The sequence below is a fragment of the Phyllobates terribilis genome, unplaced genomic scaffold (genome assembly GCF_046119375.1).
Source record: "Phyllobates terribilis strain yellow unplaced genomic scaffold, ASM4611937v1 Scaffold_5__5_contigs__length_657084704, whole genome shotgun sequence".
In the NCBI taxonomy this organism is placed as follows: domain Eukaryota; kingdom Metazoa; phylum Chordata; class Amphibia; order Anura; family Dendrobatidae; genus Phyllobates; species Phyllobates terribilis.
The window spans coordinates 146,288,029-146,432,207 of NW_027362765.1; the positions used below are offsets into that span (position 1 = coordinate 146,288,029).

Below are 144,179 nucleotides of genomic sequence, written 5' to 3' on the forward strand. Positions count from 1 at the left end.
GGACAGAGTAATCATCAGCTGACAATGGAGACGGAGCTGCTGCCGTGCTACGAATCGCCTCTGAGTAAATCAATCTGCTGCTGCTGTTGTCGACTTGTTGCTGGTACTGTTGGAGCTGCTGGTGCTGCAGCCGCTGCATAAGCAGCTTACTAGTCTCCTGTTGTGTCAGCTGTTGCAGCTGCTCCTGATGCTTCTGCAGTTGTTACTGTTGGAACTGCTGCAGATGCTGCTGCTGGTGTTGGGTTTGGACCAGGTGCTTGATCAGCTTCTCCATTTTGTCTGACCGCTGTTCCATGCTCACCGCCACCTTCACCCAGGACATGCAGTCTGTCCACAGCCATCACACTTGCTTCCTAGGGATCTTGCCCGCACTTCTAACACCAATTGTGGTAGATCAACACACTTAGTTGCACATAGTGGTACACAAGAACACTGTCTCTTTAAATATTCTGCTGTCAGCAGGATTGTGCGCAGTAAACTACATACACTGTCAGGTGGGCGAAACTACACTAATTAAAATGATATCTTGGTTGATTAAATCCGTCCTGTGGTTTTTGTATAATCTTTACTTTCAGTTACGAGTTAATGATATGCTCGTGCTTCGGGGCGGCGTGTGAGGGGGGGGGGGGCTCTATCTGGTGCTCTGCTTACATATTCACCTAAATCAAACCTAAGGTGTTAGATCTAATAGTTAGATCATTGACCACACCACTACAGCAAAATTACAAGTGAACATATCTCTTTTATTGAACATACAAGTGCATCTCACTAAATTAGAATATCATCAAAAAGTTACCGTATTTTTCGGACTATAAGACGCACTGGACCATAGGATGCACCTAGGTTTTAGAGGAGGAAAATATAAAAAAAAATGTAAGCAAAAAATGTGGTCACGATGCACTGTTAAGGGGGAGGTGGTCTGCTGCTGATACTGGTATAGGGGTACTGTCCCCCCAATTCTGTTAATATTCCCCATCCTTGTATATATGCCCCCCTTCATATTATACGTGGCCCCCATCCTCATCCTGGTATGCATTGCACCCCTCATCCCTATCCTGGTATGCATGGCACCCCTCATCCCTATCCTGGTATGCATGACCCCCCTAATCCCCATCACACTGCACATAAAAAAAAATAAACACTCCTACTCACCTTCCTTCTCTCTCCTCCAGGGCTGTCTGCCAGCACTGATCTCGCCATGTGAGCAGCGCATGGCGTCATTGCCATGCGCGGCTCACAAGGTGAGATTAGCTGCTGGAAAAGTCACCGCTCCCCACGCTGGGACTGTGTGCGTGGGGAGCAGTGACTTCATGGCGTGGAGAGGCGGTGAATATCGATGCCCTTTAATAGCGGGCACACGCGATCGCCCGACAGCTGCAGGAGCCGCGCTGCGGCTACACTGTGTGCTGGCTATTAAGGAGAATGAACAGTCAGTGCTCCCCACGCAAATGGGCGTGGGGAGCAGTGAATATTCATTTTCTTTAGGAGCGGGGACAGTGTAGACTGCAGCAGGCAGCTGTTGCCTCCTGTGCCCCGCTCCTCCGCTGCTAACGTTCCCCCACACCCTACACAATATATATATATATATATATATATATACCCCCCCAACATTCGGACATTTGAACTTTGGGACCTTGTGCAGTGTGTCAATGACTGCCTGCTGGACATCTATCACGTTAGCAGTCTTCTCCATGATTGTGGAGCCTACTGAAACAGACTAAGGAACCTTTTTAAATGCATAGGAAGCCTTTGCAGGTGTTTTATGTTATTTTCATTTACTGAGATAATGACTTTTGTGTTTTCATTGGCTGTAAGCCATAATCATCAACATTAACAGAAATAAACACTTGAAATAGATCATTCTGTTTGTAATGACTCTATATAATATATGAGTTTCACTTTTTGTATTGAAGAACTGAAATAAATTAACTTTTTGATGATATTCTAATTTAGTGAGATGCACCTGTATGTTCTAGGACTACAAATTTTCCCTATTGATTATAATTACATATTCATTTGCATGCTCTTATGACAGCTTACTATGCCTTCACTGACCTGCCTATTTTACATAATGCATCTAATAAAATATGCATTTATATGAGCAAAACAGCTCAGTGCTTTCACCTCCAGGCCCTCCCCACTACAAATGCTCAGCTTTCATCCTCTGAGTTCCTCCCTTTCTACAGGTGTTTAATCACCCTAGCACTAAGATGGCGGATTAACCCACTCGTGTGCTGCAACCTTTTCCTATGTATAACTACTGCAGCTATAAATCTCAGTGCTACATATCCCCCCTCCAGCACTTTACCAGTGACTTTGTCACACTGTATATGTTTTTACAACATTGGACACCAATGCAAAGGTCATCTAATATGGTAGACAGGCTGCTGGACCCCACAGGCACCAGAGTCCAGATGTGACTGCTACTTCTGCTCATACTTCCCAACGTTCCACTGACTGCTGCTAGAAGATGGGACAGGGTCAATTATGCCACCTTAAAGGAGGAAGCCTCATAATAGCAGTGCTGGATGGCAGGGCTTAGGTGAGAGATTAGCCAACTCTTCTCCACCTACATGACTAACCCTCTGTGGAAGCCCCTGTAGAAGCCCTCAGAACACCGCTTTCCTTGTTTCCTGAACAATCCAGTGGAGAGCTAAGTAAATACACTTATATAAACTAGACTAAATCCCAGCCACAGTTACATCTATAGGCATCACTGCTGTGTACATCACTAGACGTGAGAAGGCCTCACGACAACCAGAAATATGTCCTCCTAGGTCCTTTACGTCGCCACCATGAGGCAATCGACACTTCCGGGTGTGCGCTCTTACGTCTTGCGTTCTTGACAGCAGTCATGTGACCTGACAGGCCCCTCCTCTTCTGGAGAATCTTTGAGCTCTTGTGCTGAGCTGGTTCTGCTCCCTGTGTAGCCGGGGGCTCTCGGTGCGAGGGGACAGCAGCGGCGCCAGCAGCAATGGCGGGGCGGGTAAGTGACACTTGTCCTGGGCACGTCCTCCACGCCGAGGTAATGAGCAGGTACTTCCCTCCTCCGGGATGTCAAGGTTAATACGCGTCCGGGTACCTGTGCTCTCAGCCTGAATGGACGCCGCAGCCGGATCCTTCTTGTGTCACTGCCCCTGGCCGCAGTGACTGGAGGATGCGCCGGGCTGCAGGGACAGTGGGTGTTACATGTGACTCCATGTTATATACGTGGGTACAGGGCACGTACAGCATGTATACACGGGATATAGAGTATATACAATACAGACATATGTACTTGGTATGTACACGGTATATACCTGTGTACGGTGCATGTACAGCAGATCTACACGGTATATAGAATATATACAGACATGTGCATGATATACATAATATATATGGTATACATAAGACATATATACGTGTGCACAGGGTACATACAGCATGTATACACGGTATATAGAATATATGCATGTGTACAGAATATATACATGGTATACGTGATGTGTATATATAATATATACGGTCTAAACATGGTATATCTAATGCAGACATATATACATAATATACACTGTACATACATGGTATATATAATACGGTATATTCATGGTACACAGTATATACTTGGTGTACAGAATATATACACTGTACATACATGGTATATATAATATATACATTATATACAGTATATAATGCAGACATATACATAATATACACTGTACATACATGGTATATATATAATGTATATTCATGGTATACATAATATATGCATGGTGTACAAAATATATACACGGTATGTACGGTAGTATACATTGTATTATATATGTGTGTGTATATATATATATATATATATATATATATATATATATATATATATATATTATTTATTTTACTCACTTACATAGCGCCATTAATTCCACAGCGCTTTACAGACATTATCATCACTGTCCCCATTGGAGCTCACAATCTAGATTCCCTATCAGTATGTCTTTGGAGTGTGGGAGGAAACCGGAGAACCCGGAGGAAACCCACACAAACACTGGGAGAACATACAAACTCCTTGCAGATGTTGTCCTTGGTGGGATTTGAACCCAGGACCCCAGCGATGTAAGGCTATATACATAGTTAATATAATATACAGTATATATTGTACATTGGTAAACATAATATATACACGGTACATACATGGTATATATAATGTGTACAGTATATACGTAATGCATTCATATTGTATCCATGGTATACATTATATACAGTACATAATATATACATGGTTTGTACATGGTATACATTATATATACAGACGTATCAGATACATGATGTATACACAGTAGTCAGGGCTGTGGAGTTGGTAAGCAAAGACTCCGACTCCTCAATTTCCCTGACTTCCGACTCCACAGCCCTGGTAGGAGGAGCTTCACTACTGAGCGTGTACATAAAGTGCAGCACAGATTCATCTCAACTAAAAGCCGAGATCCTTAGATCAGGAATAGGACAGACATGTATAGGACATTTCATAACTTTCCAAAATTCTTATGAAAAAATGTACAGCACATACTGCATTGAACTACTGCACCCAATTTATTATATATTTTAGGAGTCAGTCCATTTTATGTAGACTTCACCAAAATGGGCACCGACTCCACAGCCCTGACAGTAGATACATGGTATAAATAGAATATACCTGTATAGACAATATACAGACATATATACATGTGTACATAATATATATAGATGGTATACATAGATATATGTTTACATAGTATATACTTGTACACAGATATACATGGTATATAGACAGTATGCATACTGTATACAATGTCCTGTTGTAGCATCACCTAAATGTTGTGCTCTTAAAGTGGTTGTCCACTGACAACTCCTTCTGAATCTGAATGTTTTCCCCTGTTAAAATAAAAACACTTATACTCACCTCTCATGCCGATGCCGTTCCAGCGATGTCAGTGTTCACGTGAGGTTGTTACATCACATGACCCCTGAGGCCATTTTCTGCTGAGGCATGGCATCCCGCTCTTCTTGAAGGGTGGCCCTCAGATCATTGAGGTTCTGGGGTACAGAGTTACGAGCTTCTACACGATGACCCAGCTGATCCCATAGGTTTCTATGGGATTCAGGTCTGGAGAAAGTGGAGGCCGCTCCATTTGAGGTACCCTAGTCTCCAGCAGCCATTCCCTAATGATTTGACCTCGATGAGCTGAAGCATTGTCGTCCATGAAGATGAAATTAGGCCTGTGTAGTAGGGGCTTGTCACTGTACCACTCACAAAGTGTTTGGTAGCTCTGTACTGACTAGACACCTGCCCACACTGTAACGCCACCACCAAAGGCTTGTCTCGTGACAACAGTGACTGATGCATACTCTCTCCTTGACGTCTCCAACATCGTTGGCAGCCATCATTTCTGCTCAGCGTGAATCGACTTTCATCAGTGAACAGCACTGAGGCCCACTGGTCCCTCTTCCAGCGTAGATGCTCCGTGGCCCATACAAGATGATGATTCCTGTTCCTGGTAGTGTGGTCAAATACCCATGCAGGTCGTCTAGCACGCAGACCACGTTGCGAATGGTCTGACGTGACCCTTCGGTGCTTCTCACCTCCCATAAATGTCTTGGAGTTGTGTGGCATTCACCATCTGGTTCTGAAGGGCATTGTTCACAATGAAGTGGTCAAGTTGACATCAGCAAGGGATGTGGCCATAAGACGTCCACTTATCTGCCTTTCTGTGAGTCTTCCAATCTCTCTGTGTCTCTGTTGCAACCTGCTGATGACACTCTAAGCTCGGTGACCATTTCCGTCTGAGAACATCCTGCTTGAAGCCTCGCAATGGCGAGGTACTGGGTTTCAAATGTTAGGTGTCGTCTTGGTCTCATGATGTCAAAATGTGAACAGCGTGATGTGGAGGACTGTTCAATTCTAATTGAACCCTGAAATTTATTGGGCGATTCATGGATCTGAAACATTGAACAGTTGGACATGTGCAGAAAAGGCTAGAGTGCATTTTAGGTTCATCCTGAAATTTCACACGAAAGCCAAATATCCCTAACTTTTTGTAAATAGTATGTGTCTTATGCAGTATATAGGTATATACAAGTGCTTCATTATATTTATATATATTGTAATGCAGCGACTTGCTGGCATTACGGTAATGGTCCAGGATGTGTTTTTACCTGACCATGTACCTTCCCCCTCAGGTGACTGGTCACATGACTGTGACATAGCACAGGTCCTGCGCGCACAGAATGTCTATCTGATCACATGACTGTGACATCAGCAAGGTCCTGTGTGTGTGTGTGTGTGTGTGTGTGTGCGCGCACACGGGATGGATATATAAACCCTGCTTGATGGGAGACAGGTGTGTTCGGTGTGTTGGGCGTGAGGCCTGTTCCCCGTGTGTGTGGGACACCGTGATACAGTGAAGCCTGGCAGCCTGAAAGGTCGAGGCTGGATCTTGTGTAGATGCCAGTGGCCTTGGAAGGCTTGGTGAAGAGTCCGGAAAGGCATAGACTGGATGTGTGTGAGTGAAACATTCCAGTAGCCTTAGACGGGACGATGGCTAGAGACCGCCACCTGGGAAAGCCTTAAAGCCACAGTGGTGGCGGATTAAATGGACTGCAGCAGCTAAAACCCGGCAAAGGTAATAAACTTTGTTATATGGACACTTGTATGGAGATTGCTAAAGTATTACCTTGCTGAAGGCTGTAACCTGGGCCAAGTGGGCCTGTCTGCCACTTGGGCTCGTGGACATTTTATGTGTGAACTGTGGTTTATGAAGTGCAATAAACTGCAGCATTGTGAAATACCGGAAAGACATTGCTGGTGTGCATTAATTGACCCGGTGCAGCGAGTATCCCCCATTATGATGACTAGTGCTGCCTTACTATATATATATATATTACAACAATCTTACACTTGTGTTGGTTTTTATCTTTCCTAATAAATTGTGGTATGTGACCTGTCCTGGGGAGAGTGCTGGACAATCCTTCCTTTGCTCGTTATATATCACATCCAGTGTAAGTGACATATAGTATATACATGTGTAATAAACAGTGCTAGGATCCCCTCACTATGGCTGTGTTCATGGATTGTACATGGTGTGGGTACGACGCTCTGTATACAGGCATGTTTCTGTCTGTGTGTCTGTGTGTGTGTGTGTGTGTGTGTGTGTGTGTATATATATATATAATATATATATATATATATTACACACACACTCAGACTAGGAGGATGTAATATGATATCAGCTTGTATGAACTGTCTCTTCGCTCCTCTGTATGACTTTGTGTTGGGGGAGGGGTGGCAGCGTTTATGATTAGTCGCTCTCCAGCTACGATGCGCCTGTATACTGTACAGTCACCTGCAATGATACAGCCCTGCCTTTTAGTCTGGTATCTGTCTCCTGCGATGCCCGGATTTTGCAGTGGGCGTCTGTGATTTGCAGGGCAACTTGTCAGGGCACAGACGGTGGCTGCTGCCGCCATGATTTACATTCCGTTATCATTTGTTCCCATGTTTCTGCTTTCCCTGTGGGATTTGTAGGCGTCTCAATGAGATCCTTTATTTTTCCTTTCCCTGACTGCATGGTGGAAACACAGAGGCTGGAGACGGGCAAGGTTGTGGGTTGTGTTACCATTTGCCTTGGTCTTTGCAGAGTGCCCGCTGTGCCATAGACGCCTATACTACCTGGTTATTTATTGCTGACTGTTTTGCCAGTTGTATCAATGTCAATAGTGCAGGTGGCTGCAGAATAGATTGCTGGCCATAAAACATATCCCTGCTATGGGCGCCATCTACTGGGTATGATCGCTTTATAAATATTGGTATGGAGTTAAAAAACAGGGCTACCCTTAATACCAGGGCTATATGACCATGCCAGTTCCCCTATGGACATCAATATGAATCTTTTATTCCTTGCCCTTTTTTAAGATCACTTCTTCTTGTCAGTTATGTAAACATTTCCTTTTACATTCAGAGGCTGCAAACTTTCTCATGGGTTGATGCAACGTATTGACAATCCGCTTTGTTGTGGATACTTTCTTATCCTCTTGCAGGTTAGTGGTGTCCAGGAGCAACTCTCTGGCATCCTGGAAATTGAGTTTACAGCAGTAGATCGTGTACAGAATGTATTATTAACTTACTGGTAAATAGTTATTATAGAGAACGGCATATGTTGCTGATTAGTCCGCGCAGGCTCTGGGCTGCTAGTGTTCTCTACTGTCCAGGCCATGCAGATAAGCATTGCCCGTATACAGTAACGCACCACCACGTAATAATCAGTATACACATGATAACCAGAGGCCACCCCTCCAAAGACCCTCTGTAAACAACTTGATTTTCCAATGACAAATGAGTCATCTGGTCATTAACACTTCAAAGGCCATTGCAGGGGAAGGGATTTCTGGACGGACCCAAGCTGAATAGCGTCATAGGCATATATGAGGTTTTATGTCAGGAGACCCATGTTCAGTCCGGAAATCACAATCCATACTCTGACCATGATATACGAAAATCTAAATGAGACCTATACTGCCGCTTTCTAACTACCCCTCTAATGCGATTTTCCTCTCTTTCCAACTCCTTTTATTATAAGGGTCTCTTGATGATGCCCTAATTCCATCTTGTCTTTCTGCAGGGATCCCTAGCGATTGCATGAAATCCCTTGAGGAGCCTGGCAGCAAGTGTTCAATTCCCCTGTAGTGCCCCCAAGGGAGGAAGGAAACATGACACAGTTCTTATTGAAATCAATGTGCCTCCAGAATGGCTAGTAGATGATGGCCCTGAATAATTTAAAAAAAAAAATGGACTTGTAGCAGAAAAGTAATAAAGTTGCTTACCTGTTAAATCCGTCAGCCCCTGCTCCTGTGCCCCAGCATGCACACCCCTAGACCAGGGCTGTGGAGTCCGTAATCTAAACGTCTGACTCCCAAGCACTGCCTCAGTACTGAGCGGGTACATAAAGTGCAGCACAGATTCATCTCCACTAAAAGTCTAGACCTTTAGATCAGGAACAGAACAGACATTTATAGGACATTTCATAACTTTCCCAAATTCCTATGAAATCTTTTACAGCACATCCTGCATTGTACTACTGAACCCAATTTACTATATATTTTAGGAGTCAGAGTCGGTCCATTTTATACCGACTCCATCAAAATGGACACAGACTCCAACTCCACAGCCCTGCTCCAGGCGCTGATTATTTTTCTGCTGCCAGTCATGGATCTCAGCAGTCCTGAGGCCAGTGATTGGCTGCAGCGGTCATGTACATGTATGTGACTTTTTTGAGGCTGTAGGGAAGTAAACACAGACCTACAGGGATTTCAGTAGCAGCTGCCCCTGAGTGGAGGGTATTCATCTGATCTGATTAAGTATTGTTATACAAGTGAGTATTTTTTAGTATTTTTTTTTTCTATTTTTCTGCTAAACCTTTTTTTTTTTTAAATCCTTGTAAAGGGTTTATCTCCTTTTTTCATGCACTTCGGCCTCCTGGTTTCCTGTGCTCCTGAAGATTAATAGCTTGGTCCAGTGGTATGGCTGAGCCGCTGACCCGACCTGTGTGCTGTAAGTAGAGGTAGCATAAGAGGAGCGCGGGGGCATTGAGGCGGCCAAGTCCAGCAATCCAGACATCCTCAAAGAAGCTCTTTCAGGCTGTAAAGCAAAGAGCTTACAAGCCCGCGCTCCTTACCTAGAAAACCGGCCACCTCTGATGGAGTGCAGTGGTAACCTTGGCACTGAGCAGCTTACAATAAAATTAAAAATCCCTCTGGTCATGACAACGAAGAGTAATTTAAATAAAAGGTACTTTGCAAAGTAGTTTAATGCACACACTTAGCAATTTTACTTATTTAACAAGATGAAGCAACCCCTTTAACTAAGGATCTCCTAATTGGGTTTATGAGAATTTTATTGTTTACAAAAAAAAACAAGGAAACTCCTTAAGTTGCATTGTACTTTTATGGAGCCAATTACAATATTGATTATTAAAGGGTTAGTTATTTCTTGTGATAGGGACCCCCACAGATCCTTTAGTACGTTGTTCTGAAGTGCCCCATTGGTTTTGAGCAGTGACCACCCATGCACGCCACCTCCTCATTAATTTTCTATAGGACTACAGGAGAAAGCCGGGCACTGTACTTGGCTATAACTGGCACTCCCATAGAGAAAGAGTGGAGCGCTGGTGTGTATGAGACTAGGTATTTCAGAGCCCCTTTCTCAGGATCAGGGGGTGTCCAAGCTGTCGGACCACCATGAATCAGAAACCTATCACTTATACTGTGGAAAGTTGATAACGTTCAATGTTTGACATGAAGCATAATGGCCGCTCTGGTCCTACTAGCTGTACATGTGCCACAGCTCTGCCATGCACCCTCTTCTTGCTATGTGTGGCTGAGGTGTACGCTATCCTTATCCTTTCTCCTCCTGTTACACCTTTTCTTTTCCAGCATTGGTGTCTGAATATGTATCACGTACATGTAAAAAGACACCAGAGAATGGGAGAAGTGATTGCTGCAGGAATCCATATGGATGAGGCGGAGGAGCGCCGTGTGGTGCTGATGTGGGCAGAGCCCTTCCCAGGAGGGTGTGAATCTGCAGTGATTCCTGCAGGCTGAGTCCAGATTTAGCATAAGGCACCGATTCCACAGATACCCATTAAAATCTCCTGATGTGACAGAGAAGCCCTGTCTGACCTGGATTCTGTGCGGCTGCAGGGATGGAGGCGGGAGGGAGCTCGGGATCGGCACTGAATTATTTCTGTTACAGGAGAAGGAACATTCTGGGTGTAGAAGCAGTTTGCATTATTTATCTCTTGCTCTTCTGGTGAAATCTCAAGAAAGAGCCCTAACACAGTGCTTCTTGTAGTGTTAAAGGGACAGTGCCACCAGTTATTGGAGATATTGCAATATTCTTCTTAAAGGGTTTTTTTTTACATTGACTGCTTACCACCACCAAGACCCCTTTGATCAGTTGTGCTAACTTCACTACTATGTGTTGCTAGGTTTAGTACTGAGGCTCAGCCCCATGTATTTGAATGGACTGTGCTGCAACTTTGGCCTGGTGATTGATGGGAGGTGAAGGTGATCGGACCCCTACTGATCACTGACTAGGGTCACCCCAGCGTACTTTGTCTCATCCGAGAGAATCAGACCGATTGTGCAAATGTCACTCTGATCAGAATGTGATGATAGTGTTATCTGAATCTCTCGGATGAACAGAAAATGGAGAAAAAAATGTCTCCACCTTCTCCATTGGGTCAGTGTGCGTAAATCGGACTTCACTCAGATGTCATCCGAGTGCAGTCCTATGTTTTCCATGCACTCATTGACTTGCATGGCCGTGTACGATTTGATGTTTTGTCAGATCACATTCGGACTGAAAATAAGGTCGTCTCCAGGAGCTGTTAGGATATCACATGACAGATGTACACACTATGTTATATGCTGTGTGAGCCTGATTGTGGAGACGCTCCTCACCAGTGTATGCGCCTGATCCCTGCTTTCTGCTGCAGCACGCAGAGAATTGACCCCTGCAGCCAATCAGTGAGCTCAGTGGCTCTGAGTTTCTCATGCCATCAACAGACTTCAGTTACTGGCTGCAGTGCCGTTGACATGACATCGGTGCTGTGGACAATAGCAGAGACTAGGAGCAGTGGCAGAAATTTAGCGCTGGACCTGGGGATGGTGTATCAAGCACAGTTTGATAAATATATATATATTTTTTAACACCCCTGCTTTAGTGTTGTAAATGGAGGAAAAAAATGTCTCCATCTTCTTAATCGTGTCAGTGCATACAGGAGACAGGTTTTCTGATACCAGAAGACCCCTTTAGTTGCCCACCTCTGCTGTAGTGTTGTAAAGCTGGCCACACACCCTCAGTAGCTGTTGACTTCTCAGTTCCAGGGGTTGTTACAGAGAACCACTGCTTGGCCATGCTCTTCTTCAAGGAAGTCTAGCTGCTATCTTCCCCTTTAAGATTAAGTCTGAATTTCCTTAGTGAAAAATCTGTTCACACATTAGTGCCAAATCAGCAATTCCCCTCAGAGACAGAAAATGCAGGATTACGTCTCTGCACAGAGGCATTCTGGGAAGACATGCAAATAATTCTTCATGCAGCAATTGTATTGCGCTATTAAATACACATGGGGATTTTTCCCCCCTTTTTTACATATAGAGATCACTGTAGACATACATTGTAAAACACCAGGAGGATTGCACAGCTTGAAATGGCTGATAACAGGCAGCAATAGATCAGATTCTACTGCACAATTCATAGATGGAGATGTTAACCCTCTCTCCAATCCTCCTGGAACACCTAGACATCAGGTCTTGTGGAGGCCACTGCAGAAAAGCATAATACATGCTGACTGTGTCTGAAATGTAAAATATGGACAGGCCAATTCCCCCAGAGAGGGCGCTGTTCTTATTTACAGTCTTTTTGTGTGGCTTATAAAGGGGGTGCCGAGCCCAGGACCCTTCTCTATAAGGTCATATACAAAGGAGTTGTCTCCATGATATGACCCATTTAAGCTGGATCATTTCTTTCTCGTACACTGAATGGGGAGAGGGGTGTGATGACTGCTTATCTCTCCTGTGTACAAAAGGATAGAACATGTTGAAATCCACCAGCCCAATCTTTCTCTGTCCCCAGAATCTGCTGCTAATGTAATGTGTATGGCCACCTTTACCATTTGGAATTTGCCGACAGATATTGTCATTAGTCCAAGAAGGCAACTACTGACAGAGACATCTGAGGAGGACTTCATCTGCCATGATGGATGTGATAACTGATCGGACTTTGATTTTGTTACTCATTCAAAAAATCTGGTCTGTATGTCCAGACATGTTTCTAGGACAGAGCTAAATTTGTAGACCTGAACATCAGAATCTCTAGTCCAAAATCTGACCTACACAGATGTATAATTTTGGAACAAATCTGGAGGCTGTAAGGAGGTACACCGAGCCCACGCTGAATTACTCTGCAGATCTGCGTTGCGCCATGTAGTACTCTATCTTATAGTACATATTGCAAGGATTTTCTCCCCTAGAATCAGTGGTACTGTCAACATATCCACTCATATAAAGCATAAATGGGTTACGGGGGTTGTCCGTTCTTCAGATAAAAGTCTGCAGACACTCCATGTGACTGCAGACTTCTGAATTCTTACGTGCGCGCACTCCATGCTGTCAAGGTTTTCCGATGTCGCTGCCAAAACGCAGCAATTTGCATACTTCCTGTCACATTCCGACTAGACGTGCTTAGCCTCATTCAATACACTTGATCACGTCTAGTCGGGTTGTGACCGCGTGTATGCAAATTGCATACTTGTGGTCACGTGACTGCCCAGTCTCTGCAGCGACACCAGAGAATCCTGACAGTGTGTATTATGTATGCTGTTAGGAATCAGAAGTCTGCAGTCACACAGTGTTTGATTGTTTCTCATCTGTTATTTGCACTAAAGGGAATAACATTTCCTGAGTTTGCTTATAAGGTCTCTTCATATCTGTCAAGCTGAGAACACTGTTGAAAGGGAGTCTGTCAGCACAGAATGACTGTTCAAACCAAGCACATGCACTCGGTGCACAAAGGCAAAGCCATGAGTGTACCTTCCCACCTACTTGTTTTCAGTCTATCTCCCCCATTCTTTGGCTCTATAAAGTCAAAGCTGTCGAAGTGAAGGGGTGGTGTAAATCAAAGGAAAACAAGTAGCTGGTAAAGTGCACTCAAATGTTTGGCCACGCCGAGGGAGCATTGGGTGCCTGTACTTGGTTTGAACATTAGTTCTGACAGTCTTTGTTTGTGGAGCTATTATCAAATGATGACTTATTGTTTACATCAGGTTTTTTGTGACATTTTTTTTTTTTTTTCAATGTCATGATCTTTATTAAAAAACAAAAATGGTAATCTTGCAATTTTCACACTGGCCACTGGGGCTTTTTTCAGACTCGTACTTCCTGTCTTTTAAAGAAGAGTTTCATTAGACTCCTTATTATTACCGTGAGGATTACAATGGAGCACCTCCACACAGCTGATAACACAGGACACCTCAATCGCAATAGGCAATGTCACTGCTCCTCTTTCTTTCACAATGACCTTTTCACACGCTCATTTGATGCTTCGATATAAAAGATAGGGGGGTCGGAGTCTGACCATTGTGGCTAATGTACATGTGTTGTTTCCTGAAACAGCAGAAAGGTAGAGTCTAAGCCCCAGTAACCTGTGTGAAAATGGCAAGATCTTTATTTTTAATAATCTGTAATAAAAAGAAATGGCAAAAATGTTGTTAAAAATACGTTTAACACAATCACCTGCCACAAGTGACTAGGATAAAGTACTAGAAATAATACCGCAATATAGTGACTACATAATAGTGATACATATCGGTGTTAAAACACAAGTATTTGATACTGTTGTAAAAAAAAAAAAAAAAAAAAAGATGAAAAAAAAAAGCTTGGCCTGGGCAGTGTATCAGGGGGGGGGGGGGGGGGGCTTGGGGACGGGACGACATCTACTCTTAGCTTTGCGCTCATAAATCTGAGCAGCCTCCTGCTGATTCAGGGTCTACTGAGTAAGTCCTTCTGATTCGGAGGTATTACGTACCGCTGGCACTCTATAGCACTCCTGGATCAGACAGTATACAGCTGAAAAATGAGCCTGGGACATGGAAATCTCTCCTGTGAGAGCCGCATCAGATTGTGATTTGCTTTCAGGCTCTTTATTACATTTTTGATCTTTCAGCAACAACAACTGTTCAGGCCGAGTAAAATGAAGAAAAATAATTGGTGTCCAGTTTGACGAGCTTATGGTTTTAATCGGTTAGCCGATTACAGAAATGTATCTAAAGCCTCAGGGATTTTCTCATGTGTGGGGCAGGCGGATGATCTGACCTGTGGTACTGCATATAACCTTAAACCAACCCTTTAAGTCCCAAAAGTGGCTTCTTACAAGAAACAGTTGTCACTGGTCTCCACATTATCATCAGTACTTTACCCCAATGTTGTCATTTACTGTCAAGTTTTTAAAGGTTATGGACACCTTTTCATGGTCTCTTTAACTTAATTGCATGCATTTTTTATTAAATATCATTTTGCAAAACGGTTTAATTTAACATTTCTAACTGTTTAGTTTCTGCAGCCACTGTGTATGTATCACTGTGCATAGCAGACTGCAGAATACGTTAGTAGTCAAATGCATCAGTGAGTTCATTGTGATGACAAAGTTTGCAAGCCTTTATCTTTTGACCTTTCATCAAAGCTAATTTTTGATATTTGTAGTAGAGTTTCATTAAGAATTTTAGACAGTTTGGCTTCGGCTGCCTTTGTGTCACAGCCTATAGCAATATGTGGAATGAGTTTTCAGCCATTCTGTCAGTGAGGACTGTAACCCCTTATCTCTATTCACCTGAACATCTTCTAAGCTTATTTTTAACTAGTTGAAAGCTGAGCTTTGATTAGGTTATAGAGATGACACAAAAAATAAAAAATAACAATCTTTTATTTCATTAAATTAAAATACAATTATTGAGATTCTCAAACTTATCACTGGTGAAACAGTGATGACAGGGGCTGCATAAAATCACATGATATTAAGTGGTTTCACCTAGTAACATCTACAACCACATAAGAGGTGCAAGCCTGTCTATATACATATAGAGTTATACTGTTTGTAATAGTACCCACAAATGCACATCTAATGCGGAGTTGTAGTGTATCAGAGCAGGTAATTACCCATAGCAAAGTCCAACACGACACTGTTTTACTACCCCAACTTAGGTTTCGCATCACTCGCTTCATCAGTGACACCCCCCCTTTAGACAGAAAAGGAGAGGTAAGGTTTGCATACTGAGCCGTCAGAATGAGCTCCCTTATGGATACACAGTTAATTCATTCTGCAGTCTGCTGTGTAGCTCAAAGGAAAACTCATTCCGGTAATACTTCTTTTTGGGGGGAATTTTTGGATCAGTTTTATTTTTCTGAAAAGGTTTTGAGAAGTTGGAAGAGTTTCTATTATTTTTATTTTTATTTCCTTGAAGCTTTTTTTTCTGCAGTTTTTTAAGAGCGGTTTCGATAAGGATTTGCTTCAAAGAAGTGACATAAACCATTTTTTTTTACCCACTAGGTGTGGGGAAAAAAAACCTCTTCTGGAAGATTAAAGCACAGGTCTTTGTTAAAGCCATTTTTGAGGACATTGCACTCCAAAAAATCTCAGTGTGAACATAGCCTGGCTAACTACAAATTTAGTAGCCATTAGCTTTCCCAAACGGATGGCACTCAGTTTCCTTAGGACCCTAATTGGCAACCTTGGTACGTCTTTCATTTAGGGAGCAGTGAAAATTTGGTTGTGGCCCCTGAGGTAGCCTTAATGGCATCCATATTGGCTGTCACCTAGCTTTCCTGGAAGTGAAACAATCAAAATTACTTTTGGTGACGTGCAAATAACAGGATGAGATGGGATGTTGAGCTTTTCTTCAGGTAGCGCTAGGCTGATGGGATGCTTATAATCTCCTGTGGATGAATTTCTTCTGAATGCTTCCTCCATGGCACATATTCCCAGCCGTCTGTCAGATATTCAATAGAGCAATGAGCTTGTTGTTGAAAAATAAGAGAAAAATTTTGCCATGATCGTCCCCGGCAGAGAGGTGATGACAGCTGAGCACCATTGTTCATATGTCAAGCGGGTTAACTTGATTTATGTTCTGCTCACTGATCTATAGACGGTTTGGTGCAAAGCATCGGATCATGGTGTAAGCTTCTTCACCTTTCAGCTCAGCAGACACAGACAGAAGAAGGCCTCTGTGGCTCGAAATATTATTATTTTTTATTTTTTTTTATTGAAGATTTTAGTTCTGACCCACAGAAGCCTGAAATATGGCACCAATATACAGTGTGGAAAATAAGTATTTAGTCAGCCACTAATTGTGCAAGTTCACCCACTTAAAAAGATGAGAGAGGCCTGTAATTGACATCATAGGTAGACCTCAACTATGAGAGACAAAATGAGAAAACAAATCCTGAAAATCACATTGTCAGATTTGGAAAGAATTTTTTTTCAAATTTTGGTGGAAAATAAGTATTTGGTCAATTACAAAAGTTAATCTCAATACTTTTATATATCCTTTGTTGGCAATGACAGAGGTCAAACGTTTTCTGTAATTCTTCACAAGGTTGGCACACACTGTTGCTGGTATGTTGGCCCATTCCTCCATGCAGATCTCCTCTAGAGCAGTGATGTTTTGGGGCTGTCACTGGGCAACACAGACTTTCAACTCCCTCCAAAGGTTTTCTATAGGGTTTAGATCTGGAGACTGGCTAGGCCACTCCAGGACCTTGAAATGCTTCTTACGAAGCCACTCCTTCATTACCCTGGCGGTGTGCTTGGGATCATCGTCATGCTGAAAGACCCAGCCACGTTTCATCTTCAATGCCCTTGCTGATGGAAGGAGGTTTGCACTCAAAATCTCACGATACATGGCCCCATTCATTCTTTCATGTACACGGGTCAGTCGTCCTGGTCCCTTGGCAGAGAAACAGCCCCAAAGCATGATCTTGCCACCCCCATGCTTCACAGTAGGTATAGTGTTCTTTGGATGCAACTCAACATACTTTCTCCTCCAAACACGACGAGTTGTGTTTCTACCAAACAGTTCTACTTTGGTTTCTTCTGACCATATGACATTCTCCCAATACTCTTCTGGATCATCCAAATGCTCTCTAGTAAACTTCAGACTGGCCCGGACATGTAATGGCTTAAGCAGGGGGACACGTCTGGAACTGCAGGATCTGAGTACCTGGCAGTGTAGTGTGTTACTGATGGTAGTCTGTGTAACGTTGGTCCCAGGTCTCTGCAGGTCATTCACTAGGTCCTCCCGTGTGGTTCTGGGACTTTTGCTCACCGTTCTTGAGATCATTTTGACTGCACGGGGTGAGATCTTGTGTGGAGTCCCAGATCGAGGGAGATTATCAGTGGTCTTGTATGTCTTCCATTTTCTAATTATTGCTCCCACAGTTGATTTCTTCACACCAAGCTGCTTGCCTATTGCTGATTCAGTCTTCCCAGCCTGGTGCAGGGCTACAATTTTGTTTCTGGTGTCCTTCGATAGCTCTTTGGTCTTCGCCATAGTGGAGTTTGGAGTGTGACTGTTTGAGGTTGCGGACAGGTGTCTTTTATACTGATAACAAGTTCAAACAGGTGCCAGTACTACAGGTAATGAGTGGAGGACAGAGGAGCCTCTTAAAGAAGAAGTTACAGGTTTGTGAGAGCCAGAAATCTTGCTAGTTTGTAATTGACCAAATACTTATTTTCCACCAAAATTGAAAAAAAAATTCTTTCCAAATCAGACAATGTGATTTTCACGATTTGTTTTCTCATTTTGTCTCTCATAGTTGAGGTCTACTTATGATGTCAATTACAGGCTTCTCTCATCTTTTTAAGTGGTAGAACTTGCACAATTGGTGGCTGACTAAATACGTTTTTCCCCACTGTAAATAAAGACCTGATCATTCAAAGTGCCTGGTATCAGCAGTTTGTGCTGCCACATCAATAATGAAAGTGTGAAGGGACGTTAGGAGCATGCTGTGGAAAGGAAGTCTGTCAGTTGCCTCGGTACATTCATCGTTTCTGAACATCTGAGATTTAGTTAGTAGGATTGGGAGGATGGTACCATGTTGTTGGTTCCCATTTTTAAGTTCGCCATATCCTAGACCTTGAGATTGAAAGCGTTAAAGGTTAGGTTTACAATGGTAAATTGAACAAACTTTCCCACCCCAGATGAAGCTATTGCGAAACGTGCATTGGGTGTTTGGTGGGGGAGCCATTTCTATACTCTTAGCCTTGCTGATTCTGTACATGCTATGATATGTTCACATGTCCAGTAATCATCAGTTAGAACGGATCCAGCAGCAATCCGTTGACAAAAAAAGTTGTACAGACACAACATTTTTGTCCAGCTAAAAAGAACTGATGTCAACTGGATCCGTGTTTTTTTTTTTTTTTTTACATTGAAATCTTTGGAAAACTGATCAGTTAAATAGCTATCAGTTTTGTTCTATTTGAAACTGATCCAGTAAGCAAAAAACAGATCCTTTTCAAATGACAGAAAAATGGATGGCTGATTAGCAGATCAGTTTTCCATAGACTTCAATGTTATAAAAACAGATCCAGCTGAAATCAGTTATTTTTAAACAAAAACGTTCTGTATGCACAACTTTTTTGCCAACGGATTGCTGCTGGATCCGTTTCTAACTGATGATTACTGGACATGTGAATATAGCCTTACTGATCAGTGTGATGTTTGGTTTACTATGACCTTACAGTCAGTATTTATGATGTTCCTTATTGTTTTGTTTGACTTTCCCATTTGAATTGATTCTTTTTTTTTTTTTAGTGCATTTTGCTATTTGCTATCTTTATTGGCTCACCCACCGTTTCTTCATTTGTCTGTGTATATTGCCCCTTTTTTACGTGTTTTTTTATATTTTCTAATAATAAGTTATATGTACTTTTATTAAATATATGATTATTTATATCCTGTACATTTATTCTTGTTGGACCATTTGTATGTTGTTTTAATTAAAAGTACCTTAGTGTATTATGACTACATCTCCTGTGCATATCTAAAGTAACAAACCCTTTGCAGTCATCCCCTTTCCATCTTTCCCAACATATTGTAGAGGAGTGAAGGATAGATATCGTTGCAGAATCAGACTACAAAGTTTGATTATAGGCTGTGTCTATGGGGACCTATAGCGCTGAGCTGGAGCTTTATACACAAAACTAAAGGTGGTTTGCAATGCTGGCTATTTTTTTTTATTTTCATACATATGGTTGGGAGGTGGCCCATCAACAACAATATTCCTTGTATTTACAGCCTTTTTTTCTTCTCCCCCCGACTCTTAGATAATCATTATCATCATCTTGTTGCTGGGTTATAATTACATATATCTGTTTTTTTTTTCTGCAGACTATGATAGCAGCGCGATGTCCCACAGATGAGCTTTCCCTCACAAACTGCGCTGTGGTGAATGAGAAGGATTTCCAGTCTGGACAGTAAGTATAGATATGTTGGTTTTTATTTCCTTTGGGGAAAGTTTAATGGTTTTCTATGTAGCAAATGGCGAGCAAACGATGCAGAAGACCTGCAATGAAATAGCGTGGCCTGGGAGTCATTATTTTGTGTTTTTTCTTAATTGCGGGATATCTGGGACCCTGCTTCCTAAGGGATCCAATTCTGCTTCTGGATACTTCCAAAAAATCAGACCCCGCTTAGTAGAAGTAAACTGAACTCTTCTTTCCTGTAGTATAAATGCTCAGCACAGAAACCATATGATTGACCATTTAATCATCACTTTTAGTAGAGACTTTTTTTTTTTTTTTACTATTTCAGGTGTTTCAACACCTCCTGTCCTATTGAAAATGACTCTGGTCCAACAAAAAGTCTTTAAAGGGGTTTGTCTTTTTAAAGGGGTCTCCTTCAGCTGCAGTATGTATGTATGTGTGTATATATATATATATATATATATATATATATATATATATATATATATATATATATATATATATACATATACACACATACATATATACACACACACACTGCTCAAAAAAATAAAGGGATCACTTAAACAACAGAATATAACTCCAAGTAAATCAAACTTCTGTGAAACCAAACTGTCCACTTAGGAAGCAGCACTGATTGACAATCAATTTCACATGCTGTTGTGCAAATGGAATAGACAATAGATGGAAATTATTGACAATTATCAAGACACCCTCAATAAAGGAGTGGTTCTGCAGGTGGGGACCACAGACCACATCTCAGTACCAATGCTTTCTGGCTGATGTTTTGGTCACTTTTGAATGTTGGTTGTGCTTTCACACTCGTGGTAGCATGAGACGGACTCTACAACCCACAGAAGTTGCTCAGGTAGTGCAGCTCATCCAGGATGGCACATCAATGCGAGCTGTGGCAAGAAGGTTTGCTGTGTCTGTCAGCGTAGTGTCCAGAGGCTGGAGGCGCTACCAGGAGACAGGCCAGTACACCAGGAGACGTGGAGGGGGCCGTAGGAGGGAAACAACCCAGCAGCAGGAATGCTACCTCCGCCTTTGTGCAAGGAGGAAGAGGAGGAGCACTGCCAGAGCCCTGCAAAATGACCTCCAGCAGGCCACAAATGTACCTGTGCCTGCACATGGGGACCAGGGGAGGATGAGTAAAGCACAATTTTTCTTGAAAAAAAAAACCAAAAACCTGCAGTCGAGGTACAGATGTTTTTCGAAGGGTGTGTTCTAATTCACATCAGTAGCGAGTGACTTGACACATGGACACATGCCAACAGCTTGTAAAGGGCTTGTGCAGCGCCACTCCTTTCCACAGCAAACATGGAGGGACATGCGTTTTTACCCTATTTATTCATTTCAAATTCTATAATATGGGGACGAGGAGGTATTTTTTTGATTTTACAAGCTGCCAGCTTGTAACCACTGAGGCCACTTATTGTAGAATTTGCATGAATGGACCATCCCTCTATTGTGATTCCTAATGATCAGTTCTGGTAGGAAGTGTTTAATTTCAGTTTAGCGCCACCACTGGGCATGTAAAGCATTACATACTGACCTTGTAATACAACGACAAGACAGGTCCCCCAGATGAAGGTATTTTTAGCCCATCTATTCATTCCAAATTCTACAATATGGGGACGAGGAGGTATTGAGATATAGTTGGCCTTGAATATTTCTAGCAGACAAAAATAAATCCCATTGCTTTGGAAACAATTATTAACTTTGACAAGTGCACTTGCTAAGTTTTAGCAGAAAAGGTGATGCCATTTTGGAATTAAGAAAAGTTAACCCCGTCAGGTGAGGATTGGGACTTCGGCAAAAACTTTCCAAAGGTGAGCCCACCAACAAGTCTCGCATTGCCCTGCAAATAAATCAATGAAATTGGCTTTGAAAGCCTCGATCATCGAACTGCCATACTCGGCTGATGTGGACCCATCTGATTATTATTTCTTTCGGAAAGTCAAAAGTTTATGACAAACGAGATGGTTAATGATGCTGTGGAGTTTTGGTTAATTGAAGATCATTATAGAGGATTCCTGACTGTAGAAAAGCCCTCCCCCGCTCATTAACGGCTTAACAGCAATTACAACTTCTCATCTTGACGAGAACACGTGCAAAAAAAAAAAACCCTACACTTCATCCTAAAAAATAGAAAACTGTTAAAATTTTGAAGAATAAAATTTCCAACTCTTTGTTTATTTTTTTATTTCATCATGTTCTGGTTGCTTGAAACTTCCGGAGCTCTTATGGGTTTCAGTAGATCAAGTCGATGCAGACACCTCCATCCTAGTGCTACCTCTCCTTGTGGCCCATATGTCCTTCACCCACTGTAGAGTTGGGCAGGAGCAGGTGACCAAGGAATGTATCTGAGGCCTGGTCACCACATGTGCTGTACCATCTCTTATATTTATATACAGTACCTTATTACAAGATTGGCTTATTATCTAGTTAAACAACCACATGGCGTACAAATGCGGCAATCTTGATTTTCAAACACACCCATCATCTTTTTCTAGACATGTTGTTATAAGGACGTCACCAAACCATCGATATATCTTCACCGTGAAGACCCACCACACTGTCCTGCCAGGCAATATCGCTTTCAGCCTCCCTCAGGTAAGACACTGGAGCGTCTTGATCATTACTCTTCTTCTTAGGTGTTGCCGACTTAGACTAAACAGCCTTAAACTGTGCATTAAAAAAAATGTGTTGCAAACATCAGGGCATCTTAATCTTAGCCTAAGACTAAGAATGCTCTGGCGTTTGAGACATTTTTTTTTTTTTACTGTGCACTATTTCTTTGTTTTAATTGAACAGATAAACTATTGATTTTAAGTGCTGTAGTTTGTACTTCTGAAGCTGGATCATTTTGCAGCATTTTCTCTATCCTTTGTACACACGGGACCACAGTGTCATTCCTTGTTTCACCTTGATACACACTTAGAATAGGTGAGCTGGTGTTTCCATATTGCTGTCCTAAAATGTGCCAGTTTATCTTGGTGGCTCGTGCTGATTAAGCTGTTGCATTTTCAGTCTGTCCAGTCTAAGTTTACACCACCTATTAGTAGACTTACTTTTTGCCAGAAATGTGCTCAACAATTTTTTTTGGTGCCCTGTGTAGCACTTCAGGCCATGTCCTTTTTCAGATAAGCCACGCCTTATTTCAGCAATGTCACACCCACTTGTTGGACAAAACAAGTAAGAAATATAGTGCAAGTCATAAAAGACAGAATTCTGGTACCTTTAATTTGATAAATCTCATCCACTCAGGATTTCTATTTTATGTCCCTCCATGTTTGGGGAGGAGACGCCTCTTGCGGTACCAGTTGCTGTGCTTCTGTCTTACTGTACTGATTAATGTCCTATTAGACCAGCAGTCAGAATAATACTTGAGAGATTTTGAAGTGTTGTTCTCATATTACATTTTCAGGAGTGCACCACTCCCCTGCCTCTCAGCTTCCTGTTCGCCTGGGGCAGTGCGCTCCAGAAGATTCACATTTCAGACCAGCAGTCAGTGTTATAGCGCCGCTGTCCTAAACTGTGTGCTCTTGATGCTGCGAGCATCATTCTAGAAGTGCAAATCCATTACAGTTTGTTGGTCCATGCGCTGCAACCATCCAACCGGCTTTAGATCAGTGCTTAGAAGACTCCATTGAAACAAGCAAGTGAGCACTGTGCATGCTTGACTGTTCTGCTGGACTGCAGCGATGGTCGGTAACCTAGGCAGCGAGCATTAAACAGTAAACTTGAAAAATCCCTCCATTCTTGAGAGCCTAGAGGTTTCACTTTGCAATGTTAACCATTATTGATGTTGAGACGACCCCTTAAAGTAATATCCCATGCTGCGGACAGTTTTAGTGAAGGGGGTATCATCTAATGAAACGTGAACGTTGTGGTCTGACTGCTGAACTATTTACCCCATCATTGGCTGCTATTATTGAGGATGTTGTTGATGCTATATTATATGGCAGCCGTAGAAATGCAATACATGGACGAACAGACTCCACCAAGCAAGGGACTTTCATAGGGACTAATGGAGTTTACGAAAAATGATCAGATTATTTTAAAAAAAATCTTTAATCTACATATGACAGTATAGAAAGATGACTAGCTTTTTTAAGCATTGCTGTGTTCTTCTAAGGGTCTCTTAACAACCCTCTCCCTGTACTCTTTTTGATCAACCCTGCATGTGTTCTCTATGAAGAGAGAAAGACATGACCAGACTTTTTTTATTTTTATTTTATATAGCGCCAACATATTCTTCAGCGCTTTACAATTCAGACAATTTTACAGACATTATGGGCACTGTCCCCATTGGGGCTCACAATCTAGATTCCCTATCAGTATGTCTTTGAAATGTGGGAGGAAACCAGAGAACCCGGGTGAAACCCCCGCAAACACGGGGAGAGCAAACAGACTCCTTGCAGATGTTGTCCTTGGTGGGATTTGATTCCAGGACCCCAGTGCTGCTAGGCTGCAGTGCTAACCACTGAGCCACCGTGCTGCCCAGACACCCCTAGTGACAAGGTAACTCCACTGAAAACAAGCGAGTCGACCTATTTAAGTTCCTGAACCTTCTCTCCTCGGATGTCTTCTGTTGCGGTAGAGTTGGTAGGCCCTTGTACCTAAGGGATTAGGGTTAGGTTGAGTTTTCTCTTAGTGTATCACCAATTTAGGAAATTTTTTAAAGTTCTAAAATACTAGTATTCATCACCATTTATGTTGTTACTGTAGTTTATGACTCATAATGCTGACGTATTGCTTTTGCTTCTTTTTTTTTTGCTTCTATAGAGAAAATGGGCTGGTCTCTCCATCGGGCAAGAGGTGGAAGGTAAGAAAGTTCTCACATGTCTCCTCACAGTACATGAGGGCTGCGAACCTGGGGACGTAACGTGTGGATAATTATGGTGTTCAGTAATGTGGCACATAGAGTTGGTGTGAATCAATTTGCGGGACCGGGTCCATTGCCAGTAATCTGCTGATAATCGCAAGTTCTGAGAACCCTCTCCTACCTGACTGCATCCACAGCTCTTCTTTTGAGGAAGAGACCTGGACGTGACCTCACATATGCATCATGCCACAATGATGAAGTCGTGCTAGGCCGGCTAATCAAGAGGAGCCGCGGATACTGTCCGGTAGGGGATGGTTCTCATGGCTCCCATTCAGCGGTCACAGACTACTGAAGTGTCGGAAGGGTAATCCCACTATCTCTAATGAGGATGTACAGGAAGATGGTCACTTTAATACAAGGGTTTCACTTGTATTTTTCTGATATACCGGCTCATTGGCAGCATGCGATGTCGAAAGAGACCGTCAATCAGCTAAATGAATGTTACATATCAGTCTGCAGCTGTGATATGAAGTGAGAATTCGGAAGTGGATTTGGAGTATGTTAAAGGGGTATTATGATCTCCAAAATCCTATCCCAATATGTAGTAGGTGTAAAAATATTGATATTAGCAAATACCTCCAATTACAAATGTAGTATAGTTCTTCTGATTTGCTATGTCTCTTTCCTCATGTGCATGCATTGCAGGACCTTAGGTATCCATGATTGCGACCACTGATATAGTGACAGTTAATTGTTAGTGGTCATTACCATGGATGCCTAAGGTCCTGCAATGCCCTGCACATGGGGTAAGCGACATAGCTTATCAGAAACACTATACTACATTTGTAATTGGAGGTATTTGCTAATAATAATATTTTTACACATACTACATATTGGGATAGGATCTTGGAGATGGGAATACCCCTTTAAGTTCTTCATGTCTTCTGAATATGAGTGTGATTGGTGGAGGTCTCTTGCTTAGACCCCTCTGAACAAGGAAGAGGAGGGCGTTTGGCTGTGCTGTTGCTTTCCATTGAAATTAATGGTAACTATAGAAACTGCAGAATCTTCTTGGATGTTTCCATAGCTCATTCACATCAAAAGTGTGATGTGGACACAGGCATGCACCTCTTAAAAGGGGTGTGCATTGCTTCTTGTTTCCGCATTGGACATGTAGTGACGGTGCTGCAGGGCGAGCTTCACCGTTATTAAGGAAACTATTGGACTCTCAGCAAGTAATATGCACGCGTCTTATTAGGTAAGAATAGGACATATTCACAATACTTGGTACGTAACCAAGAGTAGACTCGGCAACTGTCCCAGCGGCATACAGCAGCATCTCTCATTGACTTATGTGGAAATAAGAAAAACTGAACAAACCCTTTAAGAATGGATAGTCAATCTTTAGAGAGATTCTGTCAACACATTTTTATATGCAAAAATATTATAGCCGTTTATGTGCTTGGCCACCAGTAGAAATTACACTTTTTCTCTTCTTTTTTTTTTTTTTTTTTTTTTTAGAGATCTGATGTACCAGTCATGAGTAGTCTTATCGCTTGCATATGTAAATAAGAATGGAAGTGCAATGGGGGCGTGTTCATATGCTAGAATCCATTTAAGGACCTGGACACTCCCCCAGTGCGCTTGCAGCCTAATTTGCATATGGCTTCTATACTGCCTTTGTTATGACTGGTACATCAGATCTCTACAAAAAAACATCATTTTTATTGGGGGTGCAAATGCCTAAACAGCCAAACCACTACTTCCTTATGCAAAAAAAAGTGCTGACCTGTTTCCTTTAAGCATACATGATATTTACAGCAATGTAAGTTGTATCCCATACAGAAAATAAAATGATGCCTCCTCATGGGGTATTCCCTCCTTGGACATTTTAAAGCCTATCTGGACAATTTGGTGGTCCTATACCATATCAAAAGATCTGGACTGCACATCCAAAAATCATGCGTTGATCTAATGCCGCTAGGCATAAATTTACAAAACTGAACATGAGGTTCTTAGTTTAGCATTCTCATCAGACTGTATGAAGTTCAATGTCACGTCACTGTAAGCCTCTTAGTGGTTCCCTAACTTTTTATAGCCTTAAAGGTGCGGCACCATGCGTCAACCACCGCCGCGGTGACAGTGCACCAGCATGGGGGGTGAACTGGTGCCCCCACAGCACCCATGACTCCAGGCCACACCACCTCACAGATACAAAACCGCACCAACAACACTTAGTTTAACATTATGATCAGACTGTATGAAGCCCACTACCATGTCAGAGTGAACCCCTCAGTGGGTTGCCCGTCCTGCTGGTGCACAGCGCTGCACTGTTAAGGCTAGGAAAAAGTTAGGGTTCCACTGAGAAGTTCACCGGGACGTGGCCGTGTGTTTCATAAATCTGATCAGAATGTTAAACTAAGATAACCATGTTCTGTTTTGTGAATTTTTGCATAGGAGTATTAGATTAATGTATGATTTTTAGATGTGCGGACCATGTCTTTCTCTACAGCTATGGTACAATTTGGTGGTCCTACCTCTGTGACTCCCGCCTATTGGATAAAGCCCTTCTAGGCGAGTTATTTACTGGTGGCGGATGGTCATGTTTTGGTAAGTTCCTTCAGTATTGAAAGGGAAGAATAGTGACATGTGGCGCCTAGATGTGATCAGGGGCCCTGATTTGCTTAGTTTTCCAGAGATATGAAATATATGAAAACTTTGGTCTTACCTATAATCTGATTGTTGTAAGGTTTGTATACTCTTTTATAGTTAATGGTGTTGGTGCATACCCCAGCAGGGAGTGGTGTACAGCTATTTTCATGTCATACGTGAGCTTACTATGGCTTTAATAGCGCAGAGAATTATGCCAGTCATTTGATAGCTCCCTTGCATTAATCCTGCGTTTTTTGCCTTACTGAACCAGAAGGCAGTTTCCGGCCGTGCGCTGAATAATTGAGGCGCTGAGGAATTAACGATGTCTCTGCATACTATAAATAATCCCTCTCTGATGCCCGGGCTCCCTTAGCTTAATGCTGATATTTTATTAGCCTGTTAACCAGTGGTTGGGGGGAGTGTGATCTTTATTTATGAATTAAATAGATCCTCTCCAGAGTATTGTACAGTAGCTGTATGCTCAGCTTTGTGCGCACCATATGGCGGCACAATAACACGTTTCTAGACCGAAGACTACCATAACGTTGTGTCCTAGGAGCAGTTTTCTGGTTAGAATAAATTATAAGAGGTTTAATCACATCAGCAAAATTTATCACTGGGGTCCTGTGTCTTCATTAAAATGGAACGGTGTTGTACAGGCGTAAAAAAGGGGTTTTCTCACGAACAAAAAAACATATATTTTAATCAATAGATATTGTAATAATAATAAGTTCCACAACTGAATGTGTTAAAAATAAATGTCCCTGTGCTGAGATAATCTTATAAATGTGCCTCTGCTGTGTACTGTGTAATGGCTGTGTCTGACCGTGCAGGAACATGGTCTGATCATACCACAGCTCCTGGACAGGGAAGAAACAAAAGAGTATACAGACAGGACAGCAGGGGATCACAGATGAAGGAGGAGGAGCTAGAGGCAGAGCCCCTCCCTCTTCTATCTAGATAGGAGATGACAGCTGCTACTGATAAGATTCTATATCAGTAATGGGAAAGTCTTGTCTTCACTGAACATAGAATTTTGGTAATGACTGATCAATTTTGGCAGGGAAAGTAGCAGATTTTTCTGATAACATATATTACAAAGTTGCTTATTTTTATGTGTATTATTGGTTTATGAAATAAAAATTAAAATCTATCATTGGGAATATTCGTTACGAGACCTATATAATGTTTCCCTTTCACGAGAACTGCAGTACTCTGAGAGATTATAACCTGTAATCTGAAGATCTGCTTGCTGATGAGGTGAAAGTGGGTGTAACACTGCGGCAGATCTGACGTGGTGCCCAGATCTGTAACCCACTAATGCCTTCAGTCACCGCCATATGGCAGTGCCCATGTGGAGCTTGTGTTGGGCGGTTTGTGGGCAGCAGATGGCTCTGCAAAACTTGTCAAATTCAGGAGAGGCTGAACAAGGTGATCTCATCTCCAGTTCTTGTTCCTGGATCTGTAGATTAGCTGATGTTTTTAAGCAAATAAATCCGGTTTTGACATTTTTCTTTGTATTTGCTGCTCTAAATCTGCTTGGTGCAGCCGCATTTATTCATGTGATCTGAGCTGTCACCGTCATTTGGAGATATTTTGCTTTTTTTAACTAAAGAGGAGATATCATCTGTCATGACGTCTGCTCATAAATCCTTGTATTCCCCATGAAACAACTATCCTTCAATGTGGCGTTGCTCTGTTATTCCCCCATATACAGTACAGACCAAAAGTTTGGACACACCTTCTCATTTAAAGATTTTTCTGTATTTTCATGACTATGAAAATTGTACATTCACACTGAAGGCATCAAAACTATGAATTAACACATGTGGAATTATATACTTAACAAAAAAGTGTGAAACAACTGAAAATATGTCTTATATTCTTGGTTCGTCAAAGTAGCCACCTTTTGCTTTGATGACTGCTTTGCACACTCTTGGCATTCTCTTGATGAGCTTCAAGAGGTAGTCACCGGAAATGGTTTTCACTTCACAGGTGTGCCCTGTCAGGTTTAATTAGTGGGATTTCTTGCCTTATAAATGGGGTTGGGACCATCAGTTGTGTTGTGCCGAAGTCAGGTGGATACACAGCTGATAGTCCTACTGAATAGACTCTTAGAATTTGTATTTTGGCAAGAAAAAAGCAGCTAAGTAAAGAAAAACAAGTGGCCATCATTACTTTAAGAAATGAAGGTCAGTCAGTCCAAAAAATTGGGCAAACTTTGAAACTGTCTCCAAGTGCAGTTGCAAAAACCATCAAGCGCTACAAAGAAACTGGCTCACATGAGGACCGGCCCAGGAAAGGAAGACCAAGAGTCACCTCTGCTTCTGAGGATAAGTTTATCCGAGTCACCAGACTCAGAAATCGCAGGTTAACAGCAGCTCAGATTAGAGACCAGGTCAATGCCACACACCGTTCTAGCAGCAGACACATCTCTTCAACAACTGTTAAGAGGAGACTTTGTGCAGCAGGCCTTCATGGTAAAATAGCTGCTAGGAAACCACTGCTAAGGACAGGCAACAAGCAGAAGAGACTTGTTTGGGCTAAAGAACACAAGGAATGGACATTAGACCAGTGGAAATCTGTGCTTTGGTCTGATGAGTCCAAATTTGAGATCTTTGGTTCCAACCACCGTGTCTTTGTGCGACGCAGAAAAGGTGAACGGATGGATTCTACATGCCTGGTTCCCACCGTGAAGCATGGAGGAGGAGGTGTGATGGTGTGGGGGTGCTTTGCTGGTGACACTGTTGGGGATTTATTCAAAATTGAAGGCATACTGAACCAGCATGGCTACCACAGCATCTTGCAGCGGCATGCTATTCCATCCGGTTTGCATTTAATTGGACCATCATTTATTTTTCAACAGGACAATGACCCCAAACACACCTCCAGGCTGTATAAGGGCTAGTTGACCAAGAAGGAGAGTGATGGGGTGCTACGCCAGATGACCTGGCCTCCACAGTCACCAGACCTGAACCCAATTGAGATGGTTTGGCGTGAGCTGGACCGCAGAGTGAAGGCAAAAGGGCCAACAAGTGCTAAGCATCTCTGGGAACTCCTTCAAGATTGTTGGAAGACCATTTCCGGTGACTACCTCTTGAAGCTCATCAAGAGAATGCCAAGAGTATGCAAAGCTGTCATCCAAGCAAAAGGTGGCTACTTTGAAGAACCTAGAATATAAGACATATTTTCAGTTGTTTCACACTTTTTTGTTAAGTATATAATTCCACATGTGTTAATTCATAGTTTTGATGCCCTCAGTGTGAATGTACAATTTTCATAGTCATGAAAATACAGAAAAATCTTTAAATGAGAAGGTGTGTCCAAACTTTTGGTCTGTACTGTGTAATATATATATATATCAATAAAATGACTAAAGTGCGTGGTCATTCCTTTTTTTTTTTTCAAAGGAGTGTGGTCCTTCATTTAGCAAGTCCACAGGCACAATTTATGTATACACCCTATCATCTGTGCTTGCATAGCACAACACATGTACCAAAAAAAGAGACAAGGAGCAATTAATAATGTCAATGCACACTAGTGGGTGTCATGTAAAATGCGATTTTAGTCTGGGATTACCCCTTTAATATTTTATTTTCCTATTGAGTTTAAAACGGTCAGGCTGATAGTTGCTAAATACTTGCCTGTTCTACCCAGCGCCGCCTCAGCGATTTTGCTGCTTCACATCAACAAAGCAGCTCTTTGTCTCCTGCTCTGCTCCGCTGACGTCATGCTGATTGACCACTGGCTCCCCGCAGTTAGGCAGTAGGGACATGGGACAATCAGTATGACATGGGTAGTCACGCCCCATCAGCAGAGCAGAGCTGAAGAGAGTCAGCTGCTCTGTCAACGTGATATCATCACAAGCCACACAATCAACGGCAGGAGCGGTCCATGAGCCCCTTGATCGTACCAGGCACAACAGTATTGAATAGTCCCAGATAACCCCTTTAAAGATTTATTGCGAAACCCAAAGAAACAGCAAATGGTTAAAAACATTTAATACCTAAGTGACTAAACCCAGATTTTCAAATCTGACCTGTCACTTTGTGTCATAATAATTCTACCAGCAATTCTGAAATTATTTTGTGACACTTTGTACTTTGTTAGTGGTAGATTTAGTTTAAAAAGTTTTGCATTTTATTTGTGAAAATATTGGAAATGTGACATTTCTAGATGCTGTTTTTGATACTGACATCCGCAATTAGTGGTTCAAATGTCCCCCGATCGGTATACTGCTGACACCCACTGCATTTTCAACTGTCGAGTGATGCTATTTTCTTATTCATTTCATCAGTAAAAAGGTGTATTTGCTATCATTAAGGTGTTAAAAAATCACCACAAAAGTCAAAATCATCTCACCATGATAAGTGGCCAAAAATACACCCATCCTCTGTAAACCTAGGTCCCTGGCAACGCAAGAAAATGTAAGGACCAATGGGCAACGGCATAAAGTGCAATTATGTACTGTAACAAAGGGGATCTGCAACCAGGTTTTTGCCACCAAATCTGAGAGCAGCATAATGTAGGGACAGACCCTGATTCCAGCGATGTGTCTCTTATTGGGCTGCTTGCTGTAGTCTTGATAAAATCACTGTTTCATCAGCATGTGCACCTCCGCTCCATTCAGTATGGGACTCTGCAGATCATCGTTCTCCTAGAGCCCTGATCTCGGGATTTGACCCCCAGCAATCGACAAGTTATCCCCTATCCTATATACTTGTTTAAAGGATATTCCCAAAGTAATAAGTGTTTCATTCCCATACAGTATTGTTGGCCCGTGTGAATGGAGTCATAAATCAGCCCTGATCGGCTTGTTTATAGTCTTTCAGCGCAGAATTCGGCCTGTATAAATGGACCTTCAGACTGTGCACTCGCCTACCATAGCCTTTGTGTTACTCATCTGTTGTTCCTTCTGGCCTTGTATGAACAGGCTCTAAGAAAAGTTGCTCCATTTAATGGGTGTGCGTTCATTTACTAAGAGAAATGTCAGGAGAGGTGATGGGTCCTCTTTAAGAGCACAGATGTTGTAAGTCCTCTATTGACTACTTGTTTTTCCATGGATATCTCTCAGCCATTTCCTCCTGTGACCTTCAGCATCTCTAATCAACGCTCAGATTCATTTTGGTGTTTGCTCATTAGGATGGTGTATCTGTGAGTTAGACAAGTCTGACCTATCCCGCAGTACCTGAGTATCGCAATGTCACGGCCGGCCATTTCTAGGAAAACGCCTAGGACAGCAGGAATTGAGCCGCAGGATGATGCTGCAATGACTGCTGAGCTGTCCGTGGTCCTGAACCTTCAGATCAAGACTGTGCTGTGCATTATGTGGCCCCTCTGGTCACACAACTGCTCATAGAGCTGTAGATGCTAAGCATGCCCCTTATATCAGCCCGGGTGCAGAACTGCTGGCCCTTGCTCTGGGGGGGCTTGCCCTCTATACAGATTGGGGGTTAAAAAGTTATGTAGGCAGGGATGGCTTATTGTCAGCAGCTACAGCCTGCAAAGGCTGATAACAGGGAATAATAGATCATATCCAACAGAACTGCAAATAAAAATATGGTAATGTGAGCTTTCTGTGCCTTCACATCTGATAAAACTGGAGGCAGTGACAGCTTCTCACTTAACCCCTGCATCTCTGGAATCTCTGACATGAAGAACAGATAATTGTCACATGACAATATAATGGTATATGAGATAATAAGACATTAATGGCCACTTTCTGACGGGGTTTCCTCCCAGCTGCTGATGCAGTGTGGAATAAATGTTGTCTTCTTGTGAGGAGGGAGACACAGGGAGGCATTTGCATGGTGCGGCCATATGCCGCTGTATCCGGGCGCCAGGGACATTCCTTATCCCTTGTGAATCATTCAGCAGCTATTCATGTTACCTCCTTGCTGATCAATAGTCTTGGGCTCCTGCCTGAATCGTCAGTATCTTGGATGCAATAACTACTATGTCTCCAAGGAGTCTTTTGTCATGTCTTATTATTAACCCTGTGCATACTGCTTAGCATTCGGCACTCTTATGACCAGCCTCTTGCTCACATTGCATTTTATCTTTTGCTGCTGTCCAAACCCCCTTCATCTTGTTGTTATCCAAACTCCCTTCATCTTGTTGTTATCCAAACTCCCTTCATCTTGTTGTTATCCAAACTCCCTTCATCTTGGATCTTGTCTCATTCCATCCTGATATGATCTGTGTGTCAATGTGCAATCTGAGTTATATCCTCCCCCATCATTACTAACTTTCTTCAGTGACCGCAAAAATCATGTTTTGGTCAATGATAGATAGCTGTGAATCATAATATCTATATCTACCTATCCCTTTATCTATCCATCCCTCATCTATCCCTTTATCTATCCATCCCTCATCTATCCCTTTATCTATCTATCCCTTTATCTATCTATCCCTTTATCTATCTATCCCTTTATCTATCTATCCCTTTATCTATCTATCCCTTTATCTATCTAATCCTTAATCTATCTATCCCTTAATCTATCTATCCCTTAATCTATCTATCCCTTATCCATCTATCCCTTATCCATCACATATTTCATGCTCCTATCTCTATTATAACGCTCCCATATCACTCTATCCCATCTCAAATCTTTCTGTCCCTCTCTCTCATCTTTTTTTTCTCTCCCTCTCATATTAATTCTCTTTTTTCAGTGACCATGTAAACTCCCTTTTGCCCTCCATCTCTCTCCCCCCCTCCCATCTCTCTCCCTCTCGTATATCTCGCTTCCACTCTGTTCTCTTTCTCTCGTATCACTGTCATATGTCTCCTAAATATATATCTTTCTCATCCCTTGCTATCTATGGATCTGTCTTTCTCCATCTACCTATGCCCCGACTATCTCGTGTGATTAGTCTTCCCAGTTTTTGGTATATTTCCTAGATTGGGTTGCTGTAGCCTTCACTAGTTTTTGATTTTTTTTTCTCCATGTCTGAAATAACCCGGGGGAGTTTCTGCTTTGTAGCCATCATCTCGTTGTACGGAGATGAGAAAATTCCAGTTACTATGGTGATGAAATAACTATAGAAGCATCATCCAGTGATCAGCCCAGGCGCTAGATTGACAGCATCGTCCTACACAGCACGGGTTCTGTATCTTGCATGTACCTGCTGCGTCTGATCTCTGACTCCTTCTTCTATAAAAATCACATTTACCTCCTTGTATTTCATGCACGATTGTTGTAAATCAGGATTAGTAATTATTTTGAGTTGTCAGCGGTCCTGTACCTGTAGAGAACAGCGTAAAATAGGAAACTGCCAACAGGGCAGATTTAAAATGTATTACTAGACCTTAGTCTTCATCTTCTGGTCTTGTAAGACTCCAGATTATATCTACATTCTCATCTAGTAAGAACTGAATCTATCAGCATTTGTAGGATGCCAGAGTGTAATGAAATTGTAGCCCAGCATATTCATTAAAAGTATCTTTGGGAAATCACCATCTGTAAGACGAATCAGAGATGTATCGCTTTCCATTCACTGACAGCAAGCGTTTAAAGCTGAGTAATGTATCCGTCATTTGCACACTGCCCCTTGAATTGTTGCTTGTGGATGTAATGGCATTAGGGGCCAAATATTTTAAAGGGAATCTGTCACCAGGTTTTGCTACCCCATGTAAGAGCAGCATAATATAATGGCAGAGACCCTGATTCCAACGATGTGTCACTTACTGGGCTCCCTGTTGTAGTTTTGATAAAATCACTGTTTTATCTGCTGCAGATCTACCAGCTCTCTGAATGATGAGCTCTGTATAATCCCACCCACATCACTGATTGGCTGCTTTCTGTGTACACTTTGTATAGGTCGAAAGCTGCCAATCAGTGGTGGGGGCGGGGTTATGCAGAGCTCATGAATATGGAGGACTACATGGCAGCAGGTTTAAGAGTCCTCTAGTGATAATCCCCTGCTAATAAAACAGAGATTTTATCAAAACTACACTAAGTAGTCCAGTAAGTGATATATCGCTGGAATCAGGGTCTCTGTCTCTACATTATGCTGCCATCTGGTCAAGTGCCAAAAACCTGGTTACAGATTCCGTTTTAAGGGGATTTCTCCACATGGTAAAAAGTGCAAAGTTCTTCAAAACAGTCCTCTCTGCTCTCAAGCTTTTTATTTGTTTGTTTTTTTATTCTGTAGTCTACTGCTTGTTGCTTTCATTACCGGCCACCTCTGCTGCTGTGGCTGATCTCCTAAACGAGGAGCACAGCACTTACGAGCCCTTTCCAATAGAGGTTGTAATCACTGTTCAGAGATTGACCAGATTGTTGGATCTGACCAGCATCGGATCATCCGTGCCCCTGCTCTCCTCACATACTGCAGAGGAAAAGCTGCCTCTGCTTGCAGCGTCAGAAAGTAGACCATTCTGGCCATCTGGGCAGTCATGGTACCGACCCAAACTGTCAAACAATTAGGATCACTTGCCTCCCTTTGTTCCCTAGGTTAGCATGAAGCTTTCAGACTTGGGAGCAGACTGCTCCTGAAAACCGATCTGAAGACAATCCATTTGAAAAAAATATATAAAGTGAAAGTGTAAAATGGCGTTTAAAGACTATTTCACTGCATGTATTATACATGGAGAGGGAAGTACCAGTTCTCCTTAAAAGACAAACTGACTGGAGTCTAACAGGCAATGCTCCATGGGAGAAAAGTGTGCAAATTATTCTTCTCCGACAAAGAAAGAAACTTACAACAACCTCCTGCGAGAAGAAGCTTCCGCAAGTGTCAGTGTCCGACCCTTTAACGAGTTTTACAACATGACCAGGAATAAATGCAATGCTAGACGCTCATCTGCTGACAGTTAATTTGGGGGCGTTTTGCACCTCTTCAGTGTAGAGCGAAAGTCTGGCTGGTTGAGTGCAACGGCCTTGAGGCAAAGTGGAGCTTGACATTCATCGCTGGTCATATTGCAAGGCTGATAAAAACCGCCAGACATTGACTTATAGGATGGCTACCTCTCCTAGATGGTACTTTAAAGATAAGTTACTTTCATTCTACGAGAGCTAATTTTTATAATGTTTTACACACAGAAAATCAAGGCATTCTTTAAATACATTACTCATCTTGTTCCAGCCCTGGGATACAACATATATTATACTCCAGAGCTGAATTTGTAATTCTGCTGGTTGTTGAGAGAAGCAGTCGGCTCTCGTAATGTAGTGATACAGTTAAGTTGGCCGTACACGTTAGAATTAGATGGCTCGTTCGCCAACTGCTATTCTTCCCAACCCCCCATCTACTTAGCTCTGCACATGCTGTGAGTGGAGAAATTGGTGTAAGCCACTTAACTCCTTTCTGAAGTTTGTGTCCCTTGAGTACAGAAGGATAGGGCATATTGAAATCATAGTGCCTAATCCTTCTTGGGAGTCAGAGCTGCACACATCTTCCCAAAATGCAGATGACCACAGCTAGCTCAGTGCAGGCACTGGCGAAGCAGTAAATGCTGGGACATCTAAAGCCAGCTGAATTCTGAATGAAGCTCTGGAGATAATATATACTGTAACTTTCGAATCAGGACAAGATAAGTAATTCAAAGGCTCTCAACATTATGTAAATTGTGAAGGGTTGTCACCTTCATTAACACCTCATTGAACCTCTCCTACTGTGAAGAACCTGTTGTTGGGTCTTTATTCAGGCTAGAACATTACTGTTCTCCTCACTGCAACGTGAACACCACATAATGACCAGAAGTGCCCAATTATTCCCATCAAGGATTGTTCTCAACATTCTATATTATCGCCTGTCCACCAGATAAGAATTGAGCAGTGCCCACAAATACTTGTCGCTGCTCCATACATTGTCTATGGGACTGTCAAAGATGGCTCTCTCAGTCCTGTAAATGATAAATGGAGCGGTGGTGAACATGAACGACTTCCAAAGGGATAGTTCAGGGTTGTCCCTGCAGTCAGACTCCCACTGATCAGAAACTTTCAGAATACCCTTTAAATATGATAGTTCTCATAGACTTTGACATAGAGGGTCACACTTGAGTTGCTCCCCCCAAGGTTGTATGCTTAATTTGCCATTGATTTAAAGTTGCATCACAAACGGATTCATCGCTCAGCACAGGGCAGAAGTGTGATGTGCACGCACTATGTGTGAGGCCCCGTGAGAAACCATTGCACTGTTAAACCTATTTTGTTAATTGACTTAATGATTCTTAGGTTTTATGGAGCATCAATAAAGAGTCCTCAGCGAGAGCGCTCGTCCTGCCACAGACCAGATGAGTCCTACATAATAAGTTATGTTGTATGGAGTCGTCAATAGAGAACCATACCTTACTTGGGACTCTGAGGCCCTGATTCATCACTCTTTCTGCACTTTTTTTTTAGCGTAAAAATCATTTTTTTTTGTCGTCTTCTTTTTTTTTTTGCGCCAAATTTATTATTTTTTTATGCTAGTCATTTCAATCCTTATCATTTTTTGGGTTTGCTTGACAGTGTGGATGTGATTTTCTATTATCCAGTTATTTTGGGATAATACATCATTTTGCTTTTTTTTTTCTATTTGTAATAAATGTTGCAACATTTTAGCACAATGGGACTACAGTCCCGTAATGGAGTGCGAAATCTGCTTTTGTGCACATGACTAACATGTGACATGTTATATCTTAATGAAAGTATTGTGGCACATTTTAGTCTAGAGAGGTGCAAAAAACCCACTCAATTTGCACCAAATTCATCAGTCGTTTTGTGTCCTTATGATTGATCTGACATCAAGCCCACTAGCAAAAAAAAAACAGAAAAAATACTGTTAAGAAAAGCAATTGATGAATTATGGCCAAAAAGTGTGCCTCACTTTGGTGGACCCACAGTTTTCATAAACCCATGGCCAACCTGTTAATTTCATTGGAATCTGTCAGCAGGATTTCACCCCAAAGCTATTTATATGTGCATGCAGCTCTTTCAAAGACAAGTCCTGCAATACCTTTACATGGACAGTCCTCTCCTCCTTTACTGAGAAATCAGCGTTTTAATTGATATGCAAAGGAGGCTAAAGCACTATGGTAGATCTGAACCATTTGTCACTTGAGCTCTATTTCCTGCCCAACGCTGCCGCCTCCTGCTTGACTGATGCCTCCTTTACCTGAGAAGCAGTCAGTCAAGCAGGAGGAGTTGGCAATGGGTGTGGAATAGAGCTGGAGTGACAGAGGCTTCAGATTTACCATAATCCTTCAGCCTCATTTGCATATGAATTCATACACTAATTTGTCAGTAACTAGAAAGAAGGGACTGACCATTTAAAGGTATTGCTGGACTTGTCTTTTATATAGCACCATGCGCATATAAATAGTTTGGGGGTGAAATCCTGTTTCCCTACCCAACCCCCTGTACCTCCCAAGCTGAAGCAGCTTTTAGCACTGTGACCCCCACATTGCTTACACAGGCATTGCAGCTTATCCTTATGTGCAGATCTGCTTTGTACTGCAGATCCGCCCCATTGACTTAGACTCTGAAGGTCTGCTGATGTTTTCTTCTGTTGATCTGTAGGGGTCCTGGAGGTTGGTCAGCTACTGATGACCCATCCTTAGAATAGCACATCAATAATTTTCTAATGGCCTTTAACCATTTCAGTTCATCTTTTAAATGTTAAGCTGCAAATGGATACTGTGCCACAAGGTGGCGTTGTTTTCTTTGTTTTCGAGAACTATGTAATTGTTTCTATCATGGGCAGCAGACTGTTACCCATTGCTTCATTTCTTGCCCCTTTTATATAGTGATGTGTAAGGCACATGATTAATTCTATGTATGGAAGCAATCCACATATGCAGAACAAGTATTTTGTTTTTTTCTTAGTTGCAGTGTACAGCTTCGACAAGACCAAGCAGTGCATTGGAGTCATGACCATCGAGATCGACTTCTTGCAGAAGAAAAGTGTCGACTCCAACCCTTATGACACTGACCGGATGGCTGGAGAGTACATCCAGCAGTTCAATAACCAGGCTTTCTCTGTGGGGCAGCAGGTAAGTCATATCCCTTGAGGAACCTCCCCAAATTGTTAAAATGAATCCGCATCTCCCCAAAGAAGTGATGGCAGAAGAGAGCAGGTGGTCCTATTGCCTATCGCAAGGAGGAGCCCCATTAAGGCCTTGTATTTCCTCTACAGCAGACACTGCTGGCTGAATGTATTACATACTGGCCACTAAGCTGCATGGGTTGTTAGCGGCCCTCCTCTGGCTAATGGGGGGATCCTGAATGGGGAAATCCCAATTTTCATTTCCTTTTCCTTTCTTTCCTGTTCTTTTATTTCTCTCTTTTTCTTTCTTTTTTTGGGTGGGTTTGTGTAGGAAATGAAACATGCTGCTTTTTTTCTCCCAGAAACATCACCGCACTTGTCTATAGTTTGTATCCAGTATTGCAGCTTAGCTTCACTATAGTGGATAGGCCTGAGCAGCAATACTTGTGTGTGGAAGAAAGTAACCCTGTTTTTCTAATCCTGTACAACCCCTTTATTCCTCTTTTATTCTTTTCTACAGCTGGTGTTCACCTTCAATGAAAAGCTTTTTGGACTGGTTGTGAAAGACATTGAGGCAATGGACCCCAGCATCTTGAAGGGGGAGCAGTCCAGTGGGAAGAAGCAAAAGGTGTGGCTAATGTCTCTATCTCCTATGTAATATATATAATCATTAAGACCCCGCTAAGAGCTCCGCCATATGGTACTGCTTTTTATAATAATTTATGCTCTTGGCACTACAGTTTTGCGCTGAGCTCGCTAATAATATAACGGGTTCGAGCATTAGCTTTTGTCCTGATGCCCAGTGGTGCGCGTGTCCACCACTAGAGGGAGCTAACTGGATAAGTCTTGAGACCACTGATGGAGAATCCCAATATCTCTTTGCAGCAATGCAAAATAATGGTGTGAATGGGGTCTCTCAGGAATCCAGCAAATGTCAGGTCACTTAACGACCCCCATTCACATTCGTTACTTATGATATGACTGCACGACATTGCAATATTGTACACCCACAATTTACTGTGAAACCCAAGCTGTAATTGGTGCAGTTAGTACCCCCTAGTGGCAGTAGTCACAGTGACAAGCAGGGGAAGCGGTGCAGCCCCCTACCATGACTGTGTCCTATAATAATAATCTTTATTTTTTTATATAGCGCTAACATATTCCGCAGCTCTTTACATACATTATTGTCGCTGTCCCCATAGGGGCTCACAATCTAGATTCCCTATCAGTATGTCTTTGGAGTGTGGGAGGAAACCGGAGAACCCGGAGGAAACCCACACAAACACAGGGAGAACATACAAACTCCTTGCAGATGTTGTCCTTGGTGGGATCCTATGTTGGGTTCACCACCAATCACTGTTACCAGGCTAAATTTGCATTTAGTATGTGGTTCAAGTTGGATTTTGAGAACTTAAGAATCTTGTTTCCCCCACAATAAGCAGTGCCAGTGCTTTCTGGTTGCCGCTTATCTTCATTACCTTCTTTGATACAATTTCTCTTTCTGAAGTCCGATCCTGAGCCAAGATATAATTCTTCTATTGCCATCTTTTGCCCTATGGACGACCCTTCATAGCTCACTGCACATGTTCCTTTCTGCAGATCGAGGCCGGTCTGGTGGTGGGGAACAGTCAGGTGGTGTTTGAGAAGGCCGACAACTCCTCACTAAACCTCACTGGTGAGTGATACTTGTACTAACTGTGTTCCTAAAAGCTTACAAATAGACTGTGGGGAAGATGGAGACCGATCACCAAGTCAGGATGACAGCCGAATATTATCGAGGGATCCTATTGTGGCTTAGCAGGTGCAACGTAATAATCAGTTTATAACAAGTAGCCTTACTATCAGGACCTCAGGATTTTACCAACCCTACTTACCTCGTGGCGTCCTCTTGTGGACTTCAAAATGACAGCAAAAAAGGAGGGTCACTTTTTATAAAACCTGCATAGCCAGTACTGGCCGAGGAGAGTGGCATATTGGGGTTGACTAGTCATCGGATTGGAAGTCAGCATGACTTTTTCTATTTTGCTTCTGTTGACCAGTAGGTGGCAGTGTGACCACATACTTCTCAGATATGGCAGTACACACAACTGACAGAGGGGGCAGTGTTTATAATATGACCTGCAAATAATGGGATGTTTATCTTGAACTGTGAAATAATTTTTACGGTCATGTATAAAGAGATCCAATACGCAAAAGGAGAAATTAATTTTATTTTTTTTTATAATGTGGAGTGGGGTAATAATATATTACCCCATTTAAGATGTGTGTGTGTAATAAAAATATACATACACGGACGCACTGTTTTTTCGTGTGTATGTATATATGTCTATCCTGTTTTTACCTTAGTAGATATTTTGGATTATTAGGTTCTAGGTTATCAGTCCTCTATCTATAGGAGCTGCTGAATTTTCCCTCATTATTAATATTATTAATACGACTATTTACTTTTAATTGTATTTTCTGATCATTAACAAGTCCTGCTAGCAATGAGTCATTGGTGGGTGTGTGGTGATCCTGGACAAAAAATGCTTATTGAAACCTGGGTTAAAGAAATAAAGTTTAGTTTTGTCTCAATTTTCTGTGTATTTTAAGACAGGTAAGGACCTGAACTGTGCTGGCATCATATGTAACAATGAGGGTTTCTAGCAAGTCCTGGTCTTGTAGGCCAACAACATAATTATTCCTTTCCAGATCTCTGTGTGGATGATTTTTACTGATTTATGTCCCCAATTTTCTACATATAGGCAAAGCAAAGACCAAGCAAGACCGCCAATCCATCATCAACCCAGACTGGAACTTTGAGAAGATGGGGATCGGTGGTCTGGACAAGGAGTTCTCTGACATCTTTAGACGAGCCTTCGCTTCAAGGGTCTTCCCACCAGAGATTGTGGAACAGATGGGTGAGGTTTTTTTTTTATTATGGTGAAATCAACCGGTCAAGGTCACCATAACGGAATCAGCAGACACATTTTCTATATCCACGCTGAAGGGGTTCGTAGGGCGTAATATATCAAGACTGGTGTTCTTCATGCCAATTTTGATTCCGTGTCTGTTACAGAAAGTTGCTCTAAATTCATTACTACTCTTTTTGTGCCTCTTTCAGCTGCCAGTGCGTCGCAGTGATAAAATATACACCAGTCACGGACCGGAATACATTTTTGCTATAATTTACACCTCTTGTGATGTAAACTATAGTGAATCTGTCTGTGATAAGCTGTATAAGCTATGACCACCTTTCAAAAATTTGTGGGAGCAGGCGTAGGACACCAACTACGTGATTGATATGCCAGTGTTCAGCTTGATAAATTCCCTCCTTACAGTGATTACTTATAACAGATAGCAAAGATATTAGACAGTGACTGGATGAAATGATCAGGGCATGAAGGGGTTATTTCTGACTGGAACAAGGTATATGAATAGTCGAAATGGTTTCATGTACAACGAAAATATTGTTTTACTACATGCTTACATTCCCTATAAAATGGCAAAGCTGGAAGATATTTTTTCTTCAAAATATGTATTGTGCCATTCCTCTGTTATTCCTCCTGGTAATTTTTGGCGAGATATCAGCGAGTTGGGTCCTCTAACACTGTTTTGTCACTTTGTAGTGATAAGTGCTATTGACAAGGTGAATGGTGACACCTAGTTGTCGATTTATCCTCTTAGTGACCATCATTACGACTTAAAACTGACCTCAGATGTAAGAGACTAGCATCCCCCGACACGTGAAAATGCGGCAGTACACTATAGCTCGCACCCTGCTACATCAGTCACCATCGGTGTTGGCATAGCCGTTTAACCCCTTAGATGCTGCTATCAATAGTGACTACTGCATCTAGATGGTTAACAGTGTTGGGGGCTCCATTGTTAACCCCATCGGCACCCTGAGATTATGATTGTGTAGTCCTGATGGTTTCCATGGCAATTCATGGCCAAATAGCGGCCTTAGCCCAAGTTCACACGTTCAGTATTTGGTCAGTATTTTACATCAGTATTTATACGCTAAAACCAGGAGTGGGTGATACATGCAGAATTGATGACTTGTTTCTATTATACTTTTCCTCTGATTGTTCCTCTCCTGATTTTGGCTTATGAATATAGAGGTAGAAAACTCACCAAATACTCAATGTGTGAACGTGGCCTAAGAGTCTGCCAGCTATATTAACTTGTTCAGTAGTTAGGAACATTTAGGTAGTAAAAATAACATTATTCAATTCTGTCATGCCACTTTGCATTAATTCCTGAAAAGCACCTGAAGGGTCAATAACCTATCTGAAAGCCGTTTTGAATACGTTGAGGGGTGCAGTTTTTAATATGGTATCACTTTTGGGGTTTTAAGTTTTGTACATTTCCTTGAAAGAATGAAAAATTGATGCTACAGTTTTAAAGCTTCTAATATCCTAACAAAATAAAAGAACATTTTACATATGGTGCTGATGTGAAGCAGACAGGAGGGAAATGTTATTTATTAATGTTTTTGTGTGCCATGACGATCTGGATTAAAGGGATCATTCAAAGTTTGAAATTTGCTAATTTTTAGATTTTTTTTTTTTTTAAATTTCTTATGTCTTTCTAAATAAATGCAATCCATTTCAACCTAAATTTACCATTAACATAAAGTATAATCTGTCACAAAAAAAACATTCTGAAAATGACTGAATTCCGTTGATGCGTTCCAGAGTTATTGCCACATAGCGACACATCAGATTTGAAAAAATTTGCCTGGTCACTAAGGGGTTATTGGTATTTTCCAGGAGGAATTATAGAGGACAGGCAATAATGTAGGGTATGTAGTAGAACAGCCATGTGAGGAGAGCTGAGTGATCGTCTTTTCCAGGACAATACAAGCTTTTGAACTGGTTAGGAGTAGCAGCATACACTGCCATGCCATCATGCTGGCAGTCAGGTGCTGTGCCCAGCAGCCCACACTCGGTTAATTATGTCTATTTTGCAAGTGGACTGGGCTGCGCTGCACCTGCTCTTTCTGATGGTGAACTCTGAGAAGTTTATAAAGTCGTAAATGTCAGAAGTTTTCCAGTAAAAGCTGCTCCTTCCATCTCCCTGCTCTTCTGTCACCTCCACGAGCCTTGTCTTGTATCTCCCTATAACTGTGTGTTTCTTGTACATTCTCACCTGCATCCCAGGAAAAGGTCATATTGTTAGAGGATTAGGCCGGGATGACAGGTGCCCTCTTCTACCCAAACATGGCTGTCATCACTGGCAGGTAATAGACTGGGAGGCAGCGGCTGGAATCTGCTGACACTGCGGACATCAGGGTTGATCAGTGGATCACTCCTCCAAATTTACACATCAGATATTACTTTTAGGCCAAGGAGTAAAGAACATGAGGGGACATGGGTATATTATTACTACCATCTCCCATACCGCCATGTTCAGGAGCTTCAGACTTGTACATATTAGTGTCTGCTTACGTGGATAGGTGCAGGTGTAGCTTATAGCCACTGGTCCATTTACACTGCACGATTATCCGGAACGACTGTTTCTATGAACGCTCATATCATGATAATTTTGCAGTCTAAACAGGCTGCCGATGGCCCAACGAATGAGCAAAGCGCTAATTCGTCAGGTGAATTGACCTTTTATGCTGCATAAAAGATAACTGTTCTCTGCAGCATATTGTGCTGTCTAAGCAGGACTCACACTGCCGAGAACAATGGCTGCCTATGCACACTGAGCAATTACAGAGGGTTCAGTGTGGATCTTTAAAGGGGTATTCCCATCTCCAAGATCCTATCCTAATATGTGTTAGGTGTAATAATAATATTATTAGCAAATACCTCCAATTAGAAATGTAGTATAGTTCTTCTGATTAGCCATGTCACTTATCCTATGTGCAGGGCATAGCAGTAGCTTATATATCCCTGGTTACAACCACTCATATAGTGAGAGTTAGTTAGTTGTCGTAACCACTGCAATACCCTGCACATGGGGTAAGCAACATAGCTAGTCAGAAGAACTATACTAGATTTCTAATTGGAGGTATTTGCTAACTTTATTATTACACCTGCTACATATTGGGATAGGATCTTGGAGATGGGCATTCCCCTTTTAAGCGTGGTCTGCTATTATGAGAATGCCAACCACCAAACAAGCTGCTGATCAGCAGTAGTTTAGTGCCACCCGTCAGCCCTTAACCCTAAGCTCAATGCTTATAAGTGGAAATGAAAGAAAGTCATTGGTGACTTAACCCTTTGGTGATTACAATTCATTTATGTGGAAAATTATCTGTTCCCCTATTGTCCGAAAAGAGGTGATCCTGTGTATGTGATTACTATATTTTAGAATTCCTTATCTGCTCAGCTCACAGCAACCCCTGCTGATTCACGGTGTTCCCAGAGCTTGTTTTGCATACTGGGAAATGTCAGCAAAAAGTGATGCACTTTATATACTAAATGCCAGTGTGCATTGTGCTGAAGGACTGTACCTTAATCAAACCTCTCGCTTCAACCTGCAGGGTGCAAGCACGTGAAGGGTATTCTTCTTTTTGGCCCCCCTGGATGTGGTAAGACACTTATGGCCAGGCAAATCGGTAAGATGCTGAATGCCCGGGAACCCAAAGTTGTCAATGGACCCGAAATTCTAAACAAGTATGTTGGAGAGTCTGAGGCCAACATCCGAAAGCTGTTTGCAGATGCAGAAGAGGAACAAAGGAGGGTGAGTCAATGAGTCTAAGTCTAACTCAGTACATACTCCATGAACATATGGTTGCTGTGGGGTTCTTTAAGCTATTTAATCAATAATAAAAATCATTAATAATCTTGTACCGTTTTGTGTCTGCAGCTCCTGTGCAGATCTATGTATCTCCATGGTAACTGCCTGCATGCAAACTGCCTAGTCCTATTCCTTAATGCTAACGTGCATTTTTAGATTCACACGGAGCAATATGAATGCAGGACCAGACTTCACAGGGTTTGTTTGTAGTCTGTTACCATGGAAACACATGGATCTGCATAAAAGCTGCAGGCATAAAGTGGGAAAATCTTTTATGTTTTCATTAGAGATTTATTGCAGAAATTACTAAATGGTGGAATTGGGTGTCTTGTCTTTTTAAGTGAAATCAGTCTATGCTCATGATCACTTCTGCCATCTTTTTTTATATCCAGCTTGGAGCCAACAGTGGCCTCCACATCATCATCTTTGATGAAATAGATGCCATTTGTAAGCAGAGAGGAAGCATGGCAGGAAGCACAGGCGTCCATGACACCGTGGTGAACCAACTGCTTTCCAAGATAGATGGTGTGGAGCAGCTCAATAACATCCTGGTCATAGGTGAGGTGGCCTGGGTGCCATTCACGCTCCTGATGGGAGTATAGGTTGATCCTCACAATTTCCTAACTTCTTCTGTCTAGGTATGACCAACAGACCAGATCTGATTGATGAGGCGCTATTGAGACCTGGGAGGCTGGAAGTGAAGATGGAGATAGGTGCGTATGACATACACAAAACATACATGTAATTTACATTCTTTGCTTCCTTTCAAGCCTCATACTCCTCTCCTAAATAATGTAGGTCTGCCTGATGAAAAAGGTCGTGTTCAAATCCTCCATATCCACACTGCCCGGATGAGGGAGCACAGTCTGCTGGCGGTGGATGTAGAAATACCAGAATTGGCTCAGGAGACCAAAAACTTCAGTGGAGCTGAGCTGGAGGGGCTCGTGAGGGCAGCGCAGTCCACCGCCATGAACCGACACATCAAGGTAAGTGGTACCACAGTGAGGTCAAAATGTGACCTGATCTTATACATCATTACAAAACTCCAAAGACTTCTGATATACTTATAAATTACATCAGTGAGAGTATCGTTCCTTATAGTACACATCAGCTGCTGCAAAATCTCTTTTTTTGTTGTAGCAGTGGAATATATTTGTCTACCATTGATGTTACATGCCGTTATCAAGAAGATATCTACAGGTGTGTTTTATGATGTTCCGCAGCAGCCAAGCCCCGGTGCTGAATAATACACATTGCAGCCAATAATGACAGCCTGCTTCTGCAGGAAGAGATGAGTTACACCTATCTCGGAATATGATACATACTGCTCAAAAAAATAAAGGGAACACTTAAACAACAGAATATAACTCCAAGTAAATCAAACTTCTGTGAAATCAAACTGTCCACTTAGGAAGCAACACTGATTGACAATCAATTTCACATGCTGTTGTGCAAATGGAATAGACAATAGATGGAAATTATTGGCAATTATCAAGACACCCTCAATAAAGGAGTGGTTCTGCAGGTAGGGACCACAGACCACATCTCAGTACCAATGCTTTCTGGCTGATGTTTTGGTCACTTTTGAATGTTGGTTGTGCTTTCACACTCTTGGTAGCATGAGACAGACTCTTCAACCCACAGAAGTTGCTCAGGTAGTGCAGCTCATCCAGGATGGCACATCAATGCGAGCTGTGGCAAGAAGGTTTGCTGTGTCTGTCAGCGTAGTGTCCAGTGGCTGGAGGCGCTACCAGGAGACAGGCCAGTACACCAGGAGACGTGGAGGGGGCCGTAGGAGGGTAACAACTTAGCAGCAGGACCGCTACCTCCACCTTTGTGCAAGGAGGAACAGGAGGAGCACTGCCAGAGCCCTGCAAAATGACCTCCAGCAGGCCACAAATGTGCATGTGTCTGCACAAACGGTTAGAAACCGACTCCATGAGGGTGGTATGAGGGCCCAACGTCCACAGATAGGGGTTGTGCTCACAGCCCAACACCGTGCAGGACGCTTGGCATTTGCTACAGAACAACATGATTGGCAAATTCGCCACTGGCGCCCTGTGCTCTTTACAGATGAAAGCAGGTTCACACTGAGCACATGTGACAGACGTGACAGAGTCTGGAGACGCCATGGAGAGCGATCTGCTGCCTACAACATCCTTCAGCATGACCGGTTTGGCAGTGGGTCAGTAATGGTGTGGGGTGGCATTTCTTTGGAGGGCCGCACAGCCCTCCATGTGCTCGCCAGTGGTAGCCTGACTGCTATTAGGTACTGAGATGAGATAATCAGGCCGCTTGTGAGACCATATTCTGGTGCGGTTGGTTCCTCCTAATGCAGGACAATGCCAGACCTCATGTGGCTGGAGTGTGTCAGCAGTTCCTGCAAGATGAAGGCATTGAAGCTATGGACTGGCCCGACCGTTCCCCAGACCTGAATCCAATTGAGCATATCTGGGACATCATGTCTCCCTCCATCCACCAACATCACGTTGCACCACAGACTGTCCAGGAGTTGGCGGATGCTTTAGTCCAGGTCTGGGAGGAGATCCCGCAGGAGACCATCCGCAACCTCATCAGGAGCATGCCCAGGCGTTGTAGGGAGGTCATACAGGCACGTGGAGTCCACACACAATACTGAGCCTCATTTTGACTTGTTTTAAGGACATTACATCAAAGTTGGATCAGCATGTAGTGTGTTTTTCCACTTTAATTTTGGGGGTGACTCCAAATCCAGGCCTCCATTGGTTAATAAATTTGATTTCCATTGATGATTTTTGTGTGATTTTGCTGTCAGCACATTCAACTTTGTAGAGAACAAAGTATTCAATGAGAATATTTCATTCATTCAGATCTAGGATGTGTTATTTGAGTGTTCCCTTTATTTTTTGAGCAATGTATATTATATGGCACCCTTGAATTGTTCCAGAAAATGAAGTATTTCTCCCCGAAAATTATTGCAGTTAGACATGTTTCCAGACAAAATTGTGGGTAAACAACTTTGTTTCAAGCGTGTGATGTTCATTCAAACTCACCTGTGGCAAGTAACAGGTGTGGGCAATATGAAAATCACACCTGAAACCTTTATATTTGGATAGTAGCACCCTACCTGATACTCAGACATGTGAATGGGTGCCTTAAAGAGGACCTTTCACCAGGTTATAAGTGACCAGTTGTTGCTCTTATTTCATTCCCCCTGATCCCTTGAGGTTTTTTTTTCTTTTCTTTTTTTTTTTTTTTTTTTTTATTTAAATCCTTTTTTTTTTTTTAGTGCTAATTTTTATGGTCTTTACTAAGGGGGCATGGCTCACTGGATTCTATATGGGGATCTCGGCAGGCTGCATGGCATTATTAACCTGTGAGCATTGACTCCTTGCTAAAGACCATAGAAATTAGCACAAAATATAAAGGCCTATATCTCTGGACCCGCACGGCAGATTTAAAAGCAGGTGAAAAAAAAAAACAGAATACTCAATGTTGCAGAAAGAATTTAAATAGAACCAAAACTGGCCACATTAAATTCGCTGACAGGTCTTCTTTAGGGGATAAAGTGAACTAGACTGCTATCCAATATAGTGGACTGGCTTGGACTATTCCTTCCCTGCTCCGCACTAGTGTCATAATCCCTTTTCTTTCAGCACCTTACAATATTTCATCTGCATCATAGTCCTGTCACTGTTCCCTCTCACTTTATTACCTGGAAGGGGCAAATGACAGGTCCCCTTACATTACTTCTGGTTTTCTCAGCCTGGTGCATCTCGCTCAGGACTGTAACATTCCTTGGATCCATCTGGAATGAGAGTCCCTTATCTAGAGCTCTGCCCTGGTGAAGATCATTATTCTGTCTGACGTTTGCTGTAAACTCTCCCAATATGGAATTCACAATGTATATTTCTATTCTGGAATATATTGTATATAATTTAATTGATTGCCAGCACATATGAAACAAAGGCCTTGATTCATTATTTGCTGTTATTATTTATTTATTTATTTTTTTAAGTCACTTTCCTTTTTTGTCTTTTGGTGTTAGTTGAAGTTTTTGGCGCCCAAATATTCAAAATGGCACACGTGATTCATGAATTGGTGGCAAAGTCAAAAATGGTCTTTCTTTCTTTCTATTTTAGACTGTTTTTTTTTTTCTTGCAACTTTTTGGCACCAGGGGACTCTGCAGTGGAGTTGCGCCAAATACACTGCAGGTTAACTCCAACTGTTGTAGAGTTGGGAAGAGATGGCAAAAAATCTGTATCAATATATGTTTAGACAGTCGGACTCTTTGTGCCGTACCCAATTTCTAAAAATATGTTAAAGGGGTTGTCCACCTTTTGGTGATACTTTTTTTTTTTTCTTACTTAAATGCATATAATTGCGGCAAAAAATACCGGCAAACTTTGCAATTAAAAATTTGTCACTGTTTGCCTTCTATAGCCTTTGTGTTCTTTTTATTGTTGACTGCAAAAAGTGTTAACTGAAAATTAGGGATGAGCAGATCCGTGTAAGTTCGAGTTCTGGTGCCCAACCCAAATTTTATTCCAAGGTTCAGTTTGGGTACCAGAACTGTACCCAAACTTGAACCAGAACCCGAAGCCCATTGAAAACAATGAAGACGCAGACTTTTGAGCCAAAATTTTTTCTCTCTCCTTCTCCCTCTCTCCCCTCGTGCAACGGATTGCCCTGGAACTCCAAACATTGCTACGGACTTCCGGGGAAAGTCCATGTTTGGTGTTTAGCACCGGACAGTGACTGTCTAATACGAATGCCGAACTTGTAAGTTCGAGTTCGCTCATCTCTACTGAGAATCTGTCAGTGAGCCCGTTATTATGGTCTGATGGGAAGTTTGGAACTCTTTAAACATTTTAAGTAAAAACCAAGTACAAAATTGATTTTAGTCCCAAATACATGCAAGTAAGTAAAGAAGAAAAAAAGTCCTCAAAGGTGGACAGCCCCTTTAATATATGGAATACAACATAAATTCTAGGAGATTGGAAAGGAAAGTGAGATTATAAATTATCTGTTAATTATTTCTTCCCCTTGGTAGAAATGGAATTGTACACCAGCTTTATGATGTCCAATATGATGGACAGAGACCCTGGCTTTAATGTTGGCTCAATTACTGGGTTTTCCGCGGTAGTTTTGATAACTGTTTTATCTGCTGCAGTTCTGCTAGTCCTCTCACTAATGATTTTGCACTGTGTAGACCTCGGTATTCATGAGCTCCTGATTGACAGCGGTCTATGCACATTGAAAGCAGAAAGCTGACAATCCGCATCCAGGGTGAGGCTAGGCAGAACACACTTTCAGTTGTCACCCAGCAAGAAGTGGTACTGTCACGATTCCTCCGCTCAGTGTATCTTGAACGCTGAGTGACAGATCAGTTGTCCAATCTAGTGCAGGGTCGTGCTGAGCTGTCGGTATTTTGATAGAGCACTCAGCCATCCAATCTGAGACTGAGAGGTGCTTAGCTTCCTTCAGGTGTTCCCTGTTCTAAGTGATTACCCAGCTACTTAGCTAAGCTGTCAGTCTCAGATCTCTGCCAATCATAGCATTTGCTCAGTGGTGCTTCTTTGCCTTGTATTCCTGTGCTTTTGTTAATCTATTGATGCCTGACCTTGGACCTCGATTAGACCATCCATTTGTCTTGCCCCTTTGCTATGATCCGCTATCTTTCTGGTATTCTGACCTGGGACCGTGAGCTGACTTTGACTTTTGTCTTTCCCCTTCAGTTTACTACGTGCTCTCTTGGTATCTAACCCTAGAACATTTGACTACCCTGCCTCATTGCTTGTCCATGAGTAGTGACTAGCGGCACAGGCAGTATACCTATAGTTGTCAGCCAATGAGAGTGCTCCCTAATGATGTATGTAAATGAGCTGGGGACAAAAGGATCACAATGCCTTATATGGGAGAATCTCTGCCTTTCCACCTATTATTTTCTTTCCTAGGGTCTTTATGCCTGAGAGGCTAGTGCGCCTGGCTTGAGGGTTTAGATCCCACCTTGGTCACATCTGCACAATGTTAAGGGCCTGTCCTTTTTGCTTGTGCTGCATTTTTTCCTCATCTTCTAAATATAAACTGATAGGATAGAAAAAAAATCCGGCATTTAAAGAACATGAAGGGTCCAGACCCATAACATAGGACCATCAGGTGCAGAAAACACATGGTCAAACAGAAAAAAAACCCTGTTATTCTGGCCAGCTGAAATCTCTAGTTCTCTACTTGAAGCTCTGTGACAATGGGAATAGATGAAGATTTTTGCTCATAACCATGACTGATATTTGCTCTCTCTTTTTAGGCCACCACCAAAGTAGAGGTTGATATGGAGAAGGCTGAACGGCTCCAAGTGACAAGAGGAGACTTTCTCACTTCTCTGGAAAACGACATAAAGCCTGTAAGTTGTTGTCCTGCTGTCTACATAGTCACTTCTTATAATCTGAGTTCTTCTTTAAACTTTTTAGTAGGCATGAAGCTTCGTGCACAATGCGGAGCCACGTACAAAGGCTGTACAGAAGCACATAGAGTCCTGGATACTCTCCGTTTTGGATGTATAGGCAATCTGCCATCATATGTCTCTAGGCAGCATTTGCATGAAGCAGAATATTGAACTTGGCCATTCTCCATAGATTAGCGACAGAAGCCTTTATTCATGGCCTTCATTTGGCAAGTCCCAGCTGTGATTCTTGATATGTCTTGTTTTTAGGCCTTTGGAACCAATCAAGAGGACTATGCAAGTTATATTATGAACGGTATCATCAAATGGGGCGACCCAGTTACTCGTGTCCTGGATGATGGGGAACTACTTGTTCAACAAACCAAGAACAGTGATCGCACACCCCTGGTCAGCGTCTTACTGGAAGGTGAGTTCTTTTATCTGTTTTCTGATAGGAAAATTGATTAAGAAGTGAGGGGGGTTTTTTTGTTGTTGTTTTTTTAAATTGTGATGTCCTATGATTTTCTTTTAGGTCCACCACATAGTGGCAAAACTGCTCTAGCCGCCAAGATCTCAGAGGAATCCAATTTCCCCTTTATCAAGATCTGCTCACCAGAGAAAATGATTGGATTCTCTGAGACTGCCAAATGCCAGGCCATTAAAAAGGTAGGTCTTATTTTTTCCACTTGTTTTTGGGCTTCAGTATACAGGTGGAGATTATAGATGATCATGTGAGATATTGCCTCAAATATTAGAGGTATAACTTCTATGCAGAATAGACCTGAAGCCTAACCAAAATAAGTTTTTTATCTTTTAATCTCAGAAATGTAAAAATTATTGGCCACCTGTAAGCACATCATTTTTTTTGTTTGTATTTAAATCAAATAATTGGTAAAAATACAAAGTCATTTCTTATGACATCTTTATTGTGGTGCCTGATTTTTTTGAAGCATGAATTCCCTGCATGAACAAAACTATGTAACACAATTCTTGCTGCTCACAGCCACCACTAGAGGGAGCTGTTAGTTTATAAATTGAACTTTATAATAGCACAGTATACACCAAGCTTCGGAGCTCCCCATAGAGGAGGCTACAGGTACTGTAACTAGAATTGTCATTTAAATCTGGGGTTGGAGCTCTGTATTGGTACAATAGCTTCAAGCCTTGCTAAGAAATACCAAAAAGATAATCAACTTAAAAAGTTCAACCTAAAAATTATATGGTGTTAATAGGAGAAGGATATCAAACTGACTGCCACTTCAAACAGAAAGTCAAATGTGAACTGGTGCAAGCTGAGAGCCACTCCATATGTAACTGTCAAATGAAAGCTCCACTCTATTAAACGCTATAGTATGCAGACATTGAATATATGAAATGAAATTGCATTACTGCCATAGAAAATAAGTAAAAATGAAGGTATTTAGCACATAAATTGGCTAATCCTGCCTGCCCATGCGATTGTGAGGGTGAGGCATCATATTGGGTTTAGGGTCCCAGCAGAGAGAGTCGCCTTGTGGTTGGCTCTTGGGCTGACATGAACTGGTCAATTTATGCGCTTAGTACCTTCATTCTTACTTATTTTCTATAGCCGTAATGCAATTCCTATTTCATATATTCAATGTTTGCATACTATAGCATTATAGAGTGCAGCTTTAATTTGATAATGAAAAGAAGAAGATTCACTTTATCTGCTTAAGCATGCAGCCTAGTTTGGGTCCTATGTACACAGGAAACAAAAACAACAATTACTTGTATTGATACAGAAGGTTTTTTGGGGGAAAAAAATCTATATAAAACATACACTACTAGTCACACACAAAAAATGGTAGGCTAAAATCACTTCATATTCCAATATTACTAATGGCTATGTAATTTGTAAATTCAATACTTCATATTTTACAGTAAATAAAGTGACCAATAATTTGATGACATGGAGGGAACCTGCGTCCTTAAAGGGAATCTGTCAGCAGGATTTGAACCCCCCTGCTCACCCACTAATAAGAGCATATTGTTCACACTTCCTCTCATCCTTAATAAAAGGGGTTGTCTGGTGAAAACAAGTTGTCCCCTAATCCCAATATGGATAATGTGTTGCCTAATAGGGGCCTGACTGCTGGGACTTCACTGATCATCAGCACTTTATCCTCATTAGTCTGCAACCGCAGTGATATGGCAGTCTTTCTTTTGGTTAACCATACATAATATCCTCACCAATTGCTGATCATTACCATTCCATTGTCTGTGTACCCCTCATATTAACCTCCTTACCGCCCCTCCCCATCCCGTCTCCCTCCTTTTTTTCTTTTTTTTTTGTGTGTTAACTACTATATGATTTTTTAACATATTGAAGTGATATATTTAACTTTATTTTTTGATCTATTGTTAAAACAAAATTCAATAAATATATTTGAATGAAACGGCAGAGCGGCTCGACTGCCCCATTCATTCCCTGCTGAGCGGACGAGCACAGAGTCCTGCTTTTTCTGGCAGCCTCATAGAACATAGAGAATGAATGGAGTGGCGGCCAGGCGTCTGACTTGCTGCTCCATGTTCTAAAGGTAATAACTTGTTTTCACTATACAACCCCTTTAAGGACGCAAGTGACTTCTATATAGTAGACAACTGGTCACTTTATATAGAATCGAAATTGAATTGAATCTTTCAAGTGACTTTTCCTTTACCTCTCTGAATCATTCATTGTTCTGGCTTTTTGCAGATCTTTGATGATGCCTACAAGTCCCAGCTGAGTTGTGTTGTGGTGGATGATATTGAAAGACTTCTAGGTGAGACCACAGATCCGTCCAAATCGGTGCATGTATGAATCCTATGGGATTATAATCTGTTTTTCTTTTGCAGATTATGTTCCCATTGGTCCTCGCTTCTCCAATCTGGTGCTCCAGGCTTTACTTGTTCTTTTCAAGAAAGCTCCACCACAGGTAAGAGACATGTTTAGTGGGATGTTCACCTAACGGCTACTATTTTCAGGAGATGCTGCTTCCTGGAAGAAAACTCAACTGATCATATATTGTGAAGAATTGAACGACTTCTGATATATTGTGCAGAACAGGTCTCTGATTTTGCCATTTCTATCCAGGGTCGTAAACTGCTGATCATTGGCACCACCAGTCGTAAGGACGTCCTCCAAGAGATGGAGATGCTGGATGCCTTCAGCACTACAATACAGGTTCCAAATATCTGTACAGGAGAGCAGCTGATGGAGGCGCTGGAGGTGAGCTCATCACATGGACGGGTTGTATTGTGTATCGTTTCACTTGGAATTTATTTCCATTTTATGTATTTTATTTCTTCTGCAGCTTTTGGGTAGTTTCAAGGACAATGAACGTGGTATTATTGCTCAGCATGTGAAGGGCAAGAAGGTTTACATAGGCATCAAGAAGCTGCTGATGTTAATTGAGATGTCCATGCAGGTGAGGACACACACAGAAGGGTAAATCACCAATAGGGCAGGGAGTACACTCTTAGGAAATATTGTAAATTATATAGGGTCCTTTGGAGCCAACCACTGAGCTCCTGTAAAACTGTAGCAGATGGGAAGAAGGAACTGCACAACAAAAGGCACGTAGAGATGATTTATGAGTATCTTGTATCCACTGATCACACCGCAGTAGGTACAGAAATGAGTGGAACAATGTTACTGATATAACACCCTTCATCAGGTGTGCAGGCAAGGGGTCTCTGTACATAAGTTAGACAGATCCAGGCTACAGGGTAAGCTTCCCCAAAAAGCAAGCCAGGACACAATCTAATATCCCATTTGCCGTTCTTTCCTCCTGTCTGCTACACACAATAGGATGGGATGTTCTTGCTTTAAAGTTTTCTGAAGACATTTATGAAATAGATGTCAGGTTTCAAGTATAAAGTGTTGTCTGCCAATATTCCTTCTGGAGTGGTGATCCTTGTCGTGCGTTCAGCATCTATTCTAATGAATGTGCAGCACAAAAATAGCTGTGTGAAAACACTTCTCTATTTCCATATCTGCTAAAGGAGCGTGATCACACCAGTGCCGTTCCCTCTTTGCGAGGAGTTATGGTACCAGGCACCACCATTGATAAGGAGGATTTTTCAGACCGCAGATAAGGAGCCAGCCCATCTTACTGGTGTAGATCCATCAACCAATTTGCAAAAGACAGATATATGTGTACCAACCTTTTATTAAATGCATATAAAATCAATAATTCATCATTGAACAGAAATTTAGATACCAGGGAAATAAATACACGGGTGAGTGGACATTAGATAGTGATGTACATGGGAAATGTAATGTACAGGATCAAAAATGTTTACATACATGATTAGGGCCAGAAAAGGATTGGTAAATATATAATAAATAATGGATACAAATACTGATATTAAAGTGCATAAAGCATCATCTAAACCAAATGTATAAATAAATACCAAGCATCCTATAAGTGGATACATAATCATGAGACCGTAGTCACCAACATTATAAATAATAGTTACACCAAAGATTCACATGCAATGTCCTCGCCCCAACGCGCGCTTTACTCCGCTTTCTCACGGGTACGGTGTAGATCTCTGTGTATCTTATGTTCTTCATTGTGTAGACAGTAGCTTACTCTGCAGTTTCTGAGTCCAGCATACATATTAAAAATACTGAGCTACGTTGAGGGATTTTGAAATTCCAAAATTTCCTGACTCCCTCATACTAGGCACAACCAATTGGTCTTTCTGGCCCCAGTGCCAATTACTGATAATATATCATCCTCACTGACCCCAAAAGCTTTCTTCGAATATACTGATTTATGCCTAATTTCCAGTGATTTTCTATTTTTATATTTAAGATGGATCCAGAGTATCGTGTCAGGAAGTTCTTGGCTTTGCTGAAAGAAGAAGCTTCGTAAGTTTATAGTATGGAAGTTGTTTAGGACGTGGGGCAGCGGAAGTACTATCTTATCATTTTTCTTTGAACAATATGCTTAGTCCAGGACCTGAGAGGTAAGGCACAGGGAGTATGGCACAAAGATGAATGTTCTGCTCCACTCCCTCAGGCTGAGCACTAGACATAACGTATTGGGGAATATTTACTAATGCTTAGTCCAGGCTGTCTGAAGATTCTCCAAGATGGACTTATCGCTTCCTACCTTGTACTAGGATTAGGATAGGAAGAAAACCCTTAGAACAGGATGCCTACTCCTCCCTCTCTGAATTCCAGACATTGCCAATTGTTAAGATTTCTTTTCTAACAATCTCCAACCAAAGTCTCTCTTCTCTTGTAGAGATCCAGTGCATCGCGCCTATGATTAACTGGCAGGGCAGGGGCACTGGGGGAAAGTGTCATCATCATCATTCGAACAAGTAACATTCCACCCACCACTGGCTGTTTCTGGGAAGGTCGGATTCTAGAAGCACACCACGGACTCCCTTATTTCTGTATCACTAGGGATGTGCATGTAATTCTATACTATGCTTTGTCTAAGCCATTCAGATCTCTTCTCCGTTCACCCAGCTTCTGAATAGTGTGAATGCACAGGATACGGTGCCATGCTGCATTCATGATGTACCCACAATGTAACAACACTGTAATATCCTCATCAATGCATGTCTTATTGCCACCATTGATTTTCTGGTGGAATGATTGCACAAGACAGACAGGTCGTAACCGTACATTACTGAGCTGTCGCATCTACCCAACATCAATGCAAATCAGAGCTGTGGTGATTTAGCCATATTCCAGTAGCCATGTTGATTTATCTTCCCATTGGGTTGATGTCAAGTGTACAGCTTGTAGAGTGCAGACCTCTTTGAATGTCTTCCCCGTACAGTCTACTGGTAAGTAATGTTCGGGGTTATGTTTAGTTATGACTAGTGCTGTTTGTGGGGAAGACAGGTTGTGAATAAACATCTCTCATGTCCCTATGGCTTGAATATGCTCACAGTGGATGTGAACACTGTGTGGGTTTCTTTTTCCCCCTCTCTCGGCGTCCCCCACCCTTCAGTGTCTTTCCCGTAGGTGACATGTGCTGTGGTTCTGTGGCTGCTTTACCTCTACTTAAACCCCCAATCTTCAGACACATGTCATATCCTCCGTCCCACAGTATGTGTATATTTTTATTGTGGATTTTATGTTGTAATAAATGATCTGTTGGTTATTGCAGCTGGACAACTATTGCAATAAAGAAATTATTTATCGGATATGGTTTTTCATTATTTTTTTTATTTTTTATTAGGAAAGTAATCTCTATGAATAAAAGGCAGCGTTTCTTCTGAGTGGAGAACTAGCTGCTGACTAGTGATCAGATTGTGCTGGGATTTTCTGCTGTGAGAGAGGCTGAAGCAGCTGATTTATTTAGCCTCTGTCCACAGAGCTGCTATAGAGAAGTTATGGGAAACAGGAGATTTATGAAAGCTAGTGCAAGGGAAATGTGATTGTTCATTATAGTAACTATTCTGGTATTTTGGGAGAACTTTTATTACCCAATATCCGCAGTAAACTTTTGCTATAGACAATTGATTTGACTCCTCTTGTGCACTAGTTTTGATAAATATGCCACTATGAGTTACCACAGGGGTCCCCAACCTGTAGCTCGAGAGCCTCATGTGGCTCGCTGCCATGTGATATGTGGCTCGCGGCTGTCTGCCAGCTTGTAGTATTAGCACCAGATGTAGCAAACAGCTATAAAGAGTAGATCTCGAGATGGTGACTTTTGTGTGTAGCCCTGCACAGAAGAGAGCTGAATGGGGGTAAGATAGGAAACCCTGGAGCTCGGCATACTGCCCCGGTGTGATTTCTGTGAAAAAAGCTTTGGCTGTCATTACACCGGTAATGGGGGACTCTGGATGTCACTACTGTGAGCGGGGCTGAAACAGGATGTGGCTCACGACCCTCTCTGAGCCGACTGTGGCTCTCAAGCAGGGCTGTGGAGTCGGTATAAAATGGACCAACTCCTAAAATATATAATAAATTGGGTACAGTAGTTCAATGCAGTTTGTGGGGAATATTTTTTCATAAGAATTTGGGAAAGTTATGAAATGTCCTATTCCTGATCTAAGGGTCTAGACTTTTAGCTGAGATGAATCTGTGCTACAGTAAATTTATCACTTACACATGAGCCATGTATGAGGGAGTCAGAGTTGTGGAGTTGGAGTCTGTGTCATGGAAATTGAGGAGTCTCCGGTTTGGCTTACCGACTCCACAGCCCTTCTTTCAAGGTAAGAAAGGTTGGAGACCTCTGAGTTACCATATGTTAGAACGAGCATGGCTATCGTTGAATCGTTGACTGCTGATGGATTCGGATGCACTAATGCTGTGCTTCCATGTCCTTTCACTAAAAAACTTGAAATACATCACTTCCCGCTTGGCATGTGGAACAAGAAGCACCAAAAGCACTTACCACCGCTAACTATGCCACCTCTACAATAAATCCCAAGGTCCATTATCTGATCATCAACACCACTATTTTGGAGCACTATGTGGACAAGATATACCTGCTACAGTTAGTACCAGCATAGAGACAGCAGAAGTGATCGCTGCAGCCTCACCCCAATAGGAAGAGCATTTACAGACACCTCTTCAGACCGATCTCAACAGCCCAGAGAGAACAAACGTCTGAGCACAGCTCCTCGTCTAGTACAGTTTCCTGCACCTCAGCGCCCTCCACAAAATCAAAATTTTTTCATCCATATCAATTGTATTCTTGAATGGTTGCCTCAATATCCTAGCATGAACATCGGTTGGAGAGGCTTCATTAACCACTTTACCCACCCAAGCCTGTTTTCACCTTCATGACCATGACCATTCTGACCAGTGTCATTTTATGTGGTAATAACTCCTGAAACGCTTCAATAGACCCCACTGATTCTCAGATAGCTTTTTTCGTGACATATTGTACTTCATGATAGTGTTAACATTTCTTCGATATCACTTGCGTTTATTTGTTTAAAAAAAAAAAAAAAAACGGAAATTTGGTAAAAATTTAGCAATTTTCAAACTTTTAATTTTCATCCCCTTAAATCAGAAAGTTATGCCACACAACATAGTTAATAAATAACATTTCCCACATGTCTACTTTACATCAGCACAATTTTTGAAACATAATTTTTTTTTGTTAGGGTTAAAAATTGACCAGCGATTTCTAATTTTTCCAACAAAATTTGCAACCATTTTTTTAGGGACCACATCATAATTGAAGTGACTTTGAGGGGCTTACGTGACAGAAAATACCCAAAAGTTACACAATTCTAAAAACTGCACCCCTCAAGGTGTTCAAAACCACATTCAGGATGTTTATTAACCCTTCAATTGCTTCACAGGAATTAATGGAATATTGAAGTAACATATGAACATTTAACTTTTTTCACAAAATATTTACTTTACACCCAATTTTTTTTTATTTTTGCAAGGGTAACAGCAAAAAATGGACCCCAAAACTTGTGCAATTTCTCCTGAGTACACCGATACCCCATATGTGGAGAAAAAACACTGTTTGGGTGCACGGCCGGGTTCGGAAGGGAAGGAGTGCCATTTGACTTTTTGAATGTAAAATTTGCTGGAATAATTAGCAGATGCCATGTCGGTTTGGAGTGATGTGCCTAAACAGTGGAAACCCCGCACAAGTGACACCATTTTGGAAACTAGACCCCTCAGGGAACTTATCTAGATGTGAGGTGAGCACCTTGAACCCTCAAGTGCTTCACAAAAGTTTATAATGTTGAGTTACATAGGAGCACTAAATATTCTTCCTATGAGTTCATTCCTTCTGATATAGTTGTTGCACGATTGATACATTATACTGCTCTCATTGTAGCTCCAAAGACCCTCAGATACATTTTGTTGCCACCTGTTACTAAGCTGCATATACTACTGTATGATCTCATTCAATGTGGTATGTTCCCTGCTACACTACAGGGGGGCTCTCTGTCACCCCTATTTCAATTATATTCATGCTGAGACATACAGAATTCTTGATTACTGAACTCCCTATGTTATTACACATCTACGCGTTTCACCCATTACTCTGGCACATCATGAGGTTTATATTAGGTAACGAGTTTGTGCTGTACAGTATTCATTTAACACATGAGCTCATACTCTCTTTCAGGAATGGGTGCCGCGCAGACGCCAAACATTAAAAGACAAAGCCCCGCCCCCCTCTGTCGGAAGTGCACTCACACTCAACCAGTCGCCGATACCCTCTCTCCGGGGCTAATCGTGCATGGCCACGTTAGCCGCGACTGCCATCGTATCAGCCGGGTTGTGGTGGTTGTCAAGATACATCGCTACACAGCAGCGTCGGAGGAAATTAACCGCTCATAGTCTGGTTTGTATGATAAAACCATTTTCAATTTTATATTCCACTATCTAAATTACAATCATCGCTTTTCCGCCGATTTATGGCTAACCAATATTATGTTTAAAGTCTATCCTATGGATACGAATGGGCATAGTACAAGACATGATGAATAAATATATATTTAAACGAGACCCACTTATATGTTCCGACATTTATGCACGCCTAAAAAGATGGACACTGCCGGATCACAGGTCAGACAGCGTCCACAGTGCCTCCATCTGCCCCATTATAGAGAACCTTCTGCCGGGGGTTCTGTCTGAATCACGTAAATCAGAGATTTACACAGAAACCCCAGTGTAAGTACTCAGCAGAGTGCAGGATAAATGTGAGTCGAGCCTTACTGCGATCTTTGGGAGGTAGAATGAACAAATCAACAGCATGTGAAGAATTGGTTTTATTTTTTACGCCGTTACTTGTGTGGTATAAGTGATTAGGCGGCTTTATTTTTCGGGTCGTTGCAGTTACAGCAATACCAGATTTATATAGGGATTTTATGTTTGGCAACTCTCACACACTAAAAACCGCTTTTTTAAAAAAAAAAATAGTTTTTGCATCCCCATATTTTGAGAGCTATAATTTTTCCATATTTCGTCCGACAATGTCATGTGACGGCTTGTTTTTTGGGGGACGAGTTCACATTTTTATTGGTACCATTTTCAGACACATGACAGTTTTTGACTGCTTTCTATTCCGATCGATACTCGATGCATACTCGAGCACCTGATAAAAAACTCAAGTAGAGAACAACACTAATGACAACGTATTCAATATGACGAACTAATGTCAAATTCTGAGTCGTGCCTATGAGTTCAAAATTCTCGCTATACCCCTTGATAAAATTCACGGGGGTTTTAGTTTCCAAAATGAGGTCACATGTGGAGGGTTTCCACTGTTTATGCACATCAGGGGCTCTCTAAACGCGACATGGTGTCTTTTCTCGATTCCAGACAATTTTGCTTTCAAAAAGTCACACGGTGCTCCTTCCGAGCCCTGCCATGTGCTCAAATAGTGTTTTTTCTCCACATATGGGGTATCCGCGTACTCAGGAGAAATTGCACAACAACTTTTGGGTCCAATTTCTCCTGTTACCCTTGCAAAAATAAAAAAAATTGGATCTAAATTAAAAATTTTGTGAAAAAAAGTTAAATGTTCATTGTTTTCTTCCACATTCCAAAAATTCATGGTGAAGCACCTGAAGGGTTAATAAACTTCTTGAATGTGGTTTTAAATACCTTGAGGGGTGCAGTTTTTAGAATGGTGTCACTTTTGGATATTTTTTTTTGTCATAAAGGCCCCTCAAAGTCACTTCAAATGTGATGTGGTCCCTAAAAAAAAAAATGGTAAATTTTGTTGGAAAAATAAATCTTTGGTCAACTTTTAACCCTTATAACTTCCTAACGAAAAAAAAAAATTGCTTCCAAAATTGTGCTGATGTAAAGTAGACATGTGGGAAATATTATTTAGTAACTATTTGTGTGACATAGCTCTGTGATTTAAGGGCATAAAAATTCAAAGTTTGAAAATTGCTAAATTTTCGCCAAATTTACAATTTTTTTCACAAATAAACGGCAGTCATAACAAATAAATTTTACCACTATCATGAAGTACAATATGTTATGAAAAAACAGTCTCAGAATCAGTGGGATCCGTTGAAGCGTTCCAGAGTAATTACCTCATAAAGTGACAGTGGTCAGAATTGTAAAAATTGGCCTGGTCATTAACGTGCGAACAGCTTTTGGGGGGGTAAAGGGGTTAAAACAATTTAGAATTTGATCATGGACTTTTTAACATCAATTTTGACTAATGGAGGAAACTCTTTCTCTAGTTCTCAGAATTAAAAGGACAGTGGGGCATATTTCTCAATTCTGAAAAAAAATTTGACTGCATTCTTAGACTAGATAGGCTTAAAATGTAACTGTGTGGCTAACAGCTTAGTGCACTGGGGTTGTGGGTTCAAATGCCATTCTGATGAATGGTATCTAAACATCCTTCTAGCACAACTTGTCCCAACGATCCAGGAGCAGTTTGGTGAACAATGCATTTTACAGCATGATGGAAACCATGTCCCAAGGTAAACGTGATAGCCAAGTTGCTCGTTGAACAAAACATGGAAATTTGTGGTCTATGGCCAGGAAATTACCCAGATTACATCTTGAGAGCCTATGGTCAGTCCTCAAAAAGCATATGGAGAACCAAGAACACAGAAATTGTGAACAACTCCAAAGCACTAATTAGGCAAGAATGGATTTGCATCAGTCAGGATTTGGCCTTATATCCAGCTGCCAGGCTGAACTGCAGAAGCTTTGAAAAATAAGGGTTAAGACTGTTAATATTGAGTCTTTCCATAAACTTATTGACAAATACAGTACATCGAAAGTGTAAAAACTTATGATATGCTTCTAATTGTACTTCAGTAACCGTAGGAACACTTGACTAAAAGATCTAAAAAATCTGAAGCAGCAAATACCGTAAATAAAATTGTGTGTGTATGTGTACATATATATATATATGTGTATGTGTATATGTAATATGTATGTGTATATATATATATGTGTATGTGTAATATGTATGTGTATGTAATATGTATATGTGTATGTGTAATATGTATATATGTATGTGTATGTAATATGTATATGTGTATGTGTAATATGTATATATGTATGTGTATATATGTATGTGTATGTAATATGTATATGTGTATGTGTAATATGTATATGTGTATGTGTATATATGTATGTGTATGTGTATATATGTATGTGTATGTGTATATATGTATGTGTATGTGTAATATGTATATGTGTATGTGTAATATGTATATATGTGTGTGTGTGTGTGTATATGTATATATGTATATGTAATATGTATATATGTATGCAAACTTTTGGTCTGTACTGTATATGTGCATATATATATATATGTGTGTATATATATGTGTGTATATATGTGTATATATGTGTGTATGTATGTGTATATATATACATTTGTGTATATACTGTATATATATATATATATACATATGTGTGTGTGTGTGTATATATATATATATATATATATATATATATATATATATATATATATATATATATATATATATATATATATATATATATACACACATATGTGTGTGTGTGTGTGTGTGTGTGTGTGTGTGTGTATATATATAGAATACAGTACAGTCCAAAAGTTTGGACACACCTTCTCATTTAAAGATTTTTCTGTATTTTCATGACTAAGAAAATTGTACATTCACACTGAAGCCATCAAAACTATGAATTAACATGTATATAATAAAATGCAAATAACCTGTTCTCAGAAATTAAACAAAAAAGAGTAAAATGTAAAAAATAAACAGATTTTGCTATCGCTGCGTTTGTATAGGCCTTCTTCCAGAGGCGAGAGCAGGTCGGGCAGTCTGGCATTAGTAGTACAATGCCAAGCTGCCCGACCTGTGGTCATTGCTAGATGAAGTCAAGTGAAATGCATTGAAGGATGAGGTTCAAGTCCCCTGAGTACACTGAAAAATAAAGTTTTAAAAAAAAACGCAAAAACAGCGAAAATACAATTCAAATCACTCTTCTTTTCTGTCATTAAAAATAAAGAAATAAAAAAAATAAACAGTGGGTGTCGATGAATTTGTTAAAGTCTAGTGCAGCAAAACATAAATATAATTGACTCTTATGGTAAATGCCATAAACCGAAAGGTTTCCTTTATGATCTGTTTTTCTAGTATAGACTTTTCTAGTTCTATACATTTCTTGCTTCTTGTAGCTACCACTAAAGTGACCTTAGTGTTTATTGAACACAATAATAGCACAGTAAGCAGTAAGTTTCTGAGCTCCCCTAGTGGTGGCTGCAGCTAGTTAGAATTGTATCATTAATAACTATGCAGGAGATTTGGAGCTCTAGATCAGTTAAATAGAGCGTCAATCCTTATGAAGATATATCTAAAGAGGACATGTAACTTTGTCAAAAGAAGCAATTTCTGCTCGCTCAGATTTTATTCCTGCTTGAGTTTTCTCTTTTTTTTTTTTGTTGCTTGCTTTTTTAAATCTGTCATACAGTTCTAGAAATGTGGACCTATTTATTTTGTGCAAATTTTTATAGTAATTTCAAAAAGGGGAAGGAGGGGGTTGCTCACAGGATTCTCTGGAGGCATGTCTTTAGGATGCTCTGCATTAATACCCTGTAAGCAATCACCCCATTGGCAAAAACTGTCCACTTTTGACCTAGTGACAGATCATCTTTAAAAGTTAATTGCCATAAAATGTTGAAACAAAAATAATATGGTGTTAAAAAGAGGAGATTCAATTTATCCATTTTAGGAGATGGCCTTAATACAAAGGAAAACAAACAATTTCACTTTTGTTTTTGCATTCATTTTCCTTTTTTTTTTTTTCATTTCTTACTAGAAACTTTATTTTATTTTGGACTATATACTATTCTGTGTCTTCTCCGGCTCTTAAGAGACTCTGGTATGTAGAATACCTGGGTGTCGTCGTTAGGCCTGCCATTGCCATGATGACCCACAATTATATGGCTGGGGCACAGATGATCTCCTTCTCATCCCTCCTTAAAACCACTTAGGAGCCTTGGTCAGTAGTGTCTACAGCATCTAAGGAATTAAATGCTCTGAATATGAGTTAAAGTGCATTATTTTAATCCGTGTGTTTCAGAACATGGTTTTATGCCACCAATATATACTACTAATATACTACTACTAATATAGTAATTGCATATTTATAGTATTACAAGCTCTCCTCCTGCTTGTTACTGCAGCCCTATGGGCAGACTGCTCCGCTCTCCTTTTTTCAAAATGGCAATTGATGGAGGAACACGTGACCAGACTTGTCCATCAGCTTTGCAGATACAAAATGTTTTTTTTTTAAATCTAACTTGGCATCCAAACTATGTCTTTGCTTTCTCTGTCTCACTTTGTTCCTCCATTCCTTTCCATAGACTTCAATAGGCTGCTGTAGTCTGATCTCTCAGTAATCTGGCAGTCCATTTTACTTTGCACAAGACGGGATTTACCTGTATTAATGGGTGAATGCAGCCACACTATCTCTTTGCCTCACTGTCTCACTTTGTTCCCCCATTACTTTCCATAGACTTCAATAAAATGCTGTAATCTGATCTCTCAGTAATCTGACAGTCCTTTTTTCATTGTGGAAGATGGGATTTACCTGTATTCTTGAGTGAATGGTGGGTTCATTAGGTGAGGAGAGAAGTAGTAGTGTCTCATTGGAGGAGTAAAAAAGCATATTCCTCTGCAAAATGCGGAAATGATTGTTACCATGTAAAATGAATCCAGAGGTATCAAGTGAGATGTGCATGTAATTCTATACTATGCTTTGCCTAGGACATTCAGATCTCTTCTCCGTTCACCCAGCTTATTAGAGTGATTGCACAGGGTACAGTGCCATGCTGCATTCATATTGTACTCATAATGTAACATCCTCATCAATGTGCACCTTTAGTGCCCCCTTCAGGTGGAATGACTGCCCAAGACAGGCAGTAACAAGGATATGAAGTTGTTGCCTATAATAACTTCTGATTGCTGCTTTTGTTTCCCCATAATCTATAGGAATCGGATATGTTGCTATCGACAGCTGATCAAGCTTTCTGATACATCAGTTTTGGTAAATCTGCTCCAACCAGTTGAATAGTGTTATAACAGATTTCATGCACCTATTTTTTGTGGGAGTAGGGGCATATAGAATTGTATTATTATATTTACTACTGCAAGCATTTTCTTCATGGAGAGCTGTTAAAAATACATATGGCCATATATACAGTATATTGTAGTCTAACTGGTTCAGTAATTTAATTTTTTCCCCTTACGTCAGTATCTCGGGTTCCTAACATTCAAGGGGTTGTCCACAACCTGGGCAACCCCTTTTAAAATAATTAGTTTCCCTTGTAAAATAAAAATTAAATATACTCACCTCCCACACTGGCGCCGTTCCAGCTATGTCACCGCCAAGTCTCCTGAGGCTTGCGTAACGCGGTTATGCTACGTGAGCAGTGCAGCCAATCAGTGGCCGTTATTGGCTGTTGAGCTTTCACTACTTCCACTTGTCCAAGGTTCTTTCGAGGGGAGTGCGCAACAGGCCAATGGTGGCCGCTGATTAGTTGCAGGGTTTACATTGCATAACAGTGTTAAGTAAGCCTCGGGGGACCCGGCGCCAGTACAGGAGGTGACCATATGTTGTTTTTATTTTACAAGGGGGATAACTTATTTTAAAAAAGGGGATGTCCAGGTAGTGGACTACTTCTTTAAAATCTAAATATTTTTAAAATATAGCCTTAACCACAATGTAGCCTTGTGAACAGGAAGTTCCATAAACAGCGCCACTAGTATATGGGCGGTGTCTGGTATTGAAGCTGAATGGGTAAGACCTGTAATTTAAGGAGACACACCCCATGGACAGATGTGGAAAAAAGCATTTTGACCAACCCCATTAATAGCAACGTTTCGCATATGAAACAAAATAACACCTGCACGGCACACAAAGGTGTTTTGATCCAAATATATATTTATAATATATTATATATACTCTTAGTTACGGCATATAGGATATATACACTGTGTAATAAATAAGGTTTATAAAAATGATTCTGAATATAAAATTCTATGAAGCAGATGGAAAGCTTTGGATGGACCGCTGGAAGTCTGACATCGTCCTGTCACAGAGAGATGCTGACACATAACTCCGGGGAGCGCATTCCTCCTGATATATGGAGGTACATTACCTATAAATGCCGCCAGCCAGTGCACAACATTGGAAGTCCTCTCCGCTACTGCTCTTCTCATCTGATGCATCTTTATGTAACTAATCTTAGTTTTAGATTTATGAGATGCCAATTTGTCCCTAATTTTCCCGCCACTTGATTGTCCCTTATGTATTAGGGATAACCCACAAGACCAACTCCGCTACCGGTGTAATGTCCAGAAAAGAAAGAGAATGTGATAACATAAGACACCCATCAGCCTTAAGGTGACAGTGTAGATTCCTCCAGGTTGACTTTGCTCATCAATGTATGATTCTGGCTGGAGTGTCCTATAAACCTGGTGATTCTGGTAAGGGACAGTCTTGGTGATGATTACGGTACTCACATTTTCAGGTGCCTGTGGATAAAAGAACAATAGCTTTTTCATATTCAAGTACTGGAACCTGTATCATAATGCGGTTTTTAGGAACAAATTCTGTGCTGATCCATATTTTAATATATTTTTTATAGAGCTTTGAGTTCCATTTTCTGAAAGAAGTCAAATGTATAGACAGATAGAAAAAATAAAAGTACTGGCTGTCTAAAGTCACCACTAGAGGGAGCAATACTGCATACTGTGGTATTATTATTTATAACAGTATGCAGTAAGCTCCCCTTAAGTGTCTGCCCTGCTACCTTTAGGTGAAAACAAAACTTCAAATATTAAGAATTTAAAGAGCTCCGAATCAATATCAGATAGGTACGGGTCCTACACTCCTGCCGATCAGCTGGTAAAAGCTTAAGCGGCAGCTGGCTAGGCCCTATTCACACTGCGCTTTCTACAGTGCGATTAAGATTCTACCGGAATCCCCCTAAAATGGGATTCAGACAAACCCCCGATGGAGCGATAGACTGAAAGTGTCTGTCTGTTCAGACTGGCACAGAAATGTAGTAGACTATGTTTCTGTGCCTGTCTGAACCAATGGACACTTTAAGAAAAAACGACATAAATGGAGTTCAATAAGAAAATTATCAGCTCACCCAGGCTGTATCATGGTAGCATATAGTCCATAGATGATGCACGGAATCAGCAGGGCCAGTAGCCCCGCTAAAGAGGCAAAATACATGGCACCCTCAACGATCAGCTGTTACAAGCACCGGTGGTTTACAGATATAAACACATTGAACTAGGAGCTGCTCTGCAGTACTCGGGAGTAGCCACTACACTGCTGTGCAGTGCAGCTCCGTTCCAAGTGTTTACATCCGGCTGCTAGCAGAGCTTGTAACAGCTGATCGGTGAGGGTGTCGGACCCTACGGATAAGTCATCAATATATTGATACCAGAAAACCCCTTTAATAAATAATTGTCATAACTGCTAATTATTATAAAATCAGCACTCTTGTCATATACTTTCATGAACTTTTCAGTGTTCCTTTGACCAGTAGGAGTTGAATTGCCGTCCCTGACTATACAGGCCGAATTAGTTTTTCTGCTGAATTTTCTCGACAAATCTTAACAACTATCGAAATTATGTCACAAGTCTTTTAATTTAGGATTTTTACTTATTTATGAAAACTATTCTGTAAAATGAACTTTAATCCAATATTCTTAGGATTACTTCAACATAAGTAAGAAATTCTCCTCCAGAAACAATAACTGCACATATGAAACCTGATGGAAAATCTCAAGTTTAGTTGAATCTGATGAGGAATCTGACAGACAAAAAACCCAAATGAGCCCAATTCTTAGGCCACGGCCCCACTATGAGTATTTGGTCAGTATTCAGTCAGTATTTTTTCTCAGGAGTCGGAGCCAAAACCAGGCGTGGGTGATAAATGCAGAATTGGTGACTTGTTTTTATTATACCTTTCCTCTGATTGTTCCTCATCTGGTTTTGGCTCCCACTCCTGAGAAAAAATACTGACCGAATACTGATAGTGGGGCCGTGGCCTTAAAAACAAAAAACAATATTTTGGCTTAAAAAGTTTTGAAAAGTCGCATCATTTTGGCACAGCTTGAGGCTGCACTAAAATTCTAAGACTTTATGTTCTCACACCATTATCGCCCAGCTCTAACAAAGTGTGCAGAGCTGGGGCTGGGCAAGGCCGCGGTGACCGCCACTGGTCTACTTCATGACAAGCCGCAATGTTTGCTAAACCACAATTCTTATACCAGCAGAAACTGGAGCGCACGCCACTCATCCAACAATCTGGATTCACGAAGAGCCGTATGCCTTTTCATGAATCAGGTGCGCCTGACTCCAGCACATCTCTCTATCAAGACCAGCGTTATCAACGGTAGTCTTGATGAATCTTTCCTAAGATATGAAATATTCATACACTTCTATGGCAGCTCCATACAAAACTGAGATGTGCACAAGGCCTCAGCTGAATATATATTTAGGCTTCTGCTTAGCAACACTAAAATATTCCTCAACAGGCTTTTCTACAGGACATTGTCTTAATGAATATGGCACATCATACTTCATTAAGAGGAGCACGCCAATTAATGAATTAGTGAATCTCTTCAGTGGCTCAGGGACTGGAGTAATATTTCTGGCATAAAAAACACAGGTTCGTTTCCTGAATTTGACATGTGGACATATCCACACAATGTCCCACCCCCTCCCCAGCTCCACTTATTGTGGCAGAGAAGCTTCAAACTGGTGTGAAAATGCAAAAAGCCGCAAAATTTTTGCGCAATTCCATGATGAGCAAAATATTTCTGACTTTTTAAAGAATTTTACACCAGTATTTTGATCCCCGGGATCTTAGGGAATTAAAGCGCCCCTCTTGTCTATATGCTGTATATGATATTTCAGCTCCGTTCCTTAAATGGGGATGAGATGATGCAATACTAGACAGAGCATCCATGAAGAGTGGCGCCATATTTGGAAGCCATGTTTTTATAATACCATCTAACATTGGAGTTTTCTATGATCTTACAAAATGAAAAGCGTGTAACTAGCAGAGCGTTTTGTATGGTGTTTTGGTGGTGGCTCCCTGTACCTGTGTCACTTGCAGGTGTGGACATCATAGATCCTCACACATTCCTGGCAGCTCACATAACAGCACCAGTGGAAAATGCAGTGGCATTTCTCCTTGCGTTTTTCTGTCCGGGTATTGTGACCCCGTCCACAGCATAACAGGTCACAGCCGTCTATCCCATGGGAAGTCACATTGCAGGAACGTCCCCTGGTTCCAAAAGAGCCAGTCTCTGGGTTGGGATCACAGAAGTTAGGGGATGTTTCGTAATACACCAGGTCCCTCTCAGTGGGGGGTTTAAATAATGAATATTTGGCCCTGAGGGTCTCCACCATTCCACGTGACTCCCTGTGTTTCTCAACAGACATCTCTGAGGCACTGTCATATTTATCTTTTAGATGATCACCAATAGCTCGGAAATCCGGCTGGGACCACCAGCAAGTCTTCACCTCACAGCTCCCAGAAAGACCGTGACATTTGCATTTGAGATGCATGTGATCCAAGATGGTCTATGAGGAGAAAAATACAAATACTGTACTTACTGAAAGGCGAACTATAATTTGTATGGCTTCAAGTCATCTAAATTAACAAGTAAAGCAGCAATACTTGATGAAATATCTTATACCATTTTGTGGCTACAGCTCCTATGTAGACCTATGTGTCTCCATGGATAGAGACTATAAACAGACTTGGAATGGAGTTTTCTTGCAGGATAAAACTACACCATCTGTCCCTTTCTTCTTGGTAAAGTACCAGGAAGTAGTGGACAGGCGATATGAAGTATGTCTGCACTGGGTTTATTTGTAATCTGTAATCATGGAAACCCATAGATCTGAGTAGGAACTGTGGGCACACAACAATAGATATCTAATCAAGACAATAAGGAAAGCTACTTCTATTAACATTTCATGAAACACGAAGAAAAATTGGTTACGCAAATGGTCATTTCCTTTAAGGATTTGTGATGATCATCCATCATTGGCTCAGGTACCAGCTTTATTTATTGGTCTTTATGTATCAATGGGAGAAAGCAAATTTTGTCTTGTTGTCTATGACAATTAACATCTCCTCTTCAATCATTGTCTTGTATAAGTTTGGTAGTTTAGTTTTTGTTTCTTCCCAACATACTCAACTTGTGTTTACTCACCGCTCGCCCAGCCTCGTTATTATGTCTATTCATGGCTGATCTGGCATCTGGACGATTCTCTCTGGCATCTGCAAACTCCCGAGACACCAGGACCCCAAAGTCTGCATCTTCACTGCAGCCTCCCCACTTCCATCCCTCTCCTGATGAGCCTTTATGGTGGGAATCACACCCACAGATGGTGGAGCTGCCTTCTGCACAGGAACGGGTCACAGCAAAGGCCACACCGGCTGAAGCGATGGCATGAACAAAGGCGGACTCCCGAGTGGCTGGAGAAGACAAAGGATAGTAATGGAACACACATATAGAATTAGATTAGAATAATATCATTAATTATAGAAGAATATTTACAAATTCTGCATCAACAATTGGTGGAATTCGGCACTGACTAGTAAAGAAATGGTGGAATTGGTCACACTGTTGTAAAGGGCCACAAAATTACTATATATGCTTCTCAAATCCATGTACAAAGTAACCTACTGTGATTTATTCTGCTGCAATAAATGGCTTAGTACAAAAAAGAGCTTAAAATGCACAAAAACCCTAGAACCAGTGTATAGGATTGGTATATGCACAAATACGAAAAATATGTGTGCATCAAGAAGAATACAGGAGAGCACAGTGTCGATCTCTGTATGATGGAGAGGAGGGATTAAGCCCCTTATTAAAAACTTCTCCCTCCTCTTCCCAGTGCGGCCAGTTACCTGCTGAGACACTCAATTCCCCTTTGTGTGCTGGTGTCACAGTGTATTAGAGATATAATGATGGACGTCTCTGGGACCTGCGTGTGACCAGACTGCCATTTCCCTGCCATTTCGTAGCAACAGGCAACTGTGTGCAGACTGTGCACTGTCCCCTGCTTGTGGAGACCCCTTTCTGTCTGGGGGGAGCAGTGAAAGGGCGTGTGAATAGTTCTAGAGTCCTGCTGGGCTCAGAGCCCCTCTCAGCCTCACAGTGGGGAGGAGGCTTAAACCCCTTTCATCCTGCACTAAGCTCATTTCACTCATTCACTTAGTGTTACTGAGCTGGGAGCCTGTGTGAGAGCAGAACCTGCATAGGCTCTTGTCATCTCTGGGAACTTGCTCATCTCGCTGCCTATGTGATGGGTCGCTGTATATTTTCTTATGATCCTCTGAGATGATTGAAAAACCAGGCAGAAAAAGGGAGTGACGGCAAAACACAGAAGTCAGGTCTGCGTCTGCCCGCATGATCCACCAAATGAAAGGAAGCAAAATAAATGCAATGTACAAAAACTTCTCAAATACTACCTTAAACTAGTCCTAGTAGAGGAGAACCCCTTGTGAAATACTATATTCCCCCTTCTAAAATAAAAATACCCTATACTCCCCTCCCATACAGATACCGTTCTAGCGTTATCAGCTCCGGGTCTCACATGACATTGTTATGCCACGTGAGCCCTCCACAGGCTGTGGTACTCCCTTCTGATAGGCTGTGCTATACCATGTCCTATGATAGCCAGAATGTATAATGGGGAAGCCCATCTGTCTGTGCCTGGGGTCATTTGAGCCAGTTCTGCTTGATGTAATCTGCAATGTGTAAAATTTTGGTGGCCATTTTAGGCGATTCACGTGAAGTGAATCACAATTTCTTCAATTCGCGGGGGTTCAGCAAATTGCCAAAAATATGACACGAATTCAATTTGCATCAAATTGATTCACTCATCTCTAATTATGACTATATGGCATTGGGCTGGCACTGTATGGAGATAATAAATGGTCTATAGCCATTCTTCTATATTATATATAACTATAATGTAGATAACTATTCATCTAGAATGCCTTGCTGACATTACTACATATCTAGGTTTTATTACTGTCATGAAGTATCTACAGTAAGTGTGGGTCACCCAACAATGCTTAGTTTATACCTTTATCGAGCACTGGTCCAAAGATGGCGAGGCTGTCATGAATGGTGGTACAGTTCCATCTCCTGCCCCTGAATTGATGTTGGCATTCCTGGATCCCCAATTTCACTCCTTCTGCCACGCTAGGCATGATTTCAATGTAATTTCGACAGAATCGTATTTGCTTAGGCACCAGACCTGGTATAGATCCACACAGAATGGGCTGTGATCCTAGAGAGCTGTAATGCTGACCCAGGGCTAGGGACCTGTGGTTGGAAAAGTAAGAGAAAATTTACTTTGTCTGAAGAAAGATCATGTTATAACTTATCAATCTGATCACAGCTCTCATTTTCTATATGCCATTGGAAAGTTGATAGCTGTCATCTGATTGGTTGCTCTCGGCAAAGCTGCAGTCTTCTATCATGCTACATTTCATGAATTGTCCCCTATTCCCAGAATCATCTTAAGATCATTCTTTGGGCTCTTTCAGATGTCTGTGAACATTGGTCCAATCTTGGAATGCAATGCATGGACTGGCAGCACATCTCCCAACCCGACATAGAAATATATGAAGCTATCCCGCTCGGGGTCGGGATATGATCGGCTGGTCTGTGCACTGCAATCCAAGATCGGACTTATGATCATGGACATCTGAAATAGCCCTTAGGAATACAAGACAAAATGGAACATTTTTCATCAGTGTGATGGATTACATTTTCATAAAATTTTTGTCCAAGAGTCCACTTTACCATCAGTGTGGCATCTGTTTTTTTCGTATGCAAAAAATAAAAAAATCCAAGCTTCTCCTACTCATTAAACAATGAAAAACTGGATTGGATGACACACAAATGTCATTTGCATGCTGTCTGTTTTTTCATGGACCGATTGATTTCAATGGGTGTGGTTGATCCATATCTCAGATAGGAATACAGACATGTCTCAGTTTCCTTTTAAAGATCGCTCTGTCTGCGAAAGAACATGTCATCAGCTACATAGACTAGATGGGAACGTGTTCTATCTGTGAAAAATGTGGATACAACATGTATGTGAAAAAATCTACATCTGAATGAGGCTTTACTGTGTATATTCTCAGTATAGTGATAGGTATTATCACCTGGTGTCAATTTTCTTGGAGACTCAATATAAATTTATTGCAACTGGTGCAAGGAAAAATGGTGATGTTTCCCACAGAAGTCAATCAATTCTAAGATTTCAGAGGCCCTTTAAAAATCTAACTAATTTTGAGAACTTTCCTATAACCAATGCACAAGTTAGGGCTGTTGTGCAATGTAAACTCGCACTGAGTTGCAAAATTTGGGCAACTTCATGTGACTGTAATGGTTGATTGCTCTAAAGTTTATTTTCGTACACTTCGAAAGAAAAAAAGTAGCCACTAGTTGTTTATGCCCAGCTACCTGGCTCCTAGGGTTTGTTCAGCCAGATATGTGCCATAGAGGTAGACCACTTCACGCTACTAGGTCCAGGAGAGAAGGCTCCAACCTTCACCTACAGTAAGAGACAATTCCCTAATACTAGAAGTTAAGGATGTGGGTGATAAGTATAGTACCCAACAGGATTTATATAGAAACCAATATCTAGTCATTCTATCAATTATATTCATTCCACTTTCGAGTTCTTTCCGTACTGGAACCCGTCTTGATGGTGGTAAACGTAAGTAATGAACGAGATTAAGGAACCGATCTGAGTTGGGATTCTAATCTCATTTATGTTGATACTCATGTCCAAACATAATTCTCCGTGCTCCAGCTCCTTCTAGACTCTTCTACAAGAGTCTTTTCATCGTGAAGTCACAAATGAAACAATTTCTAAACTTCTGATAACAATGTAGCTTGGAGATTTTGAGGATTTATGTACCTCCAGCCCATTCTTAGATACTAAGAGCCGGACATACTAAATGCATAAGCGATCTTACTCTCCTGTTCCTCAGGGAGACCTCATTACATAGGGCTTAAGACCCCCATATCCTCAGCGTATCCCACCAGACAGAGCCTTGCTAGACAATACTGATCATCCCACAGCCTAATCCTCTAACAATAAGAAGGATTAGGATGCCCCGGATATTACCTATTGGTAACCCATCCTACTTCATGCAGCTGGGGTAATCCTTCTCGGGTTAATAACATCCATCCAGGTCGGTACGGTAGCCATGTCTCATAGTCTGACCAAATATGCAAGATATTGGTGAGAAAGATACATTGCAACTTTATTGTAATGAGGCCTCCATGACTGCATAATCCACCAGGAAAACATTCATCACCGGCAATAGAGCGGCCAGTCCACAAGTCCTAGCCACAGCCTGAGACACCTCAAGGAGATGAACAAGACGCCATGAATAAGAGAGTAGCTGCTTCACCGGATGTGCAGAGTGGAATTTGCTTTTGTCCTAATTTATTCACATACCTGGCAAAATGAACTCTCCTAGTGATTTTTATAAGCCTATTACAAGCTGCAGGTCATGACGCCAGCACCAATTGTGATCATGTAACCAGAAAAAGAAGCTGCTAGTTATCAGTCTCTGCGGCATGGCAAGCTGGATGGCAGCTTTCTGCTGCGATCCAGCCTGTCATGTGAATGTAGCAGAGCTGAAGCTGTCGTGGGAACCATGGAAAGGTAAGGATGAGGTTGCTTTATTATTTTACTTTTATTGCAGGAGATCGTTGGCTTCAGCTGGAATGGGCGTGATGGTAAGTATGGTTTAATTTAGAACAATAAAGAATTGTGTGTTTATTTCAATTAAAGGACTTTATTTTGGGTGTTTGTGGTTTTTTTTTAACTTTGACTATGGGGTTAGTAATGGGGGTGTCTTATAGACGCCTCTCCATTACTAACCTGGGCTTGATGTCAGATGGCATTATAAGCTGACATCAACCCCAGCCCTATTACCCCACTGCCACCGCTACAGGGCAGTGGGAAGTGCGAGGCTAAGTGCCAGAATTGGTGCATCCTATGGATGCGCCATTTCTGGGGCGGCTGACGGCTGGTGTTTCTAGCCTGGGAGGGGGCCAATATTCATGGCACCCTTCCTGGGCTATTAATATCAGCCCCCAGCTGTCTGCCTAGCCTGTGCTAGCTATTAAAATAGGGGGGACCCCACGTCATTTTTTTAGCTAGTAAAGGCTAGGTATTCAGCTGGGGGCTGATATTAGTAGCCTGGGAAGCTCCGTGGGTATTACCCCCTTCCCAGGCTTCAAACATCTGCCCCAGCCGTCTGCTTAACCTCCTCTAGAGACTAAAATTACGGGGAACCCCACGCCAATTTTTTTTTTAACAAATCCTTTATTTTAACACTAAATGACAAGTACAGTAACCAACACTGTCACTGTACTTATTATATATGTGACTGACATGTTTCTATCTATCTAATCTATGTGTGATTCTCTATTCTTTCTGTTGTAAATTGTCGGGTACCGCTGCTGAATTGCCGGCCGGCTTTTTTAAAGAGACGGTGCATGAAAACACTGTTATTTTTTTTAATAAATCCTTTACACTAAATGACAAGTACAGTAACCAACACTGTCACTGTACTTATTATATATATGACTGACATGTTTCTATCTATCTAATCTATGTGTGATGTTCTATTCCTTCTGTTGTAAATTGTCGGGTACCGGTGTATGCCGCTGATGAATTGCCGGCTTTTCATGTAATACATTCTACATTATTCTTAGTTGTTTTCCTTCATGTAGAACTAACCTACAAGGAAAGAATGGGTTTATTTTCATTCCGATATTTCTGTCCCATTGACTTGCATTGGTTTCCGGTATCGGAATCGGCGATATCCGATATTGTTTGGGTATCGGTCCGATCCAATCCGATCCGATATTTCCCGATATCGGAAGGTATCGCTCAACACTAATTGCGACCTCTGTGGTACTGCTGCTAGGAAGTCTCAAAATTTTCAACTGGGTACGTTTTTTTTAAGACTTATTTGCCATGGTCGCACTACGCTCAGGGTCTTAATGTGACCCCAGTCACTTGTATTATGCTGCCGTGTAGCAGCAACACCTAGCAATATTTGGCCACGTGACATGTAGCACGGCGTAAGTCACTATGTAGCACCAGTTTTATCCACAAGGATATGAACTGACTAGTACGCAGATACATATGGAGTCTGCAGGATCATGCCACAATTTTATTTTTTTCTGTTGGAATCGTACAGAGGTACAATAACTGGAAACACGGTCAAGGCCTCAAGCACCTCTATGACAACCCTATTACGGCACTGTACAGAACAGTCGTAATATGACAGTCAGCATGAACTCTCACTCTCATTGAGGCATTTCAGTTTGAGCGACTGCTCAAACTGCTTTTGATGTCCGCTCCTAATGTATATCACCTAGATTTACAGTTGTATATCTACCATAGACTACCATTGTGGAAAAAAATAAATTGTAAAAATTGTTTTTGGGGTTTTTGCCTATGCATTAGAAAGTGTATTCAATTATGTTTTGTAATTCAATTGAAAATAAGGTGTGTCGAGACAATCTAGACGTCTGACAAGAGTATGCTTTTTTTTTTGCATAAATCCAGTTCCTTATGGGTTAAAGGTATAGGGGTGACTGCTGGAAATGAGGGGACCACAGACCAGACAGCAGTACAGCAGCCATCCTTCTTTCCCTGCACAGTGCCACTGGAGATTTGGTATCTCACATCCTGCATCTAGGCTCTACTCACAATAAAGTAGCACTCCTCCTCCTCCCATCAAAGTTTTTATCCTCTTCATATATTGCAGTCATCATATTATACAGCACTCTGTACTTACAATTGCTCATTTTGCCTTTCTATCCAGCTAATTCTTCTACTTTCCATTAGGTCTATGACGTCATATGATTAAAAACCGACTAGATGAATCCTTCTAAGCTCTATGTAGAAACAGGTCAATTTTCCCAGCATGAATCTTAAGTCACTGCAAATGTCCCTGGCAGTGGGGAGGAAGGAGCAGCTGGGTCAGGAGTTGAAGAGGGGAATGATTTTTGCAGGGAAAAGAGACTTCCTGTTTCTACATAGAGCAAAGAGAGGAAATAACTGGGTAGAAAGGCAAAATGAGCAATTGTAAGTACACAGTGTTATATAATATGATGATTGCAATATATTAAGAGGATTATGGGAGGCGTGCTTCTTTAAAGTCATAACAGGCTTGGGCTGATAGTAAGGTGATGATCTAGTGGTCCTAATCTTCATCTTCTTCATTAAAACGTTTGCCAGTAGCAGTGGATTAAGGTGACATTCATGAGCTTAAATGCAAAATATCTAACATGGCCCCCAACTTTCACAAGCCTTTAGTAGTATTAGTCTTTCATATAGGCTCCACTGCAGGGCCCAGGGGTGATATTCTGCAACACCTTCACCCACTATTGTTATGCCCCTGGCCTAACTTAGGCAATAGGTTTGATGAGTTGGGAAGCGTACTCTCACTGTCTACACAGGAACAGCGCCTTGTTTGTTTGTCTGGTACTGCCTGGTACTGCAGCTTAGCTCCACTCACCTTCATTCTGACTGGGATCAATCTTCTCTGTTGATCAGTGAGGAATTTAATGCTAAGCATTAATCACTGATTTTATACAATGATACAAATTTGCACAGAGTTTCTAAAACAACATCTGATATTTAATATAGTTCCAGCTAAAGGGGAGAGGATGTCTCATTAAAATAACTATTAATATATCCCATATAGACATCATACAGTGGAGATTCCCACGAGCCAGAGTGAAGCACCGCTAGGCAAAATCATCTCTCATCATATATAACACGGCCGGCCATTCATGGCTTTGTAAGTTGCAGAAGCAGCAAGGAGCATTTATTTATTTTATTTTTCACATTTTTACATAAATGATGTATCATCATTTCTCTTATCCATTTTTTTTTTAAGAAATTTTCCCGCAAAATGCAGGAATCACCAGTTCCATCATGGGTAGGTGACTTGTGTGATATATCCTTTATGTATTTGGATGTAGTAGACTGGCTTTATCCCCTATTTATCATAATGATCTCTGGACCTTACATAACAAGCACTTTTTATCCTATGTCCCCCCTATTTCCTTATAGATTGTAAGGTTGCGAGCAGGGCCCTCACTCCTTTTGGCATCTGAGTTATGTGTTATTCTATAATGTCTTCATTGTCTGTACATGCCCCCGTTTAATTGTAGTCATGTTACATCTATATGCATTTCAAGGGATGTAGAATTACTAATTTTGAGTAGCGATTTTTACCAGTTTTATTAAAAAGCGCACCCCCTCAATATGTCTTAAAAACTCCGAAAATTTGGGCAAAAACTTGTGCCATTTTCTAGCTTTTTTTTTTTTCTGAGGGCCCAGTCACATGTGTTATCCGTGTATTAAAAGATAGATGGCCGACTGTCCTACTGTGACCCATGTTGTCGCCCATTTAAGTGAATGTGTCCGTGAAAAAAAATCAAATTGCTCTCTTCCGTTTCTCACCGGGTTGTTGATAGGACAAGCTATTATTTTAGGTTTTTGGTTTTTTTCATTTGATAAAAACAGACGACAAGCGGATTGCAAAAAGTGATCCAACACGATATAAAAAAGATATGTTTTGCATGTATGAGAAAAAAACCTCATATGTGAAGCCAGGGTAAGTAAATGTGTTTATGCCTCATTCAGACATTGGTGATTTTTCACTTACGCAAAAAAAAAACGTTCCGATTGTCATCCGACATTGGTCAGGGTGTCAGTTTTTACCATCAGAGTTTCATCAGTGATTTAAATAAATAATTAAATGACAAAGCTTCTTCTATCCATTGCACAATGTCAATCACGGACAGCACGTGGACTGTATACCGATGGCATCCATGGGTTTCGCAGACCCATAGACTTGTATGGGTAATTTTGATCCAAGATACAGATTGAAAACGGATGTATCGCCGTGATTTTTTTTTGTGCGACGCACAGTCTGCAAAGCAAGCTCAGACATGTGAACAGCGCCATAGATTATAATGGGTTCATGTTCTATTTGTGAGTCCTTAAACTTTGAGATCAGACCTACTTGTAGAAAAGCATGCCCACATTTCTTGACACTTTTCACATCTAGCGAGCGTCTAGGACAGTTTATAGTGTCAGGTGAACTGCAAACTTTGAGGTCACAATTTATATCAAGAATTGACGCAATCAAATCTTTCTTTGCTGTCAGTGAATGAGAAAATTCAAGATTTATATCAAGGGTCCAAAACAGTCCCGACCAAGTCAGGCAGCACAAATCTCCTTTTTTTTGTTACACTGTATCAGACAAAGTTTGTTTTTACCATGTTATAATCCTCAGGTGTAAGTATTGGGTCTGTATAGTTTTTTAGCACATGTATAGAAATAGTTCCATTCACTGACAGCAAAAGGGTCCTGAAAATGGGGAGGAAATTAACAAAATGTTTTCTATGCTCTATTCACACTGTGACCTTTTCCATTGGAGATTTATGCCAGAGATATTCTTGACATACACCTCTAATTAAAGTCTCCTCTATGCAACTGTATATATTCAGGATGCCTTTACATAGTAAAGTGCTCTAATATACAGTAAAAAGTATACTGACATATACCAACCCAAAGAAGGACACTCTTCTGGCCTGTCGGGTTAATGGGGGCCTATGTCAATATTTGGGGTATGCTTCACCTCCACATTCACAGTTTCTACAGCTCCTCAGAAAGGTATAGAAGTTTTCAGGACACACTCATTCATTTCCTATCAAGTCATATATAACATTTTTTTTCACTATAATCCCATAGAAATACAAAAATCTGATGAATAGATTTGTATGAGGATTATAGTAATCCCAGCACTACTCCTCATGAGTTGTAATTGGGGCAGAACCATCAAGTTTTATATTCCGCTCTGAAATAACATGTTTTATTACCACGTAATTATATGTAATATATAATTATGTAAAAAACACACCAGGCTCTATAGAAATATAAAGAGGGGTGAAAATCTCTGAATACTCTGCACATAGGCCTATCATTGGAGCGCACCGTTCTATGTTATTACATATGTTATGTTGGCTCCATGCTCTCTTCTCTATCAGACAATTTCTACATTAATCTAGATGTGTTTTCACTATATATTGGGGCGTGTATATTTTTGCACTGGGATATTTTATTAAAACGCCTGAATTGCATAATCGGATCAAACCTTCAATAAGAAAAAGCGAGGAAGCTGAATTACTACCAGCGAAGGAAGTGAAACGATTTCCCATTATCAGGATTCAGCAGCAGACACGCCTGACACTAGGCATCTATTCCCTACAGTGCAGATGTAGCAGAGCTGAGTGTGCCATGTAGCCGCCATCATCATAACGCTCAGATTCAGATAATACAAGAGGGTTTCCTACACTGCCCATAGGGTATTGCGATATCATGATGAGTTGTGCTAAATGACAAACTCAGCTCTGTGCCAAGTAGACCATACCAAGTACCGTCAACGCTGAATATAGATAATATGTCAAAAAATAAAGGTATACAATAAATTCTTACCACCAAATAGGATAACCTGCCAGGACGGGGGCAGCGGAGAAGAGCCAGAGGAAGTGCAGTGTATGGAGCCCGTCCATGGGGGGAATGATGGAGGTGATGGGGAAGTCAGGAGACCTTGGTGGGAAAGTGAGGATCATCCCATGAGAAGCTGGGTTTGTCCTCTTGCTGAGTGCCTGTTTGGGGGGACAAGAGGTGCTGAGAATTTTATACTCTGCCCCCTGATCATGACAAGGAGAGGAAAGCTGGATGTCACCAGACAACCAATCCCAGAGCCATGAGACAAGGTAAGAGAATCCTCCCTAAATTCAGCTGCCCCCTCCTCAGCAAAGCTCATCTATGCAGCCTCCTACTCATCATCTTCCCTTGTGTCTGTATGATCTAGGAGTCTTTACACACTGTGCCCCATGCACTGCCATTGTGTGTACCATCCTACTGCTGACAGATGATTTGTACTAGTTTTCGGTGGTATGTTCTGCGTAGCCCTGGGATGATAATGGTTATTACCAGCCCTAGATTGCCTGTTCACTTTAAGCCCTGAGACTTGTACCAAGTGCAACAGGCTCTGTACCAGTGATCTCCTACCTAAGTGCAACTCCTAGAATAATTTGGGCTTATTAAGACTTGTAGTTTGTGCCGACATGTTCATTTCTTCTTTGTAAAATTAGGAATCATAAAATTAATAATATAATGATGAATTATAATTTGTGCACAAATTCCTTTACAGTTCTCAAGATCTCTGCTTGCTGTCAATAAGTGGCAAGCGGTTTTTGTTTATTTCCAGAGACTAAAATTCTGTCCCCGTTATATGATAATCACATAGGCACGTGGCTTGTTAGAGTTCAGCTTTCAGGGCAGTTTGTCCAGCATGTGACCAGAACCGATTTACTACCTACAGTGGCATGTAAAAGTTTCTGCACCCCTGGTCAAAATTACTGTTATTGTGAACAGTTAAGCAAGTTGGAGGTGAAATTATCTCTAAAAGGCCTAAAGTTAAAGATGACACATTTCCTTTGTATTTTATGCAAAATAAAATATATATATATTTTTTTCATTTTTAAAAAGTGCAAAAAGGAAAATGGGCCAATGGAAAAGTTTGGGCATCCATGGAGATACGCTCAGATAACTTTGACCAAAGTTTCAGACCTTAATTAGCCTGTTAGGGTTGTGGCTTGTTCACTAGCATTGTTAGGAAAGGTCAGGTGAAGCAAATTTTCCAGCTTTATAAAAACCCAGCCTCCTCTAACCTTGTGGCAAAAAACAGCAGCCATGGGTTCTTTTAAGCAGCTGCCTAGCCTGGTGGGGGCCCACAAATCAGGAGAAGGCTGTAAGAAGATAACAAAGCGTTTTCAAGTTGCCCTTTCCTCAGTTTCAAATGTAATTAAGAAATGGCAGTTAACAGGTACAGTGGAGGTCAAGATAAGGTCTGGAAGAACAAGCAAAATTTCAGTGAGAGCTGCTCATAGGATTGGTGGAGTGGCAAATCAGAATCCCCTCGACTATAAAAGACTCTGGAGTTGTGGTACATTGTTCTACTGTTCAGAGACAACTGCATAAATATGGCCTTCATGGAAGAGTCATCAGAAGAAAACCTCTCCTGAATCCTCGCCATAAAATTCAGCATCAAAAGAATGCAAAAGAACATCTAAACAAGCCTGATGCATTTTGGAAATAAGTCCTGTGGACCAATGAGGTTAAAATAGAACTCTTTGGCCACAATAATCAAAGGTATGTGTGGAGAAAAAAGGGTACAGAATTTCAGGAAAAGAACATCTCGCCAACCATTAAGTATGGGGGTGGATCAATCATGCTTTGGGGTTGTGTTGCTGCCAATGACACTGGGAACATTTCACAGTTAAAGAGAAGAATGAATTCAATGAAATTTCAACAAATTCTTGATGCAAACATAACACCATATGGAAGAAAGCTGAAGTTGAAAGGAGGATGGCTTCTACAAATGGATAATAATCGTAAACACAGGTCAAAATCCACAATAACTACCTCAAAAGGCGCAGTCTAAAGGTTTTACAATGGCCCTCACAGTCCCCTGATCTGAACATCATTCAAAATCTGTGGCTAGACCTCAAAATAGCAGTGCATGCAAGATGACCCAGGAATCTCACAGAACTGGAAGAATTTTCCAAGGAAGAATGAATGAAAATCCCTCAAACAAGAATTGAAAGACTCTTGTCAGGCTACAAAGATGTTTACAAGCTGTGACACTTTCAAAAGGGGGTGCTACAAGGTACAAACCATGCAGGGTGCCTAAACTTTTGCATCTGTCCATTTTCTTTTTTGTAATTTTTAAAATGTAAAAGATGAAAATATTTTTTTTTTCCTAAAATACAAGGGGAATGTGTAATCTTTAACTTTAGGCCTTTTAGAGATCATTTCATCTTCAACTTGCTTAACTGTTCACAAAAATAGTAATTTTGACCAGGAGTGCCCAAACTTGTACATGCCACAGTATGTAAGCAAATCTTGAAGTTGCTATTGAATGGCAGAAAGATCTTGAGAACAGATAGAAATGAAGGCAACCTTACAGTGGGGAAAAAAAGTATTTAGTCAGCCACCAATTGTGCAAGTTCTCCCACTTGAAAAGTTGAGAGAGGCCTGTAATTGACATCATAGGTAGACCTCAACTATGAGAGACAAAATGAGAAAACAAATCCTGAAAATCACATTGTCTGATTTGGAAAGAAATCTTTGTTTTCAAATTTGGTGGAAAATAAGTATTTGGTCAATTACAAACTAGCAAGATTTCTGGCTCTCACAAACCTGTAACTTCTTCTTTAAGAGGCTCCTCTGTCCTCCACTCATTACCTGTAGTACTGGCACCTGTTTGAACTTGTTATCAGTATAAAAGACACCTGTCCGCAATCTCAAACAGTCACACTCCAAACTTCACTATGGTGAAGACCAAAGAGCTGTCGAAGGACACCAGAAAAAAAATTGTAGCCCTGCACCAGACTGGGAAGACTAAATCTACAATAGGCAAGCAGCTTGGTGTGAAGAAATCAACTGTGGGAGCAATAATTAGAAAATGGAAGACATACAAGACCACTGATAATCTCCCTCGATCTGGGGCTCCACACAAGATCTCACCCCGTGGGGTCAAAATGATCTCAAGAACGGTGAGCAAAAATCCCAGAACCACACGGGGTGACCTAGTGAATGACCTTTAGAGAGCTGGGACCAACGTTACACAGGCTACCATCAGTAACACACTACGCCTCCAGGGACTCAAATCGTGCATTGCCAGACATGTCCCCCTGCTTAAGCCATTACATTTCCGGACCCGTCTGAAGTTTGCTAGAGCGCATTTGGATGATCCAGAAGAGTATTGGAAGAATGTCATATGGACAGATGAAACCAAAGTAGAACTGTTTGGTAGAAACATAACTTGTCATGTTTGTAGGAGAAAGAATGCTGAGTTGCATCCAAAGAACGCCATACCTACTGTGAAGCATGGGGGTGGCAAGATCATGCTTTGGGGCTGTTTCACTGCCAAGGGACCAGGACGACTGATCCGTGTACATGAAAGAATGAATGGGGCCATGTATCGTGAGATTTTAAGTGAAAACCTCCTTCTATCAGCAAGGGCATTGAAGATGAAACGTGACTGGGTCTTTCAGCATGACAATGTTCCAAAGCACACCGCCAGGGTAATGAAGGAGTGGCTTCGTAAGAAGCATTTCAAGGTCCTGGAGCGGCCTAGCCAGTCTCCAGATCTAAACCCTATAGAAAACCTTTGGAGGGAGTTGAAAGTCTGTGTTGCCCAGCGACAGCCCCAAAGCATCACTGCTGTAGAGGAGATCTGCATGGAGGAATGGGCCAACATACCAGTAACAGTGTGTGCCAACCTTGTGAAGACCTCTGTCATTGCCAACAAAGGATATATAACAAAGTATTGAGATGAACTTTTGTAATTGAGCAAATACTTATTTTCCACCAAAATTTGAAAAAAAAAATTCTTTCCAAATCAGACAATGTGATTTTCAGGATTTGTTTTCTCATTTTGTCGCTCATAGTTGAGGTCTACCTATGATGTCAATTACAGGCCTCTCTCATCTTTTTAAGTGGGAGAACTTGCACACTTGGTGGCTGACTAAATACTTTTTTTCCCCACTGCATTTGATATACTCTATAAGGGTTCATGCACACGACTGTAAAAATCGGACGTGTGCCCTCCATCATTTTGACAGATAGGACTACTCTTCATGTTATTCAGTGAGGCTGTGCCCAAGTCTGATATTTTTCCTTGGACTGAGTGGTCAGAGGAAAAAAAAATAAAAAAATCGCAGTATGCATGATTTGCCTCCGATAGTCGGATCGCACTCAGCCATTCAAGTCTATGGGTTCATGAAAAAAATTGGTCTGCACTCAGATTACATCCGATTTTCATGGACAGATTGAATAGAGAAGATGGAGAAACTTTTTTTTTGTTATTCGCTACATTCGAGAAAAACGGATCACACTATGATCAAACTCTGATCACAGTCTGATCAGAGTGTGATTAGCATAATTGGAATGATTTTCTCAGATGATAGAAAAACGGTTGTATGACCCGCGCCTAACAATGAGACCTCATTATCAGTTGGCTGTTGGTGAATGGAGACTGTAGGCCTAAATGGCCACTGTTGTTTCAGCAAACCTAAATAGATAAATCAATAGTACGAGTTAATATAAGAAACTTTGTATTATATCTTATCAGGGGAATGCTTCTTTCTCCACTTAGTAGCCACTTCTTCTCCTTCCCTTCCTCTTGAACTTATCATTCATTTTGAAATACTGATGAAATCCATTGTAGGCCGGTTTCACACGTCCGGATATTTCCGGTACCGGAAAAAAGGTATCGGAGAAACCAGTACCGGAGATATCCGTGTCACGTGTATCACCCGTGTGCCACATCAGGAGCACACGGACCAGCGCCTGGGTATCAGCTCTACAGTTAGTGCTGTTCCCAAGTACTGGTGATGAAAACTGCACTCATCATGGTTCCCTGCCAGCGCTGCGATCAGCACTAGCAGGGACAATGATGAGGGTAATGGTAGTTTGTTCCCGTAGTGTCCCTGTGTAAAAATAAGAATAAGATAATAAAATCCATATACTCACCTGTCCGGAGATGTCCCCCGCTGTAATCCTCTGACCGATGGACCGAGGAGAATGAGCGGCTCCGGAGCTGCAGCTCAGGAGCGGTGTCCTGTCAATCACTGAGTGCAGCTCCAGAGCCGCTCATTCTCCCCGGCTCCCCTGCATCAGCGGTCAGAGGATTACAGTGGGGGACAGGAGAGGTGAGTATATGGATTTTATTATTTTATTCTTATTTTTACAGGTGAGGATACTGCGGGAGCAGACACTACCTACCACTACCCTCATCATTGTCACTGCTGGTGCTGATCGCAGCGACTGCAGGGAACCATGAAGAGAGCAGTGTTCAGCACCCGGCGCTTGGGAACAGCGCTAACTGTAGTGCTGATTCCCAGGCGCTGGTACATGTCACACTGATGACACACGGATGTCATCCATGTGTTCAGCGTGAGGCACTTTTGTGGACAGTGTATCCAAAAAAAAAACGGACATGTCAGCGTGTGGAGCACATGGACACACAGTCCGTGTAAACACAGTGACATGTGCGCAGACCCATACATTTTAATGGGTCTGCGGGTGTCAGTGTCTCCAGTACGTGTGGAAACTGTCACCATTCATACCAGTACTAGAGATACTGACGTGTGAAAGAGACCTTAGTTAAAACAAACTAGATTGCCAGCTGAGTGATCAGATCATAACTGTCAAGGTTTATAGACCAAGAAGGGGGAGGACAAGGGAGGAGCAGAGTGAGAGAGGTAAAGAAACACTTGCTGCTGCTTTCTAGTAAGTGTTTTATCTCACCCCAGTGCTGCATTCACGGTTACACTGCTCAGTACGGATAGAGGAGAGCAAGAATCTCTGTTTCCGGAGCAATAATTAATGATGTATCCTAAATTTCTCATGAGATTTCCCCTTTGCAGACTTTAATTCTATAATTGCCAAAAATATCGTTATACCCCATGTACACACAGAACAACTTACTCTGTAAAGCTACCTGAAACAACAGGTACACTTTAATACAATTGTAACAAACCCTCAGCTGTAAGAATATTAGGAATGTAAAGGTTTTCACTGGGTCTGGGTATACAAATAATGTCTCCACTATACATCAATGTCTATTAGGGATGTTGTGGGTTTAGACAATATTGGGGTAGGTCAGAAAAAGTCACAGTTTAGTCAAGTAAATTGCTCAGAGTGAATTATAAAATCATATTACTATTAAAAATCTAGAGCGATCTGACCTGCAGGAAATCGCCAGCAGATATGTGAAATCGTCCCCCATATTGGCTTTTTAAGCAAGATTTCTAGGGAGAACATTCTCTGATTTTTTAAAAAATTCGGAACCCATCCTCGGATGGAAGCGCCTACTGTGGGCACGTGAGCACTTACTGGACCATGGAGCATGGAAGAAGGTGGCCTAGTGTGATAAATCACAATTGCTATGGATGGCCAGGTGCGTGTAAGTCACATACCTGGGAAAGAGATGGGACTCAGTTGCACGATTGTAGAAGACAAGCTGGCAGAGGCATCTTCTAGGCAATGGTATGCTGGAAAAATATAAGTCCTTGTATTTACATAGATGTAATTACTACCTACTAAGTACCCCCGTTCAAGGTAACAGTATTCCCTAATGGGAGTGCCTCTTTCAGCTGAATAATGCCACCTGTCGCACTGCAAAAATGGTCCAGGAATGATCTTAGAACATGACAAAGAGTTCAAGATGCTGACGTAGCCTCCAAAATCCACTCGCAAGAGCTAATACAATGCGCATTTATTATTGAGGTTAAAGAAGTATTCCAAGCAAAATTCCCTAATCTCTTCTATATGTGATATAGTGCTCTGCATTAAAATCTTTACTGCTCTCCTTCTTCCCTGGTTTCCAGTGGTGCTCTGGTCCTCTTCTTGATCACATGACCTCAAATCAAACGGTCCAGCTCATATAGCGGATAATGTGAGGACTGGAATCCACTTTTTTAGTGTCAGTCTATGCAAACTAATTCTAGCCGGTAAGTATTTTATTGCACCGCCACTACAATAAAGAAAAATTTAGAAGGGATTAAAGTGATACAAAATTTTGCCCTGTGACGTTCAGTTCCCATGCTGAATCCCGCACCTGCGCAATTTACCTGGTGCGCAAGGCGTGGTAATTCCGGCAGTCTGTGTATCCTTCTGGAGCAAGAATCTTCTGCGCAGGCGCCGGGAAGGGAAGGCAGAGTGACTTCTGCTGTAGATGTAGCAGAGCTCAGAAAGCTGCCCCGCCCACACCACTGATTGTCAGCTTTCTGTCCATTGTACATTAACAGTAAGCTGCTAATCAGTTGTGGTGTTTGGACCAGGAGGCACTCAGGCAGTGATAATCTGCTGATAAATCACTGATAGTATTGAAACTACAGCACACAGCCTAATAAGTGACACATCACTGAAATCAGTGTCTCAGCCCCTACCTCATGCTGCCCTCAGATTATATAGTAAAAACCTGCTGACAGATTCCCTTTAACTTTATGTAATGTAGGTATTTGGTGTTCTGTATCAGAAACCACTTGAACCATTGTGATGACAGTCTGGAGATCTCAGCAAGGCACAATGTAGTTTTTTGACAATATCCATAGGGAATAAAACATATATGCTTGTGTTTGTAATCTCTTTGTACAGTATTGTCAGAAGTCCAAAGAGTCCGACGGCCGCTTTAGCAGGTAGGAGCCCAGCCTTGTTGTGACGGGGTAGGGTTGGACTATATCACCGCACTCCTATATGACGAGCACTACCCACCAGATCCATTGCTGGGACATATCTTTTTTTCTCCAGCTCTAAGACCTCGCTCTCTTGCTCTTGGTTACTGAAGTGTCACGCTCTGCAGTTTATTGTGACCTCTGCTAAATCAGACGGGTTTAGGCCATATCCAGGACATTTGTGAAATTAAAGCATTCCCTTAAGCTCGAGTAAAAAAAAAAACCCCTGCTGGGAGCGTCTCCAGGGAGACCCCAAACTGCGGGACAACAAGCCGGGGGCTCAATACAGCCCCAAGAATTAGGGGGAGGGAGGTGTCTAATTAACCCCTACTCAGATTGATGGTTCATGGTGTGTAACACATGAGCACTTAAATCCATGCACTACCACTTGTGGCTATGCTTATGGCTGCCATGTATATTCCCAACTGGTACTATATCTGATGGGACCCCCATGAAGTTATCTAGCATTAAGCATTGCATGCAGTGATGTGACCTCTAATACATGATTTAAAAAAAAATAATTATTAGCATTGATTGTCCGGTTATAGAGCAGCGCTTATTGTGATGTAGCTGGCAGCGTATATTCATATATATCCTGCAAGTTCACCCTCTGTATAAGCCTGCACTTTTCAGGACAATATCGCCACTTCTGTCGTGCAGGAAAGGTCGTTACAGGGTTTATCCAGATATAAACATTATTTAATGCAATGGAATGTAGGGAGCAGAATCCTATACAGTTCAATGGCTGAATGATTACAGAACACTGCCACCTGGTGACAGGAGAAGGAAATATAGGACTCAGGTGAAAATAGTAGGGCTCAATCTGTTGTCCATATGTATTTTTAATACATATGTACATTATACGCAAATAACTTAAAAACCGCTTTTCATTCTGATTTTCTGGCAGATTCTTCTCTTATCTGAACAGTCAAGAATAATTCTGCAGACTTCACCTCCAAACAGAGCAGATAAAACAGATGGTGTCACAGTCTCCATAAAACAAGGAAGATACTGAGCGACGAATCACAATAGTGAAAGTCCGCTAAACCAGAATTATTAAAGGGCACCTGTCAAATCAACCCTCCTAAGCTATCTGAAACGGCATGTAGGTCATAGGAGAATGAATAAAATGATGCCTTGATGTCTGCGATCCGATGTCTGATTCCAGAGAAATCCACATTTTTCTTTATATGTAAATGATCTGTTAAGATCTATGGAGGGGACATAGATCTCCCCAAGAATCTGCCTACAGAGATTATTTTAAATGAGAGGGGCGTTACCAACGGTTCACAGAAAAGGGCAAAAATTCAAAAAACATCACAGAGGAAAAAAAGCCTTACCAACACGAGGTCAGATTGCCAGTGCACAAGCAGAATGCAGCAGACCCCCATGATAAAGGCGGGGGCAGCACAGGTGCACAATACTGGTGCAAACAGCCACTCACTGACCTACCAGTTTATGGAGGGGGTGGTTGCATAGTATTAAACATGCACACAAATGGGACTTGCATAGGATGCCAGTCACACAGATACGTGTGATGCACAGTGTCTGGCTTACAGCCTATTGATGACACCCATACTATTAGATCAGGTGGGCTGTCCAGTATCATGGGGGTTTGCTGCATCCTGCTAGTGCATTGGTAATCCGACCTGCTCTTGGTAAAGCTTTTTTTCCTCTGTGATGTTTTTTGAATCTCTGTCCTTTTCTGTGAACCGTTTTTAATTTTAGTGTTAGGACTCACAAGGACCCTTGAAGTGGGTTGTGAGCTTGTGTATTTTGGCCAAAATATCAACCAATACCTCATGTAAGGTGTTTATCTTATACATTATTACTTTTTATTGCACATTTTTCCATTTTGCAGGATGCAGTCAGGTCCGTTAGTGTTGGTTGAGTAAATTGGGGAGTCTGTTTCGTGCGGTGCACTTATATAGTACTGGACAGCCCGCCTGATCTAATAGTATAGGCGTCATCAATAAGCCTGTGCATCACACGTATCTGTGTTTCTGGTGTCCTAAGCAAGCCCCATCTGTGTACATATACACTGCTCAAAAAAATAAAGGGAACACTTAAACAACAGAATATAACTCCAAGTAAATCAAACTTCTGTGAAATCAAACTGTCCACTTAGGAAGCAACACTGATTGACAATCTATTTCACATGCTGTTGTGCAAATGGAATAGACAATAGATGGAAATTATTGGCAATTATCAAGACACCCTCAATAAAGGAGTGGTTCTGCAGGTGGGGACCACAGACCACATCTCAGTACCAATGCTTTCTGGCTGATGTTTTGGTCACTTTTGAATGATGGTTGTGCTTTCACACTCGTGGTAGCATGAGACGGACTCTACAACCCACAGAAGTTGCTCAGGTAGTGCATCTCATCCAGGATGGCACATCAATGCAAGCTGTGGCAAGAAGGCTTGCTGTGTCTGTCAGTGTAGTGTCCAGAGGCTGGAGGCGCTACCAGGAGACAGGCCAGTACACCAGGAAACGTGGAGGGGGCCGTAGGAGGGCAATAACCCAGCAGCAGGACCGCTACCTCCGCCTTTGTGCAAGGAGGAACAGGAGGAGCACTGCCAGAGCCCTGCAAAATGACCTCCAGCAGGCCACAAATGTGCATGTGTCTGCACAAACGGTTAGAAACCGACTCCATGAAGGTGGTATGAGGGCCTCAGATGGGTGTTGTGCTCACAGCCCAACACCGTGCAGGATGCTTGGCATTTGCCACAGAACACCAGGATTGGCAAAGTCGCCACTGGCGCCCTGTGCGCTTCACAGATGACAGCAGGTTCACACTGAGCACATGTGACAGACGTGACAGAGTCTGGAGACACAGTGGAGAGCGATCTGCTGCCTTCAACATCCTTCAGCATGACCGGTTTGGCAGTGGGTCAGTAATGGTGTGGGGTGGCATTTCTTTGGAGGACCGCACAGCCCTCCACGTGATCGCCAGAGGTAGGCTGACTGCCATTAGGTGCCGAGGTGAGATCCTCAGACCCCTTGTGAGACCATATGCTGGTGCGGTTGGCCCTGGGTTCCTCCTAATGCAGGACAATGCCAGACCTCATGTGGCTGGAGTGTGTCAGCAGTTCCTGCAAGATGAAGGAATTGGAGCTATGGACTGGTCCGCCCGTTCCCCAGACCTGAATCTGATTGAGCACATCTGGGAAATCATGTCTCGCTCCATCCACCAACGTCACGTTGCACCACACACTGTCCAGGAGTTGGCGGATGCTTTAGTCCAGGTCTGGGAGGAGATCCCGCAGGAGACCATCCGCAACCTCATCAGGAGCATGCCCAGGCGTTGTAGGGAGGTCATACAGGCACGTGGAGGCCACACACAATACTGAGCCTCATTTTGACTTGTTTTAAGAGCATTATATCAAAGTTGGATCAGCCTGTAGTGTGTTTTTCCACTTTAATTTTGGGGGTGACTCTAAATCCAGGCCTCCAATGGTTAATAAATTTGATTTCCATTGATGATTTTTGTGTGATTTTGTTGTCAGAACAAAGTATTCAATGAGAATATTTTATTCATTCAGATCTAGGATGTGTTATTTGAGTGTTCCCTTTATTTTTTTGAGCAGTGTATAATACTACACAGCCACCCACTCCATGAACTGGTAGGTCAGTGAGTGGCTGTTTGCATCAGTATTTTGCATCTGTGTTGCCCCCGACTTTATCATGGGGGTCTACTGCATCCTGCTAGTGCATTGGTAATCTGACCTGGTGGTGGCAAGGCTTTTTTTCTTCTGAGAGGGGGTGTTACCAGTGTGAGACACGTAAATCAGGAGAGCAGACTGTCAGTCATTACATGTCTCACACTGGTAATTTCCCTATCATTTACAATAATCTCTGGAGGCAGATTATGTCCGGCCCATAAATCTTAATGGCTCATATTAAGAAAAATCTGCTGTTTGTGTGCACTAAAAGAGATTTTTCCATTAATATCAGTTGGAAACTTATTCAAAGTATATTCAACACGTTTTTTGTTTTGTGATATGGATTTAGGAGCAGAAGCTATTTCTAAATCCTCGTCAGAAAATTGTGAACGTATCATTATAGTGCTGATTGGTGGAGGTAAGGGTCCTGTAAGTAGAATTTGTACCTATGTCACAGAAGGTAATACCACTTTAATTTTTAGAGTGGCGACCAGGTTAGTTCATCATGCCAATGTGGCCCTTGGACCAAAGAAGGTTGGGCCTGGGCTAGTTCATGGAAATTAAAAGGGTATTCCAATAATTGAAAGTTAACCCCTATCCATAGAATAGACAATATATCACTGTTGCTGGTGGTCCAAACCCTCCCCCCTCGCGATCCCAAGAAGAGCTGCATCCTGAATGGAGTGGAGGTGTACACACATGAACACTGCTCCATTCATTGTCTATAGGACTGCCGGAAAAAGCAGAGTACAGTGATCAGCTATTTATGGCAGTCCCATAGACTGCTGGAAATAATTCCCTACAGATAGGGGATAACCATTTAACCCCTTATTGACATATGGCGTAGAGTTACGTCATATGCTGGCTCCCTGACTTTGATGAGTTTCAAAAAGCGTAGACACGGTGTCTCATGTTTTGTATGTATTTTTTTTCTCCCCTTTGGATTTTTATGTACTGTAATAAATATGATGTTTTAACTTATTTATTTTTGTAGTTGCTGGCATTTTTTCTCCTTTCTCATTGCTGTATATAGCACAAGCGATTGGTTGTTCCCTAAGGGGACTAACAGATACAGTCAAAGGTGAAAAAAAAAGTTTTTAAAAATATGAAAAAAAAAAATCTAACAGTTCAATTTTGCCTTTTGCCCCATTAAAAAAAATACACATATGTGGTATCATTACGTCCATAAAAGTCTGATCTATCAAAATATAAAATGAATTAACCCAATTGGTAAATGGTGTTCTGAGAAAAAAAATCTAAATGCCAGAATTAAGTTTTTCCAGTTGCTGCAACACTGCAAAAAAAATCCCATTAGACATGATCAAAACATTGTATGTACTCCAAAATTGTATCAATAAAAACATCAGCTCACGGCACAAAAAACAAGCCTCATTACAACCCCATCGACCAAAAATTTAAAACGCTATGGGTCTTGGAAAATGGTGACACAAGCCCATGTTTTTTCAAAAATCAATCAAATAAAGACCCATGCATGTTTGGTACAACATACTGGCACTGACCTGGAAAATCATATTTCAGGCTAATTTTTACCATATAGTGAACATGGTAACACCCCCCCCCCCCAAAAAAAAAATAAAATAAAATAAAGTAAAAAAAAAAGTGAAATTGCATTCTTTTTTGCAATTCCACCACACTTGGAATATTTTTCCTGCTTTCCTTTACATCACTTGATAAAATGAATGGTGTTGTTCAAAAGTACAACTTGCCTCGCAAAAAATAAGCCCCATATGCATAGGTCAACAGAAAAATAGAAAAGTTATGACTCTTGCAAGAAGAAGAAAAAAGTGAAAAATGAAGGTTAAGCATGGTTAACCTAATTAAACCACAGATAATAGTTGGCCAATTACACCTGAAACCTTGACACTGATAAAAAATCTAGTCTAGAACATTGTGATGTACATGGATAGATTTTAGTTACATTTCTTTTATTTAACCTATTTTGGATTCAAGTGTTTTTTGGTCTAAGGCTACGTGTACACTAGTGTTGAGCCACCCCTGTAGTGTCGAGTTCGGTTCGGTTCGTCGAACACCCGTATGTTCGACGAACTGTTCGTCGAACTGCTCGTCGAACACCTTCGAACACCGTTAAAACCAATGGCAGGCAAACAAAAACACATAGAAACACATAGAAAACACATAGAAAACACTTCAAAGGTGTCCAAAAGCTGACAAACTGCTCAGAAGACACAACTAACACATGGAAAAGTGACAAGTACATATAGTCATGCGAAAAGAAAAGAGGTGGAGGAGTAAAAGGAGGGGGAGACGCAGATATAGGCATGTCATGCCCTTCTAAAACCAAAAAAGTGCGAAGCCGACACGGCCAGTCCGTTCCTGCCGGTGCGACCTCCGTGTCGCCGGGTTTGTGCCAGAGCTGCGGTGGACCCTGACGGCCAGCCCCCCTCTCCCAATACTGGTGCCTGTCCGCTGGTGGGTCGAGCGAGCTCCCCTGTGGTGGAGGCAGCTCTAAGCTTTTTCATTTAAATTGTCTCTCTAATTTGAATGAGTACACTTTAAATCCTTTTACAAGGATCTATTGGAGGGCAAGTCTGATGCCAGCAGCTGCGGGAATTCCAGCTCCAGTAGCGTCCACTAAAGCTGCTGCAGTTAAAAAGCTTTCATAAGGATCGAGCTTGGCGGTCCACCGCAAGGTGTCCTACCGCCAGTCCCAGCCCCTGTGACTTGGGGTGCATCCCGATGCTCTTCACTGAGTATCCCGGGGGCCCGAAGCATTTCCTTTGAAAAAATTAGTGTCCAAACTACAGGTGGTGTAGCTTGCTTAACAGCTGGGATAATCCGCTGACTAGCAGACACTGCTACTAGGCACAAAATATTTCCTGGGCTAGATGCAGTTAAAAATTTGTAATTAGATACTCTCGTTGGATGCTGAGAAAGCATTCCATAGAGTCTCCTGGCACGCCATATATTATTATCTTAAAAAGCTTGGGGTAAGGGTCTAGGGGACCCTTTTATAGCCAAAATCACGGCCCTGTATCGCAATACGTCACCTAGGCTGAAGATAAATGGAACTGTAGCACCCCGAGGGCTCGGTTGCTACAGAGGTATTGCACCTCACCCAGAGGTGTGATATCTCACTCTCAGGTAAGGATGGAGTGTGGATCAGGACCCCGACACCTACATGCATTACACTACATTGCCGTGGGGCAGGGCGACCAATATGCCCCTGAGATGGGCACAACAGTCCCTGTCCCTGGCTGGAGTGGGGGGAGGGGACACCGAGGAAGGGGAACCCTGTAGTGCAGGAGCAGGGAGGAAGCAGTTCCTGGGTGCATTGAGAAGGGAGTATAAAAGGTGGGCACCATCTTAGTTCAGTGCAGAGAAGTCTGAGCAGAAGTGACAGGGAGCAGGGGCTCTGCATGAGCTCTGCTCCGGAGGCGGGCCTAGTAACAGAGGCCCAGGCCTGGAAGAGGGAGAAGGAAGGAAGAGGAGCGGAGAAGGATCCAGGAATGAGGAACGAAGGGATCCCAGGGGTGCGGACGGGCGAGTCGCCACCGCACGCCCGAATCCACCTGCGTGGAGGGGTCAGGCCAAAGGGGGAGACCGGTCCCCGAAACTAGTGGAGGCGGGAAATGACCCTCAGCTAGAAACCGGAGGCTGTGACATTTTATGTGGCGCAGCCCCTCGCTACACCAGCTAGGAAGGCACCACATAGGGTCAGGGAAGCTGGCGCCAAGTTTACCAAGAGGAGGCCCGAGGCAGCCGGACAGAAGGGTTGGTAAGAAAGGCCAGACAAAGGACACACAAAGGGGGTCCTGTGAAGTGCTCCAAAGTTATCTGGGAGTTGGCCAAGCCCCTCACCTGGTGAGCACAGTACGACGTGGGCAGCCGTTACTTGCAGAAGTGGTCTGGATAATAAGAACTGTGAGTAAAGGCCCTGGACTGCATTACTGACTCCGTGTCGTTACTGCTGCTGCCCTGCACCATCACCCCCATCCTCCGCATACACTGCCCTGAGGCTATACTCCTCCCGTGGGGAGTTATACTACGCTCTGCTGCACCCACAACACCAGCCTCAGCGGTCTGCCCTGCAGCGGCAGTTCACTCTGACCGCAATCCTCGGGTGGCGTAGTCGGACATTTAAACATCAAAACCACATAAATAGTTCCGCCACTGGTTTGACCGCCCTGAGCCACGGAAGCGGGTCGCCGCCACGGAGGCTACAACCCCCAGCATCCACCAAAAAGGGTCCGGCTCCGGGAGCCCCAAGGCCCAGGGGGCGCGTCAGAACATTTTCATCACCTTTCATAATCACTAATGGGACAAGGCAGGGATGTCCTCTATCCCCTCTCTTATACATCCTAGTGACGGAGCACCTGCTCTCATCAATTCGCCATAACCCCAATATTAGGTGGATTGAGGTGGGAGGCACCGAGTACAAGTGCTCTGCATTTGCTGATGATGTCCTAGTATATATCACTCAATCACATATATCCATCCCTGCTGTTATGGCTTAAATAGATCACTTTGTTACAAGGTCAAATTTTAAAATCAATGCAGCGAAGTCTGAGGCCCTCGATGTCTCCCTCCCCAAATCCATACAGGATTCCATCCAGTCCAACTTTCCCTTTGCCTGGCCCTCACAGGGTATCAAATACTTAGGAATTCGTATTCATAGAGACCTCTCCCGTCTATGTTATCTTAATTTTGGGCCCTTTATTGAACAACTCCATACAGACCACGGTTGGCAAGTTAGAACTGTAAGATTCACTACGTGAACCACAGGTGTTTTGTGGAAAAGCACATGTACACCGCGTTCCAAATTATTATGCAAAAAGTGTTTAGGAGTGATAAAGTAAGAATTTTTTTGTTTGTCAGTTAAACTCATTGATGGTGATGTGTGTCAGGGCTCTTTATATCACTGTAAGCAATTGCAGACACCTGTGCTAATTAGTTTGGCAGGTGTGTCCAATGAAAGGCAAGACTACTTAAGAAGGCTGTCCCACATTATTAAGCTGCCTACATTTTCTGCCAAAATGGGAAAGAAAAAGGATGTGTCGGCTGCTGAGAAGCAACAAATTGTGGAGTGTTTAGGTCAAGGCATGACTACAATCAACATTGCCAAGACACTTCATCCTGATCATCGCACAATCAAGAAGTATGTAGCTGATTCACAGTACACACGTGTGCGTGCTGATAAGGGAAAATTGAGGACTCTTTCCTACAAGCAATTACGTCAGGTTAAAAGAGCAGCGGCAAAAAAGCCTTGTCATAGCAGCAGACAAGTTTTTGAAGCTGCTGGTGCCTCCAACGTCCCCCGAACAACAAGATGCAGGGTCCTTCAGAGGTTTGCAGCTGTGCGTAAGCCATCCTGTCAACCTCCTCTATCCACTGTACACAAGCAGAAACGGCTCCAGTGGGCCAAACAATACATGAAGACTGACTTCAAAACTGTTTTGTTCACCGATGAGTGCCGTGCAACGCTCGATGGTCCAGATGGATGGAGTGGAGGATGGCTGGTTGATGGACACCCCATGCAAACACGGCTATGGCGCCAACAGGGAGGAGGTGCAGTAATGTTTTGGGCTGGAATCATGGGGAGAGAGATTGTCGGCCCCTTTAGGATCCCTGAAGGGGTAAAGATGAACTCCATAATGTATGTGGAGTTTCTCAAACAGCACTTCCTGCCATGGTTCAAGAAGAAGAACCGTGTATTCTGCAGCAAGATCATTTTCATGCATGATAATGCACCGTCTCATGCTGCACATAACACATCTGCATCTCTGGCTGATATGGGCATAAAAGGGGACAAACTTATGGTGTGACCCCCATGCTCTCCTGACCTCAACCCCATTGAGAACCTCTGGAGCATCATCAAAAGGAGTGTCTATGATGGCGGGAGGCAGTTCACATCTAAGCAACAGCTCTGGGAGGGTATTCTGTCCTCATGCAAAACAATTGAAGCAGAAACCATCCAAAACCTGACAAATTCAATGGACGAGAGAGTTCAGAAGCTCCTTTCGAACAAGGGGTCCTATGTGCAAATGTAACATCACCTACAATAAAGTTTGAGTTGAAAACTGTTTGATTTCAGTTTCTAATAACCTGCTAATGCTTATAATTTCAAAAATGACCATTTTTTTGTTCTTTATTAAAATGAAAAGGTTGATCGAAGAGTGTGGGGGATCTAAGAGTGTGGCAACCCAGTAGTCAGGATTATTTCGAATTCTGACAATCTGAGGGTCATGTTGCAGGTAGTGCAGCAAGAAGGCACTCATGTGTCTTGCGCATCTGGGAGCCCCAAAATTATTTTCCGGGCTAGATGCAGCTAAAAATTATTATTAATTTGAAAGCTGGTGCAGCTTAGTATAGATGGCCTAATAGAATCAGTACTGCAAACTGCTACAAGGCCCAAATTATTTTACAGCCAAGATACAGATAAACATGATTAGTAATTTTAAATCTGGTGGAGTTTAGCATAGATGGCCTAATAGAATCAGTACTGCACACTGCTACAAGGCCCAAATTACTTTCCAGCCAAGATACAGATAAACATGATTAGTAATTTGAAAGCTTAAAACGGTTGGTGAGGTGATTTTAACAAATCATCAAGCTTTTACTCTCCCCAGGATGACACAGGGGTAGAAAAGTCATTTCGGATCCATTGATCTTTATGAACGTGAGTCTGTCTACATTATCAGTGGAGAGCCGCGTGCGCTTATCTGTCAGCACACCACCAGCAGCGCTGAACACACATTCAGACAGAACGCTGGCTGTGGGGCATGACAAGATCTCCAAGGCGTAAGTGGCGAGCTCCGGCCATTTATCCAGATTGGAAGCCCAAAAAGAGCAAGGGTCCAGTGACACAGTCATGGCTTCAATGTTTACTTGGAGATACTCCTGTACCATCGTCTCTATGCGTTGACTATGTGTCAGACTTCTTGTCTCCTATGGCCTTGCAAAGGATGGGCTAAAAAAGTGGTGAAATGATTCCGTAAAATTGATGTTACCAGCAGATACTGTGTTTCTGTTACGTTTTGAGTGCTGAACACTCGACGGTCCCACGGTTGGCAAGTTGGAACTGTGAGATTCACTACGTGCACCACTAGTGTTTTGTGGAAAAGCACATGTAAGATTCTGCAACAGTCTCTGCTGATACTCCTGCATGCGTGCATCTCTTTCTATGGCAGGAATAATTTCTGCAAATTTACTTTTGTACCGGGGATCAAACAGTGTGGCAACCCAGTAGTCAGGATTATTTCTAATTCTCACAATTCGAGGGTCATGTTGCAGGTAGTGCAGCAAGAAGGCACTCATGTGTCTTGCGCATCCAGGAGCACCAAGTCCCTGTTGTGTTGGTGGCGAGGTAACAATCATGCTTCCTTCCTCTGCCCTCTCCCCCCAACCTCGCACAACAGAAATGTGATCAAGGTCTCCCTCATCTGATGAGTCTTCCATCAGTTCGTCCTCCACTTCTTCCTGGGTCCTGCACCTTCCTCACTAGTTTGGCTGCTACCATGCGCCCTGGTAAAACCATCTCCCCCACCCTCACATGCCTGCCGCCTTGGTGCTGCTGACCGTCTGGACCTTGCAGATGTTAGCCCTTCCGCATACAACTCCTCCTCCTCTACTTCCTCCACCTCTTCTTGTGCCACCACCTGACTCCGAATTCTGTTTAACATGTGCTCCAGCATGTAAATCACCGGAATAGTCATGCTGATAATGGCATCGTCAGCACTAAACATCTTCGTCGCCATTTCAAAACTGTGCAGAAGGGTGCATAGGTCCCTGATCTGAGACCACTCCTCCAGCGTGATTTGCCCCACCTCTGGATCTCGTTGGCCCAGGCTATACGTCAGAACGTATTGCACCAGGGCTTGTCGGTGCTGCCACAGTCGCTGCAATATGTGCAGAGTTGAATTCCACCGGGTAGGCACATCGCATTTTAGCCGGTGAAGTGGCAGGCCCAACGACTTCAGTAGAGATGTAAGTCGCTGAGCTGTGGGATGCGAACGGCGGAAGTGAGCACACAGCGACCGTGCCCTCTGCAGAAGGCCATCTAGTCCGGGATAATGGGCTAAAAATTAAGGTTCAACACGTGAGCCATACAAGGCACGTGTGTGACATTGCCCCGGCGAAGGGCCTCACCCAGGTTTGCAGCATTGTCGCACACGGCCTTCCCTGGTTTCAGGTCCAGTGGAGACAACCATTCATGAAACTGGTTCTCCAGAGCTGACCACAACTCCTCAGCTGTGTGACTCACATTTCCCAGACATTTCAAAGTAAAAACTGCCTGATGACGTTGAGCCCTGCTGCCAGCATAGTAAGGAGGTGTGGAGGATCCCTTCTGCGCAGTTAGAAAGCTTATGGCATGACCAGACAGGCTTTGGGTGCAGGTGGAGGACCGAGAGGAGGTTGAGGAGGCAGAAGCAGTGGAGGAACTTCGAGATAAAGAGGATTGACGCACAACTCGTGGGGACGGCAAGACTTGGACAGCAGCCCCTTGTCCTGCTGTCACCATAGTTACCCAGTGCCCAGTCAGCAACATGTAACGCCCCTGTCCATGCCTACTTGTCCAAGTGTCTGTGGTGAAATGCACCCTGTCACACACAGAGTTTCTCAAAGAAGCGGTGATGTTGTGTGCAACATGCTGGTGGAGCGCAGGCACACCTTTCTTTGAGAAGTAGTGCTGACTGGGCATCTGGTACTGGGGCACTGCGACGGACATAAGGTCTCGAAAATCCTCTGTGTCCACCAGGTGGAAAGGCAGCATTTCTGTAGCCAAGAGCTTGCAGATGGTGAAATTCAACCTCTTAGCTTTCTCATGGCTAGGAGGAAATGGTCTTTTACTTGTCCACATCTGAGGGACCAAGGGCTGGTTGTTGTGCTTAGACGGGGTTGAGAAGGGTGTTCCCGGCAAACTGCCGGTCTGTGAGGAAGATGCAGGCGGACATGTTAGGTTGCCTTGATCCAAAGGTGGTGCTATCGATGTCGGACAGCGCTGAACACCAGCTGGTGTTTCCACCTCCAAAGAAAATTATGACCTGCCAATCACGCTGGCTGTTGCGGGTAAAGAGGTGGCAGGTCTGCGTCCCAAAACAGGTGTGACTGCTGTCCCCCCAGTCACAGAGGATGAAGAGGCCGCGGATGCACAAGATGTGGCAGACGGTGGTTGGCCCGGCCGGCTAGGCCGCATTGTAGCACAGTGAGCTTCCTACTGCAACTTATGCTTCATATCCATGTACCGGTTCATGCATGAAGTACTCAAACTATGTATTTTTTGGCCTCTACTTAGCTTTTGCTGACAAATGTTACAGATAACACGAGTTGGGTCATCTTTATCGATCTGAAAAAATGCCCAGGCTATGCAAGGCTTAGCACCCATGCGACCTGAAGAGCCACCACGACTTGTGGTCAGAGGCAGAGTTGTGTTTGAGGATGCAGTTGTTGACGTGCTTCCAGTACTACGTCTCTGTCCAGGAAGGCGCAACCTGACCTCGCCGTCACTAGCATCCTCCTCCACCTCCTCTGCTGACCTCATCGACTGGCTGACTGTGGGTTGACAGTAAGTGGGATCTCCAACCTAGTCATCATCACCCTGTGTGTTATCACACCCGTCGTCCTCAGAGCCAACCTCTTCCTGCCCTGACAAAAAACTAAAGTTGTCGCTCCAATCAGGTATTTGAGTCTCATCATCGTCTTCCTCATTGTCTCCACCAACAGTAGTTACAGTTTGGGAACGAGGGTCGACATTATGGTCAGAACCTTCTGCGTCTGGTCCTGGATCCGACTCATAAAGATTCTGGGCATCAGTGCAGCTCATTTCCTCGTCTGGATTCACAGAAGCTCTGGAGCCAACCTCTGATTCCCAGGCTATAGTATGAGTAAACAGCTCTGCAGACTCAACCATCTGTTCTACCCCATACTCAGACGGGCAGCTGGAGACTTGGGAGCTGTGAGGAAGCAAGTGCGATTGGGGTGACACCTCTGAGGACTGGAGTATTTGTGATGTTGAAGTTGAGGTGGAGGAGAGCCCACTTAAAGGAGCACTTGATATCCATTGAAGCACCTGCTGTTTTTGTGCCTCATCTGGAATTTGTAGCGATTGGCGTGGCCGTAAGAAAGGGATCTTATCATATTGTCCACTAAAAGAAGTAGACATCTTAGTTTGGCTGGAAGATGGTCTTTCTTCTGCAGATGTTACTGTTGCTTTAACACCTACCCCACGGACACAACCTTTTTTTCCCTTCCCAACACGCCTATTCCCCTTTCCACCAGCAGCAGGCCTTTTTCCATTCATTTTGGTGGTTAACTAATTGACAACTCTGGAGTTGTTTGCACAAAAAACAATGGATGGGAACCGAGCAGAGCTGAGTGGCCAAACTGTGGTATTAGCCCAAAAGTATTGGCTGGGTTAGATGCAGATAAAAATTATTTTGAATTTGCAACCTGGTGGAGGTTAGTATAGATGGACTAATAGACACACTGCTACAAGCCGAAGCCGAAATATTTTTTCAGAGCTAGATGCAGATAAAAATTATATTGAATTTGCAACCTGGTGGAGGTTAGTATAGATGGACTAATAGAACAAGTCCTGCACACTGCTACAAGCCGAAATATTTTTTCAGAGCTAGATGCAGAAAAAAATTATATTGAATTTGCAACCTGGTGGAGGTTAGTATAGATGGACTAATAGAACAAGTCCCACACACTGCTACAAGCCGAAATATTTTTTCAGAGCTAGATGCAGATAAAAATTATTTTGAATTTGCAACCTGGTGGAGGTTAGTATAGATGGACTAACAGAACAAGTCCCACACACTGCTACAAGCCGAAATATTTTTTCAGAGCTAGATGCAGAATAAAATTATATTGAATTTGCAACCTGATGGAGGTTAGTATAGATGGACTAATAGAACAAGTCCCACACACTGCTACAAGCCGAAGCCGAAATATTTTTTCAGAGCTAGATGCAGATAAAAATTATATTGAATTTGCTACCTGGTGGAGGTTAGTATAGATGGACTAATAGAACAAGTCCCACACACTGCTACAAGCCAAAATATTTTTTTCAGAGCTAGATGCAGATAAAAATTATTTTGAATTTGCAACCTGGTGGAGGTTAGTATAGATGGACTAATAGAACAAGTCCCACACACTGCTACAAGCCGAAATATTTTTTCAGAGCTAGATGCAGAAAAAAATTATATTGAATTTGCAACCTGGTGGAGGTTAGTATAGATAGACTAATAGAACAAGTCCCACACACTGCTACAAGCCGAAATATTTTTTCAGAGCTAGATGCAGATAAAAATTATTTTGAATTTGCAACCTGGTGGAGGTTAGTTTAGATGGACTAATAGAATGATGCTATGCCCAAAAGGTTTTACTTCACTAGGTGCAGTAAAAAAAATTGTATTCTATACACAGGTGGTGTAGCTTGCAACACAGATAGGCTACTCCACTGACTAACACACACTGCAAGAGACCAAAAAGGATTTGCTTTGCTAGATTTAGCCAAATGCTGTGAAAAAAACTTGCACAGCACTAAAACAGACCTGCCTGGCAAAAAGTGATAGGAACTGATGTAACCTAGCCCTGAAAAGGGCTGCAATTACAATTAGTCTTTACTCCCAACCTATCTATTTAAGAGCACAGACCTGCCTGATAAAAGTCGTAGGAAATGATGTAACCTAGTCCTTAAAAGGACTGCAATCACAACTATTCCCTACTCCCAAGCTATCTGTAGATTTGTGCGAAAATTGGCTTGAAATTAACAAAGTATAGCGCACACAGCAACAGCGGTGCCGTCTAACACGCAGCTGCAGCAGTGAGAAAATGGTGGCGACGGGGAAAATGGCTGGGTCTTATAGGGCAAGGACATGTGACATACACTGCCAATGACACATGCCCTTGCTTGTGTGAAAAAAAGCAGTTCTCTCCGTGTGTGCGCTGCTGATAGGCTGACAGACTGCACCTCCCCACTGTAAATGCGGGAAAGAGAAAAAAAAATGGAGATCTTCATTATTTCTGCAGAGATCCATCCCCTGCCCCTCCCCCCGCCCCACCCCGCTGTACACTCAAACTGCGTATTAACATTCATTTTCAGCATTACTGAGAAAAAATCCAGTTATGATTTTGGTTCACGAACAGTTATCGAACATAACCTCGAACAGCCAAATTTTTTTCAAATTGTTTGTGTTCGCCGAATGGCTCGAACACCGCCCAAAACAGCTCGAATTTGAGATTGGCGAACAGTTCGAGTCAAACACCGCTCATCTCTAGTGTACACGTTCAGTATTTGGTCAGCATTTCATATCAGTATTTGTAAGCCAAAATCAAGAGAGGAACAATCAGAGGAAAAGTATAATAGAAACACGTCACCACTTCTGTATTTTTCACCCACTCCTGGTTTTGGCTTACAAATACTGATGTGAAATACTGATCCAATGCTGAACATGTGAATATAGCCTGTGACAGAGTCACTGATGTGATATACGAGGGGAGGTATGTGTCACTCAGGTTGCTAGCCTGTGTGAACTAAAACCTGCAAAATTTCTGCCAGCATGTTATATGCTGGGGGTTAACTCACTAAAGGGTATGTTTTTTTTTGTGAATGGAAAAGAGGATGGGAAGCAATTCACACTACCTCCCCCCAGGTGACTGAGCAAGGTTTAAATGCTGAGTGCCTATTTTTTTTTCTGTTGTTGTGTCTGGAAAGGCAAGGTCTCCAGACTGTAAAAGCTATGGTTCAGGAAGGAGCTGAAGGCTGGGACTACAACCTGCGTGGGCGAGCCCCACACTAATAAGGACTGTGCTATTGTTTTATCTATTGTTTTGTTGTTTTGCCAGTAAGGCAGTGTTTATTCTGCTGGAGCTGCAGGGCTTTATGCCACACAATAAAGCCTGCAGAGAAAACCTGGTTCCTGAGTCTACTTCCAAAAGCAGCCGAGTGAGTCGTCTTACCACAGTTGGTGCGAGAGTGCGTGCCAAGATTCCAGGAACACGTGTACCTGCTATTGAGACCTGTGGATGTCCTGGGTAAAGGCTGTCAGCCAGCAGGAGACGTCCGGCAGCATGACAGAGCTACTTAAGCACCTGGTGCAGAGCCAGCAGAGCATGAAGCAACAGCACTTGCAGAGCCATCAGAGCATGCAGCAGCTCTGTGAGCAGCTACAGCAGCAACAAGAGAACATTAAGCTGCTCATGCAACAAATTCAGCTCCAGAAACAGCAGCAAGAGGATCAGCATCGCCAACAGCAGCAAAAGATGGAGTTATTGGCAGAAGCGATCCGTGGCAAGGCGACGGCTCCGACAAGTCCAGGTGATGACGCATACGTCAGGAAGACGGTAAGGAGAGCGTTACAGAAGATGACCACGGGGGATGATGTTGATGCGTTCCTGTCTGTTTTTGAGAGGGTGGCAAAATGGGAGAGATTGGTGCTGGAGCAGTGGGCGGAGGTTCTGGCGCCATATTTGACCTAGGAGCCGCAGAAGGCCTATTACGATCTGACTTTACAGGACGCAAAGGAATATGCCAAATTAAAAACCGAAATATTGGCATGCTCAGGAGTGAGTATGTCAGAGCGCAAAGGGTCGACCACTGGGCATATGCTGGCGACAAACCTCCACGCTCACAGATGTTTGACTTGTCACATCTTCTCCTGAAATGGCTGCAGCCAGAGTCCTCCTCTCCTGCCCAGATGGTTGAGCGTGTGGTGATGGACAGGTTCATCCATTCCCTAAACAGGTCGGTGTAGACCTGGCTTGCCCAGGGCGACCCTCAAAATGCAGACGACCTCGTGGGTCTGGTAGAGAGGTACCAAGTGGTCGAAAAATCCCTGTGGAAGCCCGACATAGCCACCTCCCTGTACTGGAGTGCCCAAAAGGGGACGGGTTCACCACAGAAGGGGTTCAGAGCCACAACTGGGGGCGTCACACTTCCACTGAAGGGGCTACTAGGACTGTTGTGAAGGAAGTGATGTGTTGGCAATGTCGTAATCCAGGACACGTAGCTGCCCAGTGTCATACGTCTGCTGAGCCAATGGACTGCAGTCTAGGCAGACGATATTCATACTATGCTTACCCAGACTGCAGTGTGGACTGTCAACCCGGCAAGGGGCCACAGGCATGTGCCGTATCCGTTAATGGAGTGATGGTCCTGGGGCTGTTGGACTCCGGGACTCTGGTAACTTTAATCAGTGCCACCCTTCTCCACCTACCAAGAACACCAAGAACTACCGGGTGGCTAGAGTGACAGTCGGAACAGACTGTGGCGCCCAATCCCACGAGGTCGGGGTGGTCAAGGACCAGATACATCCCGTCATATTGGGGCGCGATTTTCCCTTATTCTGGGACTTGTGGGGAAGGGATCCAGACTGATTCACAGGGACAAAAGCCAGGACCCTAAAGAAATATCCCGGTTGTCATCGGAAGTGGATGAGTTCCCACTGTGTGTCCTTGCCGGCGATGAGGACGAGACTGTGACTGAGGGGGGCGACTTCCCTGAATTAGAGCTGCCTGGAGAGAACTTTGGGTCAGCTCAAGTTCGAAACTTGATCTTGAAAGGGGCGTGGGACAATGTTAAGGTTTGTAATGGTGTTGCTCAAGAGCCGGGGCGGACACCAGGTACCCACACTTTGCAGTTCAGGGGGAACTATTTTACTGGGTAACCAAACTAAAAGGTGAAGAGGTAGTGGAACAGCTGTTAGTTCCAGGGCCATACCATCGGAGGGTATTAGACATGGCCCACTCACATTTTCTGGGGGGACACCTAGGGGTTGAAAAAATCAGGAGAGAATAGTGAGGAGGTTCTATGGGCCAGGATGTTACCGAGAGATCTTCAACTATTGTAGGTCCTGCCCCACCTGCAGATAACCGTGCCCACCGTTCACTTCCGTAGTCCCTTAGTTCCACTACCTGTAATAGAAGTTCTCTTTGAGAGGATTGCCATGAACCTCATGGGCCCCTTAGTTAAATTGGCCCGGGCCACCAATACATCCTGGGGGTCATGGACTATGCGACCCGGTACCCCGAAGTGGTACTCTTAAGGAACTCATCCAGTAGGAGCATAGCCCAAGAACTTGTCCACATCTGTTCCAGGACCTTCCTGCCAAAGGAAATCCTGACGGACCAAGGAACCCCATTCATGAGCAAGGTGATGAAGGAGCTGTGTAAAGTTCTTGAGATTACCCAGCTGCGAACCTCCGTTTACCATCCGCAGACCGATGACCTGGTGGACCGCTTTAATAAGACCCTGAAAGCGATGCTCAAAAAGGTCGTCGAGAAGAATGGACGTGACTGGGATTATCTGCTACCGTTCCTGCTCTTCTCCATCAGAGAAGTTCCTCAAGCCTCCACTGGCTTCTCTCCATTCAAGCTTCTGTATGGCCGGCATGTAAGGGGTCGCCTAGACATCGCCAAGGAAACCTGGGAGGCCGAGGTCACGCCCCACCGAAACATCATCGAACATGTCGCCCAGATACACGAGAGAATGGCGATGATGCCCATCATGAAGGAACATCTCCTCCGGGCGCAAGAAGCCCAGGAGAGGGTATATAACCGGTCGGCCAGACTGAGACACTTCCAGCCTTGGGATCGCGTTCTGGTTCTCATTCCCACTGTTGAAAGTAACTTCCTGGCCAAGTGGCAAGGCCCGTATAAGGTGGTGGAGAAACTCAGTGAAGTGAACTACCGAGTCCACCAGCCTGGCTGAAGAAAGCCACACCAAGTGTACCATGTAAGCCTCCTCAAGCAATGGCGAGATCGGGAACCCGTGGGAGCTCCTTGCCTAGGAGCCGCTCCCGAAGGCAAAGTGGAAAAGGTCACTATAGCAGAGACTCTATTGCTGGCCTAGAAGCAACAGTGTCGAGAACTACTACAGCGGAATCGAGACCTGTTCTCCGAGTTGCCGGGGCATACTCAAGTGGTAGAGCATGACATGCTAACAGAGCCACATGTAAGAGAGAATCTGAAGCCGTACCAGATTCCGGAAGCATGCCAGGAGGTCATCTCTATCGAGGTGAAGAGGATGTTTGGGTCAGACCTTGGTGTTATAGAGGAGTCAAAGAGTGGGTAGTCGAGCCCAATCGTCCTCGTGCCAAAACACAATGGAGAGGGAAGGTTTTGTAATGACTACCACTGGCTGAAAGAGGTTTTCAAGTGTGATGCGTACCCGATGCCCCGCTGGGACCAGCGAGGAACATCACCACTCTTGACTTGATGAAAGGCTATTGGCAGACCCCCATGTCCCAGACGGCCAAAGAGAAGATGGCTTTTTTGACACCTGATGGGTGCTTTCAATACACCGGATGCCATTCGGGCTACAGGGGGCCCCAGCCACCTTCCAGAGGGCTATGGATCGGATCCTAGCCCCACATAAGAAGTATGCCACAGCCTACCTTGACGACATTGTAGTCTTTAGCCCAGACTGGGTTAGTCATCTACCTAAACTACAGGCCGTTCTGTATGCTCTAAGGAAGGCGGGATTTACAAGAAATCAGAAAAAATGCGCCGTTGGAAAAGAGGAGGCCAAGTACTTGGGCTATGTCGTTAGGAGAGGCGAAATAAAGCTGCAAGTCAATAAAGTGGAGGCAATCCAGACCTGGCTGCAACTGCTCTCCAAGAAGCAAGTGAGAGTGTTCCTGGGAATGGTGGGGTATTACTGGCGGTTTATCCCAAATTTTGCCATGATGGCCGCGCCACAGACGGATCTCCTAAAAGGCACCAGATCAACCATGGTGGGGTGGACAGAGGAAACAGAGACCGCGTTTCAATAGTTGAAGATAGCACTGGTTGCACCAGACTTCAAGAAAGAGTTTGTGGTCCAGATAGACGCTTCAGAGGTTGGTCTAGGAGCCGTACTTTCTCAAAAGATAAATGGGGAAGAACATCCCATTCTCTATCTAAGCCGGAAGGTTTAAACCTGTGAGAAGAACTACGCAATAGTAGAAAAAGTGTTTAGCCATAAAGTGGGCAGTAGATACACTAAGATATTACTTACTAGGCAGGACGTTTAAGTTGGTGTCAGACCATGACCTGTTGAGATGGTTGAGGGAAAAGAGGGGTAAAAATGCCAGGATAACTAGATGGTTCCTAGCTCTTCCGAACTTTAACTTTCACATAGAGCATAGGCCCGGGAAGTTACATGGGAACGCTAATACCCTTTCTAGAATTCCCTGTCTGGTATGGGAAGGTGCCCAAACCCCTAGCTTTGGGCAGAGGGGGGGAATATGTGACAGAGTCACTAGTGTGATATACGAGGGGAGGTATGTGTCACTCAGGTGGCTAGCCTGGGTGAACTAAAACCTGCAAAATTTCTGCCAGCATGTTGTTGGGGGTTAACTCAGTAAAGGGTGTGTTTTTTTGTGAATGGAAAAGAGGATGGGAAGCCATTCACACTATCTCCCCTGAGGGTGTGGCCGAGCAGGGTTTAAATGCTCAGTCCATATTTTTTTTTCTGTTGTTGTGTCTGGAAAGGCAAGGTCTCCAGACTGTAAAAGTTACAGCTCAGGAAGGAACTGAAGGCTGGGACTACAACCTATGTGGGCGAACTCCACACTCCTAAGGACTGTGCTATTGTTTTATCTTTTGTTTTGTTGTTTCGCCAGTAAGGCCATGTTTATTTTGCTGGAGCTGCAGGGCTTTATGCCATACAATAAAGCCTGCAGAGAAAACCTGGTTCCTGAGTTTACTTCCGAAAGCGGCCGAGTGAGTCGTCTTACCACAAGCCTTAGAAGAATATTCTGCAGTTGCTCAATTTGACTGTAGACTGCCAAATCATGACAGTGTACGATGCGCACACTGTCACAATTCTCCTGTATTCCCCGCAAGGTTGGGCAGTCACATGGCAACATGTATTTGATTTGTATACTTGTGGTCATATGCAGACTAGACTCTCAATGGAAGAGAATTAGGAGAAGCCAGATGAGACCAGTCAACACGTGGAATATTGACAGTGTGTGCATCGCCTACTGTCACGATTTGACAGCCTGCAGTCACATATAGTGACTACAGGCTTTTCTTCTAATACTGGACAACCCCTTTAAACACATGTTACCAAAAGGTGTGTGTTCACCTTGTTAGCATCTTACTAGAGCCTGATTAAGGCTAAGGTCACACGAGCGTATAAAAGAATTCCGTCCGATTTTCATCCGATTTTTTTTTTACTCAGCAGCTGTTAATCATTTACAGGACCATTTACAGTTTTCAATGTTACAGAATTGTAATTTATCCATAAAAATTGGATGCTATGCCCATGGGCCGTATGGCATGCAATTTTCTTCTCACACCCATCTGATTTTGGAGTGAAATCACAGCATGCTGCGATTTTTTTCACACAGATTCTGTCAATGAAAAAAAAAAAACCTGTCAGCAGCACTGCCCCATTGAATAACATTGGTCTGAGTGCTATCCGATAAAAAATCGGACAGCACTAGTCTGATTTATATGGAGGTGTGAGTGAGCCCTCAAAGTGATGCTAATAAGAATTTGCTATACCTATGACACCATTTTGACTCAATATGTCCCTAGTGGTGAAAAGTTGACATTACAGTTGCAACCACCAAATGCTAAATGGACTTTGTCTCCCTCTCCTGGTAGAATATCAGCTCTGCACCCTTTAATTCTTTGTAAGCTTATGATGCACAACCAAAGCAAGGCATTAAAATCCGAGGTGAAGTTGGAGTAAACTGAGACACGACCGAGATGTTATATCTGTGACAACTCATATAGAGAAGTTGTTCCATTGTGTCTGTGTGTTTATTCAGTATGCTAGAATATGGCTGTTATTGCTGTTTGCATATTTGAGGCTCAGCATCACACAGGTTCGTAATATCGTTATATGCATGAGGCCTACTGTAAATCTGTATTCACTAGGGAAATTGTACAACTTGTCATTTACTAATAGAGAAATATCAGACAACATTAAAGGGGTATTCAGGTTGGAGCAAGATATCACCTAGCCGCAGGATAGGTAGTAAGTAACTTCTAGACTGGTGGGGGTCCGACTGCCAGGTCCCCCACCGATCCCCAGAAAGGGACACTTTTATCCCCATTAGAATGGAGTGGAAATGCCGTAAAACATTCCCTCTCTCTCATTCTGACATTTGGCAAATATTAAAAATTATGGTAATCCTAATTGACCTAAAACGGGAAAGGTTTATTCTGATTTCATGTCAGATATTGAGAAAAACATGCATATGTGTCTTTTTATATAGTGTATGTAAACTTCTGGTTTCAACTGTAGATAGTAGTCAAAAAAGACAGGCAGCACTCCAAGAGTTCATTTGTGAAAAAAAGTGTACTTTATTAGCCCGTATGGTGTGGCGACGTTTCGACTGTGTACAGCTTTTATCAAGCTTGATAAAGCTTGATCAAGCTCATAAAGTCCACTTTTTCACAAATGAACTATTGGAGTGCTGCCAGACTTTTTTTTAACTAATATTACTATTGCAAACGGATATTTGTGTCACGCAAGGTGTGGGAAAGACTAAGTGCAACACGAAGGGAAGAGGGGCAAGAAGCCCAAACACTAGGGAAAGGGGGAGTGGAGACCCCTAGGCAGATCTAATATCACCCTGCCTACCCTACAATCCCTATATGCAGTGAAGGAAATAATTATTTCATCCCTTGCTGTTTTTGTAAGTTTTCCCACTGACAAAGACATGAACAGTCTATAATTTTAAGGGTAGGTTAATTTTAACATTGAGAGATAGAATATCCAAAAATAAAATCAAGAAAATCACATTGTATAAATTAGATACATTTATTTGCATTTTGCAGTGAGAAATAAGTATTTGATCCCCTACAAACCATTATGAGTTCTGCCTCCTACAGACCAGTTAGATGCTCCTAATCAACTCGGTGTTACCTGCATTAAAGACAGGCTGTCTTACATAGTCACCTGTATAAAAGACTCCTGTCCACGGACTCAATTAATCAGTCAGACTCTAACCACTACAACATTGGCAAGACCAAAGAGCTTTCTAAGGATGTCAGGGACAAGATCATAGACCTGCACAAAGCTGGAATGGGCTACAAAACCATAAGTAAGACGTTGGGTGAGAAGGAGACAACTGTTGGTGCAATAGTAAGAAAATGAAAGAAATACAAAATGACTGTCAATCGACATCGATCTGGGGCACCATTCAAAATCTCACCTTGTGGGGTATCTTTGATCATGAGGAAGGTGAGAGATCAGCCTAAAACTACACGGGGGGAACTTGTTAATGATCTCAGGGCAGCTGGGACCACAGTCACCAAGAAAACCATTGGTAACACATTACGCCTTAAAGGTTTAAATTCCTGCAGTGCCCGCAAGGTCCCCCTGCTCAAGAAGGCTCATATGCAGGCCCGTCTGAAGTTTGTCAATGAACACCTGGATGATTCTGTCAGTTATTGGGAGAAGGTGCTGTGGTCAGATGAGATAAAAATTGAGCTCTTTGGCATTAACTCAACTCACTGTATTTGGAGGAAGAGAAATGCTGCCTATGACTCAAAGAACACCGTCCCCACTGTCAAGCACGGAGGTGGAAACATTATGTTTTGGGGGTGTTTCTCTGCTAAGGGCACAGGACTACTTCACCGTATCAATGGGAGATTGGATGGAGCCATATACCGTAAAATCCTGAGTGACAACCTCCTTCCCTCCGCCAGGACATTAAAAATGGGTCGTGGCTGGGTCTTCCAGTAAGACAATGACCCAAAACAAACAGCCAAGGCAACAAAGGAGTGGCTCAAAAAGAAGCACATTAAGGTCATGGAGTGGCCTAGCCAGTCTCCAGACCTTAACCCCATAGAAAACTTATGGAGGGAGTTGAAGCTCCGAGTTGCCAAGCGACAGCCTCAAAATCTGAATGATTTAGAGATGATCTACAAAGAGGAGTGGACCAAAATTCCTCCTGACATGTGCGCAACCCTCATCATCAACTACAAAAAACGTCTGACTGCTGTGCTGGCCAACAAATGTTTTGCCACCAAGTATTAAGTGTTGTTTGCCAGAGGAAACAAATACTTATTTCTCACTGCAAAATGCAAACAAATTTATCTAATTTATACAATGTGATTTTCTTGAATTTTTTTTTGACATTCTATCTCTCAATGTGAAAATTAACCTACACTTAAAATTATAGATTGTTCATGTCTTTGTCACTTGGCAAAAACAAAAACAGCAAGGGATCGAATAATTATTTCCTTCACTGTAGGTAGGTTCCACACCTATCACTGAGCAGAACCCTAAACCCTGTATGTCCCTAGAGCTTGGCCCTAGATAGGGAGGGGGAGGGGTGAGCACTGGTCAGGCCCCACTACAAACTAAAGACAACAAGGTAGACAAACAAGGGGATTAACTTAGCTTGAGCAGACACCAAAAGAGAAACGCCAACTGTCCTCCAAGGGCACCAGAGAAGAAGCCAGCCAACAGCTAGTGCTCCAAGCATGCACAAAAGTACATAGAAGTATCACCGGCGGTTTCCTGCAGCAAACTGAGAGTTTTTAACTCCCTTGCAAGGGTTTATCAATTAACAGCAGGGGGGAGGTCGCCCCTGGGTCTTAAAGGACGGATTAAGAAGGTATCTGCAATGCCAAGTGTAGTGACCTTCTACAGCCAGATTCAAAGCTACTGTCTATAACACCTGAGACACCCATGACAGTACCCCCCTTCTACGAGTGGCTTACGGATACTCAGGACCAGGTTTCTCAGGATAGCAGGTGTGAAATGCACGAACCAACCTGGGGGCATTCACCTCTGATGCTGAAACCCACATCCTGTCCTCTGGACCATAACCCTTCCAGTGCACCAAGTTTTGTAGGGAACGACGCTGGAGACGAGAATCTACAATCCTGTAAATCTGAAACTCCAAATTACCATCAACCATGATTGGGGGCAGCGGTAGGGGTGAGAACTTAAAAGGTTCTACATATTTCTTGAGCACAGACCTGTGAAAGACATAGTGGATCTTAAGGGCCTTAGGTAGCTCAAGACGAAACGCTGCTGGGTTAATGACGGCGTTTTTTTATAGGGACCAATAAACCTAGGCCCCAGCTTCCAGGAAGAAACCTTCAACTTGATATTCCTGGTAGACAACCACACAAAGTCATTCACACTCAGGTCCAGACCTGGCGAGCGTTTCATGTCTGCCATACGTTTGTACCTGTCTCCCATGATCTTCAAATTACTCAGAACCCCCCGCCACACCGAGGAGAGCGGCAAAGCAAAACGTTCCTCTTCAGGAACTCCCGAAGTCCCTACCCCACTAAAAGTACCAAACTGTGGATGGAAACTGTATGCACCAAAGAATGGTGACCTGCTGGTAGATTCTTGGTGATGATTATTAATTGCAAAATCTGTCAGCGGTAAGTAAGATGCCCATTCCTCCTGGTTTTCGGAGACAAAACACCTGAGGTAAGTCTCCAGATTCTGGTTAATGCGTTCGTTCTGCCCATTCGACTTAGGATGGAAGGCAGAGGAAAAGGACAGTTGCACCCCCAGTCGAGAACAGAAAGCTCTCCAGAACTTGGAAACAAACTGGGTCCCCTGATCTGACACCACATCAGAGGGAACCCCGTGAAGCTTCACGATCTCACTTATAAACACCTGAGCAAGAGTTTTGGCATTCGGACATGCCAGTAATGCGACGACGTGAACCATTTTACTGAACCTATCTACAACCACCAAAACCACAGTTTTGCCTGCAGATACCGGTAGGTCAGTAATAAAATCCATGGACAAGTGTGTCCATGGCCTGCTAGGAATAGGTAGTGGAAGAAGAATACCACATGGACGGGTATGCGATACTTTAGAACGTGCGCAAATACTACAAGCAGACACATGTTCAATCACATCCCGATGCAGCCCTGGCCGCCAAAAACGATGAGAAAGGAGGTCCGCAGTTGCCTTACCACCTGGATGACCAGCAAGCACAGAGTTGTGATGTTCCCTAATTACTTTGTGGCGCAGATTAGATGGTACAAATAACCTTCCTGAAGGGTGGGAGGCAGGGCCGCCCCCCTGAGCCTCCAACACCTCACCCTCCAGTTCAGGGTACAATGTCGAAATGACTACCCCCTCTGCAAAATTGGGGCAGGGTTCTTATGGTCACCACCACCAGGGAAGCTCCGGGACAAAGCATCAGCCTTGACGTTTTTGACCCCTGGACGGAAAGTGACAACAAAATTGAACCTAGTAAAAAGCAGGGACCATCTATCTTACCTAGGGTTGAGACGGTTAGCTGAATGAAGGTATGACAGGTTCTTATGGTCTGTGATAACAGTAAGATCATGGACAGCCCCATCCAACCAATGTCGCCATTCTTCGATTGCCAATTTAATTTCCAAAAGTTCCCTATTACCCACGTCATTTCTCTCAGCCGAAGATAATTTCTTAGAAAAGAAAGCGCATGGACGCCATTTACCAGGGGACGGACCATGAGACAACACAGCCCCAACCCCCCACCTCCGATGCATCAACTTCCATAATAAAGGATTGGGAAACATCGGGATGACTGAATAGAGGTGCAGTGGCAAAACAGCTCTTTAGGAATGAAAAAGTCTGCAGGGCGGCATCCGACCATTTAGAAAGATCAGACCCCTTCCTTGTCATGTCAGTGAGGGGTTTCACAATTACCGAATAATTTTGGATACATTTCCGGTAAAAATTAGTAAAGCCAGGAAAAATCTGTAGAACCTTCAGGTTCTCGGGACGGTCCCAATCAAGGACAGCACGGATCTTCTCCAGATCCATCCGAAAACCCGAAGATGACAACAGGTACCCCAAAAAAGTGCACCTCCTGGACGGCGAAAACACACTTTTCTAGTATGACATATAGTTTGTTATCCCTTAATATCTGAAGCACCTGTTTAACATGCCCCCGATGTGTCACAAAATCAGGTGAGTAAACCAAAATATCATCCAGATAGACCACCAGAAACCTGCCCACCAAATGATAGAAAATATCATTAATGAAATGTTGGAACACCGCAGGTGCATTGGTCAAACCGAAAGGCATAACCAGACTCTCGAAATTCCCTTCAGGGGTATAGAACGCTGTTTTCCATTCATCCCCCTCCCTGATTCTAACCAGATTGTAGCCTCCCCTTAGATCCAACTTGGAGAATACCTTAGCTCCCACAACCTGGCTGAATTAATCTGGAATCAGAGGAAGAGGGTATGGATCTTGGATGGTAATTTGATTCAATTCCCGGAAATCTAAACAGGGACGTAGACCGCCATCTTTTTTCTTCACGAAGAAGAACCCTGCCGCCATTGGCGAAGATGAGGGTCTGATATGTCCCTTCTCCAGACTTTACGCAATGAAATTCTTCATGGCTTGCCTCTCAGGGCCAGAAAGATTATACAGTCTGGATTTTGGTAGTTTAGCTTTGGGGGTCAGGTTAATAGGACAGTCATATGCACGATGAGGAGGCAAATCCTGACACCCCCTCTGAGAAAAAGCATCCTCAAGACCAGACAAAAATGCAGGTAAAGTCTCTGTAGAGACTGTAGAAAGGGAAATGTTTAAACAGTTCTCATGACAGTAATCTCCCCACTCAATAATCTCTCTGGATTGCCAATCCACCAACGGATTATGTTTCAACAACCAGGTTAGACTCAGTACAATTGGAGTGGGAAGACTGTCCAGGACATAGCAAGGGATTATCTCACAATGAACTGACCCCACCCTCAGTCTTACATTATGTACAATCTGAGTAAGAGCTTTCTGTGCAAGTGGCGCTGAGTTGATAGCGAAGATGGGAATGGGCATAGCTAAAGTGTAGCAAGCAAGACCATGAGTTCTCACAAACTCAGCATCAACCATGCGACTCCATCTCCACTGTCAACAAACATAGAAATTTTCTCAGTCTTGCTCTCTAGCACCACCTCTGCTATCAGGACAAACCGAGAACTGCAGGTTGATGATAAACGCACTCCTTGATTATCCAACTCCAGACTACCAAGGGTTAATCGGGTCTCCTTTTGCTTAGGAATCGAGGGACAGGCCCCAATAAAATGTCGTTTTTTTCCACAAAAAAAGCACACACCTTTTTTTTTGCGACTCTCAGGGGAAACGTACGATGCACAGGCACCCCCTAACTGCATGGGTTCTTACACCTTCCCCAGTACTGGTTCACCCCCAGATCGCTCCCCCAGCAAAGGGGTATTACCCCGAAAAGAGGGCTCCGGAGAAGGTGGTCTCACCCACCTATCCCAAAGGCGTCTATCAACTCATATGGCCAAAGACATGGCAGCCTCCAAGGACTCTGAGGTTTCATACACTGCCAAAGCACCTTTCAGTAAGGCCCTGACAAAATTGGCTTCTGAGAGCCACGTCATTCCATTTTGTATCAGTTGCCCATCTGTAGAATTCGGAGCTATACGTCTCTACTGACCGATTCCCCTGCTGAAGGCGACGCAGCCTAGAATCAGCCAACAAGATTCGGTTAGGGTCATCATAGATGAGGGTAAAGCCCCGAAAAACCCCTCCACAGACTGGAGTCAAACCGAACTCTGCGGTAAAGAGAAAGCCCAGGATTGAGGATCTCCTTGCAGCAGTGAGATCACAATCCCCACTCGCTGCTTCTTACCTCCAGAGGAGTAAGGACGAAGTTTAAAATACAGTTTGCAAGCTTCCTTGAACACAAAAAACTTGTCCCTACCTTCTGAAAATCTGTCTGGGAGGGCAACCTTGGGTTCAAGCTGGACCGGCCTACCCACAGAGACCCCAACATTAGAGCCCTGCAGCCGCTGTTGCTGCTGCTGAACCTCATAGCGGAGGTCAGTCACCTGCACAGCTGCTGTGCCAGCTCTGAAACAGAATACATGAACCAAGGGAGAAAAAAAACCACACCGGAAAAAAAACCACACACAAATAAAACCACGTGTCAGCTTTTTTCCCCTCTATTTATGCATGCCAGGTGAAAATGTCACGCAAGGTGTGGGAAAGACAAAGTGCAACATGAAGGGAAGAGGGGGAGGAAGCCCAAACACTAGGGAAAGGGGGAGTGGAGACCCCTAGGCAGATCTAATAACACCCTGCCTACTCTACCGACCCTATATAGGTTCCACACCTATCGCCAAGCAGGACCCTAAACCCTTTATGTCCCTATAGCTTGGCCTTAGATAGGGAGGGGGAGGGGTGAGCACTGGTCAGGCCCCACTACAAACTAAAGACAACAAGGTAGACAAACAAAGGGGACTAACTTAGCTTGAGCAGACACCATAAGAGAAACGCCAACTGTCCTCCAGGGGCACCAGAGCTAGTGCTCCAAGCATGCACAAAAGTACATAGAAGTATCACTGGCGGTTCCCGGCAGCAAACTGAGAGTTTTTAACTCCCCTGCAAGGGATTGTCAATTAACAGCAGGAGGGAGGTCGTCTCTGGGTCTTAAAGTAAGCAGGATTAAGAAGGCATCTGCAATGCCAGGCACAGTGACATTCTACAGCCAGATCCAGAGCGACTGTCTATAACACCTGACACACCCGTGACAATTTGTTTGGGGGCCGTGCACCCGAGATTTGAAGTTTATGGTGCTGTTTTAATTTTTTGATAGATATGTTATAGATAGGCGGGGTCGAACTGGCCCATCGGTGGGCCCACATGCTGGCACTGTCAGCTGTGTACAGCTACAGGTACAGTGGTGATAAAATGCTGGCTGAATGGAACAGTGATCCTGACTACGGTGAGACCGCACCTGGAACAACCAGGAAGAGCGGTGCTGCTGTTGGTAAGTCTAACAATGATTGGCTGCGCTGCTGCAAATCAGTGTTAATTTTGTTCGTGGCCTCTTCCCCGCGCTGAAAAGAGAGCTGAGTTAATGAGCCATGCTTTGCTGAGTAACAGTGATCCTCCCCCACTGTGTCACAGACTAACAGCAGGATGCTTAAGAAGAAGGATAGATCCTGGCTGAATTACTCACCAAAGGTTAGATGTATGTAGCTGAGCAGCATAATCACCCATAACTAAGTGAGCCCCCGCCAACACCAACAGTGAGTGTCAGTATGCTTTACTCATTGGTGATATAGGATGAAAGGGCTCAGTCACTAAGGGATGAGTGAGGACTCTCTTCTTGTATCACCCCTGACTGACTGAGCCCCTCTGTACCACCCCTGACTGACTGAGCCCCCCCTGTATCACCCCTGATTGACTGAGACCCCCCTGTATCACCCCTGACTGACTGAGCCCCCCTGTAACACCCCTGACTGACTGAGGCTCCCCTGTATCACTCCTGACTGACTGAGACCCCCTTTATCACCCCTGACTGACTGAGCCCCCATGTATCACCCCTGACTGACTGAGACCCCCCTGTATCACTCCTGACTGACTGAGCCCCCTGTAACACCCCTGACTGACTGAGCCCCCCTGTATCACTCCTGACTTACTGAACCCCCATAGCACGCCAGACTAACTGAGCCCCCCTGTATCATCCTTGACTGACTGAATTCCCTATAATACCCCTGACTGGCTGGGCCCCCACTGTATCACCGTTGATGGACTGAGCCCCCCTCAGTATCACCCCTGACTGACTGAGACCCCCTGTACCAGCCCTGACTTACTGAGCCCCCCTGTACTACCCCTGACTGACTTAGCCCCCTCGTAACACCCCTGACTGACTAAGCCCCCCTTGTGTCATCCCTGACTGACTGAGCCCCCCTGTACCACCCCTGACTGACTTAGCCCCTCCATACCACCCCTGACTGACTTAGCCCCTCCATACCACCCCTGACTGACTTAGCCCCTCCATACCATCCCTGACTGACTGTGCCCCCCCCCCGAATCACCCCTAACTGACTGAGCCCCCTCCGGTATCACTCCTGACTGACTGAAATCCCCCTGTACCAGCCCTGACTGACTGAGCCCTTCAGTATCACCCCTGATCACCTCAGTCCAACGCTTACATCAACAAACTGGCAGTGGCTCTGGAGTCCTCCTCAGCCCCAGGACTCACCCTTCATGACACAGAGGTAAAATTTCTGCTGTATGCTCATGACCACATGCTGTATCACCTACTGAGAAAGGCCTCCAAGATAATCTGAAAATCCTAGAGACCTTCAGCACCACATGGGCACTGCCAATCAACCGGAAGAAAACTAATTTGGTGTTCCAGAAAAGAAAGCAGAAACCAGCTGGCCACCCCGCTTCCTCCCTTCATAATAGACAACTGTCCACTTATGGAAGCCAACAAGTACACATACCTGGGCCTAGAACTCAACCAATCAGGGAGCTTTAAGCAAGCCATACAGTTGCTGAAAGACAAGGCGTGCAAAGCCATCTATACTATCAGAAAACATCTGTACCATCTCAAGGCACCTGTAACATTCTGGCTAAAAATATTTGCTACCATCATTACCCCAATCCTTCTGTACAGCAGCTAAGTCTAGGGTCCAGTCACATACCCAAACTGGTCAAAGTGGGACGTTGGGCCAACAGAAATATTCCACCTAGAGTTCTGCAAACACCTCTTTCAACTCCATAGGAGCACATCAAACAGTGCCTGCTGAGTGGAGTTGGGCAGATTCCCACTACACCTTGTGATCCAGAAGAAGGCGCTATCATTCAAGGCTCATTTACAAAGTAGTAGTCCCAGCACCTACCATCACAAAGTCTTGCTACACCAGGAAGCCCCAGGAGAACGAAGACCCCAACACAAATCACCCCAAACCAGCCTGACCAAGCCACCAACCTGTATGGCCTGACCAAAGGGGAAATCCGGAAGATGATACACAAAGGCAAAGAGGAATATATCAGTGTCTGGAGGAACAACATGAACAAATCAGAGAAACTGACGCTATACGAGAACCTACAGAAGGAATACAAACTGGCTTCATATCTACAGAAACTAGCAAACCCCAAAGAGCGACAGATCCTGAGCCAGTACAAACTGAGCGCCCACAGCCTACTCATTGAATCCGGGCGGCACCGACAGAACTTCAAGCCCCGGGAGCACAGACTCTGCCAGCAGTGCCCCGAGGAGGCCGTGGAGGATGAGGCCTACTTCTTGGTGAGGTGCCCCAAATACTCCGCAGTGAGAGACACTCACTTTAGAAGACTGTCTGATCTCCTCTGAGACTTCACCTCCATGGAGGGGGAAGAGAAACATCCTATACTACTGGGGGAAGAGGAAAGTGCAGCGGCCATAGAAACACAATATGTCAGTGCCTGCCACAGACTAAGAGGAGCCTCATATGTCATGGACCCCAATACCCCACCCTGGATGTGTCCCTATTCCAATTCCATCCCCCATTATTTTACCACTTGCTTTGGCAATGCTAACATGTACTTAGTCCTGCCAATAAAGCCCATTTGAATTTGAGAGATAGATAGAGTGCTATCTGTCTGAAGCCTCTATAGACTGCACATGCGCAATGCGCAGTCTGGTTCCAGACAGAAGAACGCATGGAGCCATTAAAGGTAAGAGGAGTGTATGGCGCCGGAGATCATGGTATGCGTAGACACTGAACGCATACTGCGATCTTTGGCGCCATACTTACATACTTACCTGACTGGGAGGAGCTTTGCCGCGGCGCCTATCTTCTGGCTGGAGACCGGGGGCGGAGTTAGGCGTTGGAATCGGCGCATGAGCATAGCGCTGTCCGGCGCCATTTTACTGAAGACACATTTGCAGTGTGTCTTCAGCAAAATGGCGCCAGACAGCGCGGTGCTCCGGTGCCGCACTCCTCCCCCGGCCTCCGGCAGAACAGGACACAGCAGCGCTGGAGCACAGGGAAGAAAGGTGAGAATAAGTATATATTTATTTTGCATGTGTGCAGAGGATACCACACATACCAGGATTGGGGGATGAGGGGTACCATGCATACCAGGATTGGGGGGCGAGGGGTCCTCACATACCATGATTGGGGGATGAGGGAGCCACACATACCAGGATTGGGGGATGAGGGGTACCATACATTGCAGGATTGAGGGATGAGGGGGCCACACATACTAGGATTGGGGGGATGAGGGGACCATGCATACCAGGAATGGGGGATGAGGGGACCATGCATACCAGGATTGGGGGGTGAGGGGACCATGCATACCAGGATTGAGGGATGAGGGGTACCATGCATACCAGGATTGGGGGATGAGGGGGCCACGCGTACCAGGATTGGGAGGAGGGGTGCCATGCATACCAGGATTGTAGGTGAGGGGTGTCATGCATACCAGGATAGGGATGAGGCGTGCCATGCATACCAGGATAGGGGTGAGGGGTGCCATGCATACCAGGATTGGGGGTGAGGGGTGCCATGCATACCAGGATTGGGGGTGAGGGGTGCGATGCGTACCAGGATTGAGGGTGAAGGGTGCCATGCGTACCAGGATTGGGGGTGAAGGGTGCCATGCGTACCAGGATTGGGGGTGAAGGGTGCCATGAATATCAGGATAGGGATGAGGGCAGCACATAACAAGATGGGGGAACAGGATTGGGGAGCACAAATACCAGGATGGGGCAGCACAAATACCAGGATGGGAGACCATATACCAATAAAAATGCTCGCCACCCTGTCATAGAACGGGCTCAATAGCTAGTATAGATAGATAGATAGATAGATAGATAGATAGATATGAGATGGATAGTTATATATAGATATGAGATAGATAATAGATATGAGATGTAAAGATAGATAGATGATAGATATATGGATAGACAGATAGATATGAGATGGATAGCTATATATATACAGTACAGACCAAAAGTTTGGACACACCTTCTCATTTAAAGGCATCAAAACTATGAATTAACACATGTGGAATTATATACTTAACAAAGAAGTGTGAAACAACTGAAAATATGTCTTATATTCTAGATTCTTCAAAGTAGCCACCTTTTGCTTTGATGACTGCTTTGCACACTCTTGGCATTCTCTTGATGAGCTTCAAGAGGTAGTCACCGGAAATGGTCTTCCAACAATCTTGAAGGAGTTCCCAGAGATGCTTAGCACTTGTTGGCCCTTTTGCCTTCACTCTGCGGTCCAGCTCACCCCAAACCATCTCGATTGGGTTCAGGTCAGGTGACTGTGGAGGCCAGGTCATCTGGCGTAGCACCCCATCACTCTCCTTCTTGGTCAAATAGCCCTTACACAGCCTGGAGGTGTGTTTGGATATATTGTCCTGTTGAAAAATAAATGATGGTCCAACTAAACGCAAACTGGATGGAATAGCATGCCACTGCAAGATGCTGTGGTAGCCATGCTGGTTCAGTATGCCTTCAATTTTGAATTAATCCCCAACAGTGTCACCAGTAAAGCACCCCCACACCATCACACCTCCTCCTCCATGCTTCACAGTGGGAACCAGGCATGTAGAGTCCATCCGTTCACCTTTTCTGTGTCGCACAAAGACACGGTGATTGGAACCAAAGATCTCAAATTTGGACTCATCAGACCAAAGCACAGATATCCACTGGTCTAATGTCCATTCCTTGTGTTCTTTAGCCCAAACTTGTCTCTTCTGCTTGTTGCCTGTCCTTACCAGTGGTTTCCTAGCCGCTATTTTACCATGAAGGCCTGCTGCACAAAGTCTCCTCTTAACAGTTGTTGTAGAAATGTGTCTGCTGCTAGAACACTGTGTGGCATTGACCTGGTCTCTAATCTGAGCTGCTGTTAACCTGCGATTTCTGAGGCTGGTGACTCGGATAAACTTATCCTCAGAAGCAGAGGTGACTCTTGGTCTTCCTTTCCTGGCGCGGTCCTCATGTGAGCCAGTTTCTTTGTAGCGCTTGATGGTTTTTGCAACTGCACTTGGGGACACTTTCAAAGTTTTACCATTTTTTCGCACTGACTGACCTTCATTTCTTAAAGTAATGATGGCCACTCGTTTTTCTTTACTTAGCTGCTTTTTTCTTGCCATAATACAAATTCTAACAGTCTATTCAGTAGGACTATCAGCTGTGTATCCACCTGACTTCTGTACAACACAACTGATGGTCCCTACCCCATTTATAAGGCAAGAAATCCCACTTATTAAACCTGACAGGGCACACCTGTGAAGTGAAAACCATTTCCGGTGACTACCTCTTGAAGTTCATCAAGAGAATGCCAAGAGTGTGCAAAGCAGTCATCAAAGCAAAAGGTGGCTACTTTGAAGAACCTAGAATATAAGACATATTTTCAGTTGTTTCACAGTTTTTTGTTAAGTATATAATTCCACATGTGTTAATTCATAGTTTTGATGCCTTCAGTGTGAATGTACAATTTTCATAGTCATGAAAACACAGAAAAATCTTTAAATGAGAAGGTGTGTCCAAACTTTTGGTCTGTACTGTATATGAGATATATAGATATGAGATAGATATGAGATAGATATGAGATAGATAGATAGATAGATAGATGATAGACAGATAGACATGAGATGTAAAGATAGATGGATGATAGATAGATAGATAGATCGATAGATAGATGATAGATATGGGATAGATAATAGATAGATATGAGATAGATATGAGATGGATAGATAGATGCTAAATAGATATGAGATAGATATGAGATGGGTAGATAGATATGAGATGTATAGATGATAGAATAATATATGAAATGTAAACTTCATTACTGTTATATGGAAAATACTTATACCATGAAGATACTTAGTGCACATGACGCGCCCCTGGGCCTGTGTCGCGCTGCGTTGCGCATGCGGGAGCCTACCCGGAGCCGGATCAGTAGAGGGTTGTAGTCTCGTGGCGGTGACCCGGTCCGTGCCCAGGGAGTCAAACTAGACGGCAGTCTATTAGTAGTAAATAGTTGATGACTACGCCACCCGTTGAGTGCAGCCAGGGAGCTGCTGCTGCAGGGCAGACCGCTGAGGCCGGTGGTAGGATTGTGCAGCGTGATAGTATAACCCCCAACGGGAGGGGTATGGCCTCAGGGCAGCCGACGTGGATGATGGGGGTAGCAGGAACCACTCAGAGACGGTACGGTGTAGTTCAGGGTCTTTACTGGTAACAACGATAGACCCTCCCGGAGTACTTGCTAGCAAACGGGGCCTGGTCAGTCTTTGAGCAGATGGGATCTCCCCTGGCCAGGCGTAGTTATAGGCCTCACAAACTGACTGTACTCTTCTGGCTACCTTGCTAGAAGCTGATGTAAGTAGCCCACGTCCCTGAGTGTACCGTGTGGTGCTCACCCGTATGGCCGGTGACTCGGGGCCTTCTAATGGCTTCCGCTCCACGATGGCGGTGCTGGTCCCACGCGTGTGACCGTGCCTTCGGGCTTCTGGGCCAGAGGACCTGAAATCCCCTGCCTGACGGATTCTGCTGCTGGGTAGAAGTTAGTCCCCACAGCCTCGGACTCCGGGTCCGGTAAAGAATCTTCTTAGTCAGGGCGAGCGCTGCAGCTGCCAGCCCCTGACTCCTTGGAACTCTGCTGTTTCCTATGCTGCTTCTTGTCTCCACTCTCCTTGTCTCACTAACCCTGCCTCAGCCCCGGGTTTATACAGGGGAAGTTCTTCCCCTCCCAAGGCTGGGCAGGAGGTGTGGCATGCACAGGATCCCTGACCAAAGGACCTCCCACCTGCTCTCAGACGTAATATCTCTATCACTGTGACAACCAGACCCCTGGGGTGTCACACTCCCCCCTAGTGAAATTTAGTACTCCGGGACTAAACACTTTTTAGAAAAATATAACAAGGTATATCAAAGAACAATAAAATACAATAAGGAAACACAATAAGATGGTCACGGATGTCCGCAACCGGGTGCAGTCTTTGAAGAAAAGCAAAGGTGTCCATTTCACCAACACAGGGAGACGTAACCAGGTAGGGGTCTGTCCTACCCCGAGTCCTTAACAGTCTCTAGTCCATCCTGGGTTACGCTCCAACTATATACAAAGGATTCCCGGCAAATCCACCGAAGACTCCTAAAAACAACTAGAAACACAAAATTACACACAAGCAACAATAAACAGGTAAACATTGTAAAACAACTTAAACATTTAGATCCTCCAACGTGCGGGTAACTGGCCTCTAGTGGCCCTAGTGGACCTACGGAGCTGACTGTCTGGCCCTGAACTACAGGGTGTAGGAGCTGTCAAGGGTAAACTGGGCAGCTGTCTACCGGCTCTTTGTCTCACTAGGGGTACGGCAGGCTCACTATAAGCAGAGGGTGGATTCTCCTGTTCCGCTTGGGTGGAGTCTTCTGCCTCCTGGACCGGCTGCTCTTCCAGCTCTACCCGTTGCTCCGTAGGTTCTTGGGATGATGGTTGGAGGAAGGTGAGTACGGGTACCACAACTGCACCATTGACTTGAGTCCAAGACCGAGGGAAGTCCCCGAGCACGGTACTAACCATATCTTCCCTTTCTTCCACGGGTCGATGGTCTTCCTGTTCCTCCTCAGGGTTCCTCAGTTGTTCGGGGCACTTCTTCAGGTGGTCCCGGGATACAATGGCTGTGGTTTCCCCTCCGTCTTTACTGATGGTACAGACCTTCGGGTTCTCGTGGCTTGAGGGCAGTACGGTGTACGGGTCCTTCTCCCACTGGTCGTCCAACTTGTGGAGCCGTCTCTTCCTCTTCAAGACCTGCTCTCCGGGTACCAGGGGAACAGCGGGAGCATACTGGTTGTAAGTCTTCTCTTGTCTTTCCCTAGCCTGACAGAGACTTCGCTCCACGCTCTCCTGTACTTTCCGGTACTGCTGCTGCCTCTCTGTGTCCCAGTCTGTTTCTGGTGAAGTGTCCTCGGGCGTCAGGACTCCCATTTCCAGGTCAACAGGTAACTTACCAGGTCTTGCCCTCATTAGGTAAGCCGGGGTACAGTTGGTGGAACCTACCGGGATGTGGTTGTATAGGTCCACCAGATCGGGCAACTTCTCAGGCCACAGACTGCGTTCTTCCAGGGGCAACGTTTTTAGAAGATCCATTACCACCTGGTTCATTTTCTCACAAAGTCCATTAGTTTGCGGATGGTAGGGTGTCGTCCTTATCTTCCGGCAGCCATACAGATTGCAGAATTCCTGGAAGACCTCCGCTTCAAAGGCAGGTCCCTGGTCCGTCAGCACTTGGTCCGGGTACCCGTGTGGACGGCAAAAGTGCTGCTGGAAGGCTCTAGCTGCTGTTCGAGCCGTTAAGTCCTTGACGGGGACGACAACCAGAAACCGGGAGTAATGATCCACGATGGTTAACGCGTAGACGTAGCCACTTCTGCTGGGGGTCAGTTTTACATGATCCAAGGCTACCAGTTCCAACGGTTGCCGGGTGACGATGGACTGCAGGGGAGTCTTCTGGCTGGCCCGGTCCCTCCTTCTCAGATTCCACGGGCCACAGTCTCTGCACCACTTCTCGATGGTTCCCCTCATGCCTACCCAGTGGAACCGCTCGCGCAGCAGGAACTCCAGCTTTTTCCACCCGAAGTGTCCAGCTCCGTCGTGGTATGCCTCCATCACCATGGCTGCGTCTCTTCGTGGCACCACTACTTGCCAGATTAGTTCATGCGTCCTGGAGTTAACCATTCTGCGGCACAACTTCCCCTTGTAAAGGAACAGTCGACTCTTCTCTGCCCATAGTTGTTTGGCTTCCTCTGGAGCGTCTGATTCCAGGCTAGCCTCCGGGCGAGTCAGCATCTCCTTCACCAGTCGGACGGCAGGGTCGCTGTCTTGCGTTTCCGCCCAGTTGTAGTGAGGTAAGGGGTTCAACGTAGCAGCCTGCTTACTCCTTACCCGGTGGGAATACTGGATAGTCCCATGACGGTGGAACGCAGGGAGTTCAACTTCTTCCAGTCCCTCCGGATCTTCTCCTCCGTCCGGCAGGTTGGGCATCCTGGACAGGGCGTCCGCGTTGGTATTGGAGCGCCCTGCCCGGTATTTAATTGTGAACTCGTAGTTGGACAGACGGGCCATCCACCTCTGCTCCAGGGCACCGAGTCTTGCCGTGTCCAGGTGTGTCAGCGGGTTGTTATCCGTGTATACGGTGAACCGGGAAGAAGCGAGGTAATGCTTAAAGCGCTCGGTGACTGCCCATACCACGGCCAGGAACTCTAGCTTAAATGAGCTATAATTCTCGGGATTCCTTTCGGTGGGTCGCAGTTTTCGGCTGGCATAGGCGATTACTCGCTCTTTCCCCTGCTGAATCTGGGACAGTACGGCTCCTAGCCCGACGTTACTGGCGTCGGTGTAGAGGATGAAGGGCTGGCTATAGTCCGGATACGCCAAGATTTCATCCCCCGTGAGGGCCATCTTCAGCTGGCGGAAGGACTCTTCCTCTAGCTCTTCCCATTTGAAGGGCGGCTTCTGGTTCTTGGCCTTCCGGGACTGGCCTATCAGGAGGTCCTGCATAGGCGCCGCCTTTTTGGTGAAACCGGGAATAAACCTTCGGTAGTAGCCTACCAACCCTAGGAACTGCCGCACTTCTTTTACGCTGGAAGGGCTTGGCCATCCTTTGATTGCGGTGATCTTATCGGGGTCGGGAGCCACTCCGTCAGCGCTCACCACGTGTCCCAGGTATTGCACCTTTGGTTTCAGGAGGTGACACTTGGAGGGTTTCACCTTTAGGCCGTAACTCGCCAGAGCTTCGAACACCTCCGCCAGGTGTTTCAGGTGGTCCTCATAAGTTTTGGAGTATACGATGACATCGTCCAGGTACAACAGGACCGTCTCGAAGTTTCTGTGGCCCAGACAGCACTCCATTAATCGTTGGAAGGTTCCTGGGGCGTTGCAGAGTCCGAACGGCATGCAGGTGAACTCACTAAGTCCCATCGGGGTGGTGAATGCGGTCTTCTCCCGGTCCGCCTCTGCTACAGGAACCTGCCAGTACCCGCTAGTGAGATCCAAGGTAGAGAAGAAGTTAGCAGATCTTAAAGCAGCCAATGACTCCTCTATCCTTGGTAAGGGGTACGCATCCTTGTGTGTGATACGGTTGATTTTCCGGTAATCTACACACATCCTCATGGTGTTGTCTTTCTTTTTGACTAAAACTAGTGGGGCTGCCCAGGGGCTACAGCTATCCCGGATTACCCCAGCCTCCTTCATGTCTCTAAGCATCCCCTTGGCGTGTTGGTAATGTGCAGGGGGTACGGGTCGATACCTCTCTTTTATGGGAGGATGATCTCCCGTGGGGATGCGATGTTCTACCCCCTTGACTCGCCCGAAGTCTAACGGGTGTTTACTAAACACTCTCTCATACTCTTGAACCACCCGATAGACTCCTTGTTTCTGATGTGAGGGAGTGGAGTCAGTACCCAGATGTAGTTGCTGACACCAGTCCTCCATGTCTTTCTTAGAGCCGTTACCTTCCTCCGGGTGAGATGGAGGCAAGGGTTCCACAGATTGTATAGAATTTTGATTAGTGATATATAATTTGGCTAGCGTGGCATACCGGGGCAGGTACACTTCCCTCTCCCCGATATTTATTATGCGAACGGGCACCCTCCCATGGCGTACATTGACGACCCCCCGTGCTGTCAAAATGGTGGGCCTACTGTCTGAGTAAACTGGTTCTACCATTGCCTGGTAATCTCTACCTCTCAGACCAATAGCTGCCCGGCACCAAATCATCATTTCACTTTTTGGGGGCATGGCAATAGGAAAAGGGTCACACATTCTTACGCTACCAATCTCACCGCCGGAGAGTTCCACTTGTTGCCGTTGCATCAGTGCCCGGATCTCTTTCTGGAGCACCCGCTGCTCGCCGGAGCTGGCATTCTTGGCAACCTGCTGTAAAAGGAAAATCACCTCTGCAAGACAATTTTCAATTACATTAGTTCCTAGAGTTATTTTTGGGTGACTCTCATGTTTATCAATATCTACAATGATCAGTCCCTGTGCGGCCAGTTCGACTCTACCAATTTTGATGGTCACCTCTTTAAATCCGATCTGTGGCACGGGCTGACCATTGCTGGCGATGATACTCAAGTCGTCGTCGGGGTAGCGGGTAATATCCGAGTCATTCCAGTACTGCTTGAAGAGCACGTACGGGATGGTGGTGACCTGTGACCCGGTGTCCAGTAGGGCACTCATGGGAATGCCATCCAGTACCACAGGCAAGACTGGACGTCCTCCCACATATCTGTCGCGCCAGTTCGATGGGCCTGGTGATCTTTTTCCTGGGGGTTGGCCCCCTACCCCAGGTTGTGCCCGTTTAAAGAACAGTACCTTGCCATATGTCCGGGTTGATTGCAGCGGCGGCAGATGGGTCGTCCGTCCTCACTGTATCGGTCACTGGGTCTTCCTCTAGCCGGTGGGGTCCTCCTTGGTCGACGCCACGGGATGTCCTCCGGTCCGGATGCCAGCTGGATCTTCCCTGGGGTGGAAACCTGTAAAGACTGCACAGTTCGGGTTAGCGCAGCAACGCTCTTAGCTAGCTCTTGGACCTGATGGTGTAGGTCTGGAGCCGGGTCATTGTCCAAAGCCTGCGCATCAGCTCCCACAGGCCCTGCTGACAAGGGCGCCGCCTCCTGGTAGTAAGTGGTAGTGGGGCGTCTGTGGGTCACAACGCCACCTGGTGCCGGTTCTCGGAGCACCCGGATGGCTCTGTCCTTGAACTGTGCAAAGTCCAGATGGGGATCCTGTAAGGCCATTGCCCGCAACTGGGTTCGGTGGGCATTGCAATATAAACCCTCTATAAATTGTTCAGTCAACAGCCTGTCCTCGTTTCCCACCCCATCAGGGTCGGTCTGCTTTATGGCCCTCAGGGCCTCTTGTAGGTTTAGTGCATAGTCCCTTATACTCTCATGCGCTCGCTGCTTGCACCCGTAGAATCTAAGCTTAATCTCGGCTGAGGTGCGGGTATCAAAGGTGTCCTTCAGCCGGGTTAGTATCCCTGCGACAGTCTTCCTCCCAGGTGGCCAGGACTTTACTTCCCTTTTGGCTGCCCCTGTTAGCTGGGCCACCAGGACGCTCACTTCTTGCTCTTCTGTGAGGGGGTACACCTGGAAGAGGCTATCCAGCTTTTCTCTAAAGTCATGCAGGGTATGCGACTCCCCTGAGTACTGGGGTAGCCAAGCTGCTCCCGGGATATAGGGCATGGTGAAGGGCATAACTGCAGCAGCGGTAGCGCTGGCGGGGGTTGAGGCAGTGAAGCTCTCCTCCGTATCCGACATCTTCCTCCCCCCTAGTGGACCGTGGCCTACCTTGCGATGATCCTCCTCCGTAGGCCGCGGCTCCGCAGTGGATCGTCAGGGTTGAGGACCTTCCGTCGCGCTCCTGTGACGTCGGCGTCTGCTGGGCTCCTTCCAGGACCTTACGCAACGTCCGGACGTGAGGCGGGGCTTCAGTTCTCGCGCGCTTTCGGAGTCCACGCCCCTCTTCTTCCCGCGCGACGTCCTCAAGATGGCGTCCAATGGCGGGAAAACTCCACGGATGGCGGGAAGAAGGTCGAAGATGGCGCCGGATGGCGGGAAAACTTCGCGGATGGCGGGAAGAAGGTAGAAGATGGCGCCGGATGGCGGGAAACTTCACCGATGGCGGGAATCTTCACCACTGGTAAGTTTGAACAGTCTTTGCTTTTCAGGCACGCAGTACCCGGTGGTTGCGGGCACGTGATCCTGCCGACTACGCCAAAGTTGACGCGCCCCTGGGCCTGTGTCGCGCTGCGTTGCGCATGCGGGAGCCTACCCGGAGCCGGATCAGTAGAGGGTTGTAGTCTCGTGGCGGTGACCCGGTCCGTGCCCAGGGAGTCAAACTAGACGGCAGTCTATTAGTAGTAAATAGTTGATGACTACGCCACCCGTTGAGTGCAGCCAGGGAGCTGCTGCTGCAGGGCAGACCGCTGAGGCCGGTGGTAGGATTGTGCAGCGTGATAGTATAACCCCCAACGGGAGGGGTATGGCCTCAGGGCAGCCGACGTGGATGATGGGGGTAGCAGGAACCACTCAGAGACGGTACGGTGTAGTTCAGGGTCTTTACTGGTAACAACGATAGACCCTCCCGGAGTACTTGCTAGCAAACGGGGCCTGGTCAGTCTTTGAGCAGATGGGATCTCCCCTGGCCAGGCGTAGTTATAGGCCTCACAAACTGACTGTACTCTTCTGGCTACCTTGCTAGAAGCTGATGTAAGTAGCCCACGTCCCTGAGTGTACCGTGTGGTGCTCACCCGTATGGCCGGTGACTCGGGGCCTTCTAATGGCTTCCGCTCCACGATGGCGGTGCTGGTCCCACGCGTGTGACCGTGCCTTCGGGCTTCTGGGCCAGAGGACCTGAAATCCCCTGCCTGACGGATTCTGCTGCTGGGTAGAAGTTAGTCCCCACAGCCTCGGACTCCGGGTCCGGTAAAGAATCTTCTTAGTCAGGGCGAGCGCTGCAGCTGCCAGCCCCTGACTCCTTGGAACTCTGCTGTTTCCTATGCTGCTTCTTGTCTCCACTCTCCTTGTCTCACTAACCCTGCCTCAGCCCCGGGTTTATACAGGGGAAGTTCTTCCCCTCCCAAGGCTGGGCAGGAGGTGTGGCATGCACAGGATCCCTGACCAAAGGACCTCCCACCTGCTCTCAGACGTAATATCTCTATCACTGTGACAACCAGACCCCTGGGGTGTCACACACAGATTGGCCAATTTGAATTTGCCCACCAGCCACAACAAGGCGGCTTTTTCCTGGAAGGGTCCTAACCCTATTGTTTCTCAGCTATGCCTCTATGTAGATAGATGAGCAGCAGATGAATGGATTAGTCCAGACTTACTCCTCACACTGCACTGTCACTACACAGCCAGATGTGCACTACAAGCCCCGCCCATTCTCTACACACCTTGACTGTACATCCAACCAGTATATGGGTGTGTCAGATGACAGCCAATCAGCTACAAGGTGTGTCCTGTCCCTTTAAACTGAGCAGCAGTGAGCCGTTGCCAGTGATCAGAGCAGGAGAGAGATGAGGAGCAGAGCCCAGTGTGCACAATGCCGGCCGGCCTCCACCTGTTCCTGGCCGCCCTGCCCCTCCTCACCCTTCTAGGACAGCCAGTGGACGCCTATTTTGGGTGAGAAACCTCTTTTTCGCTTGTTCTGCTGTAAGTTACTATACTATTTAGAAACCCTCTACATGCAGGAGATGAGGTATGGTGCTCATGTTTTTCATTGTAACTCTTATTTACATGTGACATTTGCCTGGAGGTTAGAGAAATTTGCAGTCATAAAGTGAGAGGAGAATGATACTATAGTATGTGCTGTTGGTGTATAGATGTAATCAAATCTATTAATTTCCTTATAGAAATAACTTGCAAACATCTGGGGGAACTACAAGTTCCAGTATTCCCTGTCTGATTATATCGTGTGCTTGTGAAGCAAGTAGAGGTCTCGGGATTTCCATCTGATTATTATGGGCACCTCTGGGAAAACTGCAAGTCTCAGCTTCCCTCATCTGCTTTTATGTAAACCACTGGGAGAACTTGAAGTCCCAGTAGTTGTCAAATCTCTCCAGCTGTGGTCTCCCAACCTGTTGGGAGTTGTAGTTTTACAATAGCTAGTGAGGTGAGCTACAGCTTGTGAGTCTACATCTCTGGGGGAACTAAAACTACCAAAATGCCCTGTATAGGCTAGTATTATTAGTTTAATATTTTAAGCCCCATTACTACCTGCCTAAGTATTTAGCAGATTTCTGTAAACCACTGATGACCAATCACATTTGTGTTATATATCCTATCTGCGATTATTCAGCCTTGTCATTACCATGATCAGACCAGAGATTATGACATATGACAAGATTCCAAAGTGAAGAGATTATCTGTAAAGCTTTCATCTCCATCATTGTTATCCTGCGCAGAGACAGAAAGATCAGACGGAAAAATGTTCAAAATGCGATGCTTAATGGGGAAAGCTATACATGATGATACACTAATTTATATATATATATATATATATATATATATATATATATATATATATACATACATGCATATATATATATCTACATAGACATTTATAATATTTATATAATATATATATTTTGTCAGATATATTAGCCATATGAAATATTGTCAACTATTTATGTTAGAGTTATTAAATTATTGTCAATACATGTGTGTATATATATATATATATATATTTATATTTATTTAATGGTATATTATTGTAAACTAATAATCGATCTGATCCTAATTTATTTCTCCACAAAAGTTTGTTCATATGATATAATTCAAATACTTGTGGGTGTCTGTATGTATGTATATATATATATATATATATATATACATATATATATATATATATATATATATACATACATACATAGATATATATATACACACACACACACATACACACACACATATATATATATAAATATATACGCACAAATAAGTCTTTATGTTATATCATAGAAACAGACTTTTGTGGGCAAATGTAAGATGCATTAGGATCAGAACGATTGTGATATCCTGATTATTTCACAATATATGTGATTTTTATTTTATACATTTTTACTTATTTGTGAATCTTAATAAGATCATTCAAGCAAGATGTATCTCAAGTAATATAGAAATATATAAACCTTATATAAATTTTGCATGTGTGCATTGTATAGATTGTTCGTTTTATTATTTTTCTGAAAGGGTTAAGGCGACCTGATAAATGCACATTTTTCATCTTCTTTTCTCACACTTCTATCCCAGAGATTTCCCTTTCCTGTTTTCTCAGAGTCAGTTTTTTCCCCTCCCTGTGTAGAACATCTCATTCTCTCTCTCTAGCTCTTTGGTGATTTGTGCTGAGCTTGGAGACCTTGAAATGAAGATATTTCCCCTCAAATATTTACATTCATAAGATCACATAATATGGGTAATCACAGGTGATGGGAGAGCAGGGCAGATACGCTGTGTCCTCCAGCTGTACATGATGTGTGTGTTTGTGAATGTAGAATAATAATAAAAACATTCACTGAACTTTTAACAGTTGTAACTAAAAAATCTCTATGAGGGCTAAGTAATTAAATGTAGCAACAATCAGCTTCTTTTAGAGAAAAATTCCTTAATCTTTCAAATCATAGCAGGGGAAAAAAAAAAAAAAAAAAAAAAAAAAAAAAATTATATATATATATATATATATATATATATATATATTGAATAATTTGCTTGCTTAACAATTGAATTGATATTCCAGAGATGGGGAAGACTTTTCCTTTTCATGTAAAAAAGAAAAACAATTATAATCTGAAATAGATGATGGGTGGTGAAAATTCAAGTTTATCAAATCATGTAACTTTTGAGACTAGTTTGATAACAAATTTTACTCTAAGGTCAGTTCCACACATCAGCTTTTTTATCTTGTGTGAAAAAAACGCTCCGTGTTTTTTTTTTCAGTCGGCTTGGACCCATTTGCTCAGAGTTATCAGTCTTTGCAAACCTTGTCACATCTGTTTTTCTTGTATGAAGAAAGAAAATTTCTTCCCGCCTCCTACACATTAAACAGAAAAAATAGGAACAGCTCACGGGTGACATCCCTGTTCTATCCTTTTTTTTTTTCACAAGGACTTGCAATGGATCAAAACTAGGACTTTTTTTTTGCGAACATGGGAAAAGACACATTGATTGTAATGGGTCCATGATCTACCCGTACAAATAACGGAAAGCAGACATGCCAAAAAAACGGTTGCGTTAAAGAACCCTAACACAGAAGTTTCTACCACAAATCTGCCGTGGATAATATGCCTCTGCTTAGTCAAAGCTTTATTTCATTATTTTAAATGCTTAAATTATGTATGTTAATATACTGGGGTATGAAATAAGGTTATTTATTAAAGAATATAATTAAATAGGCCTGGATGCCAAGTTTACGGGAAAGTTTTGAATAAAAAATAACTTGTGCTTTTTTGTTGTTATTTTTTTTTTAAATATATATTTTTAGAGGAATGTAAAAATAGCATTACACTATATCGCAATGAATGAGAGGAAAGCTAGACTTTTACATAATAATCTAAATTTAAAAAGAAATCAAAAGAAAGCCAAGAAGGATTTGTCCATGTTTTTTTTTTATGCCTAAAAATGATACTTTTGATATTATTATTAAATATATTATTGTAATATTGTAAGACTTATATTGCAGCGAGTGCCATAGGCAGGCATGTGGATACAGTCTGGCTTAACAATTATTGCACAGTACATAAGCCTTACAATTTGTGAGAAGGGTTAAAAGGTAATATCGTATTGGCATAGGAAAACCAAACTTCCATTAACCAAAATTAAATCCCCTGGAGGAGAATGCAGAAGATAGGCAGATAAAAGCTGCACTCCTTTTAGGAAAATAAGGACTCATCTTAGGATATGTCCCCACACAGTTTTATTTTTTAAGTGGATTTTGGAGTGGATTCTGCTCCAAAATCCACTTGAAAAACTGCTCCATGACTAGTTTCCTATTAATTTATTTGGGAAAAACACACCTAGAATGGAAATAATGCTGTTTTTTTCCATATGGAAAGGAAGCAAATTGTTGATTCCTGGTTGAAGAGACACTTAAAATGTAACTACTTAATTGATTAAAGCAGGAAAAAATGCCTTATACAAAAAAAATAATACACCAAAATTAACACAAAAAAACCCTCTTTTTTAATTAAGCCAGAAAAATCTCCATCAAATAACTCCACGTGACCATACCCTGAACCACGCCAAGCAAACACCCTAAATTTAAATAATATCAGTATGAGATTAACTAAAGTAACTAAAGTTTACCCTTCTTTTTGGAAGTAAAAATGATTGCAAGAAAATCCAACTTGTTGCATGAATTTTCCCTTGGGGTCCTAATAAGAACTGAAAAGGAAAATATATATATTAGAAAGAAGAAAAGTATAATAGAAACACGTCACCACTTCTGTATTTATCACCCACTCCTGGTTTTGGCTTACAGATACTGAGGTAAAATACTGAACAAATACTGAATGTGTGAATGTGGCCTAAGTGTAATAATTTATTAAACATAGTTGTTTTTTAAAAAAATGACTGCTTATTTTTAGAAATGTTTTTGCCTACTTCATAAACCCTGAATTCTCTGTATACCTTTTCGACATTTTTATTAATTTTACGTAATCTTACTAGCGTAGCATATAAATAGATAAAAAGTCGGATTGAACTCAGACCAATGTTATTCAATGAGGCAGTTTAGATCTGAGTATTTTTTTCTCAGCAGTATTTGATGTGTGGAAAAAAATTGCAGCATGCTGCTATTTGACTCCAAAATTGAACAGTGAGAGAAAAAAAATCGCACACCATACGGACCATCAGTATGGCATCCGATTTCTACCGATACATGGCAATTCTGTAACATAGGAAACTGATACTGCCCTGTGAAAGATTAATAGCTGCTGAGTAAAAAAACGGATTGCCCACGGATGACAAGCGAGGAAAAATCGTCCACTCTCCTGTATGACAATGGGAACGATTTTTTTATTTGCTAGTGTGAACGAGTCCTAACTTGTAGCCTGTTACTACAACACTGCCCTTTATCTAATGCAGTTTACCTTAAAATCACCACTTAGCACAGTGATTGGTTGCAGTGGTTATGTGCTGTAGTCTTGATGCCACTGCTGCTGCCATATCAGCTACTCTACATATAACCCCCAAAAACATAGTATACACTAAAATACATAATAGGGAGTCACATCAGTCTCGATCTTAGGCCTCGGCCCCACTATCAGTATTCGGTCAGTATTCGGTCAGTATTTTTTCTCAGGCGTGGGAGCCAAAACCAGGTGAGGAACAATCAGAGAAAAGGTATAATAGAAACAAGTCACTAATTCTGTGGTTTTGGCTCCCATTACTGAGAAAAAGTACTGACTGAATACTGATAGTGGGGCCGTGGCCTTAAGTTTGGCCTTTGCCTGTGGATTGTATTTTGACTTGGTGCTAGGGGTTCATCTAATTTGATGGAACGCACCTACAATACCAGTCACAGCCCATGTACAAGGGGGTCAATTGTTTCTGTAGAAAAAAGGTTGTCCCTTTTTTGAATCTCACAATATTACCAGCAACATAAACAAATTTTGGTCTATTGGATGCCTAGGGTTTGAGACAAGCTCTGATCGCTACTGTTAACCCCTTAAATGCAGCTGTCCAGTATTGACAGCAGCATTTAAAGGTATTTTCCAGTTTTGGGAAACCATATCCCCTGGTTGAGGTTTGTTTTAAGTTAAAAAAGCAAACTGTGTTTTACTCACTGTCCTCGGTGTCCAGCACAATCTTCACCACTGCTCCCGGTGTTTGTTATTGTCTACAGTACTAACATCACATTGACAGCGCTGCAGCCAATCAGTGAGATTAGTGGCTCTGAGTAACTTTTGTATTCAACTCAGCCAGAATAATTTATTGGCTTTTATTAATAAACAAACCGTAGCCGAGGGAGAGGGGTTTTCCAAAACAGGATATTCCCATTAAGCCACGCAATCTTACCTAGGTGTCTTTTCTGGGTGTCCATTTCCCCTTTCCCCCATAATGTGATTGCAAGATGCTGATGCACAAAAATGCAATAGAAAGTAATGAAAACATCATATATACCCAAAAAATAGTACCATTAAAAATGTCAGCTTACAGGGCAAAAAAACACTCTAAGGCTAGGGTCATACGACTGTATTTTGTCTCATCCGAGAAAATCAGTCCAATTATGTCATAGTGTGATCCAATTTTCTTGGATGAGGAGAAGATAGGAAAAGAAATTCTCCATCTGCTCTATTCTGTCAGTCTGTGAAAATCGGACAGCACTCAAATGTCATCCGAGTGCAGTCCATTTTTTTTCCACGGACTCATTAACTTGCATGGCCAAGTGCGATACGAATATTGGACATGTGCACGACCCCATAGACTAACATTGGTCCAAGTGCAATCCGATGTTTTGTCCCATCACACTCAGATCGAAAATAGTCATCAGCATGAGCCCTGATACCTCACCATCAATGGAAAAGTAAAAAAGTTATGGGTCTCGAAAAATTGCGACACAAACCATATAAATATGATTAAAATTATATATAATTATATATATATATATTTATAAGGCAAGAAATCCCAATTATTAAACCTGACAGGGCACACCTGTGAAGTGAAAACCATTTCTGGTGACTACCTCTTGAAGCTCATCAAGAGAATGCCAAGAGTGTGCTAAGCAGTCATCAAAGCAAAAGGTGGCTACTTTGAAGAACCTAGAATATAAGACAGATTTTCAGTTGTTTCACAGTTTTTTGTTAAGTATATAATTCCACATGTGTTAATTCATAGTTTTGATGCCTTCAGTGTGAATGTACAATTTTCATAGTCATGAAAATCCAGAAAAATCTTTAAATGAGAAGGTGTGTCCAAACTTTTGGTCTGTACTGTATATGAGATATATAGATATGAGATAGATATGAGATAGATAGATAGATAGATAGATAGATAGATAGATGATAGATAGACTCACCATCAATGGAAAAGTAAAAAAGTTATGGGTCTCGAAAAATTGCGACACAAACCATATAAATATGATTAAAATTATATATAATTATATATATATATATATATATATATATATATATAACAGTCTCTTTTTTATAAAAAAGTTCTGTATTTTTTAAGTCATTAAAATAGTAAAAAAAAACATACACGATTGATACCATAGTAATTATACTGAACTGAAGAATCATGTTTCCAGATAATTTTTGTAAAACAAAACCTAAGAAACGAATTTGCATTTTTTCAGCTTTTCATCTCAATTATATTTTTTCCCTGTTTTTTAATACATTATATGGTAGAATGAATGAATGAATGAATGAATGGTGTCATTCAAAACTACAACTTGTCCCACAAACAAGCAAGCTCTCATATTGCTATATTATAGGGAAAAAAAGGTATGGCTCTTTGAAGAAAAGTATGAAACCATGCGTCCTTAATGGGTTTAAGGCCACGGCCCCACGATCAGTATTTGGTCAGTATTTGGTCAGTATTTTTTTTCAGGAGTGGGAGCCAAAACCAGGTGAGGAACAATCAGAGAAAAGGTATAATAGAAACAAGTCACTAATTCTGCATTTATCACCCACTCCTGGTTTTGGCTCCCACTCCTGAGAAAAAATACTGATCAAATACTGATAGTGGGGTCGTGGCCTAAGGCATTTTATCTCATGTAAAATGGGTAAAAGAGATAGAGAATGGAGGCAAATCAGGCTAGCGCAAGCAATCTGTATTCTAAAGCAGCTGGATTAGCAAAGGTAACAAGAAAATGCTATTAAAGTAAATATATAATCCAATCACTTTACTGCTGGAGTTCACAAAAGTTCAGGAAATACTAATGGATTGTTTCTTCATTATGTGTGCTGGGTTTGAGGCTGCATATACATAGTGCAGTATAGCAGGCAACATAAGCAACCCAAAGTGGCAGCTTGTAAGGACTCAAAAAGTCTTCGCCCAATAATAACCAATGGAAAAATCTTCAGGATCATTTTGAGGCAAGATGGAGAGTGGAACGTGAAGACAACCAGTGTTCTGAATAGAGCCTTCAGTGATGTGCTACAGATATAACATTTCTAGATAACAGCAGATAGGTTTTTCTAGGTCAGCTCTTATAAGGTATCTCTTCAAAACTGATGGTCTTCTTGGGTAAGGACTTATGGTGCAAGGCCAGGCTACTAGATCTATGGTGGTCTCTACGCTTCCGTCTTGTATAAGAATTTAGAAGGTTCTTTTTTGAACATGTGTCTTCCTTTTTAAGATATTAAGCGAGCCAAGTAATCAGAGAATCTATAGGTATCTTATGTCTGCGGATACAATATACTCATAAGCTTGCGACATTTACTATGTGAGATACTTAACCTAAGCCATCAAAACATGACCCTTTGTTTTTGGAACTCTCCACAGGCTAACTAGCAAGGAGTCACTGTCACACTACACATCCCCCTCATCTGTAACTGGCAGCAGCCACAACCGACCCCACCTCAAGCAGTGTGATCTGCTGCCCCTCACTCGGAGGCAGAAGAGATTGTGTCGAAAGGAACCAGGTTTAGCAGAAGCACTTAAGGAAGCTGTTCGATTGGGCATTGTGGAATGCCAGTACCAGCTGCGCAGTGAGCGCTGGAACTGCAGTTTACAGGGCAGGGGGAGTCTCTTAAAAAGAGGTAAGAAATTTAATGTGCATGTGGTGAAGGTGCAATCCTTATCACTTTGTGGTAGTGAGGGCAACGTTTAGGACACATCTGAGAGTTGGTTTGATATATTGGAAAGTTTTATTAAAGGGAATCTGGCATGATGATCAACCCCCACAAACTACTTATACGGTCATTTAGCTTTTTCAAAGCTAAGCCATACCCATGCCGTTATTTATAAAATCTGCTACTCACGGAATAATCCACATTTTAATTAATATATAAATAAGACTAAAGTGCTCTGGGTATGATTGGAGCACTTCCTGAAGCTTCTGCCTCAACTCTATTCTCGGCCTAGCACCAAGTTCTTCTTGCTAGAGATTGGCTTATCTTTCTTGGCCATTAATGGTGCCCTCGGTGGGATTTCATAGTTTGTAAAGCCGAATAAAGACTTGCGTCCATCAAGTTCGACCTGTTAGTTCTGTAATTGCTAATGTTGATCCAGAGGAGGGCAAAAACCCCAAATGATTTAGCCAATCTTCACCTGAGGAAAAATTCCCTCCCGACTCTGAAACCAGCAGTCAGAATAAATCCCTGTATCAACCTAC

General features: G+C 43.2%; 3 protein-coding genes across 4 annotated transcripts in view; 2 read left to right on the forward strand and 1 right to left on the reverse strand.

The window, feature by feature from the left end:
* Nucleotides 1–2,829: 2,829 nt before the first annotated feature.
* NSF (N-ethylmaleimide sensitive factor, vesicle fusing ATPase) lies at nucleotides 2,830–58,822 on the forward strand. The gene is made up of 21 exons (XM_073683133.1): nucleotides 2,830–2,986; nucleotides 19,947–20,032; nucleotides 22,558–22,657; nucleotides 24,833–24,872; nucleotides 39,335–39,501; nucleotides 40,015–40,122; nucleotides 41,094–41,169; nucleotides 42,239–42,394; nucleotides 45,970–46,169; nucleotides 46,619–46,784; nucleotides 46,865–46,939; nucleotides 47,025–47,212; nucleotides 52,514–52,609; nucleotides 52,919–53,075; nucleotides 53,181–53,314; nucleotides 55,365–55,431; nucleotides 55,505–55,584; nucleotides 55,743–55,877; nucleotides 55,963–56,076; nucleotides 57,472–57,527; nucleotides 57,907–58,822. Exons 1-21 carry the CDS (start codon nucleotides 2,975–2,977, stop codon nucleotides 57,932–57,934), a joined length of 2,241 nt encoding a protein of 746 aa, XP_073539234.1. The 5' UTR covers nucleotides 2,830–2,974; the 3' UTR covers nucleotides 57,935–58,822.
* Nucleotides 58,823–68,450: 9,628 nt separating this feature from the next.
* Nucleotides 68,451–83,426, reverse strand: WNT3 (Wnt family member 3). Its single transcript, XM_073681059.1, has 5 exons — nucleotides 83,184–83,426; nucleotides 74,709–74,950; nucleotides 72,824–73,089; nucleotides 71,701–72,185; nucleotides 68,451–69,109 (listed from the first exon to the last, which is right to left on the reverse strand). The coding sequence occupies exons 1-4, from the start codon at nucleotides 83,318–83,320 to the stop codon at nucleotides 71,706–71,708; spliced, it is 1,125 nt and encodes a 374-aa protein (XP_073537160.1). The 5' UTR covers nucleotides 83,321–83,426; the 3' UTR covers nucleotides 68,451–69,109; nucleotides 71,701–71,705.
* Nucleotides 83,427–135,391: 51,965 nt separating this feature from the next.
* WNT9B (Wnt family member 9B) overlaps nucleotides 135,392–144,179 on the forward strand; it is a 13,840-nt gene continuing 5,052 nt past the window's right edge. The window contains exons 1-2 of one of the 2 annotated variants that reach the window (XM_073681060.1): nucleotides 135,392–135,526; nucleotides 143,348–143,604. In XM_073681060.1, the coding sequence (XP_073537161.1) occupies nucleotides 135,447–135,526; nucleotides 143,348–143,604 (337 nt within the window). In that variant the 5' untranslated portion in view covers nucleotides 135,392–135,446. Of the gene's footprint in view, nucleotides 135,603–143,347; nucleotides 143,605–144,179 lie in introns of both variants that reach the window. The other variant, XM_073681061.1, reaches the window with a different exon arrangement.

Coding starts and splice junctions, on each gene's coding strand:
- NSF (XM_073683133.1), top strand. Junction 20,033..22,557: donor AAGGATTTCCAGTCTGGACA/GTAAGTATAGAT, acceptor ATCTTTTTCTAG/ACATGTTGTTATAAGGACGT. Junction 55,878..55,962: donor AGCTGATGGAGGCGCTGGAG/GTGAGCTCATCA, acceptor TTTCTTCTGCAG/CTTTTGGGTAGTTTCAAGGA.
- WNT3 (XM_073681059.1), bottom strand. CDS start 83,320: ATGATCCTCACTTTCCCACCAAGGTCTCCTGACTTCCCCATCACCTCC. Junction 73,090..74,708: donor TGGACCAGTGCTCGATAAAG/GTATAAACTAAG, acceptor TGTCTTCTCCAG/CCACTCGGGAGTCCGCCTTT. Junction 72,186..72,823: donor ATAACGAGGCTGGGCGAGCG/GTGAGTAAACAC, acceptor TTCTCCTCATAG/ACCATCTTGGATCACATGCA.